Here is a 118,392-nt window from a genome sequence, read left to right as displayed (position 1 = left end):
TCTGTGTTGGGGATGTTGATTGAGTTATGATGATTGATTGATGCAGCTCTGATTGCTCTGACGCCTCTTGTTGGGAAGTGATTGTATTTTGGGACGAGGGGGAGCGCACACAGATCTCATATTGTGTAACCTCGGTCTTAACTTTTCACAAAGTCATGTCTGGACCAGGGCGTTGCATTTTCAGTAGATTTCTTTAGGTAGATTTACATAGCATACTACAATAGAAAGGGAGATTTTAGAAGTGACGGCTATCACTAATGTAATTCTTTAGTCAGGTTGAATATCCAAATGTCTTGATAAAAGTATTGTTTAAAATGCTAATTATGATAGTGATACGGTTTGATGTCTCTGGTGATTTTAATACTAGGAGATACTAAAGAAAATAGACTGGAGTAGTGTACCTTTACGTAGAATAGCCATATATCTTGAGAATTTACATTTAATTGACATTTTAAACTTGCTGTAACTGAACTAATATCACAAGCAGTACAGTATGTTTCGCACTGTACAATATTGGTACTAACCAGTGGAAAATGTTTTTAAAGTGTTATTTTTCTTTCCAGTAAAAAATGTATCCAGTTCTAACCAATTTGTGTCTTCGTTGTTTCTTTGTTGGCTGACTCACCTGAATCTGTAAATAACTTGCTCGATTTTACAATGAACTGTCGGGAAATAAGCGACACAATGATAGATAGGTGATTTATCCATCCAGTCCAGCATCTCAATTTATCCTCAAATATCTGTTGCCTCTCTGCCTATAATACACAATGGTTGATAAACTATTTGTCTCTGACGCGCACACACACGCACACACACACACACACACACACACACACACACACACACACACACACACACACACACACACACACACACACACACACACACACACACACACACACACACACACACACACACCTCTGGCACACTTTCCACAGTCTGGCTGGTCATCAGCTGGTGCTTAAAGGTTGTCAGCTCATAGGAGATGTACTTAAGTGTGACTCTTCACAGAGCAATGCTTGTAAACAGCAGGCAGAGAATACCTGAAGGGCACTGGTGGAAAAGTACTCAATTGTCCTACTTGAGTAAAAGTAAAGATACCTTAATAAAAAAATAATTAAATACAAGTCACCCAGTAAAATACTACTTAAGTAAAAGTATCTGGTTTTAAATGTACTTAAGTACAGGGATGGAAAAGTACAAAAAATGGTCATGTAAATGTAAATGCCCTACATCAAATTCTTTATATTACAGTTTTTTCCAACTGCTTACATACGTTTTCAAAACTGTCTCCTTTTCTTCAAAACTCTACACACAATTCCCAAAACTGCACACGCAAAATGCAAAATGGAAAATCACATCTCCTTCAAAATGTAACACTGCATTCAAAATGCCTCACATCTCCTTCAAAATGTAACACTGCATTCAAAATGCCTCACATCTCCTTCAAAATGTAACACTGCATTCAAAATGCCTTAAACACATGTCAGAATGAAGCTTTTGCATCAAATGGCAAACACTGCTTTCATAATAGTACATTTTTGGATATACCATGTAAACACTGTTGTTCTAAATCTAAAGCTCTTTGGTATTTCATAGGCTTATATCTACATCTCAATACAATGTTCTACAGTGAAAGTAATCTTCTGAGAGGGGTAACAAGTACACTGTTAACACCAATGGAAAGTAGAAACATAAAATATTTATTAGGCCACACATTAAAGATGTATACAGTAGCATACAACAAAACCATAAACATATGTAAACCAAAAGTATATTCTTTAGAATACAGTAAAGAACACAATTGTGTGTGTGGGGTCCCGGGGGTGGGTCACCAGTGCTAAGTTACTCTACATCTCTTCTCCGGCCTGGGTCTGGCCACAATACTTCGTCCACATCACAAGATACGTTTTCTCTTGCCAAACATCGAGGAAAGTATCTCCTAGCATGGCGTATCCAACCTTGGACAGAGGCAACCTCTATGTCCCCACATGTGTCCTCCATTGCCTGGAGAAGCGGCATCCGGGCATAGGGTTGGCGATCATACACTTTCCAGCACCAGGCTGAGAAGAATTCCTCTATGGGATTTAGAAAAGGTGAATATGGGGGTAGGTACAAAACTACAAATTGTGGATGGGTGGCAAACCAGTTTTGGACCAGAACAGCCCGGTGAAAACTAACATTGTCCCATAAAACGACAAATCTAGCAGGCTCCTGATCTGGACAAGTATTGTGTAAATTGCATCCAGAAAAGTGAGCATATGGCCGGTGTTGTACGGACCCAGTGTGGCATTGTGATGGAGGACCCCGTTTTGAGTGATGGCAGCACACATAGTTATATTACCCCGACGCTGTCCAGGGACATTGGTAAATGCCCTCTGTCCTATTACATTTCTTCCGCGGCGCCTGGTTTTGGTGAGGTTGAAGCCAACCTCATCCACATAAATAAATTCATGGCGAATTACATGGGCATCCAGCTCCAATACTCTCTGTAACAGACAAAAGGATATACAGATGAGTAAATATGGTATGTCTGAAGTACTGGAAGTAGTGTTGCATACATACCTCTACAAAGTCATGTCGCATATTCTTGACTCTGTCAGAGTTTCTCTCAAATGGCACCTTTTTAAAGTTGTTTCATCGTCACTCGGTGCCGTTGGAAGATGCGTTGTATGGTTGACAGGCTTACAGCATTGATGTTGTTAAATATGGTGTCATTAGTCAAGATATGCTCTCTTATCTCACGAATCCTAATTGCATTGTTGGCCAAAACCATATTTATAATTACAGTTTCTCGTACATCTGTAAACAAGCGTCCTCGTCCTCCATGATGTCTTTGCCTTTCCACTCTGTACAGAATTCAGGCACAGTATGTGTTCAGCATAGGAACTGTAAACAATGTACAAAAAAATGTAGTACAGCATGATAACCAACCTCATTCATTCAATGTAGTGGAGTAAATGGATGGCTTAGAGTTACAAATGTTTATGCAATACTATGCAGTCATACATATTTTACAGTACATTACTGTAATGCTAAAATAGTCATTATATAGTTGCATACCTGTTCTAATTTCTGAAGGTTCGAATTATGGACGCCACTGTAAATCGACTCAAGTTGGGCTGGACTCTCAGTCCAGCCTCTCTCATGTTCAAACCGTGGTTGATCACATGATCAACAAGTGTTGCCCTAATCTCATCAGAGATGGCTCTCCTTCCTTCTCTTCTTTGCCCTCGTCCTCTTCTTCCTCTTCCTCCTACTCCTCTTGCTCTCTGTCCATTGTTGGCATCCATTGTTCAAAACAGGTCATCTGACCTTTGACCTATTTATAGGCCTATACTACAGTAAAGCAGTGATTGGTTAGTGATCAGTTAAGCTATTAGTGTTTGCACATGTGAGGAGTGTGTGTGTGACCTGGTGAATAAGTGTAGCATTTTGATTGGTTGTGTTTGGAAAAGGAAAGCAAGTCACTTCCTGTTAGATTTTTGTGTTTTAGGTAGAGGATTGTGTGTGGTGTTTTGAAAAAAGTGTCTTATGCAATTGACAACTGAATCAAAGGCTGAGAAATAGCTTATGCAGTATATGTTTGTGAGTCTGCCAGATGAGAGGATGACAACACGTTATATTGATAGTTGTGTGAATTGGACCATAACTCTCTCCTGCCTCAGCATTCAACATTTAACAAGTCATTTTTGGTGTCAGGTGAAATGTATGAGAGTAAAACATACCTTATTTTCTTTAGGAATGTAGTGGAATAAAAGTTTTAAAAAATCCAAAAAATATAAAGAGTAAAGTACAGATACCCCCAAAACGACTTAAGTAGTACTTTAAAGTATTTTGCTTTACTACTTTACACAACTGTTGAAGGGAGATGGAGGATGGAGCTGCTGAGACCAACACTGCAAAACAAGAACAAAGTGATGGTGAGCACTCATGGGATTGGCTGGCTGGCTAGATTCTTTCATTAGCAGGTAGAGGGAACAAGAGAGAGGGAGTGAGGGAGGGAGAAACAAGCCATGACACGTGATGTAGTCTGAATCTGGGCCACTCTCCTCCCTCTGTCGTAAGCCCCAAAGTTAACATTCCTCAAAGGGCACACGATTGGATTTACGTGACATTCTCAGAGTGTTGGTGTTTAATTGGTGTTGTGGCTTTTGGCAACACATTTGAAAAAGGTCCCCAGGGATATTAATAATTCAAAATAATGAGTCAGGGTTTTCCATTAGCTCAGAGTGTTTTCTGTGCCTCGTCAAAGACGTTCAACCACACAGCGAGAGTGATTTCCTATGGATAACTGTACAGTATCTGTACACAAACACATCTCTTTACCTGTACACATACACGTGCATCTCTTTGTTTGTGTGTGCGTGTGCACTTCCATTTGTGTTCTTGTGTGCCTGCGTGTGTGTGCCTGCGTGCGTGTGTGTGTACGTGCCTGTGTGCATGCATGCATGGCTCAGATTGGAGTGAAGAATGGCATTTATAAGCACTTTTATAGCAGGTATGTCTCCTAGGTTGTAGGTTTCACCAGGCATTTACAGCCTGTATGAATCATGGACAGTAAGATGGGTGATCACATGACAGACTGCTTCAACCTTTCTGCTGTCTTCACTGATGAAGGGTGCTATATTCCACACTACACTACCTCCTGCCTCTCCCCCCGGGCCCCAGTCCTACCAAGGGCACTGCTTCATTGCACTTTCCTCATAGAATGCGGCCCCAAATGACGCCATATTCCCTATATAGTACACTACTTTTGACCAGACCCTGGTCAAAAGTAGTGCACTATATAGGGTAAAAGGAGCCATGGGGTCCTGACCCTCCAGGTCCACTTCACACCTCACAGCTGAGGAATGGAGGCCATAGAGAAGGCTTTATAGTCCTGTAAGACCCTTAAATCTGAACTCTTTATACTCAAGGGAAATGGCCTATATGGATCGGGCTAAATTGAAATGTTTCTTATAGAAGAAATATGCAGAACTACGGTAGCAATTGAAAGGGATCAGTTTGGAGATTATGTGAAAATTATTAGACCAAAAGGTGATGAGAACAGTTCACCTGACACAAGACTGAATCTAGGCATTACACTGCTGATTTTATGTGAGTTTTACATTTACTATACCTTTCGCTGCATTTGTTGATAACGAAATCTATAATTAATCTGGATACATTCAGTAACATGATAAGAATATTCCTGTAAAATGTGGGGTAGGTGCAACATAAGACAAGAACAAAAATACAATGGTTTGAGTGAGAGGACTAACTTGTGACTCCAAGTGGCCACACATCTCTCCAAAGTGTGCAATTTCAATGCACCGTTTTGACTCATAGTCTTCAACTATAAGATGCTTTTTTGAGCTCTCCTAGCTGTGCTGTTGATGAACTAGAGCAAGCACACTTGTAGTTGTTTTGTTTGGAACTCAACCCTGCATCCCACCATCACAAAATGATTGTTGTTCATTGCGCAATCCAAAAATGGTCCATTATAAATCGCAATCTGGGTCAGGTGGGTATCATTTAAAAGCCAGTTCTATTTCCAACATGTCTATCTAAATTATAAAATATAATATTACAATGTAATTCAGGAAAAATATTATAATTTTAGTGGACACAGAAAAGAGTCATGAATGCATTCAGGTACATGTGCTGCGTGAATTTTCTTCTCAATAGACAGACTCATTGGGGCGGTTTCTTGGATACAGATTAAGCCTAATCCTAGACTCAATTGCACTTTTAAACTGGACTAACTGAAATGGCATTTCTCAGGTTTAACAAAGTCTCCGACTTGCCAAGGTAGATTTAAAAAGTTTGATTTCCAGAAGGATGATTAGAGTTAATCTAGATCTAAATGAAGCCTTAAATTAAACCTGGCCAGAGGCAGGTTAAACTTCAGATTAATGGACATTGACCCCCAGGTGATTTAAAATGATTATTTTCTTAACTTTTACCCTTTTTTATCCCCAATTTCATGGTATCCAATTGGTAGTTACAGTCTTGTCTCATCGCTGCAACTCCCGATACGGAGACTCAAAGGTCGAGAGCCATGCATCCTCCAAAACACGACACAACCAAGCCACACTGCTTCTTGACTCAATGCCCACGTAAACCCAGAAGTCAGCCACACCAATGTGTCAGAGGAAATACCGTACACCTGGCGACTGTGTCACTGTGTATGCATCCGGCCTACCACAGGAGCCGCTGAGGCACGATGGGACAGGGACGACTCTGCCGGCCAAACCCTCCCCTAACCCGGACAATTGTGTGCTGCCCCATGGGTCTCCCGGTTGCAGCCAGCTGCGACAGAGCTTGGACTCGAAACAGGATCTCTAGTGGCACAGCTAGCAACTGCGATGCAGTGCCTTAGACCACTGCGCCACTCGGGGGGTGGCCCCCAGGTTTACCTTGGCAATGGAGGAAAATGGATTACCAGGACTTCTTCAACGATGATCAAAGAGCACCACCAAGGCCAGACAGAAGGGCGGTTATAGACAGAAGGTTATAGAATGATTTTTATGAAATCGATTTCTGTAACGTTTCCATACAAAAGAAAATGCAGCTGACGTTTGTTTGAGCCAAGGACTTTGTCTGACTCTCTTAAGGGAATGCCCATCCCTCCTTCCCTACAGGGGCTGTGTATGCGATATGTGAACTGAAAGACAATTACAGTACATCAAGATCCCCGATGCTGTTGCCCAAGCCAACTACAAGGTAGAGTTCATGGAAACTTCCCTGGAGTCATTGGCTGTATAGATGGATGTCATATTCCCATCAATTGTCCCTCTACAGCAGGTGCTGAGGAGTACAGGATGAGTAAATACTGGTTCTCAATCAATGGACAAAGTGTGTGCACTCACAATTTGCAGTTCTCCAACGTCGTTGCACATTTTCATGCTCAGGAGGAAAACATAGTGTAATCTTACTTGGTGACAGTGGGTACATACAGTATGTACAGACCAACTTCTTGTTCACCCACTTTCTTCATGCAATATGACCTGAGCAACAACAGTACAACCAAGCACATATATGCACCAGAAGTGTAGTGGAGCGCATGTTTGGTGTATGGTGTCTCAGAAACACATTGCGCTTCCAACCAAGAAGATTCTGCATTGTCATAATTACACATGTTAAATGTCCAACCAAATGAGGAGAGGAACGGCTCCCCATCTAAACTGTCCAAATGGTCATCATCGGGGATGCCTTACAGGGGTTGCTGGCTATCAGTGATCCCGGTCAACAAGTCCCCCAGCTCATATGCCTCCGTGTTTCCACTGCTCCAGAGTCCAATGGCGGCGAGCTTTACACCAATCCAGCCGACGCTTGGCATTGCTCATGGTGATCTTAGGCTTGTGTGCGGCTGCTCAGCCATGGAAACCCATTTCATGGAGCTCCCGACGAATAGTTCTGTGCTGCTGTTGCTGCCAGAGACTGTTTGGAACTCGGTAGTGAGTGTTGCAATTGAGGACACACAATTTTTAAGCGCTACTTGCTTCAACACTCGGTGGTCCCATTCTGTGAGTTTGTGTGGCTTACCACTGAGCGGCTGAGCCGTTGTTGCTCCTAGATGTTTCCACTTTGCATTAACAGCACTTACAGTTTACCGGGGCTGCTCTAGCAGGTCCCGACATTTTACGGACTGACTTGTTCTACTGCCAATGTTTGTCTATATAGATTGCATGGTTGTGTGCTCGATTTTATACACCTGTCAGCATCGGGTTTGGCTGAATTAGCTAAATCCACTCATTTGAAGGGGTGTCCACATACTTTTTTTATGTATACTGTACAGTGAATGTACAAAACATTAGGAGCACCTTCCTAGTATTGAGTTGCATCCTCTTTTGCCCTCAGAAGAGTCTCAATTTGTCGGGGCATGGACTCTACAAGGTAGAGCGTGGAAAACCCAGCAGCATTGCAGTTCTTGACACACTCAAACCGGGGCACCTGGCACTTACTGCCATACCCTGTTAAGGAACTTCAATCTTTTTGTCTTGCATTCCCCCTTCTACAATGTAGAAAATAGTACAAATAAAAGAAAAATCTTGACCAGAAGTGTGTGTATATATACATATATATTTTACACTGTTTGGACCTGAAAAAATGCCCAAGGAATCCAATGACAGAAAAATCCTTACATTGGATTTGTTTCCTTGGTTAAGATTTTAGATCAGTACATTATATAACAGAAGATGGTTTTGAAAAACAATCAATATTTGAACTTATGCAGGACATTTTCATCAGCAGTACAACATCGATTTGAGTGGTGTCAATGGGGGCTGCTATCTAGGTATCGGAGGTGAAATTCTGAGAATATGGATGTACTCCACCTACCACCACTGCTGAGCTCAATAACCATCCTTCACCCTCCCTGAAGAGTGTGTATGATAGATGCCTGATGCACCCCAGCAAGCATATGGATGTGTCACAAATGGCACCCTATTACATATATAGTGCATTACTTTTGACCCATAGGGCTCTGGTCAAAAGTAGTGCCCTATGTAGGAAATAAATGAGGATGCCATTTCAGACTCAGCCATTGGTGAACCTGTCAGGGCCCTGTCACTCCCCCACCGCACCCTAACCGTTCTCCCACCACTCCTGTACTTGGGGTTTGAAGGTTAATTGGGTTGAACCCAGATACACATCATAATGGTCAGATCAATCATCAATCAGGTCTTTACTGTGTGGGGGTCAGAGAGGGGAGAAGAGTACAGACAGCAGAGCTCAGTGTGTGTCTCAAATGGCACCCTCTTCCCTACATAATTCACTACTACCTTATGAGCCCTGGTCAAAAGTAGTGCATTATATAGGGAATAGATTGCCATTTGGGACAGGGCCTCGGAATAGATTCGGGCTGAGACAGAGGGAATTGAATGCTTCTACAGTGTTATCATGCCCTAAAGCCATCCACCCTCACTAGTCCTCACCATCCCTCACTGATATAAAAATATGTTATAGATATATTATAGAGCAGGGGTAGGCAACAGATTTGAGTATTTTTCCCCCAAAATGGTATTCAGGTAAAAGTGTTTCATTTAGGAAGTCTGTTCACCAAGTACTCCCATTAAAAAAAGAGATATGATCATTTCCCAAGATTGTTTTGTGCTTAGTTGTGATCACTTTGCAGTGTAAAAATGATTCAAATTATGTTCCGGCCCCCGACCATCCGCAGCTGAATCTAGTTCCCTACTGCTGTATTAGAGGCACAGCTTCCTGTACTGGCTGGGTTATGAGCATCAACAGATTGTCCAGTATACAATACCAGACTGCCATATGTTCACATCACTTTTCACACACATAGGCTGACAGTGTCACGTTCTGACCTTAGTTCCTTTGTTTTGTCTTTGTTTAGTATGGGTCAGGGCGTGAGTTGGGGTGGGCAGTCTGTTTGTTTTTCTATGTTTGGTTTCTGTGTTCGGCCTAGTATGGTTCTCAATCAGAGGCAGGTGTCGTTAGTTGTCTCTGATTGAGGATCATACTTAGGTAGCCTTTTTTCTACCTGTGTTTCGTGGGTGTTTGTCTTCCGTGTCAGTGTTTGTTCGCCGCACGGGACTGTTTCGTTGATGGACGTTATTTTGTCTTTGTTCTAGTGTTCTGTTGTTTTTATTCAACATTACGGACACTTACCACGCTGCGTTTTGGTCCTCCGATCCTTCTCGCTACTCCTCCTCAGAAGAGGAGGACGAGATCCGTTACACTGCCTTACGTGATATTCCCTGCCAGGTATAATCACATAAGACACCAGCCAGCACTGAGCACACAGACCAATTCTTGCTAATAAAGTGGACAAAATCCATTTTTATTGGTCACATACACGCGTATAGCAGATTTTATTGCGGGTGTAGCGAAATGCTTGTGTGCAGTGTGAAAGCAGGCAGCACCATGTATGACTTTGTCCCAAATGGATCCCCTCCTCTCAGCATCTTGACCCACATATAGGCCAGGCCGTATGGGCCCTGATCAAAAAAGGTATACTATATAGGGAATAGGGCGCCACTTGGGACAAAGATTGCACAGCCATTTCATGCATGTCATAGCAGTGCTATAGCCTACTTGTTCTGACCGGACATTCTGTAGCGGTTGCTACCGGCCTCTTATTCCATTTATAGTTCTTCCAATCTCTACAACCCAGCCCTAGTTTACAGGTCCATTTTGGGGCACCGTCCATTAGGATGGTAATAACTCTATGATGGCACTGGAGAGAGCGCGATGGCCCACAAGCACAGACCCCTGGGAAGGGAGGACACTGACGCAGTGTAATAAGCCATGGACACTAATGCTAGCATTCCGTAAATATATCTACTGCAGTGCAACCTCTGGACCTCAGGATACTGCTGATGTAGTTACTATAAGGAAAATGGGATTTCAGTCCCTTTCATTAGGCAAATCCTCATCGATCCAGAAGACTTTATCCGACTGTCAGATTATGGTAAAGACCGGCCTTATCTTCTAATATATTCATATTTTATTCTTTGTTTTTTTCTCCCAAACTTTTACTCTGTTCATGTTTTATTCATTCTGCTAAATTATTACGTGAGGTGATGAATTTCCTGTGTTGTAAAGTAATTAGTTAAATCTACCATGAATTGGCCAGTGTGTGTTCAACCGACTTTTAAATCCTTAACAACCGTGTAACTCACTTTTACTTTTAATCCTCGCCCCAGGCCAGCTATGTAGGAGAAAGCTTCTCTCTGGTCTCCCCTTGATCTCCCCTGTAGTTCTGAACGTCAGAAGTTAGGCTTTATTACTAAGTTCCTCTTTTCCGCAAAGGTAGCTATAGTTCTTTGTATAGAAATATACATTCTTTATAGACCCCAAGGAGAGATATACTGTTAGCTTTCCTGTTGGTTGAGTGTCTCTCTACATTTTTGATTCTATTCCTCTCCGATATGCTCAGTCAGCTCTCCTCTCTCACTTTGTAGAAACCTGCCTCTATGGCACATTACCAGGCCCAGGGGAGGGGAGGAAAACAGAGAGGAGAGACAAGAGAACTGACAGCTGAACTGATGTACCTTCTCTCTGCTGCGGAGTCATTTTTTTCTTTGAGTTGGTCTCAGTTTGTTTCTTTTCTAATGGCCAGCGAGAGAGAGTCAACAGTTTGCAGGGCATTAGGTGTGACCATGTGACCAGGCTGCATTTCGATCCGTGTTTCCCCTCCGCTCAGCATCTTGACTCACATATACTCCTGGCTGATGCAAGACATGACATCTGGGTCTAGTTGCAAGATGGTTTTAAACATTTTGAGGGAAGATCTGCGATCGGAAAAGGTCAATGACTCTGGTGTCCTGTCCTATCTAAACCCAATGATTTTAATGCCGTCAGCCTGTCACGCAGTATGAATGCTGGTTGAACCCCACCTCAGACTGTAAGCAGGGTTCAAATATTGAACTCAACATGAATTAATTCTTCATACCACTTCACATATAACACATATAATTGGTTCAACACTATGTTGTCTCTGTCGTTCCAGTTGAGCTCATTCACAGGTTTACGCTCTGATTACACTACTCATCTACCTAATCAGGGTGTTTTAATTGCTTCAGAGAGAGAGAGAGAGAGAGAGAGAGAGAGAGAGAGAGAGAGAGAGAGAGAGAGAGAGAGAGAGAGAGAGAGAGAGAGAGAGAGAGAGAGAGAGAGAGAAAGAGAGAGAGAGAGAGAGAGAGAGAGAAAGAAAGAAAGAAAGAAAGAAAGAAAGAAAGAAAGAAAGAAAGAAAGAAAGAAAGAAAGAAAGAAAGAAAGAAAGAAAGAAAGAAAGAAAGAAAGAAAGAAAGAAATAAAGAAAGAAAGAAAGAGAGAGAGAGAGAGAGAGAGAGAGAGAGAGAGAGAGAGAGAGAGAGAGAGAGAGAGAGAGAGAGAGAGAGAGAGAGAGAGAGAGAGAGAGAGAGAGAGGGAGAGAGAGAGGAGAGAGAGAGAAAAAAAAAGAAAGAGAGAGAGAGAGAGAGAGAGAATGTGAGAGTGTGGATAGGAAAGTTGCTGAGGTGGCTTTTTCAACTCTGGCCTGTAATTGGGAAGTGACAGAGCTGGAGCATTTTCACACATCAAGCATCCAACAGAGCTGTGGCTGCTCACACTGAACCCAGAGGCAGGAGGCACCAGTACTCAAATAGCATTCATCGCCTGCCGTCTACAATTAAATACATATCATTCAAATTGTGCTTTTAGAACTACAGGAAGCTCTATAAATTACAATAACTCTTTTCAAATTGTGTTACCATAACTGCAGTTATATCCCATGTGATATCTCTTTATTGGCCCTGGCCACCTGGTTGAGACAAAGTACCAGTCAAAGGTGTTTACTCCCCATTATGGAGACAGTCAGAGCCTGAAGCAAGCTGCCATGAGTCACAGATCCAAATGAACCACTGAAATTGGCAGAGAAATTACTCACCTCTCCTCGAGCAGAACGGTTAGGCTAGAGTGGTGTGTTACGTAAAGCTTATTTTGGATGAAATACCACTTGGTGACTGATGCTGAGTGTTGTTTGTGGCTCTCCCACTGTGACTGGTGTTAGCAGTTGATGTTATTCTTCAATAACACTAACTACAAAGCAAATCAGGGGGAGAAAAATAGTTTTATTTGAGAAGGACAAATCATAGATGTTATGCTGGGAGACAGACGTTCAGTCTCCCCTGTCCTCAGCTTTTCTCCACCGTACAAAGGAACAGGATGCCATTTATAAACCCCCACCCCTCCCTAGCCTGGGGTTGACCAATCAGAAGTCCTTGCAGTACCACTGGGCCAATGGCCAAATAACAAGCATCCTGCTCCCGACTCAATGTACAGACCGTACATTGGGGCAAAAAAGCATTTAGTCAGCCACCAATTGTGCAAGTTCTCCCACTTAAAAGTATGAGAGAGTCCTGTAATTTTCATCATAGGTAAACTTCAACTATGACAGACAAAATGAGAGAAAAAAAATACAGAAAATCACATTGGAGTTTTAATTAATTTATTTGCAAATTATGGTGGAAAATAATTATTTGGTCAATAACAAAAGTTTATCTCAATACTTTGTTATATACCCTTTGTTGGCAATGACAGAGGTCAAACATTTTCTGTGAGTCTTCACAAGGTTTTCACACACTGTTGCTGGTATTTTGGCCCATTCCTCCATGCAGATCTCCTCTAAGCAGTGATGTTTTGGGGCTGTTGCTGGGCAACACGGACTTTCAACTCCCTCCAAAGATTTTCTATGGAGTTGAGATCTGGAGACTGGCTTGGCCACTCCAGGACCTTGAAATGCTTCTTACGGAGCCACTCCTTCGTTGCCCGGGCGGTGTGTTTGGGATCATTGTCATGCTGAAAGACCCAGCTACGTTTCATCTTCAATGCCCTTGCTGATGGAAGGAGGTTTTCACTCAAAATCTCACGATACATGGCCCCATTCATTCTTTCCTTTACACGGATCAGTCGTCCTGGTCCCTTTGCAGAAAAACAGCCCCAAAGCATGATGTTTGCACCCCCATGCTTCACAGTAGGTATGGTGTTCTTTGGATGCAACTCAGCATTCTTTGTCCTCCAAACACGACGAGTTGAGTTTTTACCAAAAAGTTATATTTTGGTTTCATCTGACATTCTCCCAATCTTCTTCTGGATCATCCAAATGCTCTCTAGCAAACTTCAGACGGGCCTGGACATGTACTGGCTTAAGCAGGGGGACACGTCTGGCACTGCAGGATTTGAGTCCCTGGTGGCGTAGTGTGTTACTGATGGTGGGCTTTGTTACTTTGGTCCCAGCTCTCTGCAGGTCATTCACTAGGTCCCCCCGTGTGGTTCTGCGATTTTTGCTCACCGTTCGTGTGATCATTTTGACCCCACGGGGTGAGATCTTGTGTGGAGCCCCAGATCGAGGGAGATTATCAGTGGTCTTGTATGTCTTCCATTTCCTAATAATTGCTCCCACAGTTGATTTCTTCAAACCAAGCTGCTTACCTATTGCAGATTCAGTCTTCCCAGCCTGGTCCAGGTCTACAATTTCATTTCTGGTGTCCTTTGACAGCTCTTTGGTCTTGGGCCTAGTGGAGTTTGGAGTGCGACTGTTTGAAGTTGTGGACAGGTGTCTTTTATACTGATAACAAGTTCAATCAGGTGCCATTAATACAGGTAACGAGTGGAGGACAGAGGAGCCTCTTAAAGAAGAAGTTACAGGTCTGTGAGAGCCAGAAATCTTGCTAGTTTGTAGGTGACCAAATACTTATTTTCCACCATAATTTGCAAATAAATTCATTGAAAATCCTACAATGTGATTTTCTGGATTTTTTTTCTCATTTTGTCTGTCATAGTTGAAGTGTACCTATGATGAGAATTACAGGCCTCTCATCTTTTTAAGTGGGAGAACTTGCACAATTGGTGGCTGACTAAATACTTTTTTGACCCACTGTAGCTCTGAGTTCAGGAGTGACATTCCACAGATTCTAAACAGCTGTTGAACTGAAAACCAACTCCTAATTACAATTCCCTATTGACCATTAGTACTCTAGTTTTTAGTCCTCTCATCCTCTGCGTTATGCATGTATCTTCTTACAACTGGCCTAGTTGAACCTGGAATCCTGAGGATGAGGTGAGTGGCTCACCATGTGGCCTGGTCTTGATGCTCTGTCCCCAATCAATCAATCTCTATTCCTCCCCACATCTCTCAAGAATGGTCTAACACCGATATCTGTCCCACAGGATGTGACAGAGCTGGTCTAAATTCTAGAAATGGGGTCGCCTTGACCCTGGAACGCCATGTCTTATCCATCAGCTCTCAGATGTGTTTTTCCTTGTCCTGCGACTACGTCTGCAAGTGTTCTGTCTCTTCTGATCATGACTCAGGGAGTATTGGAGCTGTCAGTGAACACATTTTAAGCCAACTCAGATTTGCAACACTTACCATGCTGTTTCACTCTCACAAACACTCTCAGCCCTTGGACTTTTTTTTTAATGACAGGCATATCATCTTTTAAATTGAATTTCAGAGTACCCACATGAAAATACAACAGTATACTATGCTTTGCACACTTTAGCATTATTTGTAAGAAATGGTCTAGTTTTGAAAAGACTGTATGGCTGGTTTTAGTGAATGGTGAAAAAGGCTCCCTTAAGAGGGACTCAAATTCATGACTTCTCTTTAAGACGTTTGATTTTAGGCAGGTCAATCGTCAGAGGACATTGAAGTTAAAGAATATATATACTGAACAATAATATAAAATGATACATGTAAAGTGTTGGTCCCATGTTTCTTGAGCTGAAGTAAAATATCCCTGAAATGTTCCATATGCAGAAAAAGCTTATTTCTCTCAAATTTTGTGCACAAATTTGTTTACATCCCCATTAGTGAGCATTTCTCATTTGCCAAGATAATGCATCCACCTGACTGGTTTGGCATATCAAGAATCTGATTAAAACAGCATGATCATGACACAGGCGCACCTTGTGCTGGGGACAACACCACTCAAATGTGCAATTATGTCACAGATGTCTCAAGTTGAAGGAGTGTGCAATTGGCATGCTGACTGCAGGAATGTCCACCAGAGCTGTTGCCAGATAATTGAATGGTCATTTCACTAGCATAAGCCGCATCCAACGTAATTTTAGAGAATTTTGGCAGTACACATCCGCAGACCACGTTTAAGCACGCCAGCCTAGGACCTCCACTTCTGGCTTCTACACCTGCGGGATCATCTGAGACCAGCCACCCAGACAGCTAATGAAACTGTGGGATTGCACAACCATCTTAGGAAAGCTCATCTGCATGCTCGTCGTCCTCACCAGGGTTTTGACCTGGCTGCATAACCAATTTCAGTGTGCAAATGCTCACCTTAGTTGACCACTGGCAAGCTGGAGAAGTGTGCTCTTCATGGATTAATCCTGGTTTCAACTATACCGAGCAGATAGCAGATGGCATATTCTGTGTTGTGTGGGCGAGCGGTTTGCTGATGTCAACGTTGTGAACAGAGTGCCCCATTGTGGCAGTGGGGTTATGGTATTGGCAGGCTTAAGGTGCGGACAACAAACACAATTGCATTTTATCGATGGCAATTTGAATGCACAGAGATACCGTGATGAGATCCTGAGGTCCATCCACCACCATCACCTGATGTAGGGCAACACGGCATCAAACGTAATGTTCAAGAACATCATCTGATAAGTCAGAAACTATAGAACAAATCAAAGTACATAGGAAGACAAAAAACGTCAGGCAGCAACTCACTATAGTAATCAATGTCGTGTTTTTGTGACATGACTAGTATTTACTCTAGTGTTTTTGCAGAAGTGACTATGATAAACTGTGTTATTTACATGTTCGTATAGTATTAGTACTGTAGTATTACTATAGTTAAGAAACTATAGTATATGCACAACTAATCAAGGGATCAAGGGGTATAGTGGTATAGTATTCTATGATGTACTACACAATTCTATAGTAAGCACTACGCAATCGAGGTGGGGAGTATAGTATTTCTACAGTTTTCTACATAATTCTATGGTAAGTACTATAGTATTTTATAGTAAACTATAATATTTGTTCATGTGGGGCACCTCAACACACGCACCCATGCATGCACACACACAGATACTACCACACCATGTGTGTGTGTGCGTGTGGCGTGCACGTAAAACCAAAAATCCAGAAAATCACGTTGTATGATTTAAGTAATTAATTTGCATTTTATTGCATGACATAAGTATTTGATACATCAGAAAATTACAAAATGACAGACCTCTACATGCTTTGTAAGTAGGAAAACCTGCAAAATCGGCAGTGTATCAAATACTTCTCCCCACTGTACGTAGTGTGGGTGTCTGTGTGTGTGGTTGCGGGCGTGCATTTGTCTATATAGTCTGTGTCTGAAATTCTGTTTGTCCTACATAAAATAATTAATTCCTGTCCAAAAATGAGCGTGTGTGTGTGTGTTTCATTCCTCCTGGATTTCATTTTGCAGTTGTCAGATTGGGAGCTCCTCCATTGAGGAAGGACACCACCAGTGATGGGATTAGACCAGAGAGCCCAATGGGCCTGTCAATAGAAATCACTCTAACACTGCATCCTCACAGCCACTCTCCCCAAAACAACACAGGTTGCAACCCAAATGGCTCCCTATTCCCTCTATAGTGCACTGTTTTTGACGAGAGTTGTTTAGTATTGTTTCTTAGAGCGACATTAGCCTGGGTGCCAACGTTTCTGCTCTCTTGCTAACTCTTTACGGAATTGCCATGTTTGGCTTGACAATGACAGTGGAGTAGGCAAAACCACAAACAGATCTGGGACCAGGTTAGAACGAAATATAATCAGCCAGGAATGCAAAACATTAACAACAACTGCTCTTTCCATGACATAGACTCACCAGGTGAATCCAGGTGAAAGCTATACTACCTTATTGAGGACACTTGTTAAATCAGTGTAGATGAAGCGGAGGCGACAGGTCAAATAATTATTTTGAAGCCTTGAGACAATCGTTGAATGGGCAAGACAAAACATTTAAGTGACTTATGGTTGTAGGTATGGTATGGTTGTAGGTGCCAGGCTCACCGTTTGAGTGTGTCAAGAACTGCAATGCTGCTGGGTTTTCCACACTCAACAGTTTCCCGTGTGAATCAAGAATGGTCCATCACCCAAAGGAGATCCAGCCAATTTGACACAACTGTGGGAAGCTGTCATACCCTGTTCCTGCGATTGTCTCCACCCCCTCCAGGTGTCGCTTATTTTCCCCAGCGTATTTATCCCTGTGTTTCTTGTCTCTCTGTGCCAGTTCGTCTTGTATGTTTAGTCAAGTCAACCAGCGTGGTTTTCCTGTACTCCTTTTCTATTCTCTTTTTAATAGTCCTCTCGGTTTTCACCCCGGCCTGACTCTGGACTACTTTCCTGTCTGCCCTGACCTTGATTCTGCCTCCGCTTCGGTACTGTCATGACGTTGGCCTGTGGGTGAGGTTTATGACCCCCCCCCCCATAAATACCTTTCTCCCTTTCCTCTCTCTTGACTCTACAGAAGGACTCTTGAAAAGCCTTTGTTAAACATAGAGAGTCTGGGAACATCAAAAGGTGGGGGGAAAGGAACCATATTCCGGTAATCCAACCAGCTGAAAATATACGTTTGTACTAAATGAATATGATGCCAGATCAGTTGACGTCTGAGACCTTTATTACTGATGATAGGATGACATAAACTGTATCTTGGAAAGTCTGCACATTATAGTTATCAGATTCACATGGAATTGTTGTGCAATTTAAATGTTTAAACGTGAAACTATTTGTGAAACGATGAAACGTAATTGATCTTCTTAATGAGCGAACGGTTTATCATAGTAAACTATGCTCAACTCAGTGGCCCTGCCCATGTGAACAGACATTGGTTATAAACTATGAAACACGCCTTTCTCTCCCCTCCTATATAAAGCCCTTGACGAAAATGTAACTTTGTGTTCCGAGGACGTTAGCGCGACAATCCTACATTAAAGGGGCTCAGATTATAAGCTGTTCCAAGGACGTGTGGACTTGAGGTCCCCATGTTGAAAGGACAAAGACCACCTACAGAACTAAGCCAACCGTAGAGAACCTAACGAAATTAGCATCGGATTTCAATGTGAAGGTGACGACCTACGGAAGGATGAATTTCGACTATATCCAGATAGCCAGTCAGTTGATTATTGATACGTTTTCCCAACACATTGATAAACAGAGCAAAATAAAAATCGGCCTTTAACAGTTAGGATCAGCTTGATCTCCCCCTTTTAAATAAAGGACTAACCGTGGCTGCCTTACAAGCAATGGGAACCTTCCCAGAGAGGCGATAGGCCGGGCGATTTAAGGGGCAGCAGCATTAAAGAAGAAATATGTTTTTTTTGGGGGGGGTCAAGTTTAAGGAGCTCCTTAAGCACCTTGGACTCAGTTACCGCCCTTTAGGGAGAAACTTTGTAGCAGGGCAGGGGAAAAAGAGGGAGGAGCATTGGGGATAGTCGCATTAGAAGATGAGGAAATGTTGGACTATTTCAATGATGATCAAAGAGTACCACCAAGGCCAGACAGAAAGGCAGTTATAGACAGGAGCAACCCAGTGAATGATTTTGATAAAATACAATTTACGTGACCGCTTCCGTATGTACGAAGAAAATGCAGCTGACATCATTTGTTTGCTTAAGCCAAGGCTTTCAACTGACTCTCTTAGGGGAAGGCCCATCTCTCCCTCCCTACAAGTACGGATCTCCTTGAGGTTTTTGGCATCTGGAACCTTCAATCGTGAACAGGAGACTTCTGTAGTGTAAGTTAAACGACTGCATGCAAAATAGTCCACAAAGTATGCAATGCTATATGTGAACTGAAACAAAATGACATCAAGATCCCTGATGCTGCTGCCCACAAGGTATAGTTCATTGGATATGGCAACTTCCCTGGAGTCATTGGCTGTATAGATGGATGTCATATTCCCATCAAGTGTCCCTTTACAGCAGGTGCTGAGGAGTACAGGAATCGTAAAAACTGGTTCACAATAAAAGTACAAAGTGTGTCCACTCCAAATTTGCAGTTCTCCAACATTATTGCACATTGGAAAGGTGCAACTCATGACTCAAGGATTTTCCAAACTCCTCTTTGTATGCTCAGCATGAAGGAGGACAGCATCGTGGAATCCTACTTGCTGACAGTGGGTAGTCACAGACCAACTTCTTGTTCACCTCCAATCTTCATGCAATAGGACCTGAGCAACAACAGTACAACCAAGGTCATATACGCACCAGAGGTGTAGTGGAGCGCATGTTTGGTGCATGGAAGAGTCGTTTCTAGTGTCTCAGAAACACATTGCGCTTCCAACCAAGAAGATGCTGCGTTGTCGTAATTGCAACAGCAGTGCTTCACCACGACCTCAAACAGCATCCTCACATTGAAGATGAGGATGACCCAGATATTCCCGTGCTTGAGGCAGACAATGACAGCAATAGCCTGCAGAGGTGCTTTTGCTATGGAGCACTTCTCACAACAAAGATAGCTCAAGTGATTGAAGAAAACAATAGCCATGGATTGGTGACAAAAAAGAAAATGGTTTTAATTCATAAATGGAAATATCGGGACCCCGGACTGGTGCTGGTTTGAGACGAACATTGGTACTGCCGCTGCTTCATGTTTTATCTCCTTCTCCTTCATAGCCGACTCAACATGAAGGATGTGCATCTTCATACCATGGTCTTCTTTTAAACACATTCGTTTCCGCTCATGAAATCCCATGGCCGGTGTCTCATGCTCAGGCTCTTTTTTTTTTGTCCTCCGACCCAGGTTAGTGACACGACCTTTTCTTCTGGCTGCTGCAGATGTGGCAGTCTGACCTTCATCCAGTTGTATCCCTTCCAGGCTATTGTGATCATATGCCTCCTCTTTATTTTGGGAGGGCAAGAGATAACTGACGACATTACATATTCCCTGCAGTCCGGGATTGGCACATGTTGAATGAATGTGTCCAACCAAATGAGGATAGGAACGGTCCCACATCTGCACTGTCCAAATGGTCATCATCTGGGATACCTTCCCGGGGTTGCTGACTAGTTCCCCAGCTCATCTGTCTTACTGGGGGGCTGCAACCAGTCTTGAAACGCTCCCTATAAGCAACATTTGTCTTCTTTAAGTAGATTTTTATGTTTCTCCACAGGACCATAAAAAGACAATATAGAAATGATATCAGTAATTGTGTACGATATTGTTTGTGTTACATTTCTGCCCTGAAGAAGGCTGCCCTGATTCCGAAACATTGGGGATTTACCCAATAAATGACTGGGAGATGATATATAAAGTGTGCGTTCTCTCTGGGTGTGTGCCAGGTCTTGTTTTTTTATTCAACATTTCTGTCACACAAATACATGTATGCCTCACTGTGTTGTTTGACAAACGAGAAACATAACACTCAAAGAGAACCAACAATAAATATATTTTCTTACCTGAATTGGTTGTAGCGTCTATTTGTTCACTTTTTCATTTGAGTTCAATTCATTACAAACGGTTGTCCAGGCATATTCTTTTTCTTCTTTTCTGTTGACGAATCATCTTGTTTTCGAGAACACAATTTGCTTCAAGAGGGAATTTTTCAAAACCCTCACAGAAATCCTTTGAACGTTTTGTTTCACCTCCATCCATGCTATGGTTTAGGTGACTTGCTCCAATTTCACACAATGCTTAAGTTCCATCCCTGCTTTTTGAGATAATTAGCAAAGACAGCACTGGACAAGCACTTGTGGGGCCTATTTGTCAGAATTAGGCCAATCAGCGAGGAGTTTGCTGTTTTGATTACGTTAAAAGTTTAGATAGCTGGACACTAGACTAATTTATCATTTTAAATAAATACTAACTGACATTGGCAAGTGTGAATTATATTATTCTAACTCTCAAAAGTAAGTTGAGACCCCGACTGAGTTCACACCCCAAATGTTTCAAATAAAATAATAATAACTGTACTAAAGAGCTCAGTGACTTTTATGCCCTGCTAGAACTGCTCCGGTTCACTGTAAGTGCTGTTATTGTGAAGTGGAAATGTCCAGAACCAACAACGGCTCAGCTGTGAAGTGGTAGGCCACAGAACGGGACCGTCGAGTGCTGAAGAGCGTAGTGCATAAAAATCATCTGTCCTCGGTTGCAACACTCACTAACGTGTTCCGAACTGCCTCTGGGATCAACTTCAGCACCAGAACTGTTCGTCAAGAGCTTCATGAAATGGGTTTCTATGGCCGAGCAGTCGCAACACAAGCCTAAGATCACCATGTGCAATGCCAGGCGTCGGCGGGAGTGGTATCAAGCTAGCCGCCTTTGGACTCTGGAGCAGTGGAAGTGAATAACCATGCTTCACCATCTGGCAGTCCGACAGACGCATCTGGGTTTGGCGGATGCCAGGAAAACGCTACCTGACCGAATGCATAGTGACAACTGTAAAGTTTGGTGGAGGAGGAATAACGGTCTGGGGTTGTTTTTCATGGTTTGGGCTAAGCCCATTATTTCTGGTAAAGGGAAATCTGAACACTACAGCATACAGTGACATTCCAGATGATTCTGTGCTTTCAACTTTGTGACAACAGTTTGGGGAAGGCCCATTCCTGTTTCAGCATGACAATGCCCCCGTGTACAAAGCGCGGTCCATACAGAAATGGTTTGTCGAGATTTGTGTGGAAATACTTGACTGGCCTGCACAGAGTTCTGACCTCAACCCCATCGAACACCTTTGGGATGAATTGGAACACCGACTGCGAGGTAGGCCTAATCGCCCAACATCAGTGCCCAACCTCACTAATTAGCTTGTCCCCGCAGCAATGTTCCAACATCTGGCGGAAAGCCTTCCCAGAAGAGACGAGGCTGTTATAGCAATGAAGGGGGGACCAACTCCATGTTATTAATGCCCATGATTTTGGAATTAGATGTTCGATGAGCAGGTGTCCACATACTTTCGCAATGTAGTGTATGTGACAGGCCAAGCCCTGAATGTGATTTTTTTTTAACAGCTGGGGTATCCATATTTATGGCTTTAGAAATAATAGCACTGGACGAGCTGACCACAGTGGGCTTCCCATTTGGGCTAAGAGTAACATAACTAATAGTGGAATTAAAATGTATGGGCACAAGATTACTGCTGCCAATTCCCCTGGGAATATGGTTATCTGTAGCAGTACGACAATAACACTGTGAAACTCAAGGACATTCAGAGCAGGGCTTGAGCTGTTGTTGAGCCAATGCTTTATAATAGCTTCTTCAATGTTGGCTGAGAACTTTGCCCCTCTCCTGTTTGGATGCAAACCATCCCTCTTATAAAGCTGGAGCCTCTCCCAGAAGTGGTCAAAAGTGTCAATGATCTCCAAATCGATTGAGGAACAGTAGGATTCAAGCCAGTAGTGTAGATGGCTAAAGCAATCAATTCCGTGACCTATTGTTGGCAGAGGACAGGAAATGAGAACCAGCTTGTCCGTCTCCTTTAGCCTGCCTATGAGCTCTCTGAAGTCAGCTTTGGATTGCTTCGACATATGAAGTTTGCTGTTGTTTGTACCAATATGAGTGATTACGGTGTGAGCAGTCGGGAACTGCTCCATTACAACAGCGACCTGGTGATCTACGTCCCGAAAACAGGCTCCAAGGAAGCAGAGGGTCCTTACTTCCGCGATCACTACATCCCTAACTATGGAGCTTCCTAAATCAACCACCTCTAAAAGACGAGAAGGTTGCTGCGAGACTGTGGAACGTGCTCTGGGGGCTGAGCTTCCTAAATCAACTACCACTAAAAGACGAGCTTCCTAAATCAACCCCCTCTAAAAGACGAGAAGGTTGCTGCGAGACTGTGGAACGTGCTCTGGGGGCTGATCCAGGGGATCACGTTGAACATATCACTGGTCTTACATTTGTGTCCAGATTTCTCTATTGAGGCTTATGTCAAATGGAAGTAAGTTGCTTACTTATAAAAGGACAGACTCGGAGCTTCAAAATGGTGTATCGTACACTGTAGTTGGAGGAAACATGGAAAGTTATGCTGCTTTAAAATTGTATTTGTTATCCCACTTAAAAGACAAGTAGGAGGAAATGCCCTGAGATTTTCACACATTCCAAGAGAGCTCTTCTTTGTTTATGCCCATTCGGCATTGTATTCACCCTCTTAAGCCTTAGCCCCACCCCACCCACACATGTTAACACATTAGAATCAGCATGGCATTGTCCTCTAGAAAGTAAACTCACTACTTGAACCCAGCTAAATTCAGGGCAGCAATGTTTCTGAGAGATGTAGCAACAATTTTGCTGTTGTCCATAGCTATATCTTTCCAAAAAAATCTATGGTACCTAAAATTATCTATATACTGACCGGGGTAGAGCCCATTCTGTTATAGACAGAAGCCTTTGACATGGCAGACCAATCAGGATTCATCTCTCGGTATGTCCAACCAATCATGACTAGCCAGGAAGGATCCTTTAGCTCAGTGCTCTGTACTTGGCTCAAATAGGCTGATAGTTTATAATCTTTATTCATATTTACGGATCCCGTACAAGCTTGTAATTAAGGCACATGAAAGTTCACCTGTTCAAGGAGGCATTGTCAAATGCCTCAGATCCTCTAACCATTCACATTTCATGGCAGAGGAGTCAGACAGGCTCGTATTCAGGTCAGGATCAATGGTCCCGGCTACAAGAGCCTACCGCGACGCAAGACAAGCATTGCAGGTGACAGCCAGGTAGGATTAGCCTGCTAGCTCTGGCACTTCAGCCAGGAGACAGTCAAATGCAGCCAGGTAGGATTAGCCTGCTAGCCTGCTAGCTCTGGCACTTCAGCCAGGAGACAGTCAAATACAGCCAGGTACGATTAGCCTGCTAGCTCTGGCACTTCAGCCAGGAGACAGTCAAATGCAGCCAGGTACGATTAGCCTGCTAGCTCTGGCACTTCAGCCAGGAGACAGTCAAATACAGCCAGGTACGATTAGCCTGCTAGCTCTGGCACTTCAGCCAGGAGACAGTCAAATGCAGCCAGGTACGATTAGCCTGCTAGCTCTGGCACTTCAGCCAGGAGACAGTCAAATGCAGCCAGGTAGGATTAGCCTGCTAGCTCTGGCACTTCAGCCAGGAGACAGTCAAATACAGCCAGGAGATGAGTTGCATCAAAACTGTGTTAAGAACAGCACTAACACCTTCCCTCTTAAACTGCACTATTCAATCTGTTCTGACAGAAAACAAGGATCCCCCTGACACACACTCACACTCACAAACACACCCTGAAGTCAGTCTCTCTGCCGACTGGTTTTTGTTATTTCTTTATCTTTCTTTAAAATACACAAAAGCAATATACCATGCCTGACCCACTCTCTGGTCTTTCATGCACAGCCAGCGACACATACACAGCCACAGCCACCGACACATACACAGCCACAGCCACCGACACATACACAGACACAGCCACCGGCACATACACAGACACACACGCACAAACTTTCCTCCCATTCATTTCCCCTTTCCTCTCTATCAGCACCAACTTCTGCATGTCACTCCCACAGCCGAGTAGAAAATCTATGGCCTCCTATACAGTACGCCTCTTTACAGCTTGTCCGACATTCATCATCCATGCATTGTTCTCATTCCCTCCTCCCTTCACTCCCACCTTCATTCTTCTTTTCTCTCATTTGATTTTTGTCTCTCCAGTTTTATATCACCCCCCCCTCCCCTCCTTCCTGGCTGAATTTTCAATGTCATCATTTTTGTCCTCTAGACCCTCCTACTCTCTTTATTTACAGTGCCTCTGCTTTGCTCTCTGCTCTGGATTGTACAGCAGGGAACCACACTTACTTCACTGTTCATCATTACTCACATAACGGTTAACAATTCAGTATATCTGTATTGATTTGTATGAAGGATGAGATATTTAGGTGTGATATAATTGGAAATATGTAAGTACATAGACATTACTGTATGAGTCTGCATTGTAACTAGAAACAGCCACAGTGGAGTAATATTGCACTATGCATAAAATATTGCACTCTGCCCGGGTGTGTACATGAAGCTAGGGTTAGGCGGGGTATTTATGACTACATCCAGGCTCAACCCTAACCCTAACTTCATGTCCATATCCCAGTTCAACTCTAGCCTCAACCACAACCTTAACCCTAGCTTCATGTCCACATCCCAGTTCATCCCTAACATCAACCACAACCCTACCCTAGCTTAATTTCCACATCTCGGTTCAACCCTAAACATAGCCTCATTAACAAAAAAACTCTCAATTTGTCGGGGCATGGACCCTAAAAGGTGTCGAAAGCGTTCCACAGGGACGCTGGCCCATGTTGACCCCAATGTTTCCCACAGTTGTGTCAAGTTGGCTGGATGGCCTTTGGATGGTGGACCGTTCTTGATACACACCGGAAACTCTTTAGCGTGAAAAACCCAGCAGCATTGCAGTTCTTGACACACTCAAACCGGTGAGCCTGGCACCTACAACCATACCCCGTTCAAAGGCAATTCAATGTTGTGTCTTGCCCATTCACCCTCTGACTGGCACATGTACACAATCCACAGTCTAAAGGCTTAAAAATCATTATTTAACTTGTCTCCCCCTCTTCATCGACACGGATTGAAGTGGATTTAACAGGTGACATCAATAAGGGATCAGAGCTTTCACCTGGATTCAACTGGTCAGTCAATATCATGGAAAGAGCAGGTGTTCTTAATGTACCGTGCATTCAGAATGTATTCAGACCCCTTCACTTTTTCCACATTTTGTTACAACTTTATTCTAAAATGGATTAAATATAAAAACATCCTCATCAAATCTACACACAATACCACAAAATGACAAAGTGAAAACAGGTTTTTGGAATTTTTTGAAAAAGTATTAAAAATAAAAAAACATACCATATGTACATAAGTATTCAGACCCTTTGATATGAGACTCGACATTGAGCTCAGGTGCATCCTGTTTCCATTGATCATCCTTGAGATGTTTCTACAACTTGATTGGAGTCCGCCTGTGGTCATTTCAATTGATTGGACATGATTTGGAAAGGCTCACATCTGTCTATATAAGGTTCCACAGTTGACAGTGCATGTCAGAGCAATAACCAAGTCATGAGGTCGAAGGAATTGTTCGTAGAGCGCTGAGACGGGTTTGTGTCGAGGCACAGATCTGTGGAAGGGTACCGAAAATGTCTGCAGCATTGAAGGTCCCCAAGAACACAGTGGCCTCAATCATTCTGAGCACACAGCCAAGACAACGCAGGAGGGACAAGTCTATGAATGTATTTGAGTTGCCCAACCTGAGCTCGGACTTGAACCCAATCGAACACCTCTGGAGTGACCTGCAAATAGCTGTGCAGCGATGCTCCCCATCGAACCTGACAGAGCTGGAGAGGATCTGCAGAGAACAATGGGAGATATTCCCCAAATGCAGATGTGCCAAACTTGTAGCGTTATACCCAAGAAGACACATGGCTGTAATCGCTGCCAAAGGTGCTTCAACAAAATACTGAGTATATGGTCTGAATACTTATGTAAATATATTTCAGGTTTTGTTTTTATACATTTGCAAACATTTCTAAAAACCTGTTTTTTGCTTTGTCATTATGGGGTATTGTGTGTAGATTGATGAGAGAAAAAAACAACAATTGAATGCATTTTAGAAGAAGGCTGTAACGCAACAAAATGTGGAAAAAGTCAAAGGGTCTGAACACTTTCTGAATGCACTGTATGTAGAGGTAAAAAGAAAGTCTTAAAGTACAGCCATGTTGAAACACCTAAAAATACACTCAGTTTGGAAGATACTCAGTTGAGAACAAATTATTATATTCAATGACAGCCTAGGAACAGTGGGTTAGGGGCAGAACGACAGATTTTTACCTTGTCAGCTCGGGGATTTGAACTTGGAACCTTTCGGGTACTAGTCCAACACTCTAACCACTAGGCTACCCTGCTGCCCCACAATCTGAATTTTGTCATTCAAAGGTTATTTCTACCTCATCGCTCTGTCTCTGCATATCCTCCCCCCTCTCTTTAGCAGGGAAAAATCATTCTTAGGCTGTTATTTTTCACTGTTTGCTTATGTTTCACTCCTCAACTCTCCGCCACATTCCCACTTGACTCTGAAAGGATTTGGCCAGTGGTCATCATATAACAAACGACTCCGTCGCAGAGCTCAACACATTCTGCCAGGGCTCTGCCAGCTCTGATCTATCTTCAAACGTCTGCTTATTGGCAGAACAGTAAATCTTCTGTCACCACAGCACTTCAATTACCGAAAACAACAGTAATGTACAACCCCATTTACACCGAAAGTACTGGGCCGGCCGGGAGAGGAGAGCTTCTTCCCAGAATACCAATGACAGAGCTCCCTTCTCCTTGGTCCATCCATAATGCCTGCATCCCAAATGGAAGCCTGTTCCCTATATAGTGCACTACTTTTGACCAGAGCCATATGTAGTGCACTATATTTGGGTGTAGGGAATAGGGTGCCATTTGGGACGCAGACACTGTGACCTCTAGCTGTAGGTCCTGCAGACAGATTCACTCCTAGAAGCAGGGTATATAGATCTATCCCTCCCAGTATCGATTAACACTAAAACATCCCATCAGACCCATTAATTTACTCTGCATTCTGCTCCATTCAGCACATTAGGGGTTACTGGTCGTGGTGGTGCTGGTGCTGGGGAGAATGAATTAGCTGTGGACCTCGTGGGGTTGAATTGAATGAAATACTTTCTGAGGGCTTCAATAACGCACGTAGACCACTTTATACCACGTCTCGCTCATGTTTCTTGGAAAGAGCATTATATAAATGATCTAGTAACCTTAATTGGACACAGAGCAGTAAACTGCCTCGTAAAATCTGATTTTATGACTGAGAATTCATCCCCTTTCCCTAGGCGTAATATGAGAGGAAATTGTAATATACAGTAATACTGCATATGTCATTTAGGAAATGCTTTTATCTAAAGAGACAGAGTCAGGCTTGCATACATATACACATATGTGATGTATAGAAAAATATTCACCATGGCACTCCCTCCAATCCATCTTCCTGATTGATTCTGGTTTTATCTACCAATGTTGGGTCACCTCCAGTCTCTCCCTGACCTACTTTGTAAACACACATGCACACATGCACACACACACCAAGTTTCTAGCTCGGGAACGTGTAGGCATTCAATCTCGCTGACACACGCCCTGACCCTAGCAGCATGCCCCTTATTCTACCCACCAAAGCGTATTATTATACTTATTGATTCATCACTGACGCTGTCTCTGACAACACAGCTTTTATGCATCATTTCTCTTATTTGAACCTTCGAGGTCATATTCATGTCTGTGTACAGCCATGAATATGGATTGACATCATAAAGGTCAACTTGTTCATGCTCCCTTTGAGCTCTGGTCAAAAGTAGTGCACTTTATATGAAATAGGGGACAATGTTCTTCCCTTCCAGTACGCTTCCATGCCTGGGTTTGACATTTACAGGCTCTTCTTCATCGATCACTGGTTTCATGCGCTGTCTACCACATTGACACTGACTGTACATATATACATGGACACACATCAACACACACACATGACACACATGCACAATTCAATAGCCCATATGACATTTATACCAATGCTTACTGGGTTCAGTAGGCTAAGTGACAGTTGCAGTGCCTGGTCAATCTCAAGTAGTGATTAAGCTTTGGTCGATTTACTGAAACCCAGAAACTCACTCTACTGTATCTGCCCAGTCTTAAGCCCTATTAAGTAAAAAAAAAAAGTGAATTTGCCTGCGCAGTGTGAAAACAGTTCAGGTTGTGCTTTGGCACACATTTTGTGCAACGCAACAACAACAAAAATGTTTCAACTCACTTTTATGGTTTATTTGGAGGTTAATTATTCATCTCTGCTGTTAGTTTGTGGAGATTGTGTGCCGTGTGTCCTAAGTAGAATCTATTTCCTTAGTTCTCACACCTCCCCATATACCCACGGTACCAGTGTTCTTTGTGCTCAGCAAAGCACAATCTAATAAAAGAAGAGATATTGCCTCAGTGTTTAATTATTCAACTCTCTGCAGATTTTTCAAATTATATATATTTGCTGTGCAAACAATTACCGCATCGGCTCACCACAGTCACACAAGGAACAACCTCACAAAGACCTGCGTACGTGCAATAAATGGAGTGACATCATCCCTAAACCCCGGCGGGAACACCAGTGGAAGATAAAAGGGGAACAACAATGAAGCTATTGTTGAATGAAGTCATTTTTAGCCAAACATTATGACCAGTAAACACATTTGTGTGAAAGCACATTTGCACGGAAATGAGGGGTTTGAATTTGATGCTATTTCACAAAAGCTATACTATACTTACCCTGCTATAAATGACGACAGGGAAGAATAAAACTGAGCAAAAGCAACCAAGTGAGGCCCTTATTCCCAGGAAAAAAAGCTAACAAAAACGTGGTCTTCCAAAACATATTTTACAAAACGCTACAACCTTGTGGGCAGTTTAAGTCAGTACATAATGCAATACTTGAATTTTGGGTAAAGTACTACTGACAACTACACAACACTACACATACCTGCTACTCAGTGGAGGCTGCTGAGGGGAGAACAGCTCATAATAATGGCTGGAACGGAGCCAATGGAATGGCATCCAACCATGTGTTTAATGTATTTGATGCCATTCCGCCAATACTACTCCAGCCATTACCACGAGCCTGAATGAAATAGAAAGGGATTAGGAAACAGATTTTCCTAACCAATTATGCTTCTTAAACACCATCATGCATTTCCCCATGTGTCCCCATGAAACCAAACCTCTGTGAGAGAAACCCAGTGGTCCCAGTGGATTCTGGTTCCTATATCAGATTGTGTTATTGCTCAGGTTAACACCACACAGACATATAATAAACAACGGCAGCTCCTAATAAACACCCCTGTATGAGAGGAGAGGGATAAAAGCCTTGATCTCAAGGGCCAGAGCCCCTTACATTGTGTGGAGGGAACAAAGCCTCATCAGACAAAACAATCAGCAAGAAACAGTCCTTCTGCATAATTCATCAGTATAGATCTATTCATCATTGTAATTTTGAAAGAGACACAAGCTGAAAGAGAGGTGAAGACCAGGACATCATCTGAATGATGGGCAGCTCTGACAGCACAGCTGCCTCTTCCTTAGTGTGCCACTAACATGACCTCTTCATAACAGCTCACCTGGAGAGAGAATTGGCCTTGTATGACTTCCTGTTGTTCACACATGGCACCTTATTCCCTTCATAGTGCACTACCGTTGACAACCGCCCACGGGACCACGGCCCATGGGGCTCTGGTCAAAAGTAGTGCACTATAGAGGGATGCAGCTTGTTTGTTCACACACCAGGAAGCGAAGAACAGGAAGAGAACAACCAGACCAGGTACTAGGACCATGTTCAGTAGGCAGGGAGGTACCACCTGAAAATGCTAGCTAATTTCAGTTTCAAAACGTTTTGCATGACCCAGATGTTTCAGATAAAGATGTTACGTACAGTACACCATAATCACTTTGTAAATTCACTATGCCAATGACCAAGCTTCAAAGAGCTTAGGGCCAGTCTGAAATCTGATTAGCACGGTCAAGAACACCTGAGGAGGTGGGGAGTTGCCCAGGTAACCAAACATGAAAGCAAAGCCACTTCTGACCCCCAACAAGGTTGTTATACAGTAGTTACAATTCTGGACCTAGACCGCCATTGATGATGTAAGATCCAATCTATGCCAAACACACATCGATCTTACCCTGTTCTAGAAAAAACGTTTATTGAAAGAAGCAATTCATTTGTAAAATACATGTGAATGTTTCAAATATGACTTTTTTTTCTTTAAACGCCTATTTTTCATTTCTTACAAATGTATTTAGCTTTTCAGAGTAATGGTACACAAAGTCCAAATAAAGTAAGAACTTCCTTCATAGAATATCACAAAGACCTGCCAGAGCGGGCGAGAAGGGGGATATTTAATCATATTTAAAAAAAACTAAAATTAAAAAAAAAAGGAATGTCTAGATTGCTCTAAAAATACACTGTTTTACAACAACAAAAAGCAAATAAAATATGTCTCTACTCTTCAAGTGATACTTGAAACATCTGATTGAGATGAGCACACACTCACCGGTAAATACTGGTCACTTGGCAAGAGCATCGACTCCGCTGGAAGGTTCTCACAGACAGTTGTTATTGGCCGACTTTCCTACGTGTCAAAAGCACTTTTTACATTTCCGTTAAAAACGACAGGCAACTACGGGCAGGATTTACAGCCACGTGTTATTCATTTGACAAGAAATATCAGATTGGATATTGGATGTCAAAAGCAGTACCGGATACTGTAGATCCCTGAATATAAATGTGCACGTGTACATTGCCAAAAAAAAAGGTTGACAAATAAATAAATAGGACAGATGATTAAACATGCTGGGGACAAAAAGTGTTACATTGTACATAAGAACATAAAATACAAAATCTATTGAAATAAGATCTTCGGCCAGGTAGAGTGAGCTCAGGGACAATGCATTGAGTATTACTGTACTGTCGCTAATGTTAGACCTATCCACTGCATGTAAAGTGTCACTGTGTTTGCTTAACAATAGCCAATAAGAAAAGGTACCCAATTTGATAGCACGCGTAGAGACATTTCAAGCTGAGGTGTGAGGTTACGAATCAAACTCTGTGGTTACATTGTGTACCCACCCACTGGCATCAGCCTGTCGTCTGCATTGTGCTAGCTAGCTGAACTTGACGTCAGCAGGTCAGAATCGGGGCCGTGGCGATGTCTTTGTTGAGCTCCTTTGTGGGCTGTGAACAACAACATCTCTACTCAGAGCGCAGCTAAATAAAACTGAGAGAGGCAAGTTCACTTCTGAAAAGAGGTGACATGGTGAATTGAACATGACGTCTCTCTAGCGTCTGGTCATTTAGGTAGAGTTGAATAAACAATAGAAACTAGAGCTAGATAGACAATAGAAAACAACGGGGGAAGGAGAGGCATCAACAGATTAATGTCTGTATCATCAACACAAAATACTGTCATAAACAACAACACAAACTAAAACAAAAAGTAGAAATATTAGATGAATTTAAGGAAAGAATGTTGAAATAAGGTGAGATATGCTGCTAAACAAAATGATGCCCAACTGCTATCCCCCTAGGTAAGATATTCAACTGCACACAAAGTGTGTGAACTGGTTAAGTAAAGCCTTCCAGCTTCCAAAGAGACCCTCTCTTCAAGAAGACACATATAGTATTTTCCATTCATCAATCCACCAGTCTTAAATTTGAAAGTTGTGGATCCACCCACAGACACATCTGTAGGTGCAGTGTAGGTAGGCACAGGCATAGAGGTCAGCCCCAATAGAGAGGTCATCCTGAGGATCTCTGTCCCCTGGCCCTGTGCAGCTGTCTATTGTTGTGTCCCAAATGGCACCCTATTCTCTAAAGGGCACCTGGTCAAAAGTAGTACACTATACAAGGAACAGAGTGCCATTTGGGATTCAGTCCGTATATAAGTACAGAACTTCCTCCAGATGGATGGGTGGACGGGGGCGTCGGCCAGACCAGGCCAGCCCAGGCTGCTCACCCAGTGGTCTGCTCTGAGTTAAGGGGCGGGTTAGGGGGCGGCTCAAGAGTCTCAGCGATCTCCCCCAGTTCATCCAGCAACTCTATGAATGCCGGTCTCCTGAAGGACTCCATCTGAAAACACAGAGGAAACATGAGGATCAGTACTGGGCCTTGTCTGGGGTTTAAAACAAAATCAGAGCCTGTATACACAAACCGTCTCAGAGTTGGAGTGCTGATCTATGACCAGTCTTTAAGATACATGAGATATTTTGGACAGGAAAGACCTGATCCTAGATCAGCACTCCTACTGCTTTGTGAATATGGGTCCTGAAATACTATTTCTGACATATGAAGTATGTCTGGCATCAGACCAGAGACAAAGAGATTTTGGCTTCCCATTTAAGTTTACACATAGCTAGGGCTCTATACTGGTCATCAGGCTGTCAGCAGCCATGTAACGTTTACTACAGTAAAGTTATGGTACCTAATTCTGTATCTACTACAGCAAAGTATACTGTATCTGTAAGCAGCCATGAACTGTGCTGTAAAGTATAGTGCACTGTGTCTACTCACCAGACAGCAGCTGGCTGCCAGCTCCAACACGCGCTGAGGACACCCGCTCGCCAGCTCCCTAAACGCACTCACATCCAGGCCGTAGTCCTGTCAAACACGCACAGCAGACATTACACATGGTGCATACGGCAGAGCTTCCACCCAGGGTACACGGCAGACAACCTGGATCTATGTCTAGTCGTACTCTATGTCTCCTGCAGCTCTCTATTCCCTATGTGTGTTTGTGTGAGTGTACATCAAAATGAACAGAGCGTTTCCACTGACGGTCGTACATAAGGCGAATACAGAGTTGAGCTTTACCTGCGTTCTCGGTAGAATCTCCGGGTCTGCAGGGATCCTTGCCAGTATTTCACAGAGTACAATCCCAAAGGAGAATACGTCCACCTGATGACAACACAGAACCACATACCAATCATCTAACCAACAATGAGCAGTGTTCAAACAATGAGAAAATGAAGAAAAAAATGAATATTTCCATTAGCCTCCAAAGAGTGTTCTTAACCACCACATCTAATCCAATGAAGGGTCTTGGTGGCATGTATACCTTCCGGTCGTAGGGTTCCCCGCGAAGCATCTCCGGGGCCATCCAGAAGGCAGATCCCACCAGGGAGAGCTTCCTCTCTGGGTCTTTAACCGGCAACTCCACCACCTCTCTGGCCAGGCCAAAGTCTGTGACCAGGGCCTCCCTGCCCCGCGCTGTCACACGGATCAGACAGTTCTGCAGAGACAGACATAAGAAATCATATGTTAGTATACAGTGCCTTCGGAAAAAGTATTCAGACCCCTTGACTTGTTCCACATTCTGTTACGTCATTCTGTGGAGATGGGAGAACCTTCCAGAAGGACAACCATCTCTGAAGCACTCCACGAATCAGGCCTTTATGTTAGAGTGGACAGACGGAAGCCACTCCTCAGTAAAAGGCTCATGACAGCCCGCTTGGAGTTTGCCAAAATACCCTTAAAAACTCTCAGACCATGAGAAACAAGATTCTCTGGTCTAATGAAACCAACATTGAACTCTTTGAGCTGAATGCCAAGCGTCACGTCTGGAGGAAACCTGGCACCAACCCTACGGTGAAGCATGGTGGTGGCAGCATCATGATGTGGGGATGTTTTTCAGCGGCAGGGATTGGGAGACTAGTAAGAATCGAGGGAAAGATGAACGGAGCAAAGTACAGAGATCCTTGATGAAAACCTGCTCCAGTGCGCTCAGGACCTCAGACTGGGGCGAAGGTTCACCTTCCAACAGGACAACGACCCTAAGCATACAGCCAAGCCAATGCAGGAGTGAGTGGCTTTGGGACAAGTTTCTAAAAGTCCTTGAGTTGCCCAGCCAGAGCCTGGACTTGAACCCGACCAAACATCTCTGGAGAGACCTGGAAATAGCTGTGCAGCAACCTGACACAGCTTGAGAGGTTCTGCAGAGAAGAATGTGAAAAACTTACCAAATACATGTGTGCCAAGCTTGTAGCGTAATACCCAAGATGACTCGATGCTGTAATCATTGCCAAGGGTGATTCAACAAAGTACTGAGTAAAGGGTCTGAATATTTATGTAAATGTAATATTTCTGTTTATTTTTCATTTTTATTAGCAAATATTTTTTTTAAACTGTTTTTGCATTGTCATTATGGGTTATTGTATGTAGATTGATGAGGGAAAAAAACTATTTAATACATTTTAGAATAAGGCTGTGGCACTTGGATAGGAAGCAGGTGATATGGTCATAAGAGACAAAAATAGAGGTCTTTGTCCACTCTCCAATCATAAAACATGATAGAAAAGGGCTCAGTGCCGTTATCCTTACAAGGGAAGAGTGCACAATGTATTGGAAATGAGCCAATACATTTGATCTCTATCTTTCTGAGCGAGAAAAATATGACTTGTTGTCAAACAAAAATATCTGTCTCTGAGAAATTGTATTAGTATAAAACAATATATATATTTTTTTGGAGTATACAATATAGCTCAGTATTTTTTATTATTTATTTTATTGTCTTTTTTGCTCATCTTTATTAAGGGTGCCAATCATTCTGGAGGTTACTTTATGCCATTAAGCAGACACTTTTATCCAAGGTGACTTACAGTAGTCTGCATACATTTTCATATGGGTGGCCCGGTGGGGAATTGAACACCCAACCCTGGCAATGTCACACTGGACCACAGTATCCACATCAATATACCAATAACATGTATCAATATATAGTATATAGAAAATGATTATCCCCAATACACATCAATATACCAATAACATGTATCAATATATAGTATATAGAAAATGATTATCCCCAATACACATCAATATACCAATAACATGTATCAATATATAGTATATAGAAAATGATTATCCCCAATACACAACAATATGCCAAGACATTTCAACATGACATGGCAAGATCCAGCCGAATAAACAACATATTTTGGAGATTTCATTCGGACCCTTTTGTCCACTACAGTCGTCCTGCCACCATTAAGCATTTCTGTTATGACATCTGTTTGCCAGCAGAGGGTAGTGTAACACAGTTATAGTACGATCACAGCAATAAGCGAGCTCTACCATACCGCCACACAACTTATTGAGTCAAGAAAATGTGTCTGAATATACAGACAAACTCAACGGAACATTCTCTGCCCTGGAATCTCACACATGATTCTCAACCTGATGTGTTCAACATTACACTTGTCTACTGTTTTTATTTATTTACTTTTCTGCTCTTTTAGGCCCATCTGATCCTACTTGTATATAGACTGCCCATTTTTTCTACTGTGTTATTGCTTTAGATAACTCTGTGTTGTCTGTTCACACTGAGCAAATCAAATCAGGCGTTTTGAAAGCTGAGAAAACGTGATGACAGACATGTTATGGAACAACTCTTAATTCTCTCCATAGTATAGGCAGATAACTGTATGGGGCTCTGGTCTAGGAAATAGGGTGTTGTTTGGGACGAAGCCGTTATGAAGGGGATACCCCAGACAGGACAGCCAGACCAGACACTCTTAAAGAGCCTGACTCAATGGAATCTGCACTCATCACCTCCCCTCCATGCTAAAGGATTCAGTTCTGACCTGGGTTCTGTTGGTGAGCTACAGAGGTGATAATCCACCTGCTTTGGCATCTATGCTTACAGAGAACAAAGCCCAACTGTGTGTTCGGTGGTGATTACCATAGCAGAATATTTATTGTAAGTGTGGAGAGAGTGCATGGGAGATGACTGGGGCCTGGGCTCAGTAACAGTAGGTAAGCTACTATAGGACCCAAGATTCAACAGTGGAGTGGTTACATACATCGAGCAGGTAAAGAGACAGGCAGGCAGGCTGACAGGCAGAGAGAGAGACAGGCAGGCAGGCTGACAGGCAGAGAGAGAGACAGGCAGGCAGGCAGACAGGCAGAGAGAGGCAGGCAGGCTGACAGGCAGAGAGACAGGCAGAGAGAGAGACAGGCAGGCAGGCAGGCAGAGAGAGAGACAGGCAGGCAGGCTGACAGGCAGAGAGACAGGCAGAGAGAGAGACAGGCAGGCAGGCAGGCAGGCTGACAGGCAGAGAGACAGGCAGGCAGAGAGAGAGACAGGCAGGCAGGCAGGCAGGCAGGCAGGCAGGACAGGCAGGCAGACAGGCAGGCAGGCAGGCAGGCAGGCAGGCAGGCAGGCAGGCAGGCAGGCAGGCAGGCAGGCTGACAGGTAGACAGGTAGACAGGTAGACAGGTAGACAGACAGAGGTAGTGAGAAAGTCAGGAAGAGAGGCATGCAGGCAACAAGCATGCAGGCAGACATGCAAGCAGACAGACTGGCAGAAAGACAGGCAGACAGGCAAGCAGACAGACAGAAATATGGGCAGGTAGACAGGGAGACAGGCAAGCAGGGCAGAAAGGCAGACAGGCCGAGAGACAGTCAGGCAGACAGAGCGGTTTGGGTGTAGAAAGGCAGACAGACAGGCAGGCGGAGAGAGAGAGTCAAGTCGGCAATAAGAAGGCAGGTAGACAGGCAAGCAGACAGACAGGCAGACAGGGGTGTGGAGCAGAGACAGCCCAAGAGAGACAGACAAGCAGAAAGGCAGGCAGACAGGGCTGTGGAGCAGAGCAGGAACTGCTGATGAGGGAAAGCAGGCGGAGGGAGGGAGTGAGGGGAGGGCCCTGTTGGCTGACGACTCCTAAGCATCTGGATCCCATTATAGAGGGAGCCACAGGCCCTCCCTCCCGCTCCAGCGTTTCCATTCAGTAGCCTGTTATTATCTGGAGATCGCTCCAAGCACCAGACCTGACCGCTAAATTTAGCATGGGCCCTCACCCCAGAGCCAAAGAAAGGAAAAGATCTAGAATGGAGTTTGAGGGAAAATAAAAAAGGTCTGTGCCACTGGAACTTCGAGGAATTGGCATGAACTGCAACCAAGGCTGTGTCCCAAATGATACCCCTATTCCATATACAGCGCATTCCTTTTGACCAGAGTCCTATGATCCCAGTAGTGTAATATAGTGGATAGGGTGCCATTTGACCTTCAGAGCTAAATCTGGATTCCAGTTACTTTTGTAAAGCTCACTAAAATGATCTATGTTTGCAATTCCATCCACCATGCCTTTCCTTACCCTGGTCATTTTACACTGTAATGACTGCTTCTACAGGAGAGACGTCAGAAGCCCTGCGCTGTGCAGCCAAACCTCATGTCTCTAACTGAAGCAGTGATTGGTTTAACCTAACATTACCGCATCAGAAAATACACTGTACATGTCTTATTGGACATAGTGAATGACCTTGCATGTCTGGCTTGGATCCTTTGTTATTTATAGGCATGGAAGTCTCTTCTTTCACGATTGAAAGAGATTGCACATGAGAAGATGCCTCGTCTTGTCTATAGGCTTCAGTCATACATCCTTACAGTGAGTGTGAGAGAGAGTGTGTGTGTGTGTGTGTGTGTGTGTGTGTGTGTGTGTGTGTGTGTGTGTGTGTGTGTGTGTGTGTGTGTGTGTGTGTGTAATGGGCCTCTACTATTGATTCACTGCTCACTGATCCTACTTTCCCAGACTTAGCGAGACTGGCTGGCTGGTGGATGTGTGTGTGTGCAGAGTTGGGTAGGTTCCTTTCTCAATGTAATCTGTTATGGTTGTTAATTACCTGTCCAAAATTGTAAACAGTAACGTCCATTTTGGATTACCCAAATTTAGTAAAGTAATCTGATTACTTTCCCCTTAAGAGGCTCCAGAACAAGACAAAAAAGACCCATCAAACGCATTTGTTATTTCATCATAGTGGTCTCTGGCTGTATTGAATGTCATTGAGAAAACAGAAAGATGTCATAATGTATTTGTTTCTCTCGCAAACATCCTTTCTGAATTTAAACGTAATCCATTAAGTAATCATTTAGTTTTTCAAAAGTAACTGTAATTGGCTATTTTTGTGTGTGCTGGTAACGTAACTCATTACAGTTACACGTTTTTAGTAATCAAATTACATGTAACTGATTACATGTAATCAATTACTCCCCAACCCTGTGTGTGTGTGTGTGCATTCATGTGTGTGTACGTGTCTGTGTGTGTGTGTGTACAATAACCCCGCTCAGAGTGGGAGGACATTAGCATGACAATGGACTGTGCTTGTTGCTTGGCTCCTCTGCATAACATAACTGACCTGCACTTCTGTGGAACCTGGCAACCGGGAGAGAGAGTCAAACGATCTTTCTACACTGTTGTCTTCTCCACATGGGACAGAGTTATCCTCAGCTTCAGTCTGACTACTGAATGAGCCTCAATTCAACCTTATCCTGCATTGTCCACAACAGAAAAAAAAACTATTTATTTAACATTTATTTATTCAGGAGATCAGGAGACCTCTTTTACAATCGAGACCAGCCAATGGGATCACTACATTATGCCACAGCACTGATGTTGCAAACGTTTGACGTAAGAGTAGGGGTTTTCCTGATGTCAAAGAGAGTAGTCAGTGGCTGTAGCCAGGCCAAAAGTAGCGTACTATATAGGGCATAGGGTGCCAATTCAGTGACAGCTAGTGTGTGAGATGACATCCCCTACTGTTTTTCCTGAGTGTGGACCTTCCTACTGTTCCTGTTCATAAATGGTTACCTTTTGGTCGATGCACCACAAATACGACAATAATCTACATTTAGATGGGCGTGTAGTTTTCCTTTTTCAGTGACGTCCCTGGTCTACTGTACCTTGGAGTTGGGGGCCCCAGTCTACTGTACCTTGGAGTTGAGGTCCCTGATCTACTGTTCCTTGGAGTTGAGGAACCTGGTCTACTGTACCTTGGATTTGAGGTCCTTGGTCTACTGTACCTTCGAGTTGAAGACCCCGGTCTGCTGTACCTTGGAGTTGAGGTCCCTGACCTGCTGTACCTTGTAGTTGAAGTCCCTGGTCTAATGTACCTTGGAATGAGGTCCCTGGTCCACTGTACCTTGGAATGAGGTCCCTAGTCTACTGTACCTTGGAGTTGAGGTCCCTGGTCTACTGTACCTTGAGGTTGCAGCCCCTAGTCTACTGTACCTTGAAGTTGAGGTCCCTAATCTACTGTACCTTGGAGTTGAGGTCCCTGTGATAGATGTTCTTGTAGTGCAGGTAGATCATTCCCCTGGTGATGTCACAGGCCAGGTCCACCTTCTCCCTCCAGCACAGAGACACATCCTTCCTGGCTAACAGCTCTTCCAGACAGCCCCCACTCACATACTGCAACAGATAAACAACCCATCAGCCCCCACTAACAAACTGAGAACAGACCAAGAGACCAATCAGCCTCACTTACTAAAACAGACCTGGAAATTAGGTTTAAGTTCAAAGGAAAGGAACACTGCCACAACCTTACTCTCCAACCAATGTGCATGAATTGAGTAGCAAACTGAAGTGAAGAGGAAATTCTTGGAAGTTGATAAAACTGCTTCATTATTGAAAAACCAACATGTTTTGGCTGCTGCAGGCCATATTTTCCCAGATGAAGGGGCTCACTCACACAGACACACAACCCAAACTTATATACACAACATGACCAAAAGTATGTGGACACCTGCTTGTCGAACATCTCATTCCAAAATCATGGGCATTAGTATGGAGTCGGTGCTCCATTTGCTGCTATAACAGCCTCTACTCTTCTGGGAAGAGTTTCAACTAGATGTTGGAACATTGCTGCGGGGACTTGTTTCCATTCAGCCATAAGAGCATTAGTGAGGTCAGGCACTGATGTTTGGCGATTAGGCCTGGCTTGCAGTTGGAGTTCCAATTCATCCCAAAGGATTTGATGGGGTTAAGGTCAGGGCTCTGTGTAGGCCAGTCAATGTCTTCCACAACGATCTCAACAAACCATTTCTGTACGGATCCTTCTCCCCCAACAAGATTTAGATGCAAGTGGCTGTTCCACTGGTGTCACAGGGGCATTGTCATGCTGAAACTTAAATGGTAAAATGCACAGGGGGCCTTCCCCAAACTGTTGCCACAAAGTTGGAAGCACAGAATCATCTAGAACGTCATAGTATGCTAGCTCGAACAATGAAAAACAGCCCCAGACCATTATTCCTCCTCCACCAAACTTTACAGTTGGCACTATGCATTCGGGCAGGTAGTGTTCTCCTGGTATCTGCCAAACTCAAATTCGGCTGTCAGACTGCCAGATGGTGAGCATGATTATTCACTCCAGAGAACACATTTCCACTGCTCCAGAGTCCAATAGTGGTGAGCTTTACGCCACTCCAGCCGACGCTTGGCATTGCACGTGGTGATCTTAGGCTTGTGTGCGGCTGCTCGGCCATGGAAACCCATTTCATGAAGCTCCCGACGAACAGTTCTTGTGCTGATGTTGCTTCCAGAGGCAGTTTGGAACTCGGTATTGAGTGTTGCATCCGCAAAGGACGCGATACATGCTTCAGCAGTAGGCGGTCCCGTTCTGTGAGCTTGTGTGGCCTACCACTTCGCGGCTCAGCCGTTGTTGCTCCTATATATTTCCACTTCACAATAACAGCACTTATAGTTGGCCGGGGCATCTCTAGCAGGGCAGAGATTTGACAAACTAACTTTTTGGAAAGGTGTCATCCTATGATGGTGCCACGTTGAAAGTCACTGAGCTCTTCAGTAAGTCCATTCTACTGCCGATATTTGTTTATGGAGATTACATGGCCGTGTGCCCATTTCAAGGGGTGTCCATATACTTTTGCATAACAAATCACATTTTATTTGTCACATACACATGGTTAGCAGATGTTAATGTGAGTGTAGCGAAATGCTTGTGCTTCTAGTTCCGACAATGCAGCAATATCTAACAAGTCATCTAACAATTCCCCAACAACTACCTAATAAACACAAATCTAAAGGGGTGAATGAGAATAAGTACATGTAAGTATATGGATGAGCGATGGCTGATTGGCATAGGCAAGGTGGAATAGATGGTATAAAATACAGTATATACATGTGATATGAGTAATGTAAGATATGTAAACATTATTAAAGTGGCATTATTTAGAGTGCATTGTGTAACGTGACTAGTGATCCATTTATTAAAGTGGCCAGTGATTGGGTCTCAATGTAGGCAGCAGCCTCTCTGAGTTAGTGATTGCTGTTTAGCAGTCTGATGGCCTTGAGATAGAAGCTGTTTTTCATTCTCTCGGTCCCAGCTTTGATGCACCTGTAGTGACCTCGCCTTCTGGATGGTAGCGGTGTGAACAGGCAGTGGCTCGGGTGGTTTTTGTCCTTGATTATCTTTTTGGCCTTCCTGTGACATCGGGTGCTGTAGGTGTCATGGAAAGCAGGCAGTTTTCCCCCGGAGAAGCGCTGTGCAGACAGCACCACGCTCTGGAGAGCCTTGCGGTCGAGGGCAGTGTAGTTGCCGTACCAGGCTGTGATACAGCCCGACAGGATGCTCTCAATTGTGCATCTGTAAAGGTTTGTCAGGGTTTTGGGTGACAAGCCAAATTGTTGTTTCGCCTTCTTCACCACACTGTCTGTGTGAGTGGACCATTTCAGTTTGTTTGTGATGTCTATGCCGAGGAACTTAAAACTTTACACCTTCTCCGCTGCTGTCCCTTTGATGTGGTTGTCCATGATCATCATCATTTTGTTGACGTTGAATGAGAGGTTGTTTTCCTAATTGTGTGCATATGTACAGTACATGACTCAGAAAAAAAAACATTAGCATGGCTCCTCACTTATCTCACTGGAGTGTGAACATGTCATGAATCCAAGTTGGAGAAAGTAACAATCACCTCTAATATGGGGTAGAGTTTATCTTCTTTCACACAGATCCCCAGATACCTAGAACGAATGGCAAAAACAGAATTATAATGGGGAAACACAATGAAATTCAGAATATAAACTACCGTTTAAAGTCACTTAGGGTCACTTAGAAATGTCTATGTTTTTGAAAGAAAAGCTCATTTTTTTTGTCCATTGAAATAACATCAAATTGATCATACAGTGTAGACATTGTTAATGTTGTAAATGACTATTGTAGCTGGAAACGGCTGATTTTTTATGGAATATCTACATAGGCGTACAGAGGCCCATTATCAGCAATCACTCCAGTGTTCCAATGGCAAGTTGTGCAATCTAATCCAAGTTTTTCATTTTAAAAGGCTAATTGATCAATAGAAAACCCTTTTGCAATTATGTTAGCACAGCTGAAAACTGTGGTGCTGATTAAAGGAGCAATAAAATTGGCTTTCTTTAGACTAGTTGAGTATACGGAGCATCAACATTTGTGGGTTCAATTACAGGCTCAAAATGTCCAGAAACAAATAACTTTCTTCTGAAACTTGTCAGTCTATTCTAGTTCTGAGAAGTGAAGGCTATTCCATGCGAGAAATTGCCAAGAAACTGAAGATCTTGTACAACGCTGTGTACTACTCCCTTCACAGAACAATGCAAACTGGCTCTAACCAAAATAGAAAGATGAGTGGGAGGCCCCGGTGCACAACTGAGCAAGAAGACCAGTACATTAGAGTGTCTAGTTTGAGAAACAGACGCCTCACAAGTCCTCAACAGGCAGCTTCATTAAATAGTACCAGCAAAACACCAGTCTCAATGTCAACAGTGAAGAGGCAACTCTGGGATGCTGACCTTCTAGGCAGCATCTCTTGTGGACAGACAAAATGTCGAGAAACTCACCTGGGCTGCCGAGATTAACAACCTAAAAACACCATCCTTCACTGAAAGGTTATTACTAATTACATGAACAGGTTAGTGGGAAATATGTTAGTTAGATTACTTGTTGGTTATTACTGCATTGTCGGAACTAGAAGCACAAGCATTTCGCTACACTCGCATTAACATCTGCTAACCATGTGTATGTGACAAATAACATTTGATTTGATTTGAGGTCAGTCTCCATTTTATTATATTGCTCTGACATTAGAGCCTGAGAACATTGCCTTCCTCAAACACAGTGAATTTGTCCCAAATGGCACCATATGGGCCCTGGTAAAAAAAAAGGGCACTTTTGGGTAATAGGGTCCATTTGGGATTCAACCACTGTGTCTGAGGAAGGCCATGTTTTCACATCCTTGTTTGAGTAGTGCCCACTCACAGAGGGATGGATGGCCTGTCTGTGCCAGGTACATATTGTACTGGACTCAGATTCGCTTTTATCACGGCTCTCTATGCTCTGACATCAGCAGATAAACTGTGCTGTTTGATTCCTGCTGATACTGTGACCTTGCAAAAAGGCTATTAAGATTGCTTGGACAAACACTATGCCTTCACACCTTATGTAACCACTTCATAGGGGTAGAATGGGCCTACGTGACTATCAAAAACCATGCCAATCATATTTCCCAGCATGCTCTATTGTAGGTATATTTTTTGAATTGTTTGTTTCAATATGTGTGTTTTTGCATGCACATTGATTGATTGATTGATCTTACGCTACACAAAGATACGAACTGCAAAGGTACAATTATGTACCGATAACTTAAGGTACTACAGTGACAAGCGTGTGTGCCCCTTTAAAGGACACATTTCTGAGAGTGTACAGCATAATATAAATCAAATCAATGTATTTGTATTTGTCACATACACATGTTTTAGCCGATGTTATTGCGGGTGTAGCAAAATGCTTGTGTATATAAATATGTAAATACAGTATAAAGATAATACAATATAACACAGTATAATACCCTATATTTTGGACTCGAATACAGGAACAGTAGGCCATGATTCTGTGGTGCACTTAATAATATCCACCTGATACTATGCCTTCACAGCTTATCTAACCACTTCAGAGGGGTAATTTAACTAATTGAACTACTATATATTCCCGTGCCATTGACTGCACCACATAGAAGACAAACGCATACATTCCCCGCATTCCAATTGTCATCAATAAGGACATGTACCCAAATGTATAAGTGATCATCACAAAAAGGTGGGAGTAACTGACTAATACCTGACTATGTTGGGATGGGAGAGTTTCTGCAGTAGACTAATCTCACGCACGATGCTATCCTGGTCCACGTCGTTCTTATATATCTTCACCACCATCACCTTACGGGTCGTACTGTGAATCACCTTAGAGAAACAGACGAGGGTTTACAGTTTAAAGGGCCAATGCAGCCGTTTTTATCTCAATATCAAATCATTCTGGGCAACAATTAAGGACCCGACTGTGACTGTTATCAATTAAAATAAACAAAAAAGGCTAATAAGATTGCTTGGACAAACACTATGCCTTCACACCTTATGGAACCACTTCATAGGGGTAGAATGGGCCTACGTGACTATCAAAAACTATGCCAATCGTTATCAGATTTCCCAGCATGCTCTATTGTAGGTTGATTTTTAGAATTGTTTATTTTAATGTGTGTTTTTGCATGCACATTGATTGATTTGATTGGTCTTACGCTACACAAAGATAAATAACATATATTTTTCAATTAAGGACCTTACTGTGATTGTTATCAATTAAAATAAACAAAAATAGCATCTCAGCAAAGAGCAATTTCACAAGCAAGAATTTTGCCAGAACTGTCTTGGAGTGGTCTGAGTGGGGAGGGAAAAACAGAACATTTGCTGTTATTGCCAGAGGTTTGGAACTCTTTTTCCTATTGGTCTATTATTAACTAATTTACCGCATGGTGATGTCATCATGGATGGCCAGAACTCCAACCCACTAAAGAAGGCTGAAATTTCAGGCGATCTTTTCAAATAACTCTTACACTGAAAGAGTATTATCATCATTTCCACAATCTCACAGTACTATTCCAACCTTACAGTGTGGAAATATGTATAAAACACAGGAAATCCAGTTTTTTGACTGCCCTGGGCCTTTAACCACTAAAAGACCTGCTCAAGACCTAGTCATGTAACGGTGTACAAAAAATAAAAAAATAAAAAAATACTATTTTTTTTAAAAACAGTTGGGTGTCTGAAAGGAGCTGTTTTTGCAGGTAAATTCATTATGACCTCCATTAATTGACACTGCCCTCATTTTCATTCTGAACAGCCCCCATGGTTTTACAGTGACCTCTGATGTATTACCTCACCATCTCACTGGCACTGCTCAATTATATTAATATTTTAATGTGATTAAATCATCACATAACATAAAACAGATTAATGGCCAGTATTATCTCTCTCTACTCAGAACATCCAGTGTTCTGAATCTATTACTCTAGTAGACCAATAGATTCATTCTGTAATCATCCCATCTGTCTTTCTCCCCAGGCCCATTCCACTTCAAAATCTAAATGCATGCCATGTTACTCCTCCATTGGCTCTACTTCTGTACAGAGTACAGATTGGGGAAGTTATGTTTTTATTTTATTTTAAATTTTACCCCTTTTTCTCCCCAATTTCGTGGTATCCAATTGTTGTAGTAGCTACTATCTTGTCTCATCGCTCCAACTCCCGTACGGGCTCGGGAGAGACGAAGGTTGAAAGTCATGCGTCCTCCGATACACAACCCAACCAAGCCGCACTGCTTCTTAACACAGCGCGCATCCAACCTGGAAGCCAGCCGCACCAATGTGTCTGAGGAAACACCACGCACCTGGCAACCACAGGAGTCGCTGGTGCGCGATGAGATAAGGACATCCCTACCGACCAAGCCCTCCCTAACCCGGACGACGCTAGGCCAATTGTGCGTCGCCCCACGGACCTCCCGGTCGCGGACGGTTACGACAGAGCCTGGGCACGAACCCGTGGACTCTGATGGCACAGCTGGCGCTGCAGTACAGCGCCCTTAACCACTGCGCCACACGGGAGGCCCCTGGGGAAGTTGTTAGCTGAAACACAGTGGGGTACCATTGCTCAGGCATCCATGATGGAGTGTAAGCTAATTGTGTAATGGCAACTACTGTATGTCCCAATTAGACCCAACCCACAGGATGCTTTGTCCTAATGCATCCCAAATGGCACCCATAGGGCTCTGTTCTAAAGTAGTGCACTATATAGGTAATAGCGTGCTATTTGGGATGCATGCTACGTTCAATACAGATGGCTAGGGAGGGACCAGGTACCTTGTAGACTTTGGAAAAGAAGCCGCTACCGATGAGCTCGGCGGTGAAGTTCTCCCAGAACTCCAGCTTGCGGACGGCGGTGCGGAGCTTCTGCCAGCGGTCCACATGGTAGTATTTGTCAGAGGACTCGCCATAGAGCGTGGGGCTGGTGGGCTCCGAGGACACGTCCACATCACAGTCACACATCCTGGAGTGGGGAGTGATGTCTGCTATGGTACACAAACACACACGAACATGCAAGCACGCATGCACACACAAACACATGCACACGCACACATGCACACGCATGCACACACAAACACGCACACACACACAAACAAATGTTAGCCACACCCCTCCTCTGTGACAGATTACATTGAAAGAAGGGCTGTCCTTAAACAAAGAGTCTGCAAAAAAACCCAAATAACCCCATGCAGAAATAAAGTACAGCGGATGAAAGACAGAGCAGATTAGATCACAATAATTAAATCACACACTCGTTAACTAGATGGGAGGGAAAGTGCCTACCCTTCATGCCTCCTCTTTATGGAGTGAAACAAAGAGACAATAATGGTTCCCTAAAATAGAGAGGAGCAGGCCTGAGACTGTCCAGTGTAGCCTTCTCTAGTCAAGTGACTTGTTTTCCATCTTGGCTTATCATAAAAAGAAAGATGGAGAGGGGTTCTATTTATTTTAATGAGATGATATGAGTGGAACATGTAGCCCACACACAGGATGAGAGGGAGACATTTGGCAAATAAAATGTGTTATTGATTTATCTGTAGATGTATCTTTTATTAATTTGTAACCCGTTTTTTCCTCATAAGATTATGTTCCTCGATTGCATCATTTATAAATGTCAGAGTGTGATTCCATCTTTAAGGTTTTTAGGCCTTCTTTCACCAAGCCCTTATCAGACAAACACAAATGATTGGAATCGCCTGTCACAGGAAACTGTCGCTGAGAAGAGAACCTCTAACAGGAAGCTTGTGCAGCAAACCAAACCACACGGTCATTGTTTTTATAGCAGTAGGATAGGCACCTATGACGTGTGGCACAGACATGTGGTTTACAACATACATAACTGTCCACCGCTTACAACTGCAATGAATACGATGGAGAGACAGAGTGCTGGTTCCAAGCGCAAGTGTTTATTAGCAAGGGACCACAGGAAGAGGCAGGTAGCTGGGTCCAGGGGCAGGCAGAAGGTCATACACAGGGACGCCAAAAAGGTAACGGTACAGGCAGGGAAAAGGCTAATAACGTAGTCCGGGAGATCAGGCAAGGGGCTGACGACAGGAAATCTGATAGGCAAAAGTACAGGCAGGGAATAGGCAAGGTGTCGTTACTGAGGATGGCCAAAAACTACGATACACAGGAGGACTAATGCAGAAATAAAACAGAGCTCTGAATATAACGTGTAACAAAAACATCACAACTAAATAGTGTGTGTAAATTACATACAGGTGTGTGAACAGGTGATTGGGATCTGGAGAGTGAGCTGCATTCAGGGGGGGGTCGATGTGTTTGAGAGTGTGAGTTGGAAGCAGACAGTATTTTCTCTGTTGATTCAAACAAAGTTTATTGTACAAGCAATGTTCACCCACTGGACAATCACAAGCCTCTAAGCACGTCACTACATCTTAAAAGGTTCTTAACGTTCGGTATTAGTTTCCAGAAAAACAAACCCAGTCCTGACAATGACACCAGTGAACAGCACAGACTGACATGCTGACACAAGTGTGAATCAAAGCTAGCCCACGCACTCTTTTCAGCTCAACTGCACCGACTTACCCCAACTGGCTGTCAGAGAAAACACTTACAGTGCAGCCTTATGTCACTCACTGACAACCCATGGTATATCATAAAGACACCCTCCTCAATCACAGTTACTTTCACAGACACAGACATCCAGACTCTCATCCACCTCCCGTACGGCACCCTAGTCCCTATATCGTGCATTACTTTTGACCAGAGCCCTAATGTAGTGCACTATGTAGGGGATAGGATGCCATTTAGAACACTGTTTTGCATGAATACATGTTGGTAGATTAATCAGGCCATTGTGACAGGCCTCCTTAGTGTCACGTCGGTCTAAAAGGGTCGGGAGACAGGCGCAGGAATAGTTTTTTTTTTATTGACCCAAATTACAGTGCGCCGTGTAAAGGCACAGGACCAAACAAACACGTTTACAAAACACAGGGTTGAAACACAAACAAAAAAAGCGAGGAGTACCTCGAAGAAACACACAAGTGCACAATGATACCACACGGGACAAGACCCGTAATCATCGGCACAATACAAGCAGCACGGAAGCCAAAACAACACAACACAGGTACTCACGCGACAGACATTAGAACAAAAATCGACAGTCTAATAGTGGACCAAAGGGCACATTTATACAATTACTAATCAATGGGAATGGGGACCAGGTGTGCGTAATGACACAGCTCCGGAGGGATCCATGACACTTAGCATCAGTTTGCTTGCGCTTCACGTTAATTGAGAGTGAATCTCGGTGTGCAAACAACAAATCTCTGTCTCTAAACGGAATTTCATAATGTTTGGATTCAATTTGTGTTTACAAATCTGTATTCTTTGGGTTGGTCTATTTTTAGCTTCTTACAAAGTGCTTTGTTACTGAGCCAAGAGTTGCAAAAAAAGGAAGACACTTGTTAGTGGGTGTCCTAAATAGCTCCCTATTCGCTATAGACTACTTTAGATCAGGGCCTTCGTTAAAGTGATCTCCTGTGGAAAGGCCTGTTATCACACGAAACGAGTTTGACCTTTGACTAAGTGTCCGACAGCAGAGACCTTTATGAGAAACACCACCAGTGGGACCGCCCTACTGACGTCCCACCTACAGATAAGGAATGTGAGTTATGAGACTTTAACAGTGAGATCAGTCCACACCAGGGTGAGGCTGTCCCTCAGGGGAACGACTCTCTTTCTGAGGAAGTTCCCGCAGATCTGACTGCTTTCTCAGTTCAGGGCAGAGAGAGCGGGACAGTGTTTCTAGTGAATACGCTGTGTGATAAATGTGGCCATCGAGAGAGAAATAGAGTCAGAGGCATCTGAACGAAACCCTTCAGCGAAGCCATTTCCGGACTGAGAGAAAATCACGTCAACGGGGTGATGTCTGAAGGGATTACGCCGCCTTCGCACAGACGTGCAACCGACATGAGTCCCACGACAGAGATTCTGATACGATCCCTGACACTTTCGAGCTGCAACCTTTCACACACAAAGAAAGGGGCTCTGCCACAGGAGCCCCGGTGCTTCCTGTGTACGTCTGCAGTTCTGTGATCAACACAGAAACAGCATGGAAGGATCATGTTGTCTGTCTCTACAGCTGATCAATAGGTCTGAAACATACAGGCCCCAGCCAGACCACACATACCTGTGGCGCTGACTGTGCTCAGTATCAACCATAAGTCACCGCACATAGGTGGAACATGCCAAAGCCACTGTCCTTTTGCATTTAAAATGTATGTGTGTGCCATACATGGCGGTCTGTCTGAGGTTGTCTCTACGTTTGGGTTCCTGTTGAGCCTGTAGCTAATGGCCCGAGAGTCCAAACCAAGGCATAACTCAAAATGAAATGCTTTCTAGAGAAATACAGAGCGAGAGAGAAGAAAGAAAGAAAGAAAGAAAGAAAGAAAACTGAGAAATGTATACTTTCATTGAGAACATTTCTGCCATGAATAAGGTAGATAGTTGTATCAGTGTTGCAGCTCCTCTGTATCTTACACAATGTATTTCCTCAGAAAAATCCCATCGTATGTTCTTGTTATATCATTGTGTGGTCATGTGGGTGGGGACCTCTAGTATCTCGCATTAACCCACTATTGGACTAGATCTCAGTACGAGCAGCCTAAAGCAAAGACCAGAGATTTGCCTGGAAATCTTAACTACCAGTCAATCACATTTATTTCAGATAGCCCCTTTTTACATCAGCAGTTTGCACAAACTGACAGGCCTATTGACACCCATTTCCTCTGTAAACAAAAAAAATACAATGTTAATTAAGTGTGGAACAATGAGTGTACACTGTGCACAGTGCTTACTTCGCTATAATCCCCTGAAACTCAAACTAATTCCCAGTGCCTAATCAAATGTACTAGGATTATGAAAATAAATAATCAAATAAAAAGTTGTGATGCAGAACTGGGTTCCGTCTCAAATGGCATCCTATTCACTATGTAGTGCACTACTTTTTGACTAGGGTCCGTAGAGGCGTCTGGTCAAAAGTAGTGCACTTTTTAGGGGAAAGGGTTCAGTGAGGATCTCTGAATGATCCAATGTTGACCGAAATGACTAATGATGATAAATACAATCCACCTGTGTGTAATCAATTCTCTGTATAAATGCACCTGCACTGTGATAGTCTCAGAGGTCCGTTAAAAGCGCAGAGAGCATCATGAGGAACAAGGAACACACCAGGCATGTCCGAGATACTGTTGTGAAGAATTTTAAAGCCGGATTTGGATACAAAAACATTTCCCAAGCTTTAAACATCCCAAGGAGCACTGTGCAAGCGATAATATTGAAATGCAAGGAGTATCAGACCACTGCAAATCTACCAAGACCTGGCCGTCCCTCTAAACTTTCAGCTCATACAAGGAGAAGACTGATCAGAGATGCAGCCAAGAGGCCCATGATCACTCTGGATGAACTGCAGAGATCTACAGCTGAGGTGGGAGACTCTGTCCATAGGACAACAATCAGTCATATATTGCACAAATCTGGCCTTTATGGAAGAGTGGCAAGAAGAAAGCCATTTCTTAAAGATATCCATAAAAAGTGTCGTTTAAAGTTTGCCACAAGCCACCTGGGAGACACACCAAACATGTGGAAGAAGGTGCTCTGGTCAGATGAAACCAAAATTGAACTTTTTGGCAACAATGGAAAACGTTATGTTTGGCGTAAAAGCAACACAGCTCATCACCCTGAACACACCATCCCCACTGTCAAACATGGTGGTGGCAGCATCATGGTTTGGGCCTGCTTTTCTTCAGCAGGGACAGGGAAGATGGTTAAAATTGATGGGAAGATGGATGGAGCCAAATACAGGACCATTCTGGAAGAAAACCTGATGGAGTCTGCAAAAGACCTGAGACTGGGACAGAGATTTGTCTTCCAACAAGACAATGATCCAAAACATAAAGCAAAATCTACAATGGAATGGTTCAAAAATAAACATATCCAGGTGTTAGAATGGCCAAGTCAAAGTCCAGACCGGAATCCAATCGAGAATCTGTGGAAAGAACTGAAAACTGCTGTTCACAAATGCTCTCCATCCAACCTCACTGAGCTCGAGCTGTTTTGCAAGGAGGAATGGGAAAAAATGTCAGTCTCTCGATGTGCAAAACTGATAGAGACATACCCCAAGCGACTTACAGCTGTAATCGCAGCAAAAGGTGGCGCTACAAAGTATTAACTTAAGGGGGCTGAATAATTTTGCACGCCCAATTTTTCAGTTTTTGATTTGTTCAAAAAGTTTGAAATATCCAATAAATGTCATTCCACTTCATGATTGTGTCCCACTTGTTGTTGATTCTTCACAAAAAAATACAGATTTATATCTTTATGTTTGAAGCCTGAAATGTGGCAAAAGGTCGCAAAGTTCAAGGGGGCCGAATACTTTCGCAAGGCACTGTACTGGCCCATGTTGACTCCAGTGCTTCCCACAGTTGTCAAGTTGGCTGGATGTCCTTTGGGTGGTGGACCATTCTTGATATAAATGGGAAACTGTTGAGCGTGGAAAAACCCAGAGGCGTTGCAGTTCTTGACAGAAACCGTTGCGCCTGGCACCTACTACCGTACCCCGTTCAAAGGCACCTACTACCGTACCCCGTTCAAAGGCACTTACATCTTTTGTCTTGCCCATTCACCCTCTGAATGGCACGCATACACAGTCCATGTCTCAATTGTCTCAAGGCTTAAAAATCCTTCTTTAACATGTCGCCCCCCCTTCATCTACACTGATTGAAGTGGATTTAACAAGTGACATCAATAAGGGATCGTAGCTTTCACCTGGATTCACCCGGTCATTCTATGTCATGGAAAGAGCAGGTGTTCTTAATGTTTTGTACTCTCAGTGCAACTTTGCTTAGATGCTATAGGATAAAAATATATATATTACAATTGAGTTATATATACAGCATAGGCAGAGAAGAAATCGTATAAAAGGCACCCTTACTTTGAGAATGAAGCCTTGTTTACAAATGATACTGATGCAGACAGTGCAGGCCCACAACACACTGTAGTTGTCAACAGTTGTGGAAACGCTGGCTTTGCTCATCATGGATCAATTGTGCACTAAATGCTTTCCGGTAGCATAATGACTTTTGAGAACAACACAGCATTGTGGGACGGGAGGGAGTAGGATGATGTACAGTATGGGAGGTCACACAAAATGTCAGCAGGACACAATGTAGCTCTGTCCCTCTCCAACTTGTGTATGTCCTAAACGGCACTCTATTCCCTAATAGTGCACTACTTTTGACCAGGTCATTCATAGGGCTCTGGTCAAAAGTAGTGCGCTATATAGGGAACAGAGTGCCATTTCAGACACAGCTTTGTCCTGTCTCCTACCGTGCAGTGGTCAAACAACCAACTGGATCTAGGGTTTGTTTAGGAGTTGACATTTAGTGAGGGAGGAAGTATTAGGAACGTTGGGAGGGTAAAGAACAGCCTTGGACGGGAGACGCTTATAGGAAGGAACAACATCATTTGCAAGTCCTCTCAGGTGAGGGAAGAGTGGCGTGTCAGTGGGAATAAACGAAAAAAACTCATAGAAATAGTTTTGGGTGTTTAAATACACCACCTGATATATATAATTACATACATAATATAGTGCACAAGTAGTGTTGCCATTTGGGATGACAACAGACGTACAGAAACCTGAGGTTATCCCCATGCATCCTTCCCTATGTAACATACACTGTGACATCTGTGTGTGAGCTTAAGGCTAAGAAGTTAAAAGGGCAGAACATACACGTTGTAAGTCAGTCTGCCTACTTGCCCAGTAATATGGAAATCCTGGTTCAGAGGAGGACAGACTAAAAAGCCTCAACCCCTCTGATTACATCATCATAAACAGCAACAAACCCAGAGAGAGGAGAGGGATTTATGCCAGCCCCTCCCTCCTCTGAGTCCCCTCTCCTGACTCCTCCGGCCTCTCTATTTCTCTCTCCCTCCCCTCCCCTTGCCATCCCCTCCCCTCTGCTCCAAAGTACTAACCCCCACCACAGACAGGCTTCACGGGAACCAGACCATTTGTTTCTACGCTGGTCAGATGGCAAACAGAAACAGAAAAAGGCCCTGCACAGTCTCCATGGCTTCTGTGAAAAAGTATGAAAAATGTACGCAATTACTACTGTAAGTCACTCTGGATAAGAGCGTCTGCTAGATTACTAAAATGCCAAATGTTCTGTAAACATCCACTTCACAACCACTTTAACAGAAAATGACAATTTCCAGCAAGTCTTCAGGGCACGTATTCATAAAGTGTCTCAGGGTAAGAATGCTCTGGTCAAGGATCAAGTCAGCATGTTTAATTACCGGTATAATGACTGGACAAGGGGACCTGATCCTAAATCAGCACTTCTACTCTGGTATGGCCCCAAGGGCTATTTTAGATGCTCGAGTCTCTAACGTGCCAGTACATCACTCTCGTAACATTTATTCACCTGAGGCCTCATTTATAATAATGTTCTTAGATTTATACTTGAACTTAGTCGTAAGATCATTTCCACGTCAAAGTAAGGTTATTATAAATAACTACCTATACGTGGTTTTCTGCATAAGTCATACATAAGATCAAAATTGATGGAGTCTGTTTAGAGAATGAGTCTCTGATCTCCAGGAGGATAGATGTATACAAGTAACAGGGTAACGGGACACTTTCCTGACTCAACACCTCTGAAAAAGGTTAGGATATGCAGAGGAAAGGAGTTTCTATATTAGGACAATGCACCCTACTCCTTATGGGCTCTGGTTAAAAGTAGTGCACTAGGGAATAGGGTTCCATTTGAGACACACATTAGTCACACAATATGAGAGACTCAATGTCTAAACAAGGACACAGGGTGAGAAACTGAAGCTCCTTGCACATGCGCTATAATCATAAACGCTGCAAAGCAGGCACAATATTCGATTTAACTGATCATTTAGGATATAAAACAGTTGTTTAACGCTTCGTTTACACCCTGTGCTAACATGTGAGTTTCGTGATCTGAGCAATATGATCCAGTCACTATTTGATCAAGGATTGTCGAGTCTACACATTGCATTAAAATGTGTCTCATCCGTCCACTGTGTCCACATTGTGACCAGATCAACTGGTCTGCAAATGATTTGAAAGATTATTTCAAAATAATATGAATGTATTTATTTTGAGACAATTACTGATGCCATGAGTCAATGGTGCTACCTGTCAATGATTTTAGAGGCCGGTATAATGATGACCCTCCAGATCTGTTTACACAGTTTACACTTGGTTGATATCCAGGCACAATGCATGCTGGCTACCTCTGGAGCTGGTGAGGAAGATCTGATCACAATCAGATCACAATGTGTCTTTTATTTGTCTACACCTGTCTAAAAATGTGGCACAATCAGAATGTGGACAAGATCAGGACAACGGGTACATGTTAGCACCAGGTATAAACAGGGCTTAAAGGGTATTATGTCTAAGGAAGTATCTATCAGACTCATAGGCATATGGTTAGGAGTAAAAACAGGCCTTAGGATACAAATTCAAAGCACGACTTCTGCAAAGCTGTGAAACGTTCCTATATTATACATAGTTGTCATGGGAGAATCATAGGATATGACGGCAGGGGATTTCCATTTGCAAGGGAAAATAGAAGGGCTAAGAAAAGAATTGTAGTTGTTACAGTACTTACTCAATTGATTTAATAAGCTATTCATATGCATCTTGAGGATGGGTGAAAATGCACTGGCTGTCAGTCAATACAATACCCAAGCCAGCTGGGCAGAAGCTATAGTCCTTATCCAGAAGCTGGGGGAAAACCACATACATGCAACAATGAGCACACACAGACCCAGGACTGTTACTGTACAGTGACAAACATTAGGCTTTTCTTTCGTGCAGGCAACATTTAGAGGCAGACATAAACATGAATTCAATAGGCAACCTGTTTCATTCACTTATTTTGACATTTTTAAGTAATTAATTATTTAAAGCTAAAGTCTAGGTATGTTATTTTTATGAAATACATCAAATATTGAAACACAATGGCATTGCACATCTCACTATTAATATCCTCACTATGATGAGGTTGTAATGTAAGGTTGCTATTTTCATTTTCATGTCCAAATCATCCTAAAGTATCAAAACATGACTGTGTAACTCAATGAATTTACGTATAGATGATTTAGATATGATTTGGAAAATGCTAATTTAGGGACCATTGATTGCATTAATATCTTTCTAAACAAGTGTATAATTTATCTTTAGGCTCCCTAATGGTATGTAATCGGTGCTTTCAGTATTAACTCCCTTTAGCTTTTTTCCACATGTTGTTATGTTACAAAGTAGAATTAAAATAGATTTCTTAGCTCTATTCCATTTCTTTTTATCCTTAAAAACTCCCTAGTCCTTAACGATGACAAGCATGCCCATAACATGATGCAGCCACCACCATGCTTGAAAATGTGAAGAGTGGTACTCAGTGATGTGTTGTGTTGGATTTGCTGCAAATACAACACTTTGAAAAAGTGAAAAACATTATATTCACAATTTTTTCCTTATTGCAAACAGGATGTTTTGGAATATTTTTATTCTGTTCAGATTTCCTTCTTTTCAGTCTGTAATTTATGTTAGTATTGTGGAGTAACTACAATGTAGTTGATCAATCCTCAGTTATCTCCGATCAAAGTCATTAAACTCTGTAACTGTTTTAAATCACCATTGGCCTCATGGTGAAATCTCTGAGCAGTTTCCTTCCTCTCCGGCAACTGAGTTAGGAAGGGGGCCTGTATCTTTAGAGTGACTGGGTGTATTGATACACAGTCCAAAGTTTCATTAATAACTGCACCATTTAAAAAATGTATTTAACCTTTATTTAACTAGGCAAGTCAGTTAAGAACAAATTATTATTTACAATGACAGCCTAGGAACAGTGGGTTAACTGCATTGTTCAGGGGAGAACAACAGATGTTTACCTTGTCAGCTCTGGGATTCGATCGAGCAACCTTTCGGTTACTGGCCCAATGCTCTTACCACTAGGCTACCTGCCGACCCCCCACCATGCTCAGAGGGATATTCAATGTATGCTTTTGATTTTTTTTTTTGATTAATCTACCAATAGGTGCCCTTCTTTGCGAACTATTGTAAAATCTCCCTAGTCTTTGTGGTTGAACATGTGCTTGAATGTACTGCTCGACAGAGCAGATAATTGTATGTGTAAGGTACAGAGATATGGTAATCATCTAAAAATCATGTTCTACTATGCCAACATATGGAATTGTTTTAAAATGGTCATACCATGGATCATTTAACTATTTGATTTGGATTTTTAGGACCCCTTTAGATATATAACAACATATTCACTAATTATTTGATAAAATATTGAATTTGGCCTTTCCTACTGTAGCCCATAACAATAGATTGAATAACACATTCCTAAACGGCAAAAGAATGCAGTCCAAAAAAATAAATCATGAGGAATAAAGTTTTGCAAGTGTCTGTCCTGCATCTATGAGATCTAGGAAATATTTTTCGGGTGACACATATTTAACCCCTTATTTTGTTGGCATAAAACTACCTCCATATTTCCATTAATTTGGAAATATGAGTCCCGTGACATTTGTAAAGGTCATAGAGCAAAACGGAGTACACCATCGTGTTCGCGAGAGTCTCATCTTCCCATAGGAAACTGTTCGGATGCTACAGACGTTTTCCTGAGAAGACCAATTTCTGAGATGTCTCCTGGTCTGACAAACAGTTCTGTAGCTCTGCCACTTTCCACCGCAGATGTGGTGGATTGAGGCGCAAGCCATGCAAATGCATATATTTTGATGGGGACTTTTAATATTATGTTCATTATATTGACGCACAGGACCGTCTATAGACTCTTAATGAACCACTACTATTGTATACCGAGTGAGTGCACGCAACTTACTATGTGACTTGTTAAGCACACTCCTGAACTTATTTAGGCTTGCCCTAACAAAAGGGTTAAATAGTTATTGACTGATTACATTTCAGCTTTTCTAAAAACATAATTCCACTTTTACATTATGGGAGTATTGTGTGTAGATCAGTGACACAACATCTCAATTGAATCCATTTTAAATTCAGGCTTTAACACAACAAAATGTGGAGTGTATAGATCTGACTTAATTAGCTTATATACTTTATATATAAATATAACCTTTTCTAAATGCCAAAATACTAGATACATTTACCTTAAAATCGTTTTGTTGGAGTGACTTAAAAAAAATGTAGATGACAACGATTACATTTTTAGTTGAGTTAGAGTTGTGGCAGTCAGAGGAAAGTGTTAGGAAATATTGGTGACATAAGGTGGGTTTCTATGAGAATTGCAGGGGGGTTACCCAGAGGGCTAGTTGCCCCAAACTACCCTATCTAATAAAATATTACAATTAAAAGCAGGATTACAAAAGCAAAGTACAGCAGGCTATATGACAAATCTTTAAAAAATGAGATTAGATTTTTGAATAGGAGCCAGCCATTTGCCCAGTCATCATCGAGGCTATTTTCTATGCCTTAGTGGTATGCAGCCTAATCTTCAACTATTCAATCAATGAATGATTAGTTGTTTTAAGAAAAACAAGAGCAACTTTAGGCTACAACTCCATCCTTTGATACATCTATTTACGACATACACATACTTAATCGGTATAAATTCTAGCCTACTTACATGGTTATAACAGTCCACTTCGTTTATAAAGGCAAGTAAATGTGATCTCCCAGAAATGTCTTGATTTTATTCTACACAGGATATACTATATTGGGCACCGAATTCTGGGCGCGCTTCACTGTTTCCGTGTAGGGTGTGCGGATCTTCAGTCTCCAACCAACGCACTCGCGTCATGCAAGGTTCACAGTCTGAAAGCGGTATGGCGACGGGGGGTGAAACAAACTCGATGAAATACATGTTTGATGGTTTGTCTTAGGATCCAACTTCCATTACGTCGGTTGATATGGCTCAACTCAGTCTCCACCCACTCTACAATAAGAGGCGTGAAACTACATTATGAAATCAGTTACAATATATATATATTTTTTTTTTTGACTTCTGTGGCCAATTCAGATTTAGGAAATGTATACCTTTCCTGTGCAGCCTTTCCTATGCACTTCTCAGTAGTTGGTATTCAAACTTACAGTAGGCTACCGTATGCAGCTGCATATTGGGCTTTGCAGCGTGGTTCCCTTTTGCGCGCTGAATACATTTTGTTCAACCACTGAAAACCCACCCACTTGCTAGCCAACAAATGTTCACATGGAGTATTCATTCAACAGGGGTTTCAGAACATTTACTGTATCTAAAGCTATCCCTTTAAATTTGGTGTACCTTTAATTAGAATTTTCTTGACACACTAAATTACACTATATATACATAAGTATGTGGACACCCATTCAAATTACAGAATTTGGCTATTACAGCCAGACCCGTTGCTGACAGGTGTATAAAATCGAGCACACAGCCATGCAATCTTCAAAGACAAACATTGGCAGATGAATGGCTTTACTGAAGAGCTCAGTGACTTTCAACGTGGCACTTTCATAGGATGCCACCTTTCCAACAAGTCAGTTCGTCAAATTTCTGTCATGCTAGAGTTGCCCCGGTCAACTGTATGTGCTGTTAATGTGAAGTGGAAACATCTAGGAGCAACAATGGCTCAGCCTCGAAGTGGTAGGCCACACAAGCTCACAGAATGGGACCACCGAGTTCTGAAGCACGTAGCATGTAAAAATCGACTGTCCTAGGTTCGAACACTAACTACCGAGTTCCAAACTGCCTCTGGAAGCGCTGTTAGCCCAATAACTGTTCGTTGGGAGCTTAATGAGATGGGATTCCATGACCGAGCAGCCGCACACAAGCCTTAGGTCACCATGTGCAATGCCAAGCGTCGGTTAGAGTAGTGTAAAGCTCGTCATCATTGAACTCTGGAGCAGTGGAAGTGCGTTCTCTGGAGTGATGAATCAAGCTTCACAATCTGGCAGTCCAACGGACAAATCTGGGATTGGCAGATGCCAGGAGAACACTACCTGCCCGAATGCATAGTGCCAACTGTAAAGTTTGGTGGAGAAGGAATAATGGTCTGGGGTTGTTTTTCATGGTTCGGGCTAAGCCCCTTATTTCTAGTAAAGGGAAATAGGAACAATACAGCATACAGTGACATTCTAGATGATTCTGTGCTTTCAACTTTGTGACAACAGTTTGGGGAAGGCCCATTCCTGTTTCAGCATGACAATGCCACCGTGTACAAAGCGAGGTCCACACATAAATGGTTTGTTCGTGATCGGTGTGGAAGAACTTGACTGGTCTGCACAGAGCCCTGATCTCAACCCCATCGAATACCTTTGGGATAATTTGGAATGCTGACTGCCAGCCATGCCTAATCGCCCAAAATTAGTACCCGACCTCACTAATGCTCTTGTGGCTGAATGGAAGCAAGTCCCCGCAGCAATGTTCCAACATCTAGTGGAAAGTCTTCCCAGATAAGTGGAGGATGTTAAAGCAGAAAAGGGAGACCAATTACATATTCATGCCCATGATTTTGGAAAAACATGTTCGACAAGCAGGTGTCCACATACTTTAGGTAATGTAGTGTATGGAACGGTTCAGAATATTAGGGATCAATGAACGAAATCCATGTAAATATATGCATATTCATCTCCTTCCAGCACCAATATATAGATAAAAAAAATACTCTAATCTTGTATATTGTTTAGGGTTAGGAAAGTATTTTGGTAAAGTTTTCAAACAGGTTTGGAAAGCCTTTAACGCACAAAATTAGGGGTAGAGGCTGTGACCAGAAATCAGCCTTGGCATTTCTAACCCACCTGCAAAACATATTCCTTGTGGCCCCCATTATTAGCCAGATAATGATCATTTTGCATAATAAAAACAAGTTAGATAGGCCCACTAGGATTACAAATGGACCAGCCCTTGCACAAAATATATTGTTGAATCAAAAATACAGTGGTTTCATTTATCCCGAAAGTTCCATAATCAATTGTTCCATCCATGAAATATTGTAAGGGGAGAAAAGTGTACAGTAAGGGTTGAATAGTAGTCCTATAACTCTAACCTGATAACCCTCACTAATCATGAAACTGTGATGACAATGGTCCAGTTGTCATGAACCGTGTGTCAGGGTCCAGGTTTAAACTGCTAAGTCTGGTGTGCGTTCCATAATGATTAAAATCGGATACATTAATGCACAACTTGTAATACCCTAGCCTTATATGATCCACTTTTGCTCGCGATCCTCAGGAACAACCACATGAACGTGACAGGGGAAAGAAAGGTAACCTAACGATGGAATGATGCAAAATGTAAGGAGACTAACAAATAAAGTTAGTGACAATTATAAATGTACGTGAGTATAACTGAGCGTGGCTACCAATAGTGGCTAATATTTAATACTACAATTTGTAAAAGAAATACAGTGAAAAGTCTGGGCATATAATTAAAACCTTCTAGAAATAATCAACTCCGTTGGTTTCCCGGTATACCACCTTCATGGCTTCAGAAGCCTATAGTCTGGGTCTCCACATTTCATCCCGAACTTCACTGTGGAAAAGTGTTGATATGCCTCCGTTTGCTGCCATATGACTGGTTTCACATGTCTCCAGCGATCAAAAGGTAAAATATATATAAAATAATTGTAATTGATACTTACTGTTTTACTCTTATCAATTTATAAAGTATAGTGCATGGAGAATGGTGTTATTTCGTAAATGTTTTTTTATTTTAGCCCCTTTTTCTCCCCAATTGTTCGATGTTGGCTCATCGTTGCAACTCCCCAACGAGCTCGAGAGAGAGAGAGAGAGAGAGAGAGAGAGAGGCGAAGGTGGTCATGCGCCCCCCGAAACATGACCCGCCTAACGCCCAGAAGCCAGCCGCACCAACGTGTCAGAGGAAACACCGTTCATCTGGCATCCGGGGTCAGCCGCCAGGCACTCGGCCCACCACAAGGAGTCGCTAGAGCACAATGAGCCAAGTAAAACCCCACCCGCCAAACCCTCCCCTAACCCGGACGACACTGGGCCAATTGTGCGCCATCCTATGGGACTTCCGACCACGGCCGGTTGTGGCACAGCCCGGGATATGAACCCGGGACTGTAGTAAAACCTCTAACACTACTACATGCAATGCAGTTGCACCGCTGCGCCACTCAGGAGCCGGAATGGTGTTATTTCTATTTGGGAAAGAATGAAGTATAATATACCTTTATGTTGTTCCACTTGGAAGTGACAGGTTGCTCTACGTTATTCAACCTTTCATCGCGTTAAGGTGGTGGAATTATGAGGGAATTAAATCAAGGTCAGAATACGGTGTATCTGTAGACACACCTCCACCACGCCTTCATTTATATGATATCCACTGGCAATGAATAGCGGGTGAATAGCATGCTATTCTCATGCTTAAGTTCAAGGTCAGAATACACAGAGAGAAAAGTTAATACAAGGGAATTAAGTTCCATTTACACGTGTTTAGCCCGGGTCAGAATACCCCCCATAACACAATATAATAATCTGTAAAATGATGCAGTATTGGAGACATAGGCAGTATTGGAGACATAGACATTATTCTAGCTAAGTCTTTACTATATAATCATTGTAAACAGTATTTTCATAGACAGTCACTGTAACTAAACTCACAGATATTATATGAACCAGCTATATTTCTTGGAACATTTTGATGTCAAACAGAGTTTGCGTGATGGTAACATTGGAGCCGGGAAAGCGGAACATGGTTGTTTTGCAGGCTTGAGTGCACCAGTCTAAGCATAAACTCGCTCTGAAAGTGTGGGAACCAAATAAACACAAAAGAGGTAAAGTAGCGTAAAGAAGAAAGGCTGGAACTTGCTGTTTGTCACTGTCTCATGGAGCTATGGTTAGTGTGACTGGTCCTACAGCCTGACTGTTAGTCAACCATCTGCTGCAGGCTGGCTGAGAGAAGCGGGCTGCCGACTCTAATGTTCATGAATCATCAGCCTATTTTTGATCCCCCTCACTAACAAATCCCTCTTCTGCTGCAGGGAGATTCTATCATTATATCATCATTTTACCATCCACCCACCCTGTGATTACACAGCATCTGAGGACATCTTCATTCCTCTGTTAACTTGACTATTTTCCCACAGCAATTATGTAACAGTCACCACCAACAAACACTTCATTATGATGATATGGATTACTATACTAGAACATCAAATAACTAAATAAAGTCATAAATATAAACATTTTCCTCAGTTAGATTACATTGCATTAAGGATAGTCAGGTGAACTTAGAGTATGGTCTACTTGTTCAATGACACTATTCAGTGCAGAGGATAAAAATGCATTGAACATAATATGGAATACATTTTCTGAGGTCGTAAGTTGGACAGATTCAATATGTTCTATGATCAGAAGGCACTTCAATAGACATGATTAAATAACATATGTGACTTGTAATGATACTCTGGCCATGACACCACACACCATTGCACTGTGACACTGATTTGTTCTCTTCCATGTCATTATAATAGGATAGTGGGTGAACTATGCCACCAGCTGTTTATCAAGTGTAACTGCAGAGCTTTGCTTACCTTTGGAATGATTACATCTCATTTTATGTCAACCTCTTTAGTATTAGAGGTCGATAATAAACCTTTCACCTAATTGTAGCTTATAATTTTGCCAACAAACACCAGTCAAGATCAAGATATTGTGTATGACATCAAAGAACATTGCCTCCACTAGTTGTAATGTCAGAGAAAACCAGTGGTGGAAAGTACTTAAGTAAAAATACTTCTAAGTACTACTTATTAAGTCGTTTTTTGGGGTATCATTACTATCTATATTTTTTTTACAACTTTTACTTCACTACATTCCTAAAGAAAATAATGTACTTTTTACTTCATGAATTTTCCCTGATACCCAAAAGTACTTGTTACATTTTGAATGCCTAGCAGGACAGGAACACGGTTAAATTCCCGCACTTATCAAGAGAACAAGCGGTCATCCCTACTGCCTCTCATCTGGCTGACTCACTAAACAGAAATGCAAAATTTGTAAACTATATCTGAGTGTTGGAGTGTGCCCCTGGCGATCTGTACATTTGAAAAACAAGAAAAATGGAGCCGTCTGCTTTGCTTAATATAAGGAATTAGAAATTATTTATACTTTTACTTTGAATACTTAAGTATATTTAGAACCAAATACTTTTAGACTTTTACTCAAGGAGCACAATTGGATACTTTTTCCACCACTGGAGAAAACAAAGAAACATACACATTAATTTGAGGGCTTGTTATATTTTAGTGCCTCAGAAAGACTGGATTGAGACATCAGCAGGTGAGATGGCTTTTCTGAAAGTCACCCCAAATGTCCAGCAGCTCATGTGGTTTAAATCCAGTGACAATGACCCGCGTGGCATACGTACACGTCTCATAATCCAACCGATTGATCTCAAACAAGTTCCTGGGAGGAAGCAGTGTTTGAGAGTACACAGGCCGGACCCCTAGAACCCGGAGACACAACCCCACATAGACATCCTCCAGGGGGATGGGTCTCACAAACCTGGATGCCCATGAGATCCTGTTGGCCAGGTCAATAGAGAAGACATACCCTGCTCCAGAGACATATGGGGGGAACGTGTCTTCGGGGTAAATGTCCTCAGACAGATGCCACTTGCTCTTCCTATCCCTACGAGGCCTGCCGTCACTGATGACTGAGCCTGTGATGTACTTATGCCTGAGAGGGCCATCTTCAACTAACAGCTTATTGACCAGGTAGAACACGTTGACGAAAATGTCTGTGTCCACCTTCATCGCATAAGAGGCACCCTGACAGTGGGTGGCGAGCCAGTTCATGATCATCATGGACTTGATGGTCAGGTTCTGGTAGCTGTCCAGGAAATCCATTTGGATGATGTCAGCGTGTTCTTTGCTCTCCTTCTCCAGGTCCTGTTGAATGTGGGAGCTTTGTTCCTCCGCGGGCAAGCCCACATAGAACAGAGTGAGGATATCCACATTAGAGATGAGGCCTGGTCTGCCCCATGTCTTTCTGATAGCATCCCTGGACAACCCATCAGAGGGTGCCACTGGAACCATTAGCACCAGAAATGGGCTTCTTTCCTTACACACAGACACATGGTTGAGAACGTATTTGTAGGTCTCTGGGGAAATCACCTTGTAAAGTTCCTGAGACAGAGGACTTGGTGTTGATAAATCCGTCTTTGGCTGAGCTTTTTTGTTCAGTAAGATTTTAACAACAACTATGAGTACACCTGCAATGATAAAATACTTCACTAACCTCCAGTAAGACGTTTTAAGCATTGCAAAGTAATCATATACAATCGGTATCTCGAGTGTATCTGATTTTAATTCCTAAACATATTAATTCCTAGGTCACTGTTTTTGTATTCGCGAAGCACCAAAAGAAAAGCATGTGGCGGTGGCGACAACATCAAGCTTGCATCATTTCCTTGCTACGATTTCATGTTCCCACTCCCAGGCCAAAGAGCAACCAGGAAAATAGTTTCCGTCTGACTCAGAGCTCCTTAAAAGCCCTGACTACTAAACAGCATACGGGTCATACTGGAATGGCCGGTGGTGGTGATTACTACCGGTTTTCACCACTGGTGGTTTGTTTACATAGTGAGTTACGATAACTAATGTAGCAGATTAGGTTAATAAGTTTACGGTTAGGAAACGGGTTAGTTACAACGCCACAGCTGTCAACAACTGTTATCACCGAAGTGACAACTAGATGGCGCTATGCGGGTAGCCACAACCGTACAAACTATCAGTCTCCGCAAACCATCAGTATCATAACAGCGGTGCTTTGTCGCGCTAGTGCCCCCTTCACGTGGCATTGATCAATACATGTGATCGATAGACCTTCATGTGTAGGCCACCTGTCATACAAATACAATCTCATTATAAATAAGAGGCGTGCATTCTTAATACTATAAATAGCCCCCAAAATAGGCTTTATAGAGACTCTATGGCTCCTTCCCATGGGTGCGTCGAAGAGCTATTGACGAGCCAACACCAAATATCAAAGGTAAAAACTCGCACAAGTGTTTTGCTTTAGACAAGATTGAAGACTCGTCATTTTTAAACAAACTTTGTTTTATTGTAATACGTGTTACAGAGAAACACCTGTTGTTCACCCAGTTATAATCCCCCAAAAATGTTAAACCACAGAAGCACAGAAGCACGTTTCATTACACAGGTATTCAAGGGACGGGGGTCAGTGGTTTCGTCTCCAGGCATGGGGAGGGGGAGGGGGGACAAAACAGAATGAGAACAACTTCTCTTGAGTTCATTTTGGTGTGCCCAAATATATGTTCATCAGCAAAGTGAACACTGTGACCTTACAATGTCAATTGGAATTTGCCATTTGACCTCTTTTCAGCATCAATATATTTTGTATTTCAACACAATATTCCCCTCTGACTTGTTGCACACATATATGTATCCATATATGTATTTCACATTTAGCAAAAAATGTAACAATCACCCCCCATTTCATTATATATTGAATAATAGGTCCCGCCTTGGATTTTATAAAGGAAATAAAAACAAATCAAACACATTGACTTTTCCCTCTGGATCCTGTAGCTAATGCATGATAGCTGGAGGAACAAATAGTACAAGCTCAGGTAAATGTGTCAGAAACAATTGCACAAGCACTTGCATGGCCCACACAATCAATGGAAACACATCATGTCATCCACATATGTCTGTGTGGGATGCAGCAGATGATCTATGTTCAGAATGTCATTTCTTTTCCGCCCGTGTCATTTCAGATGACAGTTTGCAGGTTGAGGTGAAGAAGGGACGTCGGGAAAGATATAAAGGGACAAAAGGATGAGTCACACATAGACTGATGAACGACAAGATAGGACTTTCTCTGGGATCTCTCTCCATTTTACACATGACATTTAATTAAACATCTTAACGAGTCGTGCGGTTCATGAAGAACATCCGTTTTTTGATCAATTCATCTCACTTCAATCCAGGAGATCAATAACATCACTTCAATCCGGATGATGGAATCGAATGTAGATACGGAACAGTATGTGCTTTTATTGGGTGTTGTGTTATTCAAAGAATAGAATGTATATAATCCAGTCTAGAGGTTATCAGTATTATTGAAGAGGCCCAGACACTAAAACAAGACCACATGTATGTAGACAGCCATGCCCTCTCTGCGAACACCCTAATGAACCAGCTACTGTGGCTGGAGGAGATGGACACACTGTAGAGGCAGAAAACATCAGTATTCTACATGTTAATGTGCCATGCCATACCAGACTCAAATGCACCCCTCTGCTTAGTGCTGTAACATTGTGAGAGTGAGAAGAAAGAAAGAAATGCTTTATACTCGGGTTTCATAGATTAAGCTCTCTTTGGTGCATGTTTAATCGGCGTGGGCTGGGTTGGTGGAGTTCATTTTTTTCACATCAATTTGGCTTTGACAGTATTTATACTGCACATAACCATTTTGTATCAGGTGGGGTTGGATAGTGGAATTTGTAGTGAATTTGACTGAATCTGTGCTTATTTCTGTGAGTGAGCAGGAGGAGGGGTGTAATTTGAGGTGGCTGGGCTCTTGGCAGTGGCTTTGGTAGCTGCGGGGAGGTGTGGGCTGTGTCCCAAATGGCACCCTATTCCCTATGTAGTGCACTACTTTTGACGAGGGCCCGTAAAGTAGTGCACTGCACAGGGAATAGGGTGCCATTTGGAATGCTACCCTGGAATCAGCGGGGGCAGAGGATGGAGGACGGGTTCAGGGGTCACGAAGCGGAGCGACAAGGAGAGGGGTCGGAGCGTGGATTGGTCGGTTGGTTTACGATCGCTTCCTTCTTCCCTCAAAGTTCCTGAAGTTGGACGGCCTGATCTTCATCTCAGCAAACTCAATGGAGTGCTCGTGGCCTTTCCAATGGAACCAGTTGACTCCCTGAAGAACATTTTATTTTATTAACACAAATGCCTTGCATTTCCTCCTTTGCATAGTCAATTTGCATCCAAACATTTCTGTCTATAGTTTCATACTGCGCTACAGAAGTATTTTTGAAATATGGATGTAGAAATTGCTGTTAGTTTTTGTACTTTCAAATATATGTGCGCTCACCTTGCTATGACTGTCATCTCCATATCGTCCCATAAGGTTGACACGATGGCAATTCTTATACCAGAAGGCACCCTTGTAGGACAGGGCACAGTTTGTGACGGCGATGTCATTGTCATGGTCGTAGGTTGAGAATGGGCGACCATGGTGGTAGGTCATAGAATCACCTACACAGGGCAGCAGAGAGAAAGTGATCGGACTTGAGGAAGGAGGTTTTGAATCCATGCTGACGTCATACTCACACCGAACACCATGTCAAGTCCTTCATAACTTCAGTTTATCCTATCTATTTGAATGTGCATCCCAAACGGCACCCTATGCCCTATATAGTGCACTACGTTTGGGCTCTGGTCAAAAATGGCGCACCATGTAGGGAATAGGGTGCTATTTGGGATGCAGGCATGTAACTAATGGTTGTAGAGAAGGAAGACTGACCCGCGGTACCACTGTAGCCTCCAACGTGGACCTTGTAGCGACTGCGGGGATCAGAGACAGAGAACTTGTCATACTGGGCGTAGGCTACATCCCCCTTGTCTCTGAGGTCCACACGAAGTTCATACTGTCCTGCTACTGTGATCTTATGGAGGTTTGACAGGCCTTTGGAGAAAAAGATTTCAAGTCAAGGTGATGTGCTTGACTTTTTATGTAAATGTAGGAACATAAATTCCCTCTGTGGAGGACAATAAAACATATCGCATCTAAAAGATTTCAAACATTTGACAAAATACTCCTGATCACACAGTGGTGCTATAGCTGAATCAATGTGTGTGTTGAAATGTTTTCCATAATATGACCATACCGAGCCAGAACTCGTCGTTCATGTCACCAAAGCCAGCAGTGTAGTTCCTCCAGTTGCGGAAGAACTCCAGTTTACCGCTCTGGCGTCGGACAAACACCTGCATGGGATCGGGCCAAACTACATCAGCTCACTCATTCAAACATCATATGGACTAAGATCCATTGCACCACATTAGATACATCGGAATCAACACGGTTTAGAACCGCTTATGCGTTTGTTCATATGGTCAGTGTTATAACTCATTATAAAGCATGATAAAGGATGTGATATAAAGCATTATACGTATGCACTTCATAGGAGGTCTTGCCAAGTTGGGTTGCACAGTTTACTGGCCGGTGACTTACAATCCATCCACCTCCATCCGTGTCCATGTCACAGTAGACCTGTATGGGCTGACCCTCATCTCCACCCAGGTAGATGGTGTGAACACCAGACGCTGTGTCTCCATTCAGCAAGGCCTGGGAGCAGTCCCTAGGGTGTTTGTACAGCACGCCAACTACACACACACACACACACACACACACACACACACACACACACACACACACACACACACACACACACACACACACACACACACACACACACACACACACACACACACACACACACACACACACACACACACACACACACACACACACACACACACACAGGATTAGTTACTAAACAGTTCCATCCGCCCAACAAACTCTACGCTTGAGATGAATATTGAATAGAGATGGTCTCAGTGGATGGTGAACAGAACAGAGGGTACAGTGGCAATCCACTGAGGCCATCTCTACATGTTTTGTTAAACATACAGTACCGTTCAAACGTTTTACGGTCACTTAGAAATGTCCTTGTTTTAGAACGAAAAGCCCGTTTTTTGGGGCCATTAAAATAACATCAAATTGATCAGAAATACAGTGTAGACATGGTTAATGTCGTAAATGACTATTGTAGCTGGAAACGGCAGATTTTTAATGAAATATCTACATAGGTGTACAGAGGCCCATTATCAGCAACCATCACTCCTGTGTTCCAATGGCACGTTGTGTTAGCTAATCTAAGTTGATCATTTTAAAAAGGCTAATTGATCATTAGAAAACTCTTTTGCAATTATGTTAGCACAGCTGAAAACTAGCCTTCTTTAGACTAGTTGAGCATGTGGAGCATCAGCATTTGTGGGTTCGATTACAGGCTCAAAATGGCCTCTGTATGCCTATGTAGATATTCCATTACAAATCTGCCATTTCCAGCTACAATAGTAATTTACAAATTAACAATGTCTACACTGTATATTTGATGTTATTTTAAGGGCATTTCTAAGTGAGCCCAAACTTCTGAACAGTAGTGTATATTTTCATATTTTAGCGTTTATGGACAGGGGCAGTCGGGGAGACAGATCCAGAGGAAAACAGAGAGTAGGGGCCGAGGCAGGATCCATAACCCTATTGCCAGAAGGTATGTTTGGTCCGAAGTCGGCAGAGCTTCCACTAGACTCCAGCATCACTATGGTAACACACTCACTGGTGGTGAAGACAGTGGTGATGACTCTGCTCCTCTTGGGCCCTGCGATGGCCTGCAGTCTGACGGAGTACTCAGTGGAGGCACTCAGCTGGGCCATGTTGTAGGAGGTGGCTGTGGGGCTCAGAACAACCTCCTGGAGGAACACCCCAACACCACAGTAGTCAGAATATACGCCAGAAATACAGAATTAATAATACATTGGATTTAGATAGGACAGTGTCCATATTACCTGAAACGGTGAGACTGTGTCTGTCCTAACATAGACACTGTAATATAGTGATTTTCTAGATCCCAAATATGTATTCATCAATAGGTCAATAGACCTCTTGGACAAAACAATCATCTATTCTAGAATTGAAAGAATGCAAGGTTGTTCCACCCATAGAAATAGGTTTCAGATTAGAATAGATTCTACTGGAATAGAATAGATTATATTTCTACGGCTCCATTTCTATGGCTCCAGCAGACCACTACTTACCCGGATTGTGCCGTCAGCTGACTCGAAGCTGAGGATGTAGCCGGTGATGTCAGCGCGTGGGGCCTTCCAGGTCAACATGGCGTTCTCTGTCTGGATGTTACTGGCTGCCAGGCCCTGAGGGGCATCCACATCTAGGGGAGAGAGAGCATAGTTCAGACTGCATACCTCTTATTTTGACCTTCTTTTTGCAGGTTCAGGTTGTCTGTTTGAAGTGGTAGGGGGTAAAAAACAAAAACAAACAACTGGCAGACTTGGAAGTGAGAGTTTGTGTGTGGGAGGGAATGTTCTAGGCCTTGGCCCTTTAGACCACTCACCAGTGGTGAACTCAGTTGTGGTGACGGCGCTCTTAGCAGACGCTCTCATGGCATAGACCTTGACAGTGTAGTGGGTGGCAGGGGTCAAGGAGCTCATCTCAAACTCGACAATGTTCCCAGACACTCTCTCCATCACTGGGGAAACTACACACACAGAACACACAGATACAGTAAGAATACAGAGACAGTCAGACAGTCAGACAGTCAGACAGTCAGACAGTCAGACAGACAGACAGACAGACAGACAGACAGACAGACAGACAGACAGACAGACAGACAGACAGACAGACAGAGACAGAGACAGAGACAGAGACAGAGACAGAGACAGAAACAGAAACAGAAACAGACATACTGTAGACAGACAGAGACAGAAACAGGCAGAGACAGACATAGACAGACAGAGACAGAGACAGAAACAGAAACAGACATACTGTAGACAGACAGAGACAGAAACAGGCAGAGACAGACATAGACAGACAGAGACAGTAAAGGAGAGTATCCGTACAGATACAGTAAGGGCCCGGTCAGCATCTGTCTAAAATATTCTGGCAAGGAGATTAAAGCAATCTGTCAATTTAGATCTCTTCTTAAATCCAAACAATGAAGGAACATACAACACACGCAATGGGAGGCCTAATGCCTTTTCTCCCACAATCCCTTGTAATATACTGTACAGTACATCCAGATGGTGCGTGTGTGTGTGTGTGTGTGTGTGTGTGTGTGTGTGTGTGTGTGTGTGTGTGTGTGTGTGTGTGTGTGTGTGTGTGTGTGTGTGTGTGTGTGTGTGTGTGTGTGTGTGTGTGTGTGTGTGTGTGTGTGTGTGATACTGTACCAGTGTCTGCGCTGTAGGTGATGACATATCCGTCTACAGTGGCGATGGCAGGCTGCCAGTGGAGCAGAGCCTGAGTGTCAGTGATGTTGACTGCGGTCAGACCACGGGGCTTGTCCAGAGCTGTCACGTAGAACACGCACGCACGCACACAGACAAACAATATGGTTACTCTGAGCAGAACCACATCAAATACCTCCCCAAGGATAGAGACATGTTCTGTTGTTAAACGGAAACACAAAGCCTCTCCACCCCCAGCCATGCTCCATCTGTGCACACTAACAGCTTTCACAATGGTCTACGCGCTCAGCCTTTAGAGACGGGTTACCACCATTAGTGTTTGATGCTTTGTTTAGAAATATTGAATGAATCCAACCATTCCTGCAGAGCATACAAAGACATGCCTATAACTGTTGTGAGGATGTACTCTGTCTGAGTGTACAAAACATTAGGAACACCTGCACTTTCCATGACACACTGACCAGGTGAATCCAGGTGGAGCTGTGATCCCTTACCGATGTCACCTGTTAAATCCACTTCAGTCAGTGTAGATGAAGGGGAGGATACAGCTTAAAGAATGATTTTTAAGCCTTGAGACAATTCAGAGGGTGAATGGGCAAATATTTAACTGCCTTTAAACGGTGTATGGTAGTAGGTGCCAGGCGCGCCGGTTTGAGTGTGTAAAGAACTGCAATACTGCTGGGTTTTTCCACACTCAACAGAATTCCCATTTGTTACACAAATGGACACAGCCCTTGTGTTGTGAACAAGTGTGAATCTCACCTGTGGTGACGCTGCTGGAGCCTGGCTCGCTCTCCTTCTGTCCCTTCACAGAAATGACGGACACCTGGTAGGTAACTCCAGGGGTCAGGTTTGGCAGCACGGTCTGAGTCTCAGTTCCACCCACTGTCACAGTCTTGGGAGTGCCTACACACACACACACACACACACACACACACACACACACACACACACACACACACACACACACACACACACACACACACACACACACACACACACACACACACACACACACACACACACACACACACACACACACACACACACGGTCAAAAGGTCAGTCAGACATCTGATTCTGTATACAAAGTTAGTGTCATAACACATTATAAGTGTGTTATAATGCAAGGCATTCTAAAGCATTTTGCATATGAACTCCATAGAATGTGCTCCCAAAAAGTGTTTTCATTATCATCAAGTAGTGAGGTGAAATAGTGAACCAGTAGCGAAGCAGTTGACATCGAAGTTGTGTTGACACCCTGCTTTCAAACTGCCACATCCTCTCACATAGACAGAACAGCCACTAGAGGGCAGAATGAGACTAACATAGGATTCCACAGGATAGATCCGTTCTTTTTACAGAGACTCAAAAAAACACCTTATTTATTTTTCATTGATTAAATGAAAACGAATGCCATATGACCACACCATACGTGTCAATGACTTACCCCTGGTTTTGCAGCCACTGTATGTACAGTATAGGTATGTATCACAGGGGGTTTGTGGCACCTTCCTTGGGGAGGACGGGCTCGTGGTCATGGCTGGAGCGGAATGGTTTCTATGTGTTTGACGCCGTCCTCCCCTTAGCAGACTCCACTGGTATGTTCAGTATAGGTATATCTGTATGTACTCACCTCCCTGAGCAGCGACATACGTGACACGGTAGCTGTCCACTCGAGCTCTGGGGATTGCCCAGTGTACGGTGGCAGAGGTATCAGTGACTTCAGAGAAACGGATGCCCGTGGGGGTGCCCAGCCCTGGCATAGGATAAATGATAGAGAGTCCAACAAACACACAGAAGACAGGTAGCTAGTTAGCTAAAGACTCCGTGGCAGGCTGAAGAGAAATGTGTACCAGATCCTAAGATATCAAATAATGCATCGGCACATTTTTTTATAAAATATTACTGGTTACAAATTTAAAACAAAGAATTTTAACAGGAAAACACATCCCTAAAGCATTCCTAAAGATCCCATCCCTCAATACATCCGTAAAGATCATATTAAATCCCATTAATAACCCAGATAATACACATTATTCTATTCTTTTAGTGTGAGCCGATACACCAGCATTGAGAACCACTAGTTAAAGTAGATAAAAGGAGATAGACTGAAACAAAGAGGCCAGCGCCTGTCGTCAGCACTTAGCCACAGTATCTGCGTGACAGACATGACAGGGGCAGATTAACTTGCCCCCATTGCAGACACACTAAAGTGAAACATGCGGCAGGGCCATTGGACCCGAGAGTGAAGCCATACCCCCAGAGAAGGCAGAGGACAGCAAGAGAGAGCCATTCAGACACTCAACAGACAACTTTCCCTTTACAGTTTAAAGACAATTAGACAAACCCAATTAGGGGCAAGCCAGCCAAAGACAACATTGGAGACAACTTGACAGATAGAGACAAAAAAAACGGAGCAAATTAATAGATGAGTAAATATCCTGAGCAGTTCTCTGGACCCCAGTGAATGAGAGGCCATCAGAAGCTGAGTGTGGTATTTACACAGACAGAAGCAGACAGACAGACAGAAGCAGACAGACAGACAGAAGCAGACAGACAGACAGACAGACAGACAGAATCAGACAGACAGAATCAGACAGACAGACAGACAGACAGACAGACAGACAGACAGACAGACAGACAGACAGACAGACAGACAGACAGACAGACAGACAGACAGAGACAGGACAGTGTGTTGGTTCACAGACGCTGCGACTGGTTTAAGATGAGAGGACTGCTGGATGATTCCTGTGGAATCACTCAAGAGTGCTGACAGACAAGACAATGACAGGACAGTGAACACAGAACAGACATGCCCAACTGGGTTGACAAACCACGATGAGGCACATCACACACACAGCTGCTGACACATGACACACAAGGCAGCCCAAGCAGGTTTTTATAATTAATTTGCAAAGCTGTTTATAATTCTACCAGATTGCTGCCTTGAACAAATATTATCACACAATATTATCAGGTTAGTAAACAAAAATGGCTGCAGGGATGGAAGATATTCAACACTGACCCAACGTTGACCCCATTTCCATGCTGTTGTTTTAGGAGTACACATTGAGACGTTGAGAATATACCATTTACAGTATTAAAAGAAGCTGGCACGTTGTAATGAATACATTCCCAACATAATCTATCCAGTAGCGCTAGGCCATTGCTGGTGTGATGTCATACCGCGTACCTGTTTTTGCCACCACGGAAATAGAATTGGAGAGCTGTCCCGAAATGACTCCATAGAGCTCAATGTTGTACTCTGTGTCCTCAATTAGCTCAGTAAGCACTGTTGTTCTCTCCTCCCCGGGCACGACCACCTCTTGCGGAGAAGCGAGGTCGTCGCTTGTATCATTGATCATAATGACAAAACTATCAAAGAGGTCCTCTTCCGCTGACCAGGCCAGTTTACAGCTGTCTGGTGTGATGTCGGAGACCAAGAGATACTCCACGATGGGTTCAGCTTCTGGGTGATATAAGGGAAGACATGTTGTTTTTGTCCCCTAGACCTCAAGAGTACTTAAATCAGTTCTTATGAAGATTACAGAAGATCAGGAAGTAAAAGTTATTCAAATCTGTGTGTACAATAGACATCACAATTAGTTATGGATCCATATCAATCTATGGATCCATATGAGACAAACAAGAAGAGCAGGTTCACAAGATGCAATAATTAAGAGTTGTTACATACCCCACCCATCCTGGGGGAAATGAAGAGGTTATTTCAAAGAATTATAATGATTTTCATGTTGACTTTGTGTTCACTCATATTCATTGTGTCAGGCATAACTGAAGTGTTTATACCACTTAGGCACCTTAATAGGTTTTGACACAACTATACACGGGTAGAAAACCTTGTGCTTAGTGTATGTGCCTATCACATCCACTGTGGTGAGTGTGTAATGTTACAAAATTCCTGGAATTTTCAATAAATTCCATGGTTTTCCCAAAATCCCGGTTGGAGGTATCCCGGAATCAGGAATGAATAAGCAAGAAATCCAGAGCCCTCCAACCAGGATTTCTGGAAAACCAAGGAATTTATTGGAAGTTCCAGGAATTGTGCAACCCTAGGTAAGTATGAAAGTAACAACATGCATTTTATCGGTGTAGATAGGTACATTGTTAACCACCTAGTTTGATCAAATTCAACCCTCGATGTTTATCGATGCTGTGACTGCAAAAGAACATACATGGGATTTGTGCATCAGTTCCATAATACACTGACACGAAAAGTAATCTACATTCAGAAGAAAAGGAACATTAGACAGACACAGCCAGAGTTTTACTCGAGTTTTAAGAGCTTGGGTGACGTCAGGGCAGATGGGTCGGTCAGATACAGTGTTGTAAAAGCCAACGGTGTTAACTAGTCATTAGCAGTAGCTAATAATGGCCAAGGAAGAGTAGAGGAGCTGAGCCAGCAGGAGTCTACAGCTGTTAGAGGAAGTGCATAACTCATTAGAACACCACACCAAACGTTAGGGTCGAGCCAGTGTGAACCCAGAGGATTCGGCTGACGTGAAACGAGGGAACTTGTTGTGAGAAGAAGTGGTGGAAAATGAAAACCAGAGTAGACAAATCCCAGGTGCTGTAACTCTTCGTTAGGAGCGGAGCAGGCCTGCTTTAGATACAGTAGTCAGCCAGTCAGTCAGGGAAGCAGGGAGGGTGGTAGAGAGGGACATGGAGGCCCTGGTCAAAAGTAGTGTACTATACAGTGGGGCAAAAAAGTGTAATTTTCTTCATAGGTACACTTCAACTATGACAGACAAAATGAGAAAAAAAATCCAGAAAATCACATTGTAGCATTTTTATGAATTTATTTGCAAATTATGGTGGAAAATAAGTATTTGGTCAATAACAAAAGTGTATCTCAATACTTTGTTATATACCCTTTGAGGTCAAACGTTTTCTGTAAGCATGGGGTTGGAAACATCATGCTTTGGGGCTGTTTTTCTGCAAAGGGACCAGGACGACTGATCCGTGTAAAGGAAAGAATGAATGGGGCCATGTATCGTGAGATTTTGAGTGAAAACCTCCTTCCATCCGCAAGGCCATTGAAGATAAAACGTGGCTGGGTCTTTCAGCATGACAATGATTTTCTGGATTTTCTTTTCTCGTTTTGTCCGTCATAGTTGAAGTGTACCTATGATGAAAATTACAGGCCTCTCTCATCTTTTTAAGTGGGAGAACTTGCACAATTGGTGGCTGACTAAATATTTTTTTTGCCCCACTGTATATGGGGTGGCAGGTAGCCCAGTGGTGAGAGCGTTGGACTAGTAACCGAAAGGTTGCAAGATCGAAACCCCCGAGCTGACAAGGTAAAAATCTGTCGTTCTGCCCCTGAACAAGGCAGTTAAACCCACTGTTCCTAGACCGTCATTGAAAATAATAATTTGTTCTTAACTGACTTGCCTGGTTAAATAAAGGTTAAATAAAATATAGGGAATAGTGGGAATAGCCATTTGGGACACAACCTAGGAGTGCAAACATTTGTTTCTCAACTTCTTTCAGAAGTGTGTTGAACATACATTACACAAACTAATCAATCAATGGAGACAGACTGACAGTGTTTGTATGGATACTTCATAGTGTTGTAAATGGACTATGTTTAGGCTAATGTCATTCAGCGCTGTCTGAAGAAAACACGGTAGCTCCAAAACAGAAACTTTTCAGTAAATGGGGGGAAAAAAACAGCCATATTTTCCCTTTAACTAACATACAATTACAAAACGTTGGGGTTGGGGCTGGTTTCTCTTCAGATCATTAGCATGCAGACAATGGGCTTCAGAGCAGACTTGAATATGTGCCACATTGAGCCATGGTCCCAGTAAGCCGCAACAGTCCCTGGCACCCCAACACCAGGCGCCAGGCTCCTGGCCACAGTGTCAATGTGAGCATGAGAATGAGGAGCAGAGGGTCTGGGAGCGGAGCAGAGCGGTCTGAGTCGAGGGATGGAGGGAGAACTGGGGGTGCATACAGAACAGAGCCTTCACAGAATGAAACAAAAGCTCCTCAGGGACTTGAAGAAACCACTGACTCTCCATCTATCCATTTGCTGAATCATCATTATCTGGGAACAGATGAACTATCATGTGCTTTTGATGTTTACTAACAATGCTACAATACCCGTATTGTTTATACTGCGAGTATGCAATGGAAAAACTTCCCTTTGTCAAAATAAAGAATCATTTCAAATTAGCTTTGAAAGGATCATTTCAAATATATCCCTTTTAAAGTGACCAAATAAGTAGATGAGGGACAACTAATTTGACGTTGTTGTTTTTTTAGCAGGTGAGAGGCAAGACAGAAAGCGAGACCTCAATAGAACAAAGCGATGTGTGTGTGCAGCCTGGTCTCTATGTGAGTGTTTCTGGAGAGTGGGTGGTACCAGGGGTCTCTATGTGAGTGTTTCTGGAGAGTGGGTGGTACCAGGGGTCTCTATGTGAGTGTTTCTGGAGAGTGGGTGGTACCAGGGGTCTCTATGTGAGTGTTTCTGGAGATTGGGTGGTACCAGGGGTCTCTATGTGAGTGTTTCTGGAGAGTGGGTGGTACCAGGGGTCTCTATGTGAGTGTTTCTGGAGAGTGGGTGGTACCAGGGGGCTCTATGTGAGTGTTTTTGCAGAGTGGGTGGTACCAGGGGGCTCTATCTGAGTGTTGTTGTAGAGTGGGTGGTACCAGGGGGCTCTATGTGAGTGTTGTTGTAGAGTGGTTTGGTACCAGAGGTCTCTATGTGAGTGTTGTTGTAGAGTGGGTGGTACCAGAGGTCTCTATGTGAGTGTTGTTGTAGAGTGGGTGGTACCAGGGGTCTCTATGTGAGTGTTGTTGTAGAGTGGTTTGGTACCAGAGGTCTCTATGTGAGTGTTGTTGTAGAGTGGGTGGTACCAGGGGTTTCTATCTGAGTGTTGTTGTAGAGTGGGTGGTACCAGGGGTCTCTATGTGAGTGTTGTTGTAGAGTGGTTTGGTACCAGAGGTCTCTATGTGAGTGTTGTTGTAGAGTGGGTGGTACCAGGGGCCTCTATGTGAGTGTTGTTGTAGAGTGGGTGGTACCAAGGGTCTCTATGTGAGTGTTGTTGTAGAGTGGGTGGTACCAGGGGTCTCTATGTGAGTGTTGTTGTAGAGTGGTTTGGTACCAGAGGTCTCTATGTGAGTGTTGTTGTAGAGTGGGTGGTACCAGGGGTCTCTATGTGAGTGTTGTTGTAGAGTGGGTGGTACCAGGGGTTTCTATCTGAGTGTTGTTGTAGAGTGGGTGGTACCAGGGGTCTCTATGGGAGTGTTGTTGTAGAGTGGTTTGGTACCAGAGGTCTCTATGTGAGTGTTGTTGTAGAGTGGGTGGTACCAGGGGCCTCTATGTGAGTGTTGTTGTAGAGTGGGTGGTACCAGGGGTCTCTATGTGAGTGTTGTTGTAGAGTGGGTGGTACCAGGGGTCTCTATGTGAGTGTTGTTGTAGAGTGGTTTGGTACCAGAGGTCTCTATGTGAGTGTTGTTGTAGAGTGGGTGGTACCAGGGGCCTCTATCTGAGTGTTGTTGTAGAGTGGGTGGTACCAGGGGTCTCTATGTGAGTGTTGTTGTAGAGTGGGTGGTACCAGGGGTCTCTAGGTGAGTGTTTTTGTAGAGTGGGTGGTACCAGGGGCCTCTATCTGAGTGTTGTTGTAGAGTGGGTGGTACCAGGGGTCTCTATGTGAGTGTTGTTGTAGAGTGGGTGGTACCAGGGGGGTCTATGTGAGTGTTGTTGTAGAGTGGGTGGTACCAGGGGCTCTATGTGAGTGTTGTTGTAGAGTGGGTGGTACCAGGGGTCTCTATGTGAGTGTTGTTGTAGAGTGGGTGGTACCAGGGGCCTCTATCTGAGTGTTGTTGTAGAGTGGGTGGTACCAGGGGTCTCTATGTGAGTGTTGTTGTAGAGTGGGTGGTACCAGGGGTCTCTAGGTGAGTGTTTTTGTAGAGTGGGTGGTACCAGGGGCCTCTATCTGAGTGTTGTTGTAGAGTGGGTGGTACCAGGGGTCTCTATGTGAGTGTTGTTGTAGAGTGGGTGGTACCAGGGGTCTCTATGTGAGTGTTGTTGTAGAGTGGGTGGTACCAGGGGTCTCTATGTGAGTGTTGTTGTAGAGTGGTTTGGTACCAGAGGTCTCTATGTGAGTGTTGTTGTAGAGTGGGTGGTACCAGGGGTCTCTATGTGAGTGTTGTTGTAGAGTGGGTGGTACCAGGGGTTTCTATCTGAGTGTTGTTGTAGAGTGGGTGGTACCAGGGGTCTCTATGTGAGTGTTGTTGTAGAGTGGTTTGGTACCAGAGGTCTCTATGTGAGTGTTGTTGTAGAGTGGGTGGTACCAGGGGTCTCTATGTGAGTGTTGTTGTAGAGTGGGTGGTACCAGGGGTCTCTATGTGAGTGTTGTTGTAGAGTGGGTGGTACCAGGGTCTCTATGTGAGTGTTGTTGTAGAGTGGTTTGGTACCAGAGGTCTCTATGTGAGTGTTGTTGTAGAGTGGGTGGTACCAGGGGCCTCTATACCAGGGGTCTCTATGTGAGTGTTGTTGTAGAGTGGGTGGTACCAGGGGTCTCTATGTGAGTGTTGTTGTAGGGGTCTCTATGTGAGTGTTGTTGTAGAGTGGGTGGTACCAGGGTCTCTAGGTGAGTGTTTTTGTAGAGTGGGTGGTACCAGGGGCCTCTATCTGAGTGTTGTTGTAGAGTGGGTGGTACCAGGGGTCTCTATGTGAGTGTTGTTGTAGAGTGGGTGGTACCAGGGGGGTCTATGTGAGTGTTGTTGTAGAGTGGGTGGTACCAGGGGCTCTATGTGAGTGTTGTTGTAGAGTGGGTGGTACCAGGGGTCTCTATGTGAGTGTTGTTGTAGAGTGGGTGGTACCAGGGGTCTCTATGTGAGTGTTGTTGTAGAGTGGGTGGTACCAGGGGGCTCTATGTGAGTGTTGTTGTAGAGTGGTTTGGTACCAGAGGTCTCTATGTGAGTGTTGTTGTAGAGTGGGTGGTACCAGGGGGCTCTATGTGAGTGTTGTTGTAGAGTGGGTGGTACCAGGGGTCTCTATGTGAGTGTTGTTGTAGAGTGGGTGGTACCAGGGGGCTCTATGTGAGTGTTGTTGTAGAGTGGGTGGTACCAGGGGGCTCTATGTGAGTGTTGTTGTAGAGTGGGTGGTACCAGGGGTCTCTATGTGAGTGTTGTTGTAGAGTGGGTGGTACCAGGGGTCTCTATGTGAGTGTTGTTGTAGAGTGGGTGGTACCAGGGGGCTCTATGTGAGTGTTGTTGTAGAGTGGGTGGTACCAGGGGTCTCTATGGGAGTGTTGTTGTAGAGTGGGTGGTACCAGGGGTCTCTATGTGAGTGTTGTTGTAGAGTGGGTGGTACCAGGGGTCTCTATGTGAGTGTTGTTGTAGAGTGGGTGGTACCAGGGGTCTCTATGGGAGTGTTGTTGTAGAGTGGGGTGTACCAGGGGGCTCTATGTGAGTGTTGTTGTAGAGTGGGTGGTACCAGGGGGCTCTATGTGAGTGTTGTTGTAGAGTGGGTGGTACCAGGGGTCTCTATGTGAGTGTTGTTGTAGAGTGGGTGGTACAAGGGGTCTCTTTGTGAGTGTTGTTGTAGAGTGGGTGGTACCAGGGGGCTCTATGTGAGTGTTGTTGTAGAGTGGGTGGTACCAGGTGTCTCTATGTGAGTGTTGTTGTAGAGTGGGTGGTACCAGGGGTCTCTATGTGAGTGTTGTTGTAGAGTGGGTGGTACCAGGGGTCTCTATGTGAGTGTTGTTGTAGAGTGGGTGGTACCAGGGGGCTAACTGATCTGAAATGACAGGTATTATTCTCTCCATGACAGCAGAAGTATGCAGAGGCCAGGTTCATCCATGTACTCTATGCTGTAAAACAGATGGCTGTAACCAAACTGAAACCCAACTTAAATCCCAACTGAAAATTGATTACTACACTGAACAACACTCAAAAGGCTAGGGCCGGCCCTGAGGGCCCTAAGAAAGATTTGGTTGGGCGTCCCCCCTACCTTGCTGACAAAACATTTTAGTGGCACCCGTCCAGAACATTTTGAAGTTGAAAAGTTAATTTCTTGCAATTCTATACATTTCGCCATGTGGCGGAGAGAAAATGTTGCAAATTTAGAACTAATTTCACGCAACGCTACTAGTTTTGCCACTGCATACAAATACGTATTATTACTTATTGTAACTACTGCTTAACTTCTTAGCCCACTGACAGTTTAGAAATGCTTCAGGTGCTTTTTATCTCATGGCATGTCCTGACAGGCAGATAGTGTGCTACGGGTGGATCAACGATTGATTCACCGTAGGCCATGCCAGGCCTCATGTGAACTGAATCATATTTGTCTGGGAGGGGTGGTTCTATACCGTGGACGGTTGGTTTCAAAACATCTTTTACAGTCAGTGCATCAAAGTGAGGGAAACACACAATGTGGGAAGAGGTATTGTTAGGTGATAATGGGTTATGGGAGAGGCATGATTTGAGTGGCAAGAGGTTAAAACGTGTGTTTTTTTTGTTGTATTGTGAGGTCGGGCATTAGAGAGGTTGGGCACTGATGATGGGTGATTTGGCCAGGCTCTCAGGTGGCTTTTCAATTCATTCCAAAGTTTTTTGATGGGGTTGAGGTCAGGGCTCTGTGTAGACCAGTCAAGTTCTTCAAATTTGACGAACTGACTTGTTGGAAATTTGGCATCCTATGACGGTTCCACGTTGAAAGTCACTGAGCTCTTCAGTACGGGCCATTCTACTGCCAATGTCGGTCTATGGAGATTGCATGGCTGTGTGCTCGGTTTTATACATCTGTCAGCAAACGGGTGTAGCTGAAATAGCAGAGGCCTCTAACTTGAAGGGGTTTCCAAATACATTTGGTCATGTCACCCTATTCCAGAAACCTATCGGCCCTGGTCAAAGGTAGTGCACTATATACAGCTGAAGTCGGAAGTTTACATACACTTAGGTTGGAGTCATTAAAACTCGTTTTTCAACCACTCCACACATTTCTTGTTAACAAACTATAGTTTTGGCAAGTCGGTTAGGACATTTACTTTGTTTACGTACACTAAGTTGACTGTGCTTTTAAACAGTTTGGAAAATTCCAGAAAATTATGTCATGGCTTTAGAAGCTTCTGATAGGCTAAATGACATCCTTTGAGTCAATCGGAGGTGTACATTTGGATGTATTTCAAGGCCTACCTTCAAACTCAGTGCCTCATTGCTTGACATCATGGGAAAAATCTAAAGTAATTAGCCAAGACCTCAGAAAGAAGATTATAGACCTCCACAAGTCTGGTTCATTCTTGGGAGCAATTTCCGAATGCCTGGAGGTACAAATCAATCCCAGAACAACAGCAAAGGACCTTGTGAAGATGCTGGAGGAAACAGGTACTAAAGTATTTATATCCACAGTAAAACGAGTCCTATATCGACATACCCTGAAAGGCTTCTCAGCAAGGAAGAAGCCACTGCTCCAAAACCACCATAAAAAAGCCAGACTACGGTTTGCAACTGCACATGGGGACAAAGATTGTATTTTTTGGAGAACTGTCCTCTGGTCTGATGAAACAAAAATAGAACTGTTTGGTCATAATGACCATCGTTATGTTTGGAGGAAAAAAGGGGAGGCTTGCAAGCCGAAGAACACCATCCCAACTGTGAAGCACGGGGGTGGCAGCATCATGTTGTGGGGGTGCTTTGCTGCAGTAGGGACTGGTGCACTTCACAAAATAGATGGCGACATCAGGATGGAAAATTATGTGGTCGCAAATGGGTCTTCCAAATAGACAATGACCATAGCATACTTCCAAAGTTGTGGCAAAATGGCTTAAGGACATCAAAGTCAAGGTATTGGAGTGGCCATCACAAAGCCCTGACCTCAATCCTATAGAACATTTGTGGGCAGAACTGCAAAAGCGTGTGTGAGCAAGGAGGCCTACAAAACTGACTCAGTTACACCAGCTCTGTCAGAAGGAAAGGGCCAAAATTCACCCAACTTATTGTGGAGTGCTTGTAAAAGGCTACCTGAAATGTTTCACCCAAGTTAAACCATTGAAAGGCAATGCTACCAAACACTATTTGAGTGGATGTAAACTTCTGACCCACTGGGAATGTGTTGAAAGAAATAAAAGCTGAAATAAATCATTCTCTCTACTATTATTCTTACATTTTTTAAATAAAGTGGTGATCCTAACTGACTTAAAACAGGGAATTCTGACTAGGATTAAATATCAGGAATTGTGAAAAAGGGAGTTTAAATGTATTTGGCCAAGGTGTATGTAAACTTCTGACTTCAACTGTAGGTAATACTGTGCCATTTGGGATTATTATCTGCTCCCATTTTCAGTCATCAGAAGCAACTGTGGCAGGGTCTCAGGTTTGGCCTTTAGCACATGCAGATGGATATGTGATGGGATGAATAAAATAACTTATTATCAAGACGAGATCATCTCAAAAACATGCAGGACAGGCACTTTGTGCTCCATTTGGAGGAGAAATTGTCATGCAACATTTTTTATATCAAAATAGTATCAACAGGATCTCCCGAGTGGCTCAGTGGTCTAAGGCGCAGTGCTAGCTGTGCCACTAGAGATTTTGGGTTCAAATCCAGGCTCTGTTGCAGCCGGCTGCGACCGGGAGACCCATGGGGAGGCGCACAATTGGCCCAGCGTCGTCCGGGTTAAGGGAGGGTTTGGCCGGCAGGGACGTCCTTTTCCCATCACGCATTAGCGACTCCTGTGGCAGGCCAGGTGCAGTGCACGCTGACACAGTCGCCAGGTGCACAATGTTTCCTCCAACACATTGGTGCGGCTGGCTTCTGTGTTAAGTGGGCATTGTGTGAAGAAACACCGAGGCTTGGTCGGGTTTTATTTCAGGGAGGACGCACGGCTCTCGATCTTCGCCTCTCCTGAGTCATTATGGGAGTTGCAGCGATGAGACAGGACTGTAACTACCAATTGGATACCACAAAATTGGGGAGAAAACGGGGTAAAATAAAAAAAATTGTATCAAATGTCAAAACGTATTTAAAATTCAACAACATTTCCGGTCTTGTTCCTGGAACTTTGGTTTCAGAGGAGGAAGGGGAAGACCATCCTCCTCAGTGAATGTCATCAAAATAAAAATTGTGAAACTTTAAAAACTACAAATGATTTTAGGTAAAACTATACTAAATATATTTGCGTCACCAAATAATTGATTAAAACACACTGCTTTACAATGAAGGTCTACAGTAGCCTCAGCAACACTCTGCAGGGTAGCACCATGGTTTAGCCGGAGGACAGCTAGCTTCTTTCCTGCTCTGGGTACATTGAATTCAATAACAAATCCTTGGAGGCACATGGTTCTCTCCCCCTTCTATAGACTTACATAGTAATTATGACAAATTCCAGAGGACATTCTCCAACCTATCAGAGCTCTTGCAACATGAACTGGCATGTTGTCCAGGATCAGAGAATGAATCTAGTCCTGAAAGCATAAGCTACAGCTAGCTAACACTGCAGTGAATAAAATGTGGTGAGTAGTTGATTTAAATTGAGACAAAGACAATAGTTGAACAGTTTTGAAGAAATCATTTTTTTACAAAATGAAGGAGAAGCAAGAGAGAGAGAAAGAGATTTGATTGTATGTTTTTTTTTATTTTATTTCACTTAGCTAGAGAATGCAGCTAACTAGTTTAACCTACTCAAATACATGGCTCAAAAAGAGAGGGTTGCTATGTTAGCTAGCTGGCTACTGCTATCCAACACTGGAACTCTTCCAAGTCAAGGTAAGCTTTTGGGTTCATTATATTATTGTAACTGCTAAACTTCTTTCTGACTGTACACTGTACTGTATGATTGTAGCAGGTTTACTAACATATTAGTTCTAGTTAGTTCTAATATGTTGACTATGACATGATAAAGGTGTAGTCTGTGTGTAGTGGTTAGCAGTCATGATATGAAGGTTTGGCTTGGAAAGGTTTTTTTCGCCTGGTCACAGACAGCTGATGTGTTGTGCACTGAAGTCCACAAGTGAAGGTAAAAGATGAGAGGAGGAAAGGGCATAGATAGTTGCGAGAAGTAATCATATATTTACAAATAGCATGTTGTTTTTATGTGGCTGTTATGAAAGTGAACTGTGTTTGTTTCTTAAACGGAAGCGAACTGAGTCGAAAAGGGGATAAACATGGCAGAATTTGGATGTCGCTTAAGGCAGCCCCCCGCACCTCTCTGATTCGGAGGGGTTGGGTTAAATGTGGAAGGCACATTTATGTTGAATGCATTCAGTTGTACAACTGACTAGGTATCCCCCTTTCCCTAATTTGTCCAAAAGAAACTCTAATTTGCAACTGTTGGACTAATGATTACACCCTAGATCAGCTAGATGCTGGCAAGACTGTGCAAGGCGGTATTGAATGCGTCACTGTCTGTCTCCTCAATTGATTACTCAAAATTCTCTCGACCTGTGTCCACCTACGCTGTAAACGTTCATTCATAGGCTAGGTTTCGCACATTGACTCTGTACCGGTACCACCTGTATATAGCCTCGCTACTGTTATTTTCACTGTCATTTTACTGTTTTTACCTAATACCTATTTTTTACCTAAATTTCGCTGTTGGTTAGGGCTTGTAAGTAAGCATTTCACTGTAAGGTGAACGTGCACGTGACAAATAAACTCTGATTTGATTTGTAGCAACCTCATGATGGGTACAGGGACAATTTTAGAATCATGTAGTAGCCTAAAACAGAGATTCTTAAGTTTTTTCAGCTCGAGACCCAAAATGAGAAATGTTCTGTCCTTGAACGACCGAAATTAAGAAGAAATAGTGTGTCATTATAAATGTTTACTCATAACTCACGACCCACCGCTCACATCAGTGGCAGTCAGGGCCATTTAAGATGAGGGAGGATGTTGTTTTTTTCATGAGCATGGCCTTATTTCTGTTACAGCATATTGGATGACTGTCATTCATATTCCATTCACCCAGTTCAATGTAACAGGGTATAATAGGTTTAGGCTACTATATGATACAAAACTTTTCCCTATATACCCATCATGAGGTTAGTACAACCTAGCCTATGAATGAAAGTTTATACGTTTATACAGTTTCTAGGTGCACACAGGTCGAGAGACAAATTTGAGGTGACAGACAGTGGCACATGGACTGACAGTGACATTGAATACCGCCTTGCACACTCTTGCCTGCATCTAGCTGATATAGAAATAGTTTTTCAACAGAATCGGTGGAATGAATTACACCCCTGATCACGTGTAAATACAGTTCACTTTCATAGCAGCCATGTTGTATTTCTTCTCATGCGCTCTCCTCCTCTCACCTCTTCCCTTCACTTGTGGACTTCCATGCACAACACCTCAGCTGTATGTGACCAGGCGAAAAAACCTTTCCAAGCCAAACCGCTACACATAGCCTACATCGTTGTCACCATATTTGCTAAAGTAACAACAAAGATATGTATAACTAAACTCATTGTTCTATCTGTGGTAGCATCATAGTCAGCATAGCTGATAGAAATAACGCGGTAGTAAACCCGCTACAATCATGCAGTAACGTTACAGTGTACAGTCATTAAGCAGTTACACCGGCGGGCCCCGGAGCCAATATATTAGTAAACCAAAAGCTTACCTTTAATTGGAAGAGTTCCAGTGTTGTGTTGGAAAGTCATAGCCAGCTAGCTAACATATAATTCCTCTGTTTGAGCAGGGTGTTTCAGTAGGTTAGCTGCATTTGCTAGCTAAATAAGTGAAATAGAAAGTGAAAAAAAATGAAGAACTCTCTCTCTCTCTATTTTTCTCTTGTCTCTCCTTCATTTTGGAAGAAATTAATTTGTGCAAAACTGTTCGACTATTGCCTCTATCTCTCTTTGAATCAACAACTCACCGCTTTCAGTATTAGATTAATTCTCTGATCCTTTGATTGGGTGGACAAAATGTGAGTTCATGCTGCAAGAGCTCTGATAGGTTAGAGGACGTCAAAGCATCCCGGAGTCGCCTCTTCACTGTTGACATTGAGATGAGTGTTTTGTGGGTACTATTTAATGAAGATTCCAGTAGAGGACTTGTCTGTTTCTTAAACTAGACACTGATGTACTTGTCCTCCTGCTCAGTTGTGCACCGGGGCCTCCCACTCCTCTTTCTAATCTGGTTAGAAACAGTTTGCCCTGTTGTACGAGATCTTCAGTTTCTTGGCAATTTCATGCATGGAATAGCCTTAATTTCTCAGAACAAGAATAGACTGACAGGTTTCAGAAGAAAGTTATTTGTTTCCGGCCATTTTGAGCCTGTAATCGAACCCACAAATGCTGATGCTCCAGATACTCAACTAGTCTAAAGAAAGCCCGTTTTATTGCTTCTTTAATCAGCACCACAGTTTTCAGCTGTGCTAACATAACAGCCAAAGGGTTTTCTAATGATCAATTAGCCTTTTAACATGATAAACTTGGATTAGCTAACACAACTTGCCATTGGAACACAAGAGGGATGGTTGCTGATAATGGGCCTCTGTACGCCTATGTAGATATTCCATTAAAAAAATGTGTTGTTTCCAGCTACAATAGTCATTTACGACATTGACAATGTCTACACTGTATTTCTGATCAATTTGATGTTATTTTAATGGACAAAAATGTGCCTTTCTTTCAAAAACAAGGACATTTGTAAGTGACCCCAAACTTTTGAACGGTAGTGTATATAAACTCAGCAACAAAAGAAACATCCTCTCACTGTCAACTGCGTTCATTTTCAGCAAACGTAACATGTGTAAATATTTGAACATAACAAGATTCAACAACTGAGACATAAACTGAACAAGTTCCACAGACATGTGACTAACAGAAATGGAATAGTGTGTCCCTGAACAAAGGGGGGCAAAAGTAACAGTCAGTATCTAGTGTGGCCACCAGCTGCATTAAGTACTGCAGTGCAACTCCTCCTCGTGGACTGTACCAGATTTGCCTGTTCTTGCTGTGAGATGCTACCCCACTCTTCCACCAAGGCACCTGCAAGTTCCCAGACATTTCTGGGGGGAATGGCCCTAGCCCCCACCCTCCAATCCAACAGGTCCCAGACGTGCTCAATGGGATTGAGATCTGGGCTCTTCGCTGGCCATGGCAGAACACTGACATTCCTGTCTTGCAGGAAATAACGCACAGAACGAGCAGTATGGCTGGTGGCATTGTCATGCTGGAGGGTCATGTCAGGATGAGCCTGAAGGAAGGGTTCCACATGAGGGAGGAGGATGTCTTCCCTGTAATGCACAGCATTGAGATTGCCTGCAATGACAATAAGCTCAGTCCGATGATGCTGTGACACACTGCCCCAGACCATGACGGACCCTCCACCTCTAAATCGATCCCGCTCCAGAGTACAGGCCTCAGTGTAACTCTCTTTCCTTCGACGATAAACACGAATCCGACCATCACCCCTGGTGAGCAAAGTGCTCTTCAGCGAAGATCACTTTTTGCCGGTCCTGTCTGGTCCAGCGACGGTGGGTTTGTGCCCATAGGCAATGTTGTTGCCGGTGATGTCTGGTGAGGACCTGCCTTGCAATAGGCCTACAAGCACCCAGTCCAGCCTCTCTCAGCCTATTGAGGACAGTCTGAGCATTGATGGAGGGATTGTGTGTTCCTGGTGTAACTCGGGCAGTTGTTGTTGCCATCCTGTACCTGTCGTGTAGGTGTGATGTTCAGATGTACCGATCCTGTGCAGTTGTTGTTACACGTGGTCTGCAACTGTGAGGTCGATCAGCTGTTCGTCCTGTCTCCCTGTAATGCTGTCTTAGGCGTCCCACAGTACGGACATTGCAATTTATTGCCCTGGCCACATCTGCAGTCCTCATGCCTCCTTGCAACATGCCTAAGGCATGTTCACACAGATGAGCAGGGACCCTGGGCATCGTTCTTTTTGTGTTTTTCAGAGTCCGTAGAAAGGCCTCTTTAGTGTCCTAAGTTTTCATAACTTTGACCTTAATTGCCTACCGTCGTAAGCTGTTAGTGTCTTAATGACCGTTCCACAGGTGCATGTTCATTAATTGTTTATGGTTCATTGAACAAGCATGGGAAACAGTGTTTAACCCTTTACAGTGAAGATCTGTGAAGTTATTTGGATTTTTACAAATTATCTTTGAAAGACAAGTTCCTGAAGGTCCTGAAGGTCCTGAAGGTCCTTTCCTTTTTTGCTGAGTTTATATATATATATTTATATGTGTTTTTGTATATTTTGTATAGTTTTATCTGTTTACAATAATAAATAAATACATGTATTCACTGAGGAGGATGATCCTCCCCTTCCTCCTCTGAGGAGCCTCCACTGGCTCACATGCTCAGGTCCCACCTTGGGTCCCAAACCATAGTTTAAGAAACCCTGGCCTAAACCTGTCAATGTTACATTGAGCTGGGTGAACGGAATAGAGAGGGTTCTGTACAGCAGAATCTTAATAAGGTTTAAATAAGTCTTTGTTTACACTCTAGGGTTATACATCAAAGTCTGTATGGTGTGTGCAGGGCACTAAAGCCAATACATGCTGATGTGTTTATTCTATTATTCCAATCCGGTTATTGGCTCCTTTGACTATTGCTCAAGATATGATCAATCAAACAGTTCTCTCTCATTGTGCCTGAGTCTTCAGTTTACACAAAGGCTCCGAACAACTCGGTGAGTCCCTGAATTTGCAGATTAGCCTAAATGATGGTTAAACTGCAGGTTTATTGTCTCCTGATCTTCCTGTACATTTCTGACTGCTGTACGGATCTGGTACTTTCAATTTACCGGGACATTTATTATAATACTGGCTCAGCATTTGAAATAGCCTCAAAATTCAGAACCGCTGTTCCTGAGCGTTGTTTTCCCGCCTGAGGTATGTGTTTCTTATTTGCTCAGTGACTCCAGTGGGTCTCCAAACACTTGAACTCAGATTCTTGTAATCCTTTCGATGCCTGATGATTGTCAAACACAAGTACAAGTAAGGCCCAGACCTGGGGGCAACCCCACACCCCTCCCCCTTGTCCAATCCCTTTATATCCCTGCTAACCCACAGTTCATAAAACAGTCGGAGGAGCGAATGCTGTATCAAATCGGAGACACAATGTTTTTGCACATGTGTCCTTTTAAAAAACACAGTCAAATCACACACAAAAAAACACAGGGGAATGGGCTCACTCTAACAATTATCACATGAATGAGCTTTGTATGGAGCACACACACACTGCCTCCATTCTGCACCTTTGGCAGCATGGGACACAGATTCAACAAAATAAAGTTATTTTCAACCATCCCAGCGTTTTCCATCCCAGCGTTTTCAATTTTGCCCATAGCCATATTACTGGCTACCCTGTTACATAACTGGAGGACTTTCTTCTCAAATGTTTGGTTTGGAAGCACCCTGACCACTGGGGCTAGCAAAAAAAAAAATCACAATCATCTTTTCTTTTTCTTTCCTTAGTTTCAGTAAAATAAGTGAAATAAACCCACATTCAGTTAAATTAAAGGCTTGAGGGGGGAAACAGAGACAGACAGAAAAAGTGGTAACAATGAATTCAATTCATTGCCTAGGTTTGGCTGCAGGCCTCGAGAGCAAAAGTGAATCTTTGGTTAATGAGAAAAGGGCTGGGGTCCTACAGTACGAAAGCCTGCAGTACAAAACCATATAATAAAAAACCCTGCAGCACCAAACCTCACAAAACACAGCCCAAACTCATTCTCATAGAATAAAAAAAAATAACTTTCTTCCATACCCCTACTATACAGCATCAACATGGATGATGGACAGTGTAAATCCCTCCTATAGCTTTTTAAGATACAGTAAGAGATTGTTGATAGTTAATATAACTGGAAGATGAATAGTGGTCGTGCTAAGGTATAGCCTAACATAATTATTTTCTAAAACTCATCATGTGAAGAGATGTAGCCTAGTCGTCCAGTCTGTTTGTGCTTTAGCCAATGAAGATAGAGTTAGGTCAGACACTGTACATACAGTCTGGAACCAGTCTAGGAGAGGTGTACTGTTAGCCTGGTTCCAGATTAGTTTGTGCTCTTGCCAACTCGTCATTGACAGTTAAGACAGTTATTGTTAATTAAATTGAAGTTTTGACTTGACAATTACAGTACTGTTTACACTGACCTGTGGCTCGTATACATACTGTACATTCTGAGACCATAACAATATATGTATGGGACCAGGTTTGGAGAGGTTCTGTCCAAACTGACCTGTGGCTACTGCAGTATGGAACCATATACTTTAAATAGAATGAGGGGACACTCAATATGGCCGCCAGTCCTCCCATTATGGCTATAACTGACCTGAATGTGGATACCTTCTCTATTCATTCTTCTTCTATGTATGGGACCAAGGCTAGAGACTTCACTGACCTGTCGCTGCTGAGATGGTTGCGGTGCCACTCTGCTTGTGTCCCCTCTCAGCGGTCAGGGTTATAGTGTACAGCATGCCAGGCGTCAGGTTCCTCAGGGTGTACTTGATGTCATTGGAGAAGGGGGTCAACTCAGCCCTGTACCCGTCGGCCGACACATATAGCAACTTGTACTTGTCGATCTTAGCCACCGGCTTCTGCCACACCAGCACCAACTCAGTCTCAGTGGAAGACTCCACCTCAAGGTTTTTAGGCGCATCCAATGCTGAAGATTAGAATAAAGAAGGAGAATATAGAACAAATGATATGAAATATAGAAAGAGAATATAGAACAAATTATATGAAATATAGAAAGAGAATATAGAACATAGAAGGATAATATAGAACAAATAATATGAAATATAGAAAGAGAATATAGAACATAGAAGGATAATATAGAACAAAGAATATGAAATAGACAAAGAATATAGAATACATGATATAGAAGGAGAATATAGAATATAGAATAGGAAATAAAGAAGGAGTATTTCAGGCTAACAAGACTAGGATGTCTGACTGTAGTGCAAGTCAAGTGGAGAAAACTATTTGTGGATTGTAGGAGGTAAATAGTTGAATGGGAATTATAATTAGTAGATTCCTACTACTATCCATGACAGTAAACAACACAATGTAATTATTTACGATACAGTAAAAGTGAATAGATCTCACCTGTAACGGCATTGGTGGTGGAAGGAAGGCTCTCGCGCTCGCTCTTCACGGCAGTCACTCCCATCCCATACTCTGTCCCAGGTCTCAGGCCTACACAACACACAGACAAATAACACGTATTGTACCGGATGTGTGCAAACAGAGTATGAGGAACATCTTTTTGTTGTATTGACCAATGATCAGGTTTTGATCTCTGAAAAGAGTGGAATAGAAAAACACTCAGCTGTTTGCAGCTAATAGCTTCGACAACAATGAAAAAGACTCAAGCACTTCAAGGTCTTAATTGCCTAAAAGAGATTCAAGCATAATTGGGTTTCAGCCTCTTCATCCTGGAACCTGTATTTGGAACCTCTATTTGCACTGATGGCTCTAGAAGAGGCTCTCTATGGGCCAGAAACAACATTTGCTGTGATATAAGAGGCTTTTGAGATCTGTGTGCGGTGCAATTAACAGCCCTCAGTCCAACTGCCCTTATTTCCTTTATTAACTCCCACAGAGGTCACTAGGCAGCCAAGCACCAGGAGTCTTGCAGCATGAAATTACACCTAATGCAGAGGAAACTCATTATCAATAAAATCACAAGCGTGAAGGCAATTACAGATAATAACTGTGAAAAAAGTGCTGAGGTGTGTGAGGATCAGAGAGGAGCGGAGGGGGACGTCAGTCAGCTAAATAGAAACACTGGGTGTGTCCCAAATGGCACCCTATTCCCTACAGAGTGCACTTTTATTTTGAGTAGTGCACTATGTAGGGAGTAAAACACTATGTAGATAATGGAATGCCATTTGGAATGCACATACTGCCTTATATACAGGGGATGGGCCTCCCAAGGACAAAGAATGGGCCTCAGACAAAGACACAATTACTGGTTTGGAATCTTTTTTCTTTTTTTCTCAGGTAGGAAGCCTAATCCTTCAATGCAGTGGCACATGGTTTAGAAAAACACGTCCGTCCGACCACCTCAAAGCATGGTGCATTCTGGGAGCCGATGCATGTGGATGAAAAAAGGCCCTCCCTGCTTTTCTTGTTTGACCAGGATGGAGCTCACATGGAATAACACTGTTGCTTGTTTCAATTTAAAGTTTTCTAATAAATTGGGGGGCTTTTGTGGCCGGGCAAACGTTTCACGAGACAAAAAGTAACCAGACCATTTGGAAATACTGTAAGTGCATTGAATATAATGCAGAACATTTTTGAAAGAGGACCACAAATGCTTGGCGGCTGAATAGTTGGCAGAGCGCCGCCGCCGTTTACATTGAAAAACAATATCTATTAATTTACACACAGATAGCATGGTAGTTTTAAAGCTGTTATCACATTGAAATAAATCCTTTGTCAATCCTTTTTTAAAGAGTTATTGAGTTAATGTAAACTCAAAGAAAACAAAAGTATCTAAAAACTGAAACTGTACCAGAACTTCAGTTCACTTCCTCACTTCCTGTAGAGTGGGAAACGAGACTAGCACCACCACAGCATCCTGTAACTCTGGACTAGTGGGAGGGGTACTGGCTTACCAAAGGGAAAGGAACACCGCCACAACCTCGCTCTCCAACAAAGCCGATTGAACTGAGGAGCTAACTGAAGTGAAGAGGAAGTTGTCTGGAAGAGAAACTCTTGGAGGGCAGTTGAAGTAGATCAAAATAACATCTTTATTGATATACAGTGCCTTGCGAAAGTATTCGACCCCCTTGAACTTTGCGACCTTTTGCCAATTTTTTCCCATTCCTCCTTGCAAAACAGCTCGAGCTCAGTGAGGTTGGATGGAGAGCATTTGTGAACAGCAGTTTTCAGTTCTTTCCCCAGATTCTCGATTGGATTCAGGTCTGGACTTTGACTTGGCCATTCTAACACCTGGATATGTTTATTTTTGAACCATTCCATTGTAGATTTTGCTTTATGTTTTGGATCATTGTCTTGTTGGAGACAAATCTCCGTCCCAGTTTCAGGTCTTTTGCAGACTCCATCAGGTTTTCTTCCAGAATGATTTTTGTATCCAAATCCTTTAAGAAATGGCTTTAAACTTCTTCACAACAGTATCTTGGACCTGCCTGGTGTGTTCCTTGTTCTTCATGATGCTCTCTGCGCTTTTAACGGACCTCTGAGACTATCACAGTGCAGGTGCATTTATACGGAGAATTGATTACACACAGGTGGCTTGTATTTATCATCATTAGTCATTTAGGTCAACATTGGATCATTCAGAGATCCTCACTGAACTTCTGGAGAGAGTTTGCTGCACTGAAAGTAAAGGGGCTGAATAATTTTGCACGCCCAATTTTTCAGTTTTTGATTTGTTAAAAAAGTTTGAAATATCCAATAAATGTCGTTCCACTTCATGATTGTGTCCCACTTGTTGTTGATTCTTCACAAAAATATACAGTTTTATATCTTTATGTTTGAAGCCTGAAATGTGGCAAAAGGTCGCAAAGTTCAAGGGGGCCGAATACTTTCGCAAGGCACTGTAACTAACGCATTTGAGCCCTCTGCCTTCGCCAGGGTTTTACAGATATTCAAATGAGATCACTTACCACTGATCTTGGCCTGGGTGGTGTCCATGGGTCCTGTAGGGAACAGCAGCTCCCCGTGGTCTCCTCCAGAGAGGGGGCCGTATTTGATGCGGTAGTTGTCTACTTTAGCCAGGCTGTTCTTCCACTCCAGAGTGATGCTCTCGTCAGTCAGCTCTACCGCCTGCAGATCCTGCGGGGCATCCAGGTCTGGAACACATCCAGTCACAGATCAGTCGGAGTGGGAACAGACCACCACTTTTTTTAACAGAATTTTTCATCCCTAGTACTGTATGAAATGCTTGTTCCAGGTTCCTTGGCTGCATATCCCAAATGGAACCTGGAACCAAATATTCCCTATATAGCAGTATTGGGGTCAATTCCACAAATTAAATTCTAATTCTATTCCATCCCTGTAAATTCCATTTAATTCAATTATTTAAATTCTGAGATAATTCAATTCCTTTCAATTCCAATGTTGGGTCATTCCAATAATTCATTCCCCGATTCAATATTATCCCCAGAACTTTTACAAATTCAAATGAATTCCCTCAGGCTTTCAGGCTGATCTGTTCAGACAGCCTAGCTGTACTGGAAATATAGAAATACAAGTTGAAATGACTTAAACAAATCATGTAGTCAACTTTTGATACTGCATTAACTATATTAACTGGGACATATACAAATATCAATTAAATGAAATTACAAAGATTAAATGTTTTTACAATTCTAATTCAAACAGTCTAATTACAATTAAATTCCAATTGTGTAAATTGACAATTGTTGAAATTCAAATTTAATTCAATGTACATTCTCCACTTCATGAGTGAAATCAAACATGTAATTGGAATTTCAAATGAAATTGGAATTGACCCCAACCCTGCTATATAGTACAATACTTTTGACCAGAGCAATAATGGGCCTTGATGAAAAAGTAGTGCACTGTAAAGGGAATAGGGTGCCAATTGGGACATTGCTCGTGTCTTACCTGTTAGGAAGTTCTCAGACACAGGCACACTAGTCATCTCTCCCCTCTTGGCCATGAGAGACACCTCATACTCTGTGTCAGGGTTCAGGCTGCCCAGGTGGTACTGTGTGTCGCTGGAGGACAGCTCCACTGTGTTCCTGTCTGAGGGGTTGTCGTTGGGCCCGTAGGTCACGCTCACCCCGTCCACCACAGCCACCGGCAGAAACCAGGTCACCAGCGCTGTGGTGTCCGTTACGTCACGCACATCCACCTCTCTGGGCGAATCGATCTCTGCAGAGAGAAGAGGCCAGAAAAGGGGGTGGGGTGAATACAGGGTGCTATTCCCTATATAGAGCACTACTTTTGACTAGAGCACTATGGTACCGGGTCAAAAGTAGTCCACTATATAGGGAATAAGGTGCTATTTGGGTCGAATCCCATTTAATAAGCATTTAGTAAGCATTCATAAGGTTCGTAGGCCAGAGAAGGGGGTTTGGTTGTTAAATTAAGGCAGGTTGCGTATTTAGGAATGCACTCGCCAAGGATCGGGCAGAGAGACTTGGAATCCAGGTTACAGAGTGTGAGCTCTCATCAGAACCTTTGCTACAGGGTTGAATATGAATATTGAGAGCATGTACTACCAATAATAGTTTGAAAACACTGCAATTTCTAGTATGCATCCATGCATGCGGTTGTTCATGTAAGTACACATCAAAACCTAGAGCATGAAAGGCACTTTCCCTACAGTGTGATGGAATTGATTTGTCACATTCAGCAACTTCAGGAAAGTCAAACCTTCTGCAAAAGGGAGATAAGACATGGAACCTGCATTGGAGCTTAACACAGATTTAACCCCCAATGAGACTGGCTGTGTGCTTGTGCGCGTGTGTGTGTGCATGTGTGCGGCTCCAGGGTTGTGATTGTCTCCTAAGTGGTGCCTCCATCCCACACACATACACACCATGGGGGGAGGGGGAGAGTGAGGGGGGGACAGGATCACTCCATGCAATTAGACCCCCAGAATGCAAATCCCACTACAGTATGTCAATGTGTGTTAATAAAACACCATTCCCGAACACTACTAGTCTTGAATGTGTTGGTGGTGAGCCACCTAAAAATAGCTTGGCTGGTGAGAGGGTTGGTGGGAACCAAGCTGGCAGTTGGAGTATAGTTTCAACCCTAAAACCTGTAGTTCTATTGATCCAAAACCCAAAGTATTTCTCACTGATACAAGCCATTAGCCTTGATAGCAGCACCCTGATGGAGATATTATTTCCTCATAACTGTTAAACCTTCCAAGGGGGTAGTGATGGCTTTTTACTGCCTCTGGTAAATCAAGACGATAATATGAAAAGTAATGAGCTAATCACTCAACGTTGGAATTCAGGATGCCTTGGACCGACTGTCCGACTGCATCCTCCTAAATTGTACCCTGTCGCCTACATAGTACACTACTAGTCCCATAGGACCCTGGTCAAAAGTAGCGCACTACATAGGAAATAAGGTGGCATTTAGGACAGAATCTCAGAGCTGCAGGAGAGGGGATATTCAAGAAATCTATTGGATCAATGTGACAATGTGTTTCTGTGTGTAACTTTGACAGCTGAAAGCTGCTTCTGAGTCTGTCTGTATTGATGGAAATCATATTTAAAAATGTACGCAGGAGGTCAGAATGGCGTAAGGGGGGTTTATGGTTTATTCCCATGCAAATATGTCATGAATACAAGGATTACAGTAGACTTGATGCTGGCAGGTCCCTGTGTGAAGCTCTCCATATTTTGAATGAGTTATTTACCTGTAATTGTGTGTTGCCAGCATTGGCAGGCATGAAAAAAAGTCTAATTCTGAATGAATTCTGAACATTTAATTCAAAGCTTCTTCAGAGATAAGACATTCAAGCCTTGACGCATTAAATCAAAGGCCTACTGTATATATGATTCTGTAAACCTTGGGTATCACAGTGCGACCAAGTGGATATACTTGGGGGGGTCGTCCTATAAGCTACCATCTACTCAGGCTCAACATTCAGGTACATTTTTCAGGTACAAGTTATTTTCAGGTACAAGTTATTTGCCTGGAGGTGTAAATTGTTGCCCTGTAAAACAAATGGATATACACTCACTTGTGAAAACGTTCTTGCGTGCCGGGGGTCCGCTGGTGTTGTTCTTCACCACCTCCAGTTTGACCTCGTACTCCTGACCAGGTCCCAGCCCGGACTGCTCGAACATGGTGTCAGGGCTGCCCAGGGAGTTCAGAATCTCCCCGTTCTCCTCTTTCTGCCGACACCAAACAACACCAATCATTAAAATGATATGGCATGTTTCATAATGGCACAGTTCCCCTTGGGGATTAATTAAGTACCTATCTATCTAGTGTATCTATCATTACCCACCTCAAAGGCAAGCTTAGGCGTGAGTAGCTTCCCAAACCCTATTCACTTTACAGTGCACTACTTTTGACCACTGCCAATTGGGCTCAGGTCAAAAGTAGTGCACTATATAGAGAGTAGGGAGCCATTTGGGACAATCCCTTGGTGTGGGAATAGGTCAGCCACATCATACTCAGGGGTCCAGTCTGTGATGGTGGAACTATAGTATGGTGTGTGGGGGGAACTGAATGTAATTAACTGTGGCTTTCATGTCCTAGGACTATTTCTCATAGGCTCTTGAAAAGAAAAAAAGCTTTTAGAAACAATAATCATTCTGTGCCTCATGGCTGCAGTACATGGACATTAGAGCTGTCAATAGAAGCCTCGCAGAACATTCAGTCACATTTAAACTTAGAGACTTAAAGAAAACAGTCTTTGGATACTGTCTCGGCTAAACTATTTTCCATGAAATACTAACCCTGTTTCACATAATCTCCCTCTCAAATGGCACCCTACACCCTATTCCCAATATAGTGCACTACTTTTGACCAGGACCCATAGACCTATAGGGCTCTGGTCAAAAGTAGTGCACTATATAGAGAATTATGTGCCATTTGGGACGCAGACACATAGCTAGGGCAATTACTGAAGCTTGAAGTGGGTGTCTGTCCTGTTATGGGGCGTATATGGTTTCTTCCACAGGGAAACAGGGATAATGATAGGCTGTGGGCTTCTGAAGATCTCAACCTCCTCCTTGTGGAATAGGTAGAGAGAGCTCCATTAACAACATGCAATGCACCATGGGAGACAGGAGAGGGGCGTGCTGCCCACTCACACTGTTTCTGAAGATGAATGGTCTACTGTTGCTAATTCACAGTGTTTCTGAAGATGAGGGATCCACTGTTGCTAATTCAGTGTTTCTGAAGATGAGGGATCTACTGTTGCTAACTCACAGTGTTTCTGAAGATGAGGGGTCTACTGTTGCTAACTCACAGTGTTTCTGAAGATGAGGAATCTACTGTTGCTAACTCACAGTGTTTCTGAAGATGAGGGGTCTACTGTTGCTAATTCAGTGTTTCTGAAGATGAGGGATCTACTGTTGCTAACTCACAGTGTTTCTGAAGATGAGGGGTCTACTGTTGCTAACTCACAGTGTTTCTGAAGATGAGGGGTCTACTGTTGCTAATTCAGTGTTTCTGAAGATGAGGGGTCTACTGTTGCTAACTCACAGTGTTTCTGAAGATGAGGGGTCTACTGTTGCTAACTCACAGTGTTTCTGAAGATGAGGGGTCTACTGTTGCTAACTCACAGTGTTTCTGAAGATGAGGTTCCAGCCATCAAAGGGGATGTCCAAAGGGTCCCACTGAACCTCCACTGCAGTCTCCCTCACTGATGTGAACTTGAGACCCTCAGGCGCAGGAAGATCTAAGGGGATGAGACGGACAAATAAGACCATATTTGATGTTCTGTTTACTTAACCCTCAGGACACCCAGCACATGGTTACATCTCAAATGGCACCCTATTCCCTATACAGTACACTGATTACACCAGAGCCAGCCCTATGGGCTCTGGTCAAGGTAGTCCACTATAAGGAATAGGGTGCCATTGAGACCCAGACATGGACTCACGTCCAGCTGGTTCCAATGACGGGTAGATCAAGGGCAACATTGAAAAACTGCACCATCCCAGGTACAAATGAGTGATTGAATGAAATTACATTGGCAACAGATTTTCGCATTAGCCCTGTAATCAATTTGTTGATATTAAAAGTTACATTGGATTTTTATTGACTGCCCTTAATGAATGGCATTTTTTGCATTACCCATAGCAGTCAGGCATCAACGGTTAAGGTTGTACAGTGTCCATATTAGGACAGTCTCAGTCAGACTTTAGTCAGCCTTATCAGGAGTGCCTGCTGAGATGGAGAATGTCCGAAAGTGGGCACCGCAGAGGTGCCTGATGGCTCCGGGGTGAATTTTACCCTAGGTACAGATCTAGGAAAGGCTTCCCCTACCCAAATCCTAACCTTAACCATTAGTGGGGAAAGTGCTAAACTGACCCAAGGTCAGCATCCTGGGTCAAAGTTCCGCTACTCCTGACTTACGTGTTGCCACCCTGGCACTGACGGGGACACTCCTCTTGTTGTTGAGAACAGCGAAGACACTGATCAGGTACTCCACACCAGGCTCCAGCTCACTGATGGTGGCAGTCTTCTTGTCCCCAGGCACACGCATGTCCAGCTCCAGGCCCCCAAGGCCGGTTGGCACATAGGTGACCAGGTACTCTGACACCTGCATCTCGTTAACCCAGGAGAGGTCGACTGTCTCCGGAGTGACCTCTAGCACTGTCAGGTCCTTGGGCGGAGACACTGGAGAGACACAAAACAACACCATTTGGGGGACATATTCATCTTTTTACAAGTGATTATTGTTTTTTGATGTATATATCATGGAAGCTTGTATATATCACGGAAGCTTGTATATATCATGGAAGCAAGGAAATGAAAATGTCAAGATCGGCTAAGTGAATATTTTTTGTATGAAAATTACAGCAACACAACTACAGTTCAATGGGGGGCTTCAACAGTATAATTTGACATTTTTCTCTGATCTGAGTTATTTTGCGGCGACTAATGACCTAACTTCAACCAAATCATCAATTCTCCATGTTGAAGCCAGTGGAAAACTTCAACCCATATGTCATCATTCGACAACCACATTAAACTGCAATATTATTCATTTAAAGCAATATAAACAATGCTGTGAGGTCAGACACATTAGCATTCCAATGAATGTCATCATGTGGAAATGTTCCTTAAAAATATCAGCCAACATAAACAAATGACATCACATCAAACAATACTCTCATCAACCAAAGGATCTCTCTTTCTCCTATATAGTGCACTACTATTTACCAGAGCCGTATTGGCCCTAGTCAAATATAGTCAGTGGTGGAAAAAGTATCCAATTGTCATACTTGAGTAAAAGTAAAGATACCTTAACAGAAAATGACTCAAGTAAAAGTGAAAGTCACCAAGTAAAATACTACTTGAGTAAAAGTCTAAAGGTATTTGATTTTAAATATACTTAAGTATCAAAAGTAAATGTCATTTCAAAAATATACTTAAGTATCAAAAGTAAAAGTGAAAGTATAAATCATTTCATATTCCTTATGTATGGCAAACCAGACGGCACCATTTATTATTTTATTTTTTTTACAGATAGTTGGGCACACTCCAACACTCAGACATCATTTACAAATTAAGCATTTGTGTTTAGTGAGTCCGCCAAATCAGAGGCAGTAGTGATGACCATGGATGTTCTCTTGATAAGTGTGTGAATTAGACAATTTTCCTGTCCTGTTAAGCATTCAAAATGTAACAGGTACTTTTGGGTGTCAGGGAAAATGTATGGAGTAATGTAGTGGAGTAAAAGTTTTCAAAAATATAAATAGTAAAGTACAGATACCCCAAAAACGACTTAAGTAGTACTTTCAGGTATTTTTGCTCAAGTTTTTTACATCCCTGAACATGGTGCACTATAAGGGGAATAGGGTGCCATTTGGGACGCAGCCTGTGTCTCTTACCCTCAGAGCAGTCTTCTCCGATGAAGCCTTCGTTACACAGACACACTCCGTTTATACATTTCCCCTGGTCCTCGCAGTCTCCTGGACAGGTGAGCAGAGAACAGTCCAGGCCCTGGAATCCCTCGAAGCACACACACTTCCCGTCCACGCAGTAACCCCTCTCCAGGCAGTTATTGGGACACGTCTTCTCATTGCAGTCCTCCCCAGCAAAGCCCTGGTTGCACACACACTGGCCATTGACACAGTGGCCACGGTTCAGACAGTTGTTGGGACAAGTCAGCTCGCTGCATTCTTTGCCTGTGAAGCCCACAAAGCACACACACTTGCCATCAACACACTCGCCGTGTCCCAGGCAGTCTTTGGGGCAGGTCTTGATGCTGCAGTCATCCCCCGCAAAGCCTTTACTGCACACACACTCTCCGTTCACACAGCTCCCTTGGTTCAGACACTTCATAGGGCAGGAGATTTCAGAACAGTCCTCGCCCTCAAATCCTGCATTGCAGACACACTCTCCATTGACACACTGGCCTCTGTTGCTGCAGTTGTCTGGGCAGGACAAAATGGAACAGTCCACTCCCTCGAATCCTGGGTCGCAGATGCACCTCCCGTTGAAACAGTGGCCTCTCTCAGTACAATCGTTGGGGCAGGTGAGCTTGGAGCAGTCTTCCCCGCTGTAGCCGGAGTGACACACACACTGGCCGTTGACGCACACCCCGCGGTTGTTACAGTTGCTGGGGCAGATAGGCTCCCCACAGTCCACTCCTGTAAAGCCCTCTTCGCAGAAGCAGGTTCCGTTGACGCAGCGGCCGCGGTCGTAGCAGTCGTTGGGACAGATGAGCTCGGAGCAGTCGTAGCCCGTCCACGGCTCGTCACACACACACTCATCGTCCACGCAGCGGCCACGCCCCAGGCAGTTGTTCAGGCAGTTGGTCTGGGAGCAGTCGTTCCCTGTGAAGCCTTCCTCACAGATACACATGGCGTCGATGCACTCCCCGTTGTCCCCACAGTCCACCTGACACAGCTCCATACTGCAGTCATCTCCATAGAAGCCCTCGAAGCAGACACACTTGCCGTCGATGCAGCGCCCCTGGTCCTGGCAGAAGTTGGGGCACTCAGGCTCGGTGCAGTTGGGTCCCTTCCAGCCGGGCTCACACACACAGCTGCAGGTCTCAGTGCTGAAGTTACCACGGCCGTTGCAGTAAGGCTTGGTGGCCACCTCACCTGAGGAAACATGGAGGGAGCAACACAAAATTCAATTTAGGTGATTATAATAGTAGAAATTCTACCACAAATATTATGCAAAAAGACAAAGACCAGTCTGAATAGGGATTATTGCTCTTTAGAATAATTAAGACCAATCTAAAAATGTTATCTAAATCGAAACTACAACTAACTGCCCCGAGAGCAGTGTTTCCACATCCTGGTCCTTTTGTTTTTGTCATAGCACTAACATATGTTATTCAATGAATCAACTCATTATCAAACCTTTCGTTGAATCAGGTGTGTCAGGACCAAGATTGGGAAACACTGGCCTAGAGCGTCTGTAGACCAACTGTGCTATACTGTACCTGTAATCTGAGCTCCACAGCAGCTGGTTCCACTGCCACACTGTTCTCTGAGGCTGGACAGCTCAGACTCCAGCATCTCCAACCTGCTCAGGATGTCCTTCATGTCGTGCATGGGGTTGTCACAGCCGCACGCCTGCTTGGGAATGTTGATGCGGTGGGTGAACACGATCTGGTTCTCCCCGTCCACCGTGTGCTCCAGGTGCTCTGTGGTCTGCATGTCCGACTGGACTGGACTTCCTTTGGGCTTGATCTCGGTTCCTCCGGGGCTCTCCACGTCTACGGAACACAGGGAGCTGGAGGGGACATTGATGTTGTAGATGTGGTTGAAGACCACTGGCTGGTCAGGGTGGGGCAGGGTCATGTTCTCAGAGGTGTCTCTCAGGGTCTCTCTGCGGTGGCGGATGATCTTCTTGACCAGGCCAGCGCTGGAGAGCTGGAGCAACACGGTCACGGTCACACAGCCTAGGAGTAGGCCTTTCATCACCATGATGACCAGGTCCTGTCAAGTCCTGCTGGGAGAGCTTGTGATCTGTCAGGAAAATGGAGTCGTTCTATCTGTGAGATGGCGAAGATGCCCTTGTATCCTAGAATCAAAGAAAAAAAGAAAGCCTAGTGTGAATCGAAGCCGAAGGTTCAGATAAACTGTATGTAAGAGAGAGTAGGGAAGATAATAGGAGAACATTGGAGAACAGTAGCTACTTTATCTATTTATAAAATATTGAATGCACAATCTCAACCCACTCTCAATTCTCAAGTTATGAAACGCATTGTTCATCTTGACATTTCTAGTTTGCCCTTACTAGCCAGTATGGATCTGGCAGGGACCAACACAAAACAGCCTGATTCACTTCAGATCATGTGGCTACAGTGAAATGTCAAAGTATCCTACTAAAAGCAATTAACATTCCACAGTCTCATTTAACAGAATACCTCCTCCAATACGTGATCCTGTTGCTGCCTGTCTGTCTGCCTGTCTGTCTGCCCTGCCTTTCTGCCTAGTTATCTCCTTGCCTGCCCGCACCCCATCTCAACCCCCCTGCTCACAGTGGAGGAGACAGACATTTTCTCTGAGGACCAACACGGCAAGGGCAATTACTGCAGGGGTGGCGAGTTGTGACCTTGAGTGCTGCGGGATTTTATTCTCTGTCCGGGTTTCTCATGACAGGCTGCCATGAACGACAGGCAACACCTGCATGTGGGGAAAATGGAACTAACCTTCTCCCTCCCCTTCCCGACGCCCCAGACCACAACCCAAGCTGACAGATTAAAACCGGTGAGGGGGAGACCATCTGCAGGGTTCCGGCTAGCCTAGCAGCACACCGCGCAGGGTTGGCCGGGTGTTCAGGGCTTGCATCCCAAATGGCACCCTATTCCCTTTATAGTGCATTACTTTTGACCAGAGCCCTGGGCTGTAAAGGGAATAGGGTGCCATTCGGGATGCTCTCCAGACGAACATTCAGTTCAATTTGGTAACATGATTCTTTCCACACCAAAAGTTACTGGGCTGTTTCTCTAGGCTCCCAAGACATGTTGCTTCTTTTAAGAGTAACGGTCTGCTGGAAAAAGTGCTGAGGTTGAGTTATGGTTTGGAGGCTGGCAGTAAAACATTGTGGTCTGTCCTTTGATCTCGTTCTTACATAAAAAAAGACATGTTAGTGAAAATATGCCCCTCTGTGGGCAACAGAGCTTGAACGTGGAGTGTACATTACATGTTCTTTATCAACAACAGAACAAATCTGGACATATGGAAGGGGTTTGTAAAGACAAAGCTGAACAATCAGGAATTAAGTAACTTTGTGTAAGTTAAGAGTGACATACAATCCAACATGTGTTTTTTACCTTCTCATTATTGGTCAGTATAAGGGGGAGGGTAAATACACATTTAACATGTCATTATTGGTCAGTATAAGGGGGAGGGTAAATACACATTTAACATGTCATTATTGGTCAGTATAAGGGGGAGGGTAAATACACATTTAACATGTCATTATTGGTCAGTATAAGGGGGAGGGTAAATACACATTTAACAATGGATTTCCTGCCTTCAAAGAAGAGGTGTTTCCCCCTAGCTAATTACACACTAACTTTTTATTTTCATTTGACCTTTATTTAACTAGGCAAGTCAGTTAAGAACAAATTCTTATATTCAATGACAGCCTAGGAACAGTGGGTTAACTGCCTTGTTCAGGGGCAGAACGACAGATTTGCACCGTGTCAGCTCATGGATTTGAACTTGCAACCTTTTGGTTACTAGTCCAATGCTCTTACCACTAGGCTACGCTGCCACCGTCAAAATGCTGACACCATCTATTTGGTGTTTCTCACCTTCAGTAAGAACAGGTTGCTCTAAAAGTAGGATTGCTTTCAGCAGTCAAAATAAAATGTTCTCCATATGTTCCAAAAAGAGACAATTGTTGCGACTCAACACCAATTCAACATTAACAAGACATGAGCCCCTAGACATGTTCCATACGGGTACGTCCCAAAGGGCACCCTATTCCCTGTATAGTGCACTTCTTCTGACCTGGTCAAAAGTAGTGCACTGTATAGGGAATAGGGTGCTCTTTCAGACTCAGCCATGGATATATAATGGAGGGAGTTCCATTATCGTGGGGTGATGAAAAGGGGGTTACCGCCTTGCCGCAGACAGGGTCAGAGTGACACAGAATATACTAACGGTGTGCAGCGAATCATAAATCTTCTCTACACACAGAGAGCGGGAGCCTGACAGCCAAGACAGCCACTGGCACAGGGAGGTCATGAGCAGTAGCTCCTGTGATGTGAGGAGCCACTGCTCTGCTGCTCTCTGCTCAGTCTCCTGAACCTGCGCTGACGTGTGATTAGGCTGTCTGACAGATGAGCTCCAGTCCCAGGGATAGAACGAACGGGATCCCACGGCTGATCTCAGCTTCAGCAGCCAGCCCCTGATTAGACAGACAGGGATGAGTGCCTCCGTGATGGACGCACAGTAAGAGCACTAATGTAGCCTGCTGATGGGAGCGCTGAGATCTGGGCCCTCGGGGGCATGAAAAAGCTACTACCCCCCCCACCTCACAGGCATACATACAGGCACACACACACACACACACACACACACACACACACACACACACACACACACACACACACACACACACACACACACACACACACACACACACACACACACACACACACACACACACACACACACACACACACACACACACACACACACACACACACACACTTGCTCCGCTGTGCCTGAGCGTCGCAAACCAGGGATTAAATCAACAAAATAGCCAGAAAATTGCTTTGAGTTGCTGCTAGGGTTTTAGTTCTGGGCGGATGGTTGGCTTTCTCACTTTGGAGGCTGGCTGGCTTCTCTCCACATGGAACACTTAGGGAACCAACCCTCTCTGAGAGAGCAAACTAGTCTTTGTGCGAGGCATTATTTAGCAAATCTGTGGCTTTGGCGAAACAAGTGGAAAGGAACCAAACGTGTATTTCTCAAATATCCATAGACAGTAGTCTAATATATCAACTACTTGCAACCATAATTTGATATGCTGCAACGGTTGTTATTAGATGATCATTGAAATACACCAGACAGTTCTAGCCTTTTTCCCACCATGGGAACAGAGAAAACAACCTCTCCTCCTGGACTTCCGTCAGCAGACCCCTGTGGCCATGGCACTATGCTAATGCAGTTGGTTGCTGGCACACTCACTCGGACTTGACACAATTTGACTGCTGCTACTTTCTAATTCTCTCACTTTTATTTTACTCTATTGTTAGCTTCTCAGACGGCAACAAAGCCAGTTGGCTGCCATGTGGCCAATGTGTGGGGGGTTTTACCAGGGGAACAAGAACCTGCTGGCTGGCACACATATTTAGTGCAAGTGATCTAAATTAGCCCAGTATTGTAAGAGTGCCGCTGAGCCGGCAACACTTCAGATTTATATCCATCACACACAGAGAGGATAGCTGGGAATGGTTTCAAACAATGTCCCCTCTTCTTACTAAGCTTCTAATTCAAAACCAATTCTAATTTCAAACGCTGCTGTATGTACCGTGCCTCTGAGGCAACAATAATGCCTGTCATAGATTATACAACAAGGTTTCCGCCAACATACATATGCAAAAGTTTGGATTGGTTAGACAAAATGAACGAGACACAGTAAATCTCAAAACCAATGAAGTCAGCATTGGTCTCTGATCATACAGTATCGGTGATGGGGATCACAGTTATAAGAAATAGTGTCAAGTGTGACAGTGCCAACTAAATTGACATGATTTTGACTGATCAAATCAGGATGATCCTGCACAAATCTACATGACGAGAATCTCGAAATCCATATCAAACTGGTGAACGGTTTTGCCATGTGGGTGTGAATACAATAAGCATGCTTCTTCCTGTTGCATGGAAAAGAAGAGAGTGTACGAGACAGAATTGAGACCCTGCAGAGATTAAAGCCTCCTCCGTTTGTAACGTGGTGTTATTTCCACTGTCTAAACCACGTTTCCATCCACAGTTGTCATGCGACTAGAATCACACCGTATAAAAAATACACCGTGACAGCTGTGATGGAAACGGGCAGGTTCGGTACATCTCCTTCCCATACGGTACCTTCCTGACTTCCTCATTAGTGTCATGTATAAACCATGGCGCTGTGTTATCCATCTCCAAACAATGCAAGCGAAGATCCCCCCCCGTTACCATTACAGTACCAAACGTTCTTTCTTTCTCTGATAAATACTCCTTTCGTCTCTCCGCTGTGTGTTGCATTTGGAGTCTTGGAGGATCTTAATCCTTCAGTAAATCAAGTGAATGCACTTATTTAACACAAAGCAGAAGGAAGAGGATCAGGGTGGAATATAGGGAGTTAGCAAGAGGGAAAACCCGGACACTTCTACAGCCCATTTAAATCCATATAAGCTACAGTGGTGTATACCAATATTTGATTTCATTCCAAATGGCACTCTATTCCCTTTATAGTGCGCTACTTTTGACCAGGGCCTCAGGTCAAAAGAAGTGCACTATATAGGGAATAGGCCCAAGTTTTGACTTGTGTTAAGATTTGCACTGTAAATGTTCAATCGCTTAGCATCGCTGCTACCATTTCTCACGTTCACCTCTAGTTTCAGGGGAAATAAGCACAGAAATATTTTGTCAATGATTGTTTTTCCAGTGGTACCATGTCTTTTTTTCTTTCCTTCTCCCGTCTTTCAGACACTCAGGGCCGGACCTAGCCTTTTGGGGGCCCTAGGTGAGATTTGGTTGGGGGCCCTAGGTGAGATTTGGTTGGGAGCCCCCCGCCCCGCCCATTTTGCTATGGGAAGGACAGAACATTTAGCAATTTTATAACTAATTTCATGCAATTCTACTCTCGTTTTGCCATGGGACAGAGAGAAAGAAGGTTGAGACCATGACTGAGTTCCAAAAAAAAATATGCCCAGGGCCGGCCCTGCAGACACTGGAAGTTTTGAATTTTGAATTCAATCCCGTCAAGGATTTCAGACGTCCTATGCAGAAGCCAGGATTTCTTTCAAACTCAGCCCAGCCTGGCCCCCATGCTGGAAAACTTAATCATCACTGTAGTCTACCTTTACTAATACCCACTGTGCCATATGGTGCAGCCAAGATAAATCACCAGAAAACACCACTGTTCACCATGCACAGTGCAGGCTGTCACTGTGTAGCCCGTTTGGTGAAAGATGCTAGCTATCGATAGAGCAGGAAGGAAGGCAACCATCCTTCTGCACAGCAGGCACGTGTTTTATGACTTAAATGCAAGCTAATACAGATCATGATAGTTTGCTAATGATAAATAGAAGATATGCCTGTGGGATGGAGTATATGGGAAGCATTCACATGGCTGGAGCGTACTACTATCTAGTATCAGTAAGATGAACTCCACAACAAACAAACTGAATATTGAAGCAGATTGGCCCACTTGATGTGTAAAAACTGTAAATATTCAATGACTTCTTCAACCGACCAACTCCCCAGACTATACATCACCAGTATGTTAACACAGGGGAATGTGGAAAAGCATGCTTTTCTTTTCATTTCTGTGGAAATCATCAAGCTTGCCTAGTTTTGTAGGTCACCCATGACAACAACGAGCTTTCCTTCTTTGCCACACACACTATTCTTTAATCTGGGTCGCTCGTGAGGAGATGAATGAAAAGTTATTGTCTGGAGGATCTTTTCACCTTGAGAGACGCCATACAAAATGTCTGGGTGGATGGACCGGGCTCAATGACCAGGAAACGTTGCTCCGTCAAACAAAAATGAAACATGCCACACTGCCATACTAAGAGCATCCATTCATTGCAAAGCCAAGAATAAATCGGCAAATAAGTGACTCTCTCATCACACGTCAAGATTCATCTCTGAAGAGAAGCTCCTCAATAAGGCGGTCCTAGTGGCTGATATTGGAATGATTTATATGTACATAAATCATAATGAAACGCCTGCAAGTTGAAAGGGGTTCTACTTATGTCCTCTTCTGGAGCAGTTAAAGTATTGATTCGTTTCAATCCCCACCAAGGTCACAATCAGAGAGAGAGAGAGAGAGAGAGAGCGAGAGAGAGCAAGAGAGTAGCTGAGGACAGCACTATGGCTGCGAGTTATAATCATCAAAGACAAAAATGTATTTCCAGGACAACTCATAACATGGATTGACTGCAAAGAGGGAGACATGGGATCGATTGTAAAATTCAGCCCTCTGTTGCGATGTTGCTGCTCCTCAAAATGGGTTTTTAAAGTTATCACCTTGCAACAATGGAAGACTCTGTCCTCTCTGTCTCAACCTATCATACAGTGCACGACCTGTGCTGATATTGCACAGGGTTCAGGATGGCTCAGGAATTCATATTTGATAACACAGAGGATGAAGCAGTCAATCAATCTCATCTTATCTGTCCAAAGGGAGGGGAGGAAGGCACCGCATACTGTAGAGCAGGGCTGGGCAAACTTTTTCACTCGAGATTTTGAAATTCAACGGAGGGATGCATTTTTTGGGGGACCAATTGTTTGTTAAAATCAATTTGCCAGGGCTTCCCGAGTGGAGCAGTGGTCTAAGGCACTGCATCGCAGACCTGGGTTCGATCCCAGGTGGGGTCACAGCTGGCAGTGACAGGGAGACCCATGAGGCGGCGCACAATTAGCCCAGCATCGTCCGGGTTAGGAGAGGGTTTGGCAGGCCGAGATTTCCTTGTCCCATCGCGCTTTAGGAACTCCTGTGGCGGGCCAGGCGCATGCACGCTGACACGGTTGCTAGGTGTACAGTGTTTCTTCCGACACATTAGTGCAGTTGGCTTCCGGGTTAAGTGGGCATTGTGCCAGCGGCTTGGCTGGGTCGTTTTTCGGAGGACGCACTGCTCTCGACCGCCTCTCCCGAGTCCGTACGGGAGTTGCAGCGGTGGGACAAGACTATAACTACCAATTGGTTACCATGAAATTGGGAGAAAAACAGTATAACATCTGTTTTTCTTTCTTTTTTTGTAAATGTCTTGCGTGCTGGATTAAAGTGCCGTACTTTGCCCCCACTTGCCTTAGAGGGATGAGGCTAACTGAGGGGACTGACTGTGCTCATGACCTAAACCCTATAGGAGCCTCAAATGGCACCCAATTTCCTATATAGTGCTCTAGTTTTAAACGGAGCCCTATTGGAGTTGGTCAAATGTAGTGTACTACATAGGGAATAGGGTGCCCTTTGGGACACACCCTGCAACACAGTCCACTGCCTCCAAACAAGCCCTCTTAGTCTAGTCTGCTAGTGGACGACTGGACGCCGACGCCCCTTAGCCGTTTATTTTGTCTGGCCTGGACACCCTTAATAAAAGGGCAGTCGGTCGTGGCAGGTCAGGTTTGGGTTCGCTGATTGGATTGTTTTGAGCAGTCATAATAAACACACAATACACTTCCATTTGTTCAGATGAAAGGCCTGGTGGGTCACAACACAGAAACGGACCCTGGCTGGTTATCATGTCTGGCTGTTGGACAAGTCACAGTATTTCCGTATTGTGTAAATTTACATGGTGACAACTTCAGTTGAATAATTGCAGAAATGCAATTAAATCCCAAAAGATTAACTTAAGAAACTTTAAATTGTAGGCGACTCTCTTTTAAAATGCTGGCTTTCAAAACTAAGGGGAAAACATTCAAAGAAGCGAGAATATGAAATCAATTATGTGTTGCAATGTTTTGATTACTTCCCCTCTTGGCATATAGCTTATCAATTTCCCTCTTATGGGAAAAGCATAAAATTACACAAAATGAAAATTAAATCGAAATATGGTCTGGGTTTTTTTCTTGGGATGAATTGGTTTGGTTTCATATAAATTAAGGCCCATGTTATTGGTCCTCCATGACCCTGGTGTATCTGATGGCACACATAGCGCGGGAGTGGGGGGTTGGTGTGTTCACGTCTGATAAGACAGGCCGGGGGTGGAGGACTGTGATACCAGCACAAACACTTATCTCGCAGCACTGTGCTACGTCCCAAATGGCACCCTATTCCCTATATAGTCCGCTACTTTGACTAGAGCCCTATGGGGCCCGGTCAAAAGCACTGCACTATATAGGGAATAGGGTGCCATTTGGGACGAAGCCAATACACTGCAGCGAGATCACTTTGCCAAGGGTGAACAGTATCACCCTGACGGAACCACAAGGTTGCCCTGAAGCCCTCCTACCTTATCTGACTGTTACAAAAATAAACACACATTCATTTAACAGAAAAGCCATTTCCAAATCTGACATTGAGATACAGAGACAAAGTGTGATACTGTGAATGCACATGTGAGGGGAATGCCTTGGCAGATATCCGAAGACTCAATTCCATTTTATGTCAAGATTTCGCTCATCTCTGGACAGTGAGCCCATCAATGTTCTTCACTGCTTCATGGCCCAACGTACAGTAGGTCCGTCTCACGCTGCTCTTATAGCCCAGTCCAGCTGGAGTGGATAGATACTAGTCATTGTTCATGAGCTCTTTTTTTACACGTTGAGGACTGTTGACCTTCTGTTTATTAGTCTAACCTCATCTGCTGCCTTTACAGAACATCTAATCACTCATCTTTCTAGACGGTCTTAACAACCTAACCCTCCATTCATTTATCCCACTTCCTTTCCCTTAGTTTGAGCAATTCCAATCAAATCTGCTTGTGTTGAACTGTATTCCAACTGTGTCGTAATGTGGTGAAAAGGTATCTTATTGAGGCTGGCTGATAAACTTTCCATGTAACCGACACCTTCCGTCTCAGGTCACCGAATCTAGCTGCAAGACAAACTCGACCGAGATCTGATTGCAGTCCTATAACAAGAGAGCTAGGAGCTGTGTGGGCTTCATATTAGTTACCTCTAGAGAGTGATTTATTACTTAATGCCTACACATGCAAAAGTGACACTAGGATCAGACACGAGTGAAGGGGAAAAAAAATGGGACAGCATGATCCAATTCCTTCACAGACATGAAGACAGAAGATACCTCAGCTAGGCTCTTTAGTGGCTTTATAGACCAATAACCTTCCACTTCCTGGACTGTGGTCGGCACAAGGCAAGAACAATCTGGGTGTTCATGTTTACTTGGGAGAGGAAACTATCTATCAACTGTGGACAGAGAATTCCCTTTCCTGGAGAGGGAGCACCATGTCGTCTGGGGAGCGTCTCGTGGTGCTGCTCCCTGACTTTGCACTGTTAGTAGTACATTCAGACAGAGGAGAGGACAACTTCCTCTGTCCTTGGTCCTAGTTCCTCCCTCGCAAGCTGCACTGGCAGCAGTCCAGTATTTCCAATATGGCAAATGTGTTAACAATGTACAGCAGACAACTTGATGAAAAGGTACAGAGTAATAAAATGATGCTCGCTTCATTCACTTGCAAATTAATCAAAGGGATGTTCAGGTTATTCAAGGACATCCAAAGTACTGTGGACTTATCTTTTCAGGACTGAAAAGAGGGAGATTCTTCACAGCATTGACAGGCTTTATGACTTTCTCCCACCCTATTCTCTAACAGGAAGGAGAGGTTTTCCCACTCGGAAATCGAGGCAGGAATGTTGGCTGTGATATGAGGACATCTGGTTGTCCTTGTCGGCATGTCGATAAGGGCTGAAAGTGTGTCGCGTGTCCTAATGGGAAGTACTACCATCCATTCACACACTTGTATGAGCTATATAACCCCACCCCGGGAACATTATGCTATGGTGGGTGTATTCCAATACGTGGGGTCACTGGTGAAGGCAAAGAGTCACAGCCGTGTTATTAGCCACATGTGTTCATCTCTTGGACGCCTCCAATGCAGTGACTATGTTGGTAACACAGAGGCCCCGGAACACAGGCAGGCTGTGTCCCAGGGCTATGGTCAACAGTAGTGCATTATTTAGGGAATAGGGTGTCATGTGGGACGCACAAACCGGCTGCCAGTGCTTCCCCTCTACTCAGCTCACACATTAGCATCAGAGGAGCATTAAAAACCATCTGCGATTTCAGCACTTTAAGACATTGGATTCTTTTTGAGAGAATCCTTGTGTCTTTGTTCCCGTGGTGATGACTCATCTGTCGGGAGCTTTTTGTCTCAGAGGGGCCGTCACCATCAGGGGCCAATTCTGGGAGTGACATAGGAAAGAGGCCTTTTATAAGGCTTAATACATGCGTATGTGTCACTCTCAAATGTGTTCAGCAAATATAACATGAAAACAAAGCACAAATACAAAGCATGATACTACAGAGGTCAATTTACTGGATCGAAGGCTTAGTCTGTGTGTACATGAAGCAAATAGGTCCTCTCAAAGAGGTAGATTGATGCTATTCATTCATTGTCAATGGTGGGATTTCATGAGTCACAGGAACTCAAACTACTACAAGCACAAACAATTAATTCTTCACTCCAGAAAGGTTTTGGTCTTGCAGTCAAGCTCCACATTGTGGGCTATGTGTTCCCAGGTACTGGGATCTGATTAAATCTCTGTGTTGTAGCTAACATCTGGCAGACAGACATGCCCTACTGCCAGCGGCTGGGACATACAAGGTGATATGCACGACTTCCTTATCAGAAATACCAACACACATTTACCAACCTGGAATAGTCTAAATGAACCGCAGCAGGTCATTATCTAGTCAATTACTGAACATCATTCAATTCAATCAATGAGACATATGCAGGAATGTAATTATGTCATACGGTCAGTGAGAGCAATGACTGTGCAAAGAGACGCAGAGCGAGAGAGGGAGAGAGAGAGAGAGGGAGAGAGAGAGAGAGAGAGAGAGAGAGAGAGAGAGAGAGAGAGAGAGGGAGAGAGAGAGAGAGAGAGAGACGGAAGGGAAGGGAAGGGGGGTTGCAGTTGTTTGGTCCAGCAAAAAAAAGAAATCACCATTTGGTCCTGAGAATCATCCAAATTCAACTCATTTGCCATCCTTCCCTCTCCTCGTGGGCGTGCACAGACAAACCTCTTCAGGTCATCATGAATACACATGTAAAAACAGTTCATTTCTCCAAGTGCGTTGATTATCAAGCGTGGGGTGTTAGAGGAGACAGCTGTCCAAACAAAGGACATTTCCCCACTCATCTCTGGCACTGGGTGTCACTGTCAATGGATCCTCCCTCTGCACATGGCAATAGGGTCATAAAACATTCCTACCCCAAGCCTGAGCAACCACCGAAGGCAAGCAGTCGGCACTCAAACGCCACCAATCTGACACTGGCTGTACACACTTCAAGTATATGAGAAAGTGGTTGACAGAAAAACCTACATTGAAGTGTCATATGTCTTAGCTCACGGCGATAGAATAAAACCCACACAAATAAACCAAGGTAACTCATGTCAAAAATAATCCCACAAGCATTGGAATCGTGTGTGGAAAAAGTTAAATATCGGCCAATTAGGTACTGAATATCATTGTGTTGCATGGGTTGAGGCTGTTTCAAACGTTATTTATCTCCCCCTAATTTCGCAATTACCATCCAACAGACACAACCCTGGTATCCTGGGAGTCTCCTCCTTCACTGCACCCCACATCTCCATACATATACACACACACAGCACCTCAAAATACAGAGCACACCACACAAATATCTCCACACACACACACACACACACACACACACACACACACACACACACACACACACACACACACACACACACACACACACACACACACACACACACACACACACACACACACACACACACACACACACACACAGCTCCATACCCATCCTCTCCTCCACTCTCAGTCATCACAGTCACAGGGGTGTAATCTCTTTGTGGGACGTTATCGACAAACCCCCCAATAAGCTCCTTACATCCCTAATTTCTCTCTCTGAGCGTGCTGATATATTTGACATCTGTGAGGAGTGAGGACCACGTGCACACACACACACACACATGCTGAACAGCGTGAACAGTACATTGCTATAGGCTAGAGGGAGGGAGGGAGTCGGCGGAGCTGCCAGCTAGTACTGCGTACCGACCGTACAGTGAGAGAACCTGGAGAGAGGAGAAAGAGTAGAGAGAGCAGAGAGAGCAGAGAGAACAGGGAGAGAGCAGAGAAAGCAAAGAGAGCAGAGAGAGCCGAGAGAGTAGAGAGAACAGGGCGAGAGTAGAGAGAGCAACTCAAATGCACAGCATCTGTCTGTCTTCCGGGCTACAGAAGCCCGCTGTCTGCTGGCACACATTTCGTAGATTTACAGAGGGCTGGACAGACTCAGATCTGGCAGGCTGCAGCAGGCAGCACCCACGGAAACAACCATACCCCTATCTGTACTCCTAACACAACCCGAGCCGACCGCAACTGAACACAACACCTTGCAGAATTATTCAGTAGTTAGCTGATGTCTTGGATCCCTCAATATACACATTTTCCTCTGTTCAGGTAAGAGCTAACCTCATCCTCAGGCTCTAGAGAGAGAGAGCCGGATGGTGGAGGAGGTAAGGTAAGAGCTAAATAGTAGAAGCATGTCAAAAATGTGGTGAACAACATCCTTCATAAACTGTAAAGGGCACCTTTGAACATGTAAAGTCAATTTACTGTCGGTAATGAAGGTAAACAATAAAAGATCCCACTTCGATTGATGAAATCTATCTAATTTACAATCCACAGTTTACTATTTCAAAATATGTTGCTACGACAATAAACAGCAATTTCTCTGATGTATCGATAGAATATGCATTGATATCTACATATTTTGCAATAAATACGTCATTTCCTGTGAAGATTTAGAAACCAAAATCATGAAATTGATTGTATTTTCCAATTTGATACTTCTCTAATATGAATACAAATCCACAGTCACAGTCACACTAACACTAGTCTTAAATGATCTGATTACACAAAACCTAGACATCAGCACTCATTCTATTTCGAACAGAGCATCAAAGTGTTGCAGCCAGGTAAAGACAGGAGCAGCTTACCTTCTACTGAATTCACAGAATCTCTGCACTGGAGCTAAATCAATGTAGTAGAGTTGGGCTCAAATAAAACAAATGTTCTTGTGGGTCTGTCTTTGCCTTCTAAAGCAATGACAGTTATGTCATTTTCCCCTCTTTCTCTCAGTCACTCTATTCCTGCCACCTAGAGAGCCAGCCTGCTGATGCTGTAGCCAGTGAGAGAGAGAGAGAGAGAGAGAGAGAGAGAGCAGCCAGGAGATCTAGGGACTGAGTGAAAGAGAGACGGAGGGAGAATTCCCTTTCTCTTAAACAGTAGACTCTGCGGTCAGACCCCACTCCTACCTAGCGCTCTTAAACACCCCCCCACCCCTCTTACGGGAAGCTGAGGAGTTGAAACGGGATGCCTCAAGGCTGGCTCCTGCTCGCTCACGGTACAGAGAGGGAGAGAGAGAAAGGGACGGAGTAGACGAAGTAGACGGGGGGCATATTAGCCACAAAGTAAGGCAGCCAATGGGAAAAAATGAGTGAATGCAGGGCCACATTAATATACAATTTTAGACTTGAATATAGAAGAGAAATGCAGCTAGTGACTGCCTCTGCTTTATGATGATGATAATAATGGTGGTGGTGATGGTAATTATGATTATGATGATGCCAATCAGATC

At 43.5% G+C, this 118,392-nt stretch overlaps 3 protein-coding genes across 8 annotated transcripts; all 3 read right to left on the bottom strand.

The window, feature by feature from the left end:
- Positions 1-31,197: 31,197 nt before the first annotated feature.
- Positions 31,198-65,498, bottom strand: LOC118393435 (dual specificity testis-specific protein kinase 1). Of its 4 annotated transcripts, none has more exons than XM_035786105.2 (10): positions 58,915-59,314; positions 55,912-56,027; positions 47,021-47,226; positions 44,950-45,071; positions 42,773-42,821; positions 40,104-40,253; positions 34,129-34,302; positions 33,885-33,968; positions 33,585-33,671; positions 31,198-33,143 (listed from the first exon to the last, which is right to left on the bottom strand). In XM_035786105.2, the coding sequence occupies exons 2-10, from the start codon at positions 55,940-55,942 to the stop codon at positions 33,027-33,029; spliced, it is 1,020 nt and encodes a 339-aa protein (XP_035641998.1). In that variant the 5' UTR covers positions 55,943-56,027; positions 58,915-59,314; the 3' UTR covers positions 31,198-33,026. The 4 variants fall into 4 exon arrangements, with proteins under 4 accessions (XP_035641998.1, XP_035641997.1, XP_035642000.1 ...); XM_035786104.2 differs by having other exon boundaries at positions 47,021-47,229; positions 58,915-59,311; XM_035786107.2 differs by lacking the exons at positions 55,912-56,027; positions 58,915-59,314 and adding an exon at positions 65,405-65,498 and having other exon boundaries at positions 47,021-47,229.
- Positions 62,812-65,781, bottom strand: b3galt8 (beta-1,3-galactosyltransferase 8). Its single transcript, XM_035786108.2, has one exon. The coding sequence runs from the start codon at positions 65,549-65,551 to the stop codon at positions 64,562-64,564; it is 990 nt and encodes a 329-aa protein (XP_035642001.1). The 5' UTR covers positions 65,552-65,781; the 3' UTR covers positions 62,812-64,561.
- Positions 65,782-66,331: 550 nt separating this feature from the next.
- Positions 66,332-118,122, bottom strand: LOC118394089 (tenascin-like). Of its 3 annotated transcripts, none has more exons than XM_052461778.1 (22): positions 118,104-118,122; positions 104,347-104,930; positions 102,779-103,999; positions 101,298-101,561; positions 100,502-100,617; positions 98,947-99,100; positions 96,846-97,115; positions 95,882-96,067; positions 93,354-93,443; positions 92,647-92,910; positions 75,502-75,777; positions 73,942-74,064; positions 73,070-73,213; positions 72,290-72,409; positions 71,458-71,601; positions 71,144-71,274; positions 70,666-70,798; positions 69,498-69,649; positions 69,154-69,250; positions 68,790-68,951; positions 68,358-68,521; positions 66,332-68,183 (listed from the first exon to the last, which is right to left on the bottom strand). In XM_052461778.1, the coding sequence occupies exons 2-22, from the start codon at positions 104,831-104,833 to the stop codon at positions 68,073-68,075; spliced, it is 4,809 nt and encodes a 1,602-aa protein (XP_052317738.1). In that variant the 5' UTR covers positions 104,834-104,930; positions 118,104-118,122; the 3' UTR covers positions 66,332-68,072. The 3 variants fall into 3 exon arrangements, with proteins under 3 accessions (XP_052317738.1, XP_052317737.1, XP_052317739.1); XM_052461777.1 differs by lacking the exon at positions 118,104-118,122 and adding an exon at positions 117,752-118,060; XM_052461779.1 differs by lacking the exon at positions 118,104-118,122 and adding an exon at positions 117,752-118,060 and having other exon boundaries at positions 75,502-75,774.
- Between the last annotated feature and the right edge of the window lie 270 nt (positions 118,123-118,392).

The sequence above is a fragment of the Oncorhynchus keta genome, chromosome 14 (assembly GCF_023373465.1).
Source record: "Oncorhynchus keta strain PuntledgeMale-10-30-2019 chromosome 14, Oket_V2, whole genome shotgun sequence".
Classification (NCBI taxonomy): Eukaryota; Metazoa; Chordata; class Actinopteri; order Salmoniformes; family Salmonidae; genus Oncorhynchus; species Oncorhynchus keta.
Note: the sequence above shows the minus strand (reverse complement) of the source record. Positions and strands in the feature narration are given on the sequence as shown.

What these genes read in the sequence shown, in the direction of transcription:
- LOC118393435 (XM_035786104.2), bottom strand. Translation starts at nt 55,942, where the DNA reads ATGCATATGAATAGCTTATTAAATCAATTGA. An exon ending in ACAGGGACCTCAACTCCAAG is followed by an intron (nt 34,303 to 40,103) that starts GTACAGTAGATT and finishes CTGTCTCTGCAG; the next exon opens with AACTGTCTGATCCGTGTGAC. An exon ending in AGATTCTACCGAGAACGCAG is followed by an intron (nt 33,672 to 33,884) that starts GTAAAGCTCAAC and finishes CGTGTTTGACAG; the next exon opens with GACTACGGCCTGGATGTGAG.
- b3galt8 (XM_035786108.2), bottom strand. Translation starts at nt 65,551, where the DNA reads ATGCTTAAAACGTCTTACTGGAGGTTAGTGAAGTATTTTATCATTGCA.
- LOC118394089 (XM_052461778.1), bottom strand. Translation starts at nt 104,833, where the DNA reads ATGGTGATGAAAGGCCTACTCCTAGGCTGTGTGACCGTGACCGTGTTG. An exon ending in CTCCAGCAGCGTCACCACAG is followed by an intron (nt 72,410 to 73,069) that starts GTGAGATTCACA and finishes TCTACGTGACAG; the next exon opens with CTCTGGACAAGCCCCGTGGT. An exon ending in CGGATGGAGGTGGATGGATT is followed by an intron (nt 69,251 to 69,497) that starts GTAAGTCACCGG and finishes GATCCCATGCAG; the next exon opens with GTGTTTGTCCGACGCCAGAG.